The sequence below is a fragment of the Schistocerca nitens genome, chromosome 6, assembly GCF_023898315.1.
Source record: "Schistocerca nitens isolate TAMUIC-IGC-003100 chromosome 6, iqSchNite1.1, whole genome shotgun sequence".
In the NCBI taxonomy this organism is placed as follows: domain Eukaryota; kingdom Metazoa; phylum Arthropoda; class Insecta; order Orthoptera; family Acrididae; genus Schistocerca; species Schistocerca nitens.
The window spans coordinates 587,672,515-587,816,693 of NC_064619.1; the positions used below are offsets into that span (position 1 = coordinate 587,672,515).

Here is a 144,179-nt window from a genome sequence, read left to right on the forward strand (position 1 = left end):
TACCTCATAAATCGTTCGATGACACAAAATGCAGCAACAAGAGACAATAAATCCACTGAATCCGGAGACATATATTTTCTATGTTCTCATGTATACATGTATTTTTTACTCCGCTAAACATTCGAAAATGGGTAATTTCTCTGAAACAATGCCAAATTTTCTTATGCAGTGTAATATGGTAGCCGTGCTTTTTCCAGATATGTTATTTACAATTTAAGATACATCACGCAGTTGTTCACTAAAAACTGAAACCGATAATTAGCAAATATTTACATTGTGGTACTGAAAGCTAATAAATATACAAATATTAACCGGCCACGGATTTTGTGGTAAACAAAGACTGCCTCTTACTATTCAACGCTTTTTGATAATTTCAATAGTTAGCTAAAGACAAAGCGATCGAGGTAGGCAGGCAAAAAATGAGAAGGTTCCTTTGCTCCAAGAAAAACTGCCTGCTCACACACTGTCTTTTACATTGGTGAATGGTGTGCGAGGCTAGATCTTAAAAAGCTCTCTGCACATCTCGCTCCTCAGATTTAGATCCTCGTGACATGTTTCTGTTCTCTAATTTCAGAATGTGGCTTCTAAGATAGGAGATAGTGTTGAGCGGCGTTGCAAATGTATTTCCTTCCTTTGTAATGCACGATACTATGAGAATGGAGAGGCATTAGTATAACCTATTGTTACTTCTCACAAATATTAATTCAACCAGCAACATCACAATCATTGCACTATATTACCCGTTGCGTTTAGTTTTGTTCTCGCACGTATTTGAACACGCATTAATTTGTTCATATGTCTACATGATAGTTACACCCTGAGGTGGTTACTGACACAGTCGGAACTCTTAACACGATCCCATAATAGGAATTTTATAGGATGAACTAACGTTTCTAGAAACTGTTTCTTTTCTAATGGAATTTAAATAAAAATAGTATCTCAGTAACCGTTGAGCGCTATAAAAATAGTCTTGGAAATGAATTTTTGTTTATTATTTTTTAGAAACTTGTAATACATTCTCATTTTAAAAAAGTAATTAGTACAGTTCATTTCCGATTTCTTTTCCCACTTTTGCCTGTAGTAAGTAGCAAATATGATTACTTATTAGTTTCTCCGTTTTCGGAGGGTGCTGATTCCGCAGCACAAGTTGCTAATAAGGAGTTTATTCAGTACACGCGAGTGTTTCCGATCTTTATGTTAGGTCCTTATCAAGTACACGAGATGAGGAGACGTTCCTTCTCTGCCATGTAACGTTTAGATACACGTGACAATAGCCTAATATTAACGCTGCAACCGGTCGTGTAGAGTTAATAGAGTGCTTTTTACCGATTGGAACTGATTTTCATTAATAAAACTTGATGAACCCTCAGACCTAGATACTAGACCATCAGCATTACTCACCTGATCAAATATCCTAGGATTTTTCTGTTGTGACAAGTGCACAATTTCCGTATGTATGTTGCACTTCACAGTTGTCTCTGAGTAATTACGTTTGGCTTATTACTTGTTGCAATCTGTCATCTGGCAAGTGCTCCATGTAGTTTTCTTATGAATTATTACCATTTTGCAAAAACTTTCCTTTTCTTTCATATAAATATCAGAGCATTGAGACTCCTGTAAAAACACAAAATAAGATAAGATTTGAAGAGCTATGTCAAAATGATAGAGTAATACACAAATTATGTTTATCTTAATCTATTCTGGAAACCACCTTTCATTTCTGTTATTAGTAATGTAACCTTTTGGAATTCAAGCAGACGGACCACTTCTTCGAGCGCAGCTGTACCTGAGTGACAGGTATGACGTTACAAAACATCAGATAGTAATGGACGAGCACAAGTACTCTTAGGGGAAGCAGCTGTAGAACAAAAAGTACATCGCCGTGATGAAATCAGCGAAAGCATCTCAGCAAGTGACGGGCGGCTTCGCAACCCGTGAGCACAACACGGGCCGCTCTCCCAGCTGCAGCAAAACATGAGCATCTCTGCCGCGCAAGTCCGTCCTTGTTGTTTGTCTTCATCTACAGTAATTTCTCTAGATACAAGACGCAGAAAGATGCAAGGCCCTTCTGTGCGCCTGCATCTGCCCAACTAAAGAAATTCTGGTGCAATAGGATGCACACTCCATACTCTATAACTTTTCATGAAATTCAACGAAGAATGAAAGACTCGCTGTAGCATGCCCAGAAATGTTCCTTTGCTCTTTCGTGGCACTGAGGCAAGAAATGGCGACAGGCGTTCATGAAACAAACTTTATCTTTTGGCTAAAGCTCCCTTTTCTTCCGTGTTTCCTTCCTAGTATTCAATTATAGAAATACGGTTCTGGCTTGAGAAAGCATACATTCTTCTTTTTTAACACCCAAGCATGTTTCGGTGAAGTTTCACCACCGTCAGTGGGTTCATTTATTTTCTACAAACAAAAGTAAACACACTCAACTTACTTACACACGCCCCCGCTCCCAATTACCAATTCACAAAGTTCATTCTTAATTAGCACATCCTCATAACTTTTTCGAATACTGTTACTTTAATGTAAGAAACGATAGATAAGTAATGAAAAAAAAAATCAGTGTTGACGAGAATACATTATAACCACAAGATGTCTAACAGTGGCAAAGCCGAGAAAGCAATAGTTTCATTTTAGGACAAACATTTTGGTACATATATGTAACATAATATTAAAAAAATGTTGATCAACTGCAGATGATAAACTGGAGTAAAATATCGGTTTTACTGCAAATATCAGACGGTCACAGAACATCAGCATATGATACTAAGGTATATATTATTTCTGTTGGTAGTTTTATAAATGTAAATAGCATAATCTCAAAAGTATAAGTATTAGCATGCAAATTTTCCTTACATATTATTTGACAGAAAATAAATGACTCCATTGACGATAGTGAAACTTCACCAAAATATGTTTGGGTGTTACGCTAGAAGAATTTGTGTTTTTTCATGGAGAAAAGTAGTTTTTCACCATCCTCATGACTTTCGAAGTATTTTTTAAGAGTTTCTTTATCGGAATCATCTCTCCCAATACCCTTTCGGTCACAATAAATCGCTGCTTACCATAGCCACGTGCGTAATGGAGTAGAAGGTAGACCTGTATTCTCAGTGATGTGAAATGCAATAGAGCGCCCTAAATCTCCAACTGTGAACTGGAAAATACGGCGTGCGCTCAGTTTGTTCAGTTTGACAACAAGCTTGGAAAGGTCATTGCTAACTAAGATCGCACGCTAAGAAACATAAAGAACGGTGTGTCAACATGGGAAGCTGCCCACCGAATTGACGTACTTCACGGGGACATCATTCGAACATTCAACCGCTGTCATGAGAAAACATTGAAGATCTGCCCTTTAGTGCTCGCCCGCAGCCAACAGCGCAAGCTGATGAACACTACCTATTAATTATGAATCATAGGTATCTCGAAATCTCGAACCGAACCCAGCACAGCTGTACTATGCTTTTTGGTGACAACTGAGAAAGCTGTGCCGACGAAGACAGTCTACAACCGTCCTCACACTTTCACTTTCGTCTCCAGGTGTTGATCAAGCACCGAGATGCGTGAAGAAGGCGGGGTAGGGAATATCTGGAATGGAATCTGGTTGAATGACGTTTACTTTTCTTCACCGACAAGTTCAGGAGTGTTGTAATGCCTGATGATTGTCACAGAAGATCCAAGCACGACTCACGCCCCGTCCATCACAGCTTTACTTCGGCCAGTACCTCGTCTCCCGAGGTACCAATGCAGTCCAGAGAGATAGAATACCATAGAGGCAACACCGCGACCAAAAAAAAGAAGGTACGTGAAAGTGCGTTAGGAAATCACGAAATTACAACTGTTTGCGTTTATTTACAATATTGCCTCTGAGTATAGCCCCCTAACACTTGATATGCATCGTCTCTTGACAGTGTCACAAGCTTTCATTTACATGCTGTAACCCCCAGATGGTCACCAGCCGAGCATTTACAATAAAAGATGCGGTCTGCAAAATTTTGTTTAGGATCCATCTTCGTGTGTATTAGTAAACTCATTTCTACAGAAAGCTTTCGAAAAATAACAGTCATCTCAGAGACGAACTTTCTACAGAAAGATTATGTTAATTACAATCGTATGTATCATTTATTTCACATTCAAAGTGAAAACTGTATTGCACTGAGCAGGAAGGCGCCACACCACACTGGTGACGTCACCTCTCCCGTAGGAGCGTAAATAGTCCTGCGAATTTGTGGGTTTCTGCTCAGCGGACTTTCGACAGCTCACTAACAGGCGTTACTTACAAGGGGAACACTCCATAGGTCGCTGTCTGACGCAATCGAAAATTTACAGGGCGAACGAAGGGCGAAAATAGAGCGACACCTATTTTGGCGTAGGTAGCAACACTAAGTAGTTTCCAAGAGAATGACGGTAAAAGTTTCGAGGCGACTTTGTCAGTCTGCTTCAGCTAGTATTGGACGGTGAGAGTGAGATCATACTATTCGTGATACAAAAAGTCAGACTATCCACTAGAGGAATTAACAACGATATAGCTTATTACTGGCCAAAGCAAACTTCGTAACGTGTGTTCTTGATCAATTTTCCGTGGTAAAGTGCTGAGAAGGGAAACAACGTTCCAAAATATCGACACTTATTTGCTAATGAATATATATACATACAGATTCATCAAACAATATATATAAGGGAATAAATCGAATTTGTTTACCTTATCCACTATGTTCTTTTTTACTCAGCTAATAAGTTCGCAAGCAATTATATTTTCTTTCAGTAGAGCTATCTTTTCCACTTAAAATATCATTTAATGAAATTAGTTATATTGAGTGTGGGTGTCATCTCTGTTCTGTTATTGTGAACCCTAAATAATTTTTCGCTTTCATATATGTGACCTCACTTGTGTCAAAACAGTGGGAAAAATATCCAGTTCGTTATGTAACCAATCTTCCTTCCTTTCCTTTTCGTCATTTAACTCTTGCAATCTGCTACGAAAACAAGCAAAATAATAAAATAAATATTCGGAAATTGCAAAACCACGAAATCCTAAACTATAATATGAGCGAGAGCACCGAAAATAGGTTAATATCCGATGTCAGCAGACGACGACACCGTCAAAGCTTTCTTCCCGAGAAACATTGAATAGACATGACGTGACGTGTCGTGACGTGATAAGACGGTCAGTTGCCGGCCTGTATGAATGTTTCCATTTGATGTGCACTGTGGAATGTTCTAATGTCACATAACGTGACCTGATGTAACATGACGTGACGTGACGACCATTGTGAATCGACCTTTACCAAGAAGAGTTAACAGAAGCGATAAAGAATATCTTAACGAAGTGTGGCACTTTTGGTCACGGAATCGTTTACTAAGCGTGAGAGCCTCACAGAGATGTTCAACGAACTCCAGTGGCAGTCGCTGCGAGAGAGGCTTTGCGTATCACAAAGACGGTTATGACTGAAATTTCGAGAGCGTACGCTCGAAAAAGAGCTGGTCAACATATTACTTCCTCCCACATTTGTCTCACGAAATGACCGTGAGAAATTTGAGCCCACTCAGTCGTTCTTCTCAGGCACGATACGCGAATGGAATACTGAAGGGGGAATATCATAGTGATACGATAAGTACTCTCCACAAGGCACCATAAGGTGGTTTGTTGGGTATAAATGTTGGTATATGTCGCTCCGTTGCTCTATAGCAGGGGTTCCCAACAAAATTTTCTCGAGGACCCCCTCATCGAGCATGATTGGTACCTTGTCATATCACTGTATCAAGTACCTAAAACAGCCAAATTAAGAGTCTTTTTTATACGTTTTCTATTTTTGGTACTTAGAAAAAACATTGACTTATTCATTGTTGAAAAAGTATTGAGCTTAAAGCTTTTTCAATTCAGCCATCATTGTTATTGTTAAATTTTTGATTATTGCTCAACATCTTTGTCTTCACATCTGGGTGTTTAGTATAACAAACTCCCTAAAAAAATAAAAATTGAGTATGAACTGAAAATGACAGGAAAAAATTAAAACTGAGTGTATTGGTCTTTCAAGTTTACTACACTTGAGATTGCATGGAGTAGACATGTGTGAAAAATAAGAAAACACTAATTTCATAGAAGGTATTATTTATTTGAAAAAGTCTGCAGCTCGTGGTCGTGCGGTAGTGTTCTCGCTTCCCACGCCCGGGTTCCCGGGTTCGATTCCCGGCGGGGTCAGGGATTTTCTCTGCCTCGTGATGACTGGGTGTTGTGTGATGTCCTTAGGTTAGTTAGATATAAGTAGTTCTAAGTTCTAGGGGACTGATGACCATAGATGTTAAGTCCCATAGTGCTCAGAGCCATTTGCACCATTTTTATTTGAAAAAATACAGTTATAACAGAGTACTCCATCAGTATACAGTTAGTTTTAATTTTCAGTTCTTAATGAGATGAGTTCAATCTGACCTTTGAGTCCATTATTTCTGAAATATTAGGTTTCAAACTAGAAACTTTCACTCTGAAATCCGACCGCATGTCGAGACGATTCCTATATTTGTTTTTCATGAAACACATGAAAGAAAATGCTTGCTCACACCGATAAGTGGTTGCAAATGGAAGGATCTTTTTCATTGCCTTATCTCCAAGTTTCTTGTAGTCCTTGCGTGCTGATGTCCAGAAGTCTGTAATTTCATCACCGATGAAAATGTTTATCATCGTACCACAGCTGGACAGATCCACAAGTTGATCTTGCTCATCTTCAGTGAGGCCTTGGATTTTGTCTGTTTCTTCACAGCTGAAGGGATTTCGAATCCATCTGTCGTCAGGTTCAGGTTCAGGGAAATGCTCTCTAAAAGTGGTGGCTAGGCTGCGTAGATGCTCGGCTACATTGATCTTGATCTCGTCAGGCAAACTCTCCTCTGATGACTCCCGAGAATTGTTTTAAAGTAGAAAAGTTAGTTTGTGACTCGTTTTCTATCCTTATCGCCCATATCTGACACTTTTTGAACATAGCATGAATCTTATCCTCAACTTTGAACATGTCTACATTTTTTCCTTGTAAACTCAAGTTTAACACATTCAAGTGTTCAAACACATCAGCTAAGTACGCAACTGAGTAAAGCCAAGAGAAGTTAGTGAAAAAATTCCGCGTACATTGTGTCAAGAAGGAAGACATGAACCTCGTCTCTAAGTTCAAAAAATCTTGACAAGATCCTACCTCGAGAAAGCCATCTTACTTCCGTATGAATAAGAAGTTTCTCATGCTCACTGCCGATTTATTTACTCTCTAGGAAGACGCTAGACGTAGAAGTTAGCGTTCGCTAAGGCTCTGCTCATACAGGAAGCGGCCAAACCAAAAAATCTGTTATCATACGAAATATATTTAAAATATTTTTTATTCTAATAGCATCTTACTGACCCCTCTGGCGTAGATCGCAGACCCCTGGGGTTCCGCGGACCACCTGTTGGAAACCACTGCTCTATAGGTTTATATCTCACACGCACTGCACTCACTGCGGCAGAAGACGAATCAGTGTCAACTTAATGCTTAGTCGCTACAAAGCACCTCCCGAAGCGTCTCTCGGCCGTATTTAAATTCGGACCTGTTCGCCCACCGTTTTTGAAACAAAGTGAAATAAGGGAGACACATAGGATGTTGGACGCTGCCTCTCATTGCCGAGGTCCAGCCAAAGGTAGACGCCCCGCGTGGTATGCGGCATGCGGCAGCTGGGAGGGGGGGCGGCGGCACATCGCAATCAAAACGTCATTACCGCCGTGGGGGTCTGTGCAGCCAGCCGTTACTCCCGACACAACTCGGCCCATGCGCGCACCACCAGTGCCAACACTCTCCCGCGTACTGTACCGACTTAGAAACAAATAAACCAACTTCTTTTATTGTGGTTTCACACAAGTAGCAACATAAGCTATTTCATTTTCTAAAAAGTAATCATCGGATGATCCGTTAAAAAAAAAGGGAAAAGAGGAATTGTAACATTCTAGGAAACTAAGTTACACTATTGGCCATTACAATTGCTACACCACGAAGATGACGAGCTACAGACGCGAAATTTAACCAAAAGGAAGAAGATGCTGTGATATGAAAATGATTAGCTTTTCAGAGCATTCACACAAGGTTGGCGCCGGTGGCGACACCTACAACGTGCTGACATGAGGAAAGTTTCCAACCGATTTCTCATACACAAACAGCAGTTGACCCGCGTTACCTGGAGAAACGTTGTTGTGATACCTCGTGTAAAGAGGAGAAATGTGTACCATCACGTTTCCGACTTTCATGAAGGTCGAATTGTAGCCTATCGCGATTGCGGTTTATCGTATCGCGACATTGCTGCTGTGAGGTGGCGCAGTGGTTAGCACACTGGACTCGCATTCGGGAGGACGACGGTTCAATACCGTCTCCGGCCATCCTGATTTAGGTTTTCCGTGATTTCCCTAAATCGCTTCAGGCAAATGCCGGGATGGTTCTTTTGAAAGGGCACGGCCGATTTCCTTCCCCATCCTTCCCTCACCCGAGCTTGCGCTCCGTCTCTAATGACCTCGTTGTCGACGGGACGTTAAACACTAATCTCCTCCTCCGACATTGCTGCTTGAATTGGTCGAGATCCAACGACTGTTAGCAGAATATGGAATCGGTGGGTTCAGGAGGGTAATACGGAACGCCGTGCTGGATCCCAACGGCCCCGAATCACTAGCAGTCGAGATGACAGGCATCTTATCCGCATGGCTGTAACGGATTTAACACGATTTAACCATGGGCAAGTCGAATTACATTTAAACTATGAGACGGTACACACCCGAAATTGTTATGAGAAACTTTAAAAAACCGAAACGTTCGTGCGCACGCTTCGTGTTGTCACGTCAGGAGTCTGGCGCGTGCTTTTGACAGTTGAGGAGGCGGTCGTTCGAGCCAGGCATGGTCCACAGGACGCAGTAGTCACGCACTGTCATCAGCAGGTGGCGGCACCCTTCGAGGCAGTGATTGGCAGACACTGACTATGAGAATGTTAGACCTAGAGTTGTAAAACTATCGTAGGCTACCGTAGACTGTCACAAGTAAGCGTGTAATACGCTAGTTTAGATCGCTTTGCGTATGCAGTCAGCCTCTTAGTTCGTTCCCCTAGGAAACGGCACAGGTAAACCGTCTAGAAACAGAGTGAGGAAATATGTAAGACCGCATAACCTATGGAACGTTCTACGTGTTGATCTTCCTGTCTGTTATTTAAAAATAAACAGTATTTATAGCAAAAATTGAAACTTACAATGTTTAACCCAGCTTTATTTGAAAATTGTCGATTTGTAACGTGAAATAGAGAGACGTTGCGGTAAAAACAGGAAAAAAGTAAAGATTTATTGTACAGCGCTAGAAAACGCGATTTTATCCAAAACAAGGTAAAACATAAAAACGTAAAATAAAAACATATCGATACTTCCCTCGAATTTACATAAAACGTGTTTCGGTATTCATTAGCAATTTCGTACATATACATAATAACAGGAAGCTTTTGGCTTTGATCATGATAAAGGACGTTCTAATGAGTACAAAATAATAACAATAATATCGCAGATTGTTTTCTGTTTGTGCATGTAGAATATACTTGCATCAAAAGTAATTGCTTTGGTTACATAAAAGCGCAGAAGGTACTAATCAACTAATCGTAATTACTTATAAAATGCAATTTATATTTTGTACGGATATAAAATATTCAATAGGATAACACTGAAAGATAAGCGGTTCTGATTATCTGCAAAACAAAACAAACAGTATAAGAACAAAGTGAAGTCACTGTTTCCCTGTTTCTCTCACACACATTTATTTCTGTTTCTTCTCCAACCAATGCTGCCGGTAATCCTACCATTTAGTTCGTCATTTATGTGTTGCACGAAAACTACCGAACCCTAGTTTTGGTAGAGTGAAATTTCAGTTAGCCTGCTAGTCAGGTAGACAACGGCTCTGCCCAAATGATCAGAAAAACCCGAGCTTAGTATGAAACTTGGAAGGGTAACCCCCGAGGCCGAGTCGAATGGCCAGTACAGGTCCAGTTAAGACTAAATCTATTTAAAACAAAAGCAGGCTAATGACGGAGAAGTCCATAAGACAAAATTTAGAGGAGTGTCATTAGTCTCAGTTGTTTATATTTATTGGTAACATAACAACGTACCGTTTACATGAACAAAAACATTATTTGTGATCAAACTATTTAAGTTAGGGGAAAAATAAAAAGTTGAGAAAATTTTCGTGCAAATTCATATGTAATATACGTATACAACACTAAATTTATAATTTTTATGTACGTTTCCGTATATGAAATGTGTGTGTGTGACTCACGTCAGTTTTGTGATTTAAACAGCCGACTTACTTTTGATTATCTATCTTCGCTGCCCAATCGGAGTTGAAATCTGGACGTATGTATGTACTATGTACATTTCCGTAGTACATCACATAGCGATTGAATCGAAATGTTTCAAAGTATGATTATCGAGTATGTTGAGAGTGAAAACAGTTAAAAAAGTTGAGCTTGGGGATTTAGAAACTTTAGCGTCAGGGGAAGTAGTTGCAGTGTGGATTTTTGATATTCGTATGTGTGTAGGTAGGGAACTCTCCGGAATACTGTGTTTTCAGCTCGGGGACTCAGAGTATCTCGGGTTAAGCGACATAGTCTGAACTTTAAAAACTCTTCTGCGATTATTCTTTAGAGTGTTCTGGAGTCGGAATTTCACAAGTTCACAGTTACCCAACTTTAACATTAGACTTGTACTAAGGGATCTTTAATTATTTTTCGTGATTTTTCGGAAGTTTACATGAACTTGAGATGCTATTTACATTATTTAAGCCTTCGCTCATAAAGTTATTATTATTATTATTATTTCTTTCCTTTCTCAGACGTTATGTCTGGTTCAAAATGGAAAGTGACGCGGACCTTAATCAAGTGTGACTTCCTTTTAACTGTACGGTATATGTTACATTGCATTTAGGAACTTTCGGATAATTGAACATGTATCAATATTATTATTATTATTATTAATTGTGATCAGCGATACCTTATTTTTGAAATAAATTCAGTGTGTTTAAATTCAGTGTGAGCAGTGAACATTGTTCCACCTCAAATTTCAAGCTGCACGTGTTGAACTTGTAATTGGATTTCTTTAGGCTTAATGCGACAGATAGGTTGGTTGGTCCCCAGACTGTGAAGTATCCAACATTTAAAAAATCCAACCACGCATTCCGGGGGTCCTACAAACAGCCTTTTCTTGCTTTACAATTTTTTTATTCGTGCTGATGCACATGGGTGCTCAGGAGTCATAGATTGATCAGTGATTTGGTGGAAGCAACTGATTTTAGCTTTTGCACTCAGCATTCGCCAATTACTTATGATGTAGGGACCAGCAAAAAGAACATCCAGTTTACATTAAATGCTACCCGTCACGTCTCAACTGTGAAAACACAGTACTGTGAAAACTCAGTATGCTGTACCTGTGTCACTATACATATTGAGGAAGGTTTATAGATAATGGGTTGGCTTTTATAACTCCCAGGTTTACAATTGTATCATGCAACTATCTCTAACCAATTGTCAATTATCCATTTATGGTTTCTATTAAACTGTGTGAGCGTGTACGTACAAATCAAAGATGATGTAAAACATCAAAGCAAGAGTTTTTGGAGTAGTTTATTAATATGCAAAAACTAACACCATTTTTCTGTTTTACTTTCAGGTAAGCCGAAGCACCAGAGAGCCATAAGAAGCTTCCCTTCTGGTGAGTTGCCATCTGTTAGTTAAGTAAGCAATAATCTCTGTGACATTTCGACAGCTGTTGCCAATCTCTCCAGCCTCCTTTCTCGAAATGTGAGACGTTTGTTAAAAGTTCTACTAAAACTTGCCGTCTTTTAATAGAGCCATTTCGGCCTCTCCGCTCCATTCTGTCTTAATACACCGTTTAGGCAACGTCGGCAAGGTTCTTACTGTCGCGGGTGACGTTAAGTCGGGAAGTAAGTGGCCTGTCGTATTTCTAAAAGGGCTTTCGAGTTTACGTAATATAGGCCGCTTTTAGCAGGCGGAGATCGCAAATATGGAACGAAACTCCTTTCCATTCGACTAACGATTACCTTAAGTATATGCAAATCGATTTCAGGTGAGGCATGTCTTTCTTGAAAAACTTGAGTATTGTGACATGATGATAAGATACTGCCAGCACACAGAAGGCTCAGTTCGAAACTCTTGCATACCATACACTTTAATCTCCCCCCCCCCCCCCTCTTTTCCCTCTCCGCGACCTACCTAATCAGGTAGATGGGTTAATGGTATTTTACTCTTAATCTGGAGTACAGGAAGATTTCAACTTACTGCGTAAATGATTCAGACACACCTCAAACACGGATAGTTAAATTTTCTTAATTACCATTTGATAGAGCAGGCTGTCTCGCAGGAAACGTGTACACTATTTGATCAAAAGTACCGCAAACCTGTTAGTGAACGTTAATATGGTGTGTGCCTAACTTTCGCCTGTGCGACAGGAAAGCGTTCAACGAGGTGTCTGAATGTTTGAGAAGGAGTAGCATTCCATTCTTCCTCGAAACCAGAGAAGGTAATGTTATTGGACGCTGGGACCTAGAGCGAGTTGGGCTCACTTGGGGTCCGGAACCGCGCTGCAGGTATGGTCGCAGGTTCGAATCCTGCCTCGGACACGGATGTGTGTGATGTCCTTAGGTTGGTTAGGTTTTAGTAGTTCTAAGTTCTAGGGGACTGGTGACCTCAGATGTCCCATAGTGCTCAGAGCCATTTGAACCATTTGAATTTGGCTCACTTGGGGAATTCGGCTAGGCCACTCCAGTCTGGGGATGTAACTGTCGAAAAACCATTCCGAGCGGTCTAAGGCGCTGCAGTCGTGGGCTGTGCGGCTGGTCCCCGCGGAGGTTCGAGTCCTCCCTCGGCCATGGGTGTGTGCGTTTGTCCTTAGGCTAATTTAAATTCATTAGTGTGTAAGCTTAGGGACTGATGGCCTTAGCAGTTAAGTCCCATAAGATTTCACACACATTTGAACATTTTTGTTTTTTGACAAACCATTCCCTCACAGATGCTGTTTTATGAAAAAGTGCACTGTCAACATCCTCTGCGAACTACTCCTGAAGATGATGATGATGATGTTTGGTTTGTGAGGTGCTCAACTGCGTGGTTATCAGCGCCCGTACAAATTCCCAACCTTTGCTCAATCCAGTGTCGTCAGTTTCATGAATGATGATGAAATGGTGAGGACAACACAAACACCTAGTCATCTAGAGGCAAGTGAAAATCCCTAACTCCGCCGGGAATCGAACCCGAGACTCCGTGCTCGGGAACCGAGAACGCGACCGCGGGATCACGAGCTGCGGAATCGAACTTTTCCTCTACTTCGGTGCATATATTTGTAGCGTATTTATTTTCCATGTTGGTATTCTGGTTGCTGTATATGTGTTTGGTTATTGATTTCCATTTTTTATTTGTAGTTCACTGTTGTCATTTGATTTTTCATATTGTTATTTTGTTATTTGGAGATAGTGACTGGAGCTGTGGGCGCGAGAAAGTGGGTTGCGATTGGAGAAATAGGAACATTTCCGACATGTTCTTTGACGTCCATAGAGGGGTGACAGCAGCGGAGGCAATTAGAAACATTTGCGCCATGTAGGGGGATAATGCCATTAGACAGAACACGACAAGGAAATGGTTTTCTCTCTTTAAGAAGGATTGTTTTCACATTAGTGACCTTCCACGTCCAGTAAGATCTTCGGGGTTTGATGAACATCGTTTAAACGCATTGATCCACAATGATCCGTGTCAGCGTACTCGAAAACTCGCAAATGTGATGAACTTCGATCATTCCACCATCGTGCGACATTTTCACGCAATACAGAAAGTTCAGAGATCGGGTGTATGGATACCACATGCTCTAAGCGAAAATAAAGAAATTCAGCTGGTAACCATACGTACATCTCTACTTGTTCGTGAAAAACTCTGATAATTCTTATGCTGTATTGTTATTGGTGACGAGAAAGAGTTGGTTCAAATGGCTCGGAGCACTATGGGACTTAACACCTGAGGTCATCAGTCCCGTAGCACTTAGAACTACTTAAACCTAACTAACCTAAGGACATCACACTCATCCATGCCCGAGGCAGGATTCGACCTGCGACCGTAGCAATCGCGCGGTTCCGGACTGAAGCGCCTAGAACCGCTCGGCCACCTCGGCCTCCGAGAAAGAGTGTCTTTACACTAACATAAGAAAAAGAAAGGAATGGTTGAGCCCGAACAAAGCACCGACATTCCGGACATCACACACATCCATGCCCGAGGCAGGATTCGACCTGCGACCGTAGCAATCGCGCGGTTCCGGACTGAAGCGCCTAGAACCGCTCGGCCACCTCGGCCTCCGAGAAAGAGTGTCTTTACACTAACATAAGAAAAAGAAAGGAATGGTTGAGCCCGAACAAAGCACCGACATTCCGGACATCACACACATCCATGCCCGAGGCAGGATTCGACCTGCGACCGTAGCAATCGCGCGGTTCCGGACTGAAGCGCCTAGAACCGCTCGGCCTCCGAGAAAGCGTGTCTTTATACTAAAATAAGAAAAAGAAAGGAATGGTTGAGCCCGAACAAAGCACCAACATTCCGTACAAAGATCTGCGCTCATCCACAAAAGACAATGTATGCGTCTGGTGAAACTAAGGATTGTTTGACCGAGGTCTAACCATTACTGTTGATATTTATTGTCAGGAACTGAGCCGTCTTGCAGACGCAGTCCAAGAACAACAATCAAGACTGCGTGAAGTGATGCTGCTCCACAAGAATGCGCGCCTGCATTTCGCTAGACTGACAAAAAACACTGTACAGTATTTGGATTGGGAAGTCATTCCGCACCCACCTTATTCACCTCATCTTTTGCCCTCTGATTTTCACCTTTTCGGCTCTCTAACGAACAACCCTTAAGGAACTTCCTCTCCCGGTGAAAATCCGCTCCGAACATAGTTCGACGAGATATTCGCGTCAAAACCTCGTTGTTTCTACAGTTGCGGATAGAAACGTTATCCCAGGGTTGGCAGCCTATAGTAAATAGTCAAGGAGAATATATTATTTATGACTAAAGTCTCTGTTGTGTATATCAGTTGAGTTGATTAACTTACGGAAAAACGAACTGGTGCATCGACCCAGTCCAGTGTAATACATGTCTCTCTTAATGCAGGATCTTGAGACTTTGCAAGTCACGAAGGCACGTCAAATATGTATCCAGTGAGCCACGGGACACTGCCATTATGGGAACTAAGAGCTGAAAGACGTATTTTCTTCGAAATATTCTGGAACGTATTCGCATTCGTACCTGCGAGTCCAACTTAACGCAAACTGCAATTAGGATGTCAGTGCTAATGCAGCAGCAGAAGAGAGTGCAGCCTCCGGCACCCTCGCTTCCTGCAGACGACTGTTTCATTCTTCATTTTCGCCTCTCCATTCGCAGCGCGGCCCCTCCTGCTCGTCAGAATTAGACTCTCGGTAATTAGCCGAGAAGGAAACGCTTACGCAACGCCTGCAACGCTGGCCGAGTACCCGTTATGTTTTTGTTTCATCGAGATGGTTTCGAAATGGCCAGCTAGCTTGCGTGCGGTCCGCTACCCACACGCGGAAACATTTCGTAGTACAAGCCATGTGAGAATGTGTATAAAATTCTGAAATCAAGCACAACGCAAACACACGGACTGCCTATCTCTATAGCAAAGTGGCTATAAAGCACGCTAGTTTTACGACATTCGAATCAAGGATAGGTGGTTCCAGTCGCCGTGGTGGGAGAAATTTTACTTGCCGTTATTTGGCAGGCAAGGGGAGTAGAGATGGCACAAAACATTATTTCAGTGTCTCACACAATGGACGAATATGTCACTGTCAATACGATTAACTGATTACTTTGTAGCATAAAGATGTAACGCTCGTAAACATCATTGCTGCTGTTAGTGAGAAGCAACCTTAATTAGTCGAAAAATATAGCAAACAGCCTACTTTTTTAAACTTTTTACGCCAGGATGTCTTCGGACGTCCACACATATTCAACTGGCGTAATACAGCTACGAGGGAACTTCAAAAACTAAGTTCCACATTATTGTGGCAGGGCAAGTAACTTCTTTTGAATGATGCACTGCATATTGATGTAAAAACACTGAAGAGCCAAAGGAACTGGTACAGCTGCCTAATATAGTGAAAGGCCCCCGCGAGCACGCAGAAGTGCCGCAACACGACGTGGCATGGACTCGACTAATGTCTGAAGTAGTGCCGGAGGGAACTGACGCCATGAATCCTGCAGGACTGTCCATAAATCCGTAAGAGTACGACCGGGTGGAGATGTCTCCTGAACAGCACATTGTAAAGTATCCCGGATACGCTCAATTATGTCAATGCCTGGGGATTTCGGTTGCCAACTCAGAAGGTCACTCTGTATGGAACGTCGCATTGTCCTGCTGGAATTGACCAAGTCCGTCGGAATGCACAATGGACATGAATGGGTAGGGGTACTCGGGGCGGAACTGGATACTTAATGTTTAACAATTTCTAAAAAATAAGGGAACAGAAGTGATAAAAAACACCTCGTAGTTTAACCCAATGTACCTTACTTTAAAACCACTTAAAACAATACATTTTGCATTTTTTACAATTTTTCAAAGAAAGTCTTGCATATTTCCCATTCCGCCCCATCCACGGGGCAGAATGGGATAAGGGTATTTTTTGTTAAATTATTGCATGAACGTTGAATTTGAGATACGAATATCGTATTAAACTATGACGAAATGTTGTATAACAGGCAATTCAGACTTAGGAATGTGTAATTTAATCAATTAAACAGTCATTGTTCAAAACAATAAAATATTTTAATGTCATTCTGAAAAAGGCCCGCATCTCGTGGTCGTGCGGTAGCGTTCTCGCTTCCCACGCCCGGGTTCCCGGGTTCGATTCCCGGCGGGGTCAGGGATTTTCTCTGCCTCGTGATGGCTGGGTGTTGTGTGATGTCCTTAGGTTAGTTAGGTTTAAGTAGTTCTAAGTTCTAGGGGACTGATGACCATAGATGTTAAGTCCCATAGTGCTTAGAGCTATTTGATCCATTTGAACCATTCTGAAAAATGTACAATGCTTAATAGCCACCAAACCACTAACTACTAGCGCTTTCGACAATAGTTGCAAATCAGTATTTCCTCTTCATCCTCACTGTCTATGCCAGCACATGAATTGTGTGCCCACTCTGGCATGCGACCCAGCCCTCATTAGAAATGGAGTAGAAGTCACCACAGTAGAGACACTTAGCATCCTCTCTCTCTGATTCTCTCTTGTCCATCATCTTCTTCCTTTTATTTTTCTTAAGGTCTTTGATGTCCTCTGTTTTGGTTTTTTTGCGTGCCCAGTTTAATATTGTTGCCTTAAGTTGCAATGTACCTGACGTCTCTGTCCTGACATTGTATATATTTGTGCACCCTCCTCCTTTCTGTAGGCCCACTTTACGTGCGACAGCATTCTGCAGTTCCTTCTTGTAAGGAGAATCTGTTAATACGACGGTTTTTCCTTTTCGTCTTGAAGTCTGTCGAGTATTTTGACAGATTAGTGGGATTGGAATGACAGCCTCGGGCGATATCTGGGAAGCTGAGTTGTTCGGCGAACATAGCTGGTCGGGAGAGTCTGGTATTCATGAACATCCAGGCTGGGTTTGCTTTCTACCTGCATCAAAATATGACGAGGCAGAACGGGACACTATTCCATTCTCCCCGTCCCGTTCCGCCCCAAGAGCACTTTTGAGGTTAACAACTTTTATGGAGTGTAATAACTGACGTATTTAAACGCATTAAATAACTAAAGTATAACAAATGCCATGCTCTTTAAGGGAATGTGTCATTTGAAGGTAAACAATTAACAATTAACAGCTTACCTGGCGTTGAAATTCACCAGACGTTAGAACAACGCAAGCAGTAACGTGACGGACAACAATTCACTTAGATCTCGCACTTGAAACTAAATCAGAATGGCTGCCCTCACTTCCCTTCCATTCGGAGAAATAGTTACATGCCGATACAACAGGTTGCAACACTGTCCAGTCTAGAAAAGAGCAATTTCCCATTGTGCCCCGCTATCCCGTTCTGCCCCGAGTTCCCCTATAGATGATCAGACAGATCTCTTACAGGCGTGTCGCCTGTTAGTGTCGTATCTATAGTCCGGGAGACGTGTGATTGGTACTGACAGTTCCGGCGGGCAGACGGCGCTGTTGCCGAACGTGGCTCACAGCACGCGGCGCCCTGTCTGCTACACGCATTCTCTAGCAGCAGAAATAAAAACGAGACAAAATACAAGTCGTATTGGTACGCGTGAATTTATTTAAAGTTGATGCTTGAAATATATTAACTCGGGCGTTCCATCATTCCAGCCTCTACGTAAAGAATGGCTGGCATTGACCCAAGTTTCATCTAACCACACTATACTTTCGAATTCCACACCCATGATCCTGCGCAGAAATCTGCACCGCCATGCAACTACATCTGTCCTTTCCATTAATATTTTGCGTCCGTTAAACAGTGAACAGCTGAAGCCTATGTCTTTCAACACTGTACGCAATGAAAATTTGCTCCCTTTAAAAAGATCGTCTTTCTGAAGCGACACCTGTAATTTAGATAGAGTGGGATGTTCCCATCTCTTATAATAGCTGTATATATGACGACGAATAGCATCTTTCTGAAAATCGTCCAAAGCTGTCACCTGCTTGTTTCTCGGTCGCTTCTTTCCTGGTGTGTGCAGCTTTGTTGTGCCACTCTCGTCACAATCTACACTACACTGTTCTTTCCCTATCTTTACAACAGTGTTCTTACTTATTTTCAATGCTGCTGCAGTTCTCTTCACAACCTGAACAACAGAAATTAAGGGCCCACCTTTGTCCTTTTCTTTCTCAAAGTAATCCCTCACAGAGCACACGAATTCACGGGCCTGGGTGTGTAGCACTCTTTTCTTCCTCCGTTTCACTTCTTGTGTTGGGATGGTACTACCCGCCGCACTAGACATTGTTTACAACGAAACATAAACAAAGAAACACTAAAAACAACAAAAACGAAATAAACTCCGAAGTCAACTTCAGACAAACGACGAACGACCGCCCGCTTGCACGCGAGACACTGGTAAGTTTCATAAGCGCGCGCGACCGGGTTTCAGAGCGGCAACGTGGCCCTTGCTACCCGCTCAAAGTCAGGCCGTCATTGGCTGCCTGCCTGCGGTCGCTAGGCAACGGAAAGACGCTACCGAGCTGTCAATACCAAAGACTCGTCTCCCAGACTATAGTATCAGGGGTCCCATGTCACTCCAAGTGCACACGTCCCACACCATTATAAAGCCTCCACCACCTTGAACAGTCCCCTGCTGACATGCAGGGTCCATGGATTCATGAGGTTGTCTCCATACCCGCACACGTCCATCTGTTCGATACAATCTGAAACGAGACTCGTCCGACTGGGCAACATGTTTCCAGTCATCAAGAGTGCAATGTCGGGGATAACGGGCCCAGGCGAGGCGTAATGTCTTTTGTTGTGCAATTATCAGGGTACTCTAATAGGCCTTCGGCTCCGAAAGTCCATATCTATGATGTTTCGTTGAATGGTTCGCACGCTGACACTTGTTGATGGCCCAGCATTGAAGTCTGCAGCAATTTGCGGAAGGATTGCACTCCTGTCACGTTCAACGATTCTCTTCTGTCGTCGTTGGCCCCCTTCTTGCAGGATCTTTTTCCGACCGCAGCGATGTCGGAGATATGTTTTACCGGATTCCTTGCTATTCACAGTATACTCGTGAAATGGTCGTTCGGGAAAATTACCAATTCATCGCTAATTCGTAGATACTGTGTCCCATCGCTCATGCGCCGGCTATAACACCACGTTCAAACTCACTTAAATCTTGATAACCTGCCATTGTAAGCAGTAACCGTTCTAACAACTATGCCAGACAATTGTTGTCTTATATAGGCGTTGTCGACTGCAGCGCCGTCTTCTGCCTGTTAACATATCCCTGTATTTGAATACGCATGCCTATACCTATTTCTTTGGCGCTTCAGTCTACAAAACATCTATGGTGCGAACTGCCAAAAATTACAGGTAATAGGCCTATCTACAATATTATAGCAAAACATCACAAAATCGACGTGAAATCGATATTTTAGAATTTCACACGAAATATTCAGAGAACAGTCACACCAGATGTTATACATACGTCAGGACACAGTAGACGTACTTGAAAACGGAAATCTTCTGAAACAGAAGTGATACTGGAACCTCACAATGCTCTAACAATTGTTCAATTCTTCGACGATAGAAACCCGCTCGTCACGGAGCCATTTGAGAACTTATGTGTGAACGTCCTTATCGCTGGAAAATATCTATCCCTCATATATTCTTTCACTTTGTCTAAAAGATGGGAAGTGCATGGTGCAAGGTGTGGACTTCCCGATCAGCTTCACCCACGTCTGTGCGGCCTTCGTCAAATTGTTGGCACCAGTTCACTACGGGTGGTCGCGAAATTGCATCTGGTCCATACGCAGCCAGAATTTCACGGTTAATCTGTGGGCAGTTTAGATGTTTCGCCCACAACAGTCGTTCTGTCCCGAGTATTTCAGCTTTAGAGTACGTTTCCATTTCGCGCGTCGTTTCGCACCCGTTAGCCGTACTGCAGCAGACCTGCTTCTGCAAGAAACTCAGAAAATTTACTCTCTTCTGAAAATACTCCACTCTCGTTGCGCTACGGTCTTAGCAGGAAACAGAATGTGTAACTTACTTTCTAAATTCCTTACTTAAATACATATTGCGAGCTGCAATATGGAGAGTGCCTTTTGAATACGGTAGCTGTACTGTACAAAGTAACGTTTTCTTTAGCCACCATTTCTTTTACGATCGCTCGCTAAAGTCTAACTTATAGTCGAAATGCATTTACTTCCATTCGACAATCAGTAAATAGTTGTTTCAGCATTATGCAAAGATCATATACAAACTAAATTTAGTACGCGTTTCATAATGTGAGAAAAAATCCAGACGCACTCGTCAGAGCTGGACATTCATGCTGCGAAGATAACAAACACATGGAAGACTATTTAAACATCCGTTTTAATTTAATTGAAAGTGGTAGTGATTTACTGTAATGTCTGTACAATAGCTGTTATTCGTACTAAGAACATTATGGATTTCTCATGACTTAGCTCGTAAATGACGTGTTGAAAATGATAAGTTAATTGTCAAAAAATTATCCTTCGTTTGATTTACTGTTTCTCAAAGTTTGAAAGGCAGGTGCTGAGACTCGCCCTAACTCTGGATGCAGAAACATTTCCCGTTAGTCACAAAGCGTCGCCTGTATTTCAAATTGTAAATAAACAGTGTCTCAGATCTGTGCAACTGGTGCAACTACGAGTAAGCAATTTGGTCATCACTTCAGAATCATCACCCTAACAATGAAAACTGTTTTTTTATAAATAGTGACGTCATAATAAAAATATGGATTCAGGAATTGAAATGCATCGTAGAAGTAAACACTCATTTGCTCAGTTAAAGGCGATGTTTTTACTTTCATGGTTCAAATGGCTCTGAGCACTATGGGACTCAACATCTGAGGTCATCAGTCCCCTAGAACTTAGAAGTACTTAAACCTAACTAACCTAAGGACATCACATACATCCATGCCTAGAACCGCACGGCCACACCGGCCGGCTTTACTTTCATATAATAATATATAATTCAGTTACTGTTCCAGTAAGAAACACTTTCTATTACTTAGGTTTATTGGACCATACTGCCAACAGCTTTGTAGAAGTGTAGAACCATTTATAAAGAGAAATCACAAAATAAAGAGTTTGAACAACGATTTAAGATTTTTTGAAGTATCCCTAAAAGCAGAACCTTGACATGATACAAGACGTAAGAAGAACTCAACACAGGTTGGGGAGCGTACGCATAGAGGTTAAAGCGTTTATTTAACCACTGTTACTATAACAGTTTCATAAACATACGTTGCTATTTCATATAAGATAAAACAAGGTTTTGTGTATTTGAAAATCTTCATAACGCAATAAAAGGGAAGCACTTCGTGCACGAACCACAATGGACGAAATTAAATCGTGTGATTAATTTATGAATTTTACAGAGACAATGACTCCATGTACGAGCGAGGTTTTCGTCACTGGCTGCTTTAGGTTGTTTTTGTTGTTGTGGTCTTCAGTCCTGAGACTGGTTTGATGTAGCTCTCCATGCTACTCTATCCTGTGCAAGCTTCTTCATCTCTCAGTACCTACTGCAATCTACATCCTTCTGAATATGCTTAGTGTATTCATCTCTTGGTCTCCCTCTACGATTTTTACCCTCCATGCTGCCCTCCAATACTAAATTGGTGATCCCTTGATGCTCAGAATATGTCTTACTAAGCGATCCCTTCTTCTAGTTAACTTGTGCCACAAATTTCTCTTGCTTTACGTAAATCCTCTACTATTCATGAGGTACCACACAGGAATACACAAAGCATTAATCCTACGAAATTAAAAGCCAATGAAGTGCTCAGACACATCCCACTCAAGTAAAAGTAGAGTGAAAATGAAGTTGATTACTTACTTTTATCACAAACGTAAACAAAGAGGAAACAGTATATTTCCAATGACCTACTTGGACTATGAACTGCAAGATTACAAAGTAAATAAATAAATACAACTTAACAAACGAAGATTTCGGAGTTTATACTTGTTCATCGTAAGAGACATCAGACGCTAGTGGCCAGGCCGAAAAGTTCTCCCAAATATTAGCACGATCTTGGGAATTAATTTATGCATTTCCATATTTATGTTCTCTCTTCGTTGCCAGAAACAATTTCTCCTCGTATGTTAGCATAACCTGTTGTTGAGTTGATCTTTGTAATCTGGTCACTTCTAAACAACTGTAAGTGTCTTGTTGTCCCACTTTCACATTGAGATCTTTTCGTTTGTTTCTTTGTGCAAAACATACGTCTCCATTCCCCTCACAATGTCGGACTTCATACTGAAATTTCCCCTGTCGGCGTTCTACTATCGCCTGCGGCTTGCACGAATCGCATTGTCAGACAATGGCTTGCAATTAAGGATAGATAATCGTTTAATGTCAAGTTAGAAATAATTTGTTTGGGTTCATTACAACAGAGTCAGGGCATAGCGTGATTGCAAATCATGAGTTTGCCTTCGGGATTAACGATAATTACCACATTCGCCGCAGTATCGAGTATTAGAAAACATTACCTTTGTGTATACTTGGCAGAACACTATTTCAGTGGAAAATCAATACTAAATTGCTGACCTTTATTTCTCTGATAGCGACAGGTGGCATAATGGCTGCAATATCCTCAAGCATAGCCTTGCATTTATAATTCCATTCTGTACAATTTCAGCATGCAATGAAATCAATAACAGATGAAACATTTTAAAACTGTATTAAAGTCACTTGGTCGTTTCTAACAGTTAAAGGTGACCTTTGCTCTTTGCAACAGACTACGAGGTGTGACTCGACGTTATGAGTGCGTCAATGGGCAGCGTGAAACATTCCTACCATGAGAAACCCCGCTGGCGGTTCAAACCAGACAATTCGGCCGTAGTGTTACCATTGGATTCGAGGAGTCGCACAAACATGTCTACCAAACTCCGAACGTAACGCAGGTTTACACGGAATTTTGATAGGGTTTTCTATCCAGAGATTCAGTCAGATCAAATTGCTCTCATGAAACTTCCTGGCAGATTAAAACTGTGTGCCCGACCGAGACTCGAACTCGGGACCTTTGCCTTTCGCGGGAAAGTGCTCTACCAGTTCTGCAAGGTTCGCAGGAGAGCTTCTGTAAAGTTTGGAAGGTAGGAGACGAGGTACTGGCGGAAGTAAAGCTGTGAGTACCGGGCCTGAGTCGTGCTTCAGTAGTTCAGTTGGTAGAGCACTTGCCCGCGAAAGGCAAAGGTCCCGAGTTCGAGTCTCGGTCGGGCACACAGTTTTAATCTGCCAGGAAGTTTCATATCAGCGCACACTCCGCTGCAGAGTGAAAATCTCATTCTGGAAATTGCTCTCATGTTCAGCGCTCACCTACCTCTGGCAAATGCGTAACCCAGTTCCCCAACCGTTGCGACTGGAGAGTCTATACAGGGTGGTCCATTGATAGTGACCGGGCCAAATATCTCACGAAATAAGCATCAAACGAAAACACTACAAAGAACGAAACGCGAGGGAGAAACCAGATGGCGCTATGGTTGGCCCGCTAGATGGCGTTTCCATAGGTCAAACGGATATCAACTGCGTTTTTTTAAAAAAACGTAAAGAAATATGAATGTTTTAGTTGGACCACTTTTTTCGCTTTGTGACAGATGGCGCTGTAATAGTCACAAACGTATAAGTACGTGGTATCACGTGACATTCCGCCAGTGCGGACGGTATTTGCTTCGTGATACATTACCCGTGTTAAAATGGACGATTTACCAATTGCGGAAAAGGTCGATACCGTGTTGATGTATGGCTATTGTGATCAAAATGCCCAACGGGCGTGTGCTATGTATGCTGCTCAGTATCCTGGACGACATCATCCAAGTGTCCGGACCGTTCACCGGATAGTTACGCTACTTAAGGAAACAGGAAGTGTTCAGCCACATGTGATACGTCAACCAGCAACAAATGATGATACCCAAGTAGGTGTTTTAGCTGCTGATACGGCTAATCCGCACATCAGTAGCAGACAAATTGCGCAAGAATCGGGAATCTCAAAAACGTCGGTGTTGAGAATGCTACATCAACATCGATTGCACTCGTACCATATTTCTATGCAGCAGGAATTGCATGCCGACGACTTTGAACGTCGTGTACAGTTCTGCCACTGGGCACAAGAGTAATTACGGGACTAGGACAGATTTTTTTGCACGCGTTATATTTAGCGACGAAGCGTCATTCACCAACAGCGGTAACGTAAACCGGCATAATATGCACTATTGGGCAACGGAAAATCCACGATGGCTGCGACGAGTGGAACATCAGCGACTTTGGCGGGTTAATGTATGGTTCGTCATTATGGGAGGAAGGATAAGTGGCCCCCATTTTATCGATGGCAATCTAAATGGTGCAATGTATGGTGATTTCCTACGTAATGTTCTACCGATGTTACTACAAGATGTTTCACTGCATGACAGAATGGCGATGTAATTCCAACATGATGGATGTCCGGCACATAGCTCGCGTGCGGTTGAAGCGGTATTGAATAGCATATTTCATGACAGGTAGATTAGTCGTCGAAGCACCATACCATGGCCCGCACATTCACCGGATCTAGCGTCCCCGGATTTCTTTCTGTGGGGAAATTTGAAGGATATTTGCTATCGTGATCCACCGACAACGCCTGACAACATGCGTCAGCGCATTGTCAATGCATGTGCGAACATTACGGAAGGCGAACTACTCGCTGTTGAGAGGAATGTCGTTATACGTATTGCCAAATGCATTGAGGTTGACGGACATCATTTTGAGCATTTATTGCATTAATGTGGTATTTACAGGTAATCACGCTGTAACAGCATGCGTTCTCAGAAATGATAAGTTCACAAAGGTACATGAATCACACTGGAACAACCGAAATAAAATGTTCAAACGTACCTACGTTCTGTATTTTAATTTAAAAAACCTACCTGTTACCAACTGTACGTCTAAAATTGTGAGCCATATGTTTGTGACTATTACAGCGCCATCTATCACATAGCGAAAAAAGTGGTCCAACTAAAACATTCATATTTCTTTACGTACTACACAAATATGTAATAAAAAATGGGGGTTCCTATTTTTAAAAAACGCAGTTGATATCCGTTTGACCTATGACAGCGCCATCTAGCGGGCCAACCATAGCGCCATCTGGTTTCCCCCTTCAAGCTAGACAAGTTTCGTTCTTTGTAGTTTTTTCGTTTGACGCTTATTTCGTGAGATATTTGGCCCGGTCACGATCAATGGACCACCCTGTACAGACATAAAATGGCCAATGATGAAATAGTTCCCGATTAGTGGAAAACTCAGGATGCCATGGCCTTAACAATATTGTCTTTAGTGCAGCTAATGTAATGCGTGCGTTACTGTTCTAGATCGTTTTAACACTTTGGGTGAAGGTAGGAAATTTGAGTTTTACGTCCCGTCGACAAAGAGGTTTGCACAGAATATTAACTCTTTGAATAACGATTACGTGGTATATTATTCGTTTACGGGAATATGCCACTTCTCGCTGAACTATTGCGTGTCTTTTGCTACTTTATTTTACGTAATTTAATGTTTTCAATGCAACTGGCAGTTAATCCTGAAGGAAAATACGAAGGACGGTTTTTTCCGTCAGTTTCGGTTGAAAAAAAATGTTCTGTTTGTTGTGTAACATCGCGGAATATTCCCCCTACAGACCCTATAGTTTCATAAAGCTCCGATAGATGGCGACGCTATACGTAACCTTCAAAATGGCGTCTGTAACGAAGGTACGTTCCAAGCAGAGAGCTGTTGTTGAGTTGCTTTTGGTGGACAATCATAGCGGCGCAGATATTCATAGGTGCTCGCAGAATGTCTACAGAGACCTGGCAGTGAACAAAAGCACGGCGAGTCATTGAGCGAGGAGTCTGTCATCGCAGCAAAGTCCCGGAAACCTTTCCGATCTCCCGCGTGCCGAATCCTTTTGGAAATTATAAAGCCGACTTGTGCAGGTCTACAAATAACTGCTTTCAGTATTAAGTTGCGACCACTGCAATGTATGAAGGTGCGGTCACTCGCATTCGAAGTGATCGACGGATCACAGTCAACCACCTCGATGTAAGGCCTCACATAAGTCTGCGCACACGGGAGGAGCTCACAAAACTTGATTGGACTGTTGTTGCTCATCCACTATTCAGCCCAGATGTTGCACCTTCCGACTTCCACCTGTTTCGCCCTATGATTGGAGAAGCAGTACGTGGATTATGAAGAGATTATTGAAGCAGCAAGACTTTGCTTCTTCATCAACTAATGGAGTGGTATCATGCGGGTATACAGGCCGTCCCAGTAAGATGGCGTAAGGCCTCGCATTGAAGGGAGATTATGGTGAAAAATAGGATTTTGTAACGAAAAGTATGGGGAATTACATGGTGTATTGAAATGCCGAATAAAACCAGCCAGCTTTCAGAAAAAGTACGTTGCATTACTTAGTGAACGCCCCTCGTAGAGGTAATGTATTGCATATAAACAGGCAGAGACGTTCACTACCCCTGAATTACGCTATGGGCGACAAATTGTTTGAAACAGTAACTACCTTAAAAACCCAAAAGTAACCACTCGAAGAGATTTAAAATGGTATGACCATGTAAAACCAGCAGCAGGAAAGCCTGATGCTAGGCTGAGATTCACTGGGAGACTCTTAAGGAAATATAATCCACGAAACAATTATTCCACAGATTCTTTTACTTTTCATCAGTTTGGGACCTTTTCCATGGTTGACTTGTGGGAGGGATAGAGAAAATCCAAGGAAGAGCGGAGCGTTTCGTCATATGTCCGTTCAGTCGGCGCTGGAGCTTTACAGAGACGCACGCTCGAAAACTCCAGTTCAACCCCGTGTTGTACATCACGGACAGTCTTGCTGCTGAAATTCCAAGAGAGTATTTTCCAGAAAGAGTTGGGCAACATATGACTTCCTCCCACATACGCCTGGAGACATGGTCACGATGAGGAAATCACAGAAATTAGAGCTCATACGGAGCTTTAGCTATTCTTCAGCAAAAAAGGGGGATGGTGGGCAGACAGTAACACCAGAAATACACTCCCACCATGTACAGTAGAGCGGCCTGCGTAGTATCCAAGCAGATGCAGATTGGCACAGCTGTTTTTCCAAGCTAAATTTCAAGTGATTACGAAGCATAGTCAAAACCTATACCAGGTTATTGCAATATTGCGGTAATAATAATAATGGCGTGTGACGAGGGCCTCCCGTCGGGTAGACCGCTCGCCTGGTGCAAGTCTTTCGATTTGACGCCACTTCGGCGACTTGCGCGTCGATGGGGATGAAATGATGATTAGGACAACACAACACCCAATATTGCGGTAAAAGAAGTTAAGGTGAGTTCACAATGCTAGTATTTCTAGTCCATGAAGACGAAAACAATAGAAAATGGTATTTAACTTGGACGGAAACCACACCACAATGATTTACGCAATGTGTGTGTTGTACAGTGTCTGTACATTACATTATAATGGCCTTCAGGCAAACATCCATGTCTAAAGGAACGGACGCTGTCTAGCAATTCACAGCTGTCGTAAATATTACAAAATGGATTCGCAAATTGGTGTCAGGGAACTGTAATATAAAATACAGGCACTATATAATTACTAACGCGTGTAAATCATTAATATATATGCCTCGACAAGCTAAAATGACGACATTAAAAACTTGTTTCTCCCGCGCGCGAATCACGAAGTACGAATGTACGTCATACGCACAAAATATAGTGGAACTTTGGTTTGGTCCGGGAGGCGTGCACGGATAGTCGAATGGTTAAAGTGACCGCTCGCGATGAACAGGAAATACATGTTCGAGGACAGGTAGGGCACGAATTTTCACGTGTCACTAGTAAAAAAAACGCGCAGTTGACGCTAAATCGTATTCGCAATGTGCGAATCCTTTTTCGAAATTATAAAGCCGACTTGTGGAAATCTACAAATAACTGCTTTCCGTATTAAGTATTCCGTCTTATGATATGGTATTAATTAATGTCTAACATCTCGTAGCACCTATTGTGCAAGAGCTTGTCTAGACTGCACTGTAAAATTTTTGCGCTTCTAATAGAACAACAAAAATAATGTTTTCATTGGCAAACAATGTTTGTACTGTTATCTAAAATGTACACACATATTTCAAATCGTTCTTCCTCAGTTCACAGCTCACTACAGCTAGTGGATAACTAATGCCATGTTGCAGAGTAATGTTCTATCAAGCCACTTTACGATATTTCTTAGTGTCTTAGTGTTTCCTCTCGCATAATGACAAAATTGATCGTATTTATGACTTATGTATTCTTCTGGTTGCTTTATGTTACTTTTTACGACACAAATGTATAACATGTAGATCTATACGTTTTGGTGATTCTAAAAAAAACGTAGAGGGAAATGTTACAGGATTATCCCAGTACAACGAAAAGTTAGCAGAGCGACAAGGATACACCGAAAATAAAGTTTACGGGGACGAGAGAAGTTATTCAAAGCTTAGTGGCTGTACCTTCAGTGATGAAATCCCCGAAAGGGAAACGTGAAACCTCATTAATCTGTCTCGAATAAAACGTACGAAATATGGCTCTGAGCACTATGGGACTCAACTGCTGAGGTCATTAGTCCCCTAGAACTTAGAACTAGTTAAACCTAACTAACCTAAGGACATCACAAACATCCATGCCCGAGGCAGGATTCGAACCTGCGACCGTAGCGGTCTTGCGGTTCCAGACTGCAGCGCCTTTAACCGCACGGCCACTTCGGCCGGCGTACGAAATATATATATATATATAAGGCTCACCGGCCATTTGATCATCTTCTTCTGTGTCGATGCACAAACGGTGCCCGAACTCTTACGGGGATCGGCTGTAAAGCCACGAGTAATGAGTATGACGGGCACGGGCACTATGAATATAGTACCGGACAATAAGCTGCGAAAGTGGGTCTCACGGGAGGCGTGCCTGAGATAAGTCCCTGCAGTCGCACTATCCTCTGTGTCCTCAGTGGGGCCCGCATCTCGTGGTCGTGCGGTAGCGTTCTCGCGTCCCACGCCCGGGTTCCCGGGTTCGATTCCCGGCGGGGTCAGGGATTTTCCCTGCCTCGTGATGGCTGGGTGTTGTGTGATGTCCTTAGGTTAGTTAGGTTTAAGTAGTTCTAAGTTCTAGGGGACTGATGACCATAGCTGTTAAGTCCCATAGTGCTCAGAGCCATTTGATTTGAACCATCCTCAGTGGGTCAGATGGATGCCGGCACTGTAGCTCAGCGTGTTCGGTCAGAGGGTTGAGCTACCCTCTCTCATAAAAACTGGGTGAACGGATCAACGAACAACCTGAACGGGTGTCATTGGACGTCCGCCACGAACAAATTCAACGAACAGTATAGAATGCAGCTAAGGGTATTCAATTCATTGTAAATGTGGTTCTGATGTCACTCGTCAAATTCATCTCTTGTTAGTCGGTAGGTATCTACAGTTTAGCCTGCGACGCTACTGAATTGCACATCCCGCGTGCAGTCTGGTAAAGTTATGGCGGCCACAGGATGTGGACCCTGCAACGATTTAAGAAGTGAGTATGTTTCCGGAATAAGTTAATTCAAGAAGAGAGAAAAGAAAAAACGTGAGTGTATGATGGATTGGTTCAAATGGCTCTGAGCACTATGGGACTTAACATCTGTGGTCATCAGTCCCCTAGAACTTAGAACTACTTAAACCTAACTAACCTAAGGACATCACACACATCCATGCCCGAGGCAGGATTCGAACCTGCGACCGTAGCAGTCGCGCGGTTCCGGACTGAGCGCCTAGAACCGCTAAACCACCGCGGCCGGCTGTATGTTTAGCATGTTTAATCGTAATATTCAGTTGGAAAGAAGAAGAAGAAGGAGGAGGAGGAGGCTAGAATGTCTCCAGGGATAATTTCAGGACCAGAAAACATTGTCTCAGGATTTAGATAACTTTTATTCAACTTAAATTGCTATTCGCGCCCGGATTTGGCGGTCAGTTTTGTCGGCAGGTTCTGTGACTGATCAGTTTTTCCTCTCCCTCTGCGGTCGGCACTTGTGCTGCTCGAGCCGCGTCGCCCGTTGTTAACAGGCGTTTGCAGGACCGACACCAAGAGGCAGTCTGTCGGGCGGCAGTATCTGTCGCCGCCGAGACCATAACCGTAAAGCACGGCCCGCGGCGGATCCGTACAGGTCGTGGCCATCACACGTGGTAATTACTCGGCTGCTCAGGCTACGGGTCCAGTCCTTGCGAAAGGCGCACGCTTTTTATTTGGCCAGAAAAAGGCTTCCAGCAGCACCCGGCAATCACACACTAATTCCTGGTGTCGCAACCACCCGCAGCACTGTCGACCGATACGGGAGATGCTTGCGTAGAAGCTGGACAAAATAACTAAAAATTCTTCAGGGTTTCCTCACGAAGAAGACTGCAGCAACGTGGCCGAAACGTCACATATTTTAGCATTGAAGCATTTTAAGTATTCTGTAATATGATCCTAAGAGGATTTTAATGAGACTAACAGAGGCAGGCGAAATACCCTCAGACTTCAAGAAGAATATAATAATTCCAATTCCAAATAAAGCAGGTGTTGACAGATGTGAAAATTACCGAACTATCAGTTTAATAAGTCACAGCTGCGAAATGCTAACGCGAATTCTTTACAGACGAATGGAAAAACTGGTAGAAGCCGACCTCGGGGAAGATCAGTTTGGATTCCGTAGAAATATTGGAAAACGTGAGGCAATACGGACCCTACGACTTATCTTAGAAGGAAGATTAAGGAAAGGCAAATCAACGTTTCTAACATTTTTAGACTTAGAGAAAGCTTTTGACAATGTTGATTGGAATACTCTCTTTCAAATTCTGAAGGTGGCAGGGGTAAAATACAGGGAGCGAAAGGCTATTTGCAATTTGTACAGAAACCAGATGGCAGTTATAAGAGTCGAGGGGCAGGAAAGGGAATCAGTGGTTGGGAAGGGAGTGAGACAGGGTTGTAGCCTCTCCCCGATGTTATTCAATCTGTATATTGAGCAAGCAGTAAAGGAAACAAAAGAAAAGTTCGGAGTAGGTATTAAAATCCATGGAGAAGAAATAAAAACTTTGAGGTTCGCCGATGACATTGTAATTCTGTCAGAGACAGCAAAGGACTTGGAAGAGCAGTTGAACGGAATGGACAGTGTCGTGAAAGGAGGATGTAAGATGAACATCAACAAAAGCAAAACGAGGATAATGGCATGTAGTTGAATTAAGTAGGGTGATGCTCAGGGAATTAGATTAGGAAATGAGTAGTAAAGGAGTTTTGCTATTTGGGGAGCAAAATAACTGATGATGGTCGAAGTAGAGAGGATATAAAATGTAGACTGGCAATGGCAAGGAAAGTGTTTCTGAAGAAGAGAAATTTGCTTATGTCGAGTATAGATTTAAGTGCCAGGAAGTCGTTTCTGAAAGTATTTGTATGGAGTGTAGCCATGTATGGAAGTGAAACATGGACGATAAATACACTCCTGGAAATTGAAATAAGAACACCGTGAATTCATTGTCCCAGGAAGGGGAAACTTTATTGACACATTCCTGGGGTCAGATACATCACATGATCACACTGACAGAACCACAGGCACATAGACACAGGCAACAGAGCATGCACAATGTCGGCACTAGTACAGTGTATATCCACCTTTCGCAGCAATGCAGGCTGCTATTCTCCCATGGAGACGATCGTAGAGATGCTGGATGTAGTCCTGTGGAACGGCTTGCCATGCCATTACCACCTGGCGCCTCACTTGGACCAGCGTTCGTGCTGGACGTGCAGACCGCGTGAGACGACGCTTCATCCAGTCCCAAACATGCTCAATGGGGGACAGATCCGGAGATCTTGCTGGCCAGGGTAGTTGACTTACACCTTCTAGAGCACGTTGGGTGGCACGGGATACATGCGGACGTGCATTGTCCTGTTGGAACAGCAAGTTCCCTTGCCGGTCTAGGAATGGTAGAACGATGGGTTCGATGACGGTTTGGATGTACCGTGCACTATTCAGTGTCCCCTCGACGATCACCAGTGGTGTACGGCCAGTGTAGGAGATCGCTCCCCACACCATGATGCCGGGTGTTGGCCCTGTGTGCCTCGGTCGTATGCAGTCCTGATTGTGGCGCTCACCTGCACGGCGCCAAACACGCATACGACCATCATTGGCACCAAGGCAGAAGCGACTCTCATCGCTGAAGACGACACGTCTCCATTCGTCCCTCCATTCACGCCTGTCGCGACACCACTGGAGGCGGGCTGCACGATGTTGGGGCGTGAGCGGAAGACGGCCTAACGGTGTGCGGGACCGTAGCCCAGCTTCATGGAGACGGTTGCGAATGGTCCTCGCCGATACCCCAGGAGCAACAGTGTCCCTAATTTGCTGGGAAGTGGCGGTGCGGTCCCCTACGGCACTGCGTAGGATTCTACGGTCTTGGCGTGCATCCGTGCGTCGCTGCGGTCCGGTCCCAGGTCGACGGGCACGTGCACCTTCCGCCGACCACTGGCGACAACATCGATGTACTGTGGAGACCTCACGCCCCACGTGTTGAGCAATTCGGCGGTACGTCCACCCGGCCTCCCGCATGCCCACTATACGCCCTCGCTCAAAGTCCGTCAACTGCACATACGGTTCACGTCCACGCTGTCGCGGCATGCTACCAGTGTTAAAGACTGCGATGGAGCTCCGTATGCCACGGCAAACTGGCTGACACTGACGGCGTCGGTGCACAAATGCTGCGCAGCTAGCGCCATTCGACGGCCAACACCGCGGTTCCTGGTGTGTCCGCTGTGCCGTGCGTGTGATCATTGCTTGTACAGCCCTCTCGCAGTGTCCGGAGCGAGTATGGTGGGTCTGACACACCGGTGTCAATGTGTTCTTTTTTCCATTTCCAGGAGTTCAGTTTGGACAAGAAGAGAATAGAAGCTTACGAAACGTGGTGCTACAGAACAATGCTGAAGATTAGATGGGTAGATCACATAACTAAAGAGGAGGTATTGAATAGAATTGGGGAGAAGAGGAGTTTGTGGCACAACTTGACAAGGAGAAGGAACCGGTTGGTAGAACATGTTCTGAGGCATCAAGGGATCACAAATTTAGCATTGGAGGGCATCGTGGAGGGTAAAAATCGTAGAGGGAGACCAAGAGATGAATACACTAAGCAGATTCAGAAGGATGCAGGTTGCAGTAAGTACTGGGAGCGCTTCTAGGCACTACAGTCTGCAGCCGCGCGACCGCTACGGTCGCAGGTTCGAATCCTGCCTCGGGCATGGATGTGTGTGGTGTCCTTAGGTTAGTTAGATTTAAGTAGTTCTAAGTTATAGGGGACTGATGACCTCCGAAGTTAAGTGCCATAGTGCTCTGAGCCATTTGAACTATTTTTTCTTCTACTGAACAGGTGCCCAAATCTCTCAAGGCATGTATTTTAGAACAATATTTGCTGGACCTTTTTCCTTGGTTTGGCCCATACTATCTCTTCCGAAAATATCGAAACTAAAAAGCTTGCATGAAGAGATGTGTTTCACAGTATCGAAGATGAACAAGTACTCATAGCTCTTAAGGTATGCGTTAGAGCCCTTGTTTACCAGACAAGTTTTTCTTGTTTTCGTCCGTATTACTTACTGGCAACAGGTGGAAAACAAAGAGCTTGCAGTAGATCCTCTGTCAGTGGTATCAGGCAGATTCCCAATTATATCGTTCGACTCTGTCGTTTCTGGATCACGGTTCTTTACCTCAGGTTTTTCCTTCATCCCTGAAAGTTGTAACTTCATCACCAAAATGGTCACAAATGGCTCTGAGCGCTATGGGACTTAACTTCTGAGGTCATCAGTCCCCTAGGACTTGTTGTTGTTGTTGTGGTCTTCAGTCCTGAGACTGGTTTGATGCAGCTCTCCATGCTACTCTATCCTGTGCAAGCTTCTTCATCTCCCAGTACCTACTGCAACCTACATCCTTCTGAATCTGCTTCGTGTATTCATCTCTTGGTCTCCCTCCACGATTTTTACCCTCCACGCTGCCCTCCAGTACTAAATTGGCGAGCCCTTGATGCCTCAGAACATGTCCTACCAACCGATCCCTTCTTCTAGTCAAGTTGTGCCACAAACTCCTCTTCTCCCCAATTCTATTCAGTACCTCCTCATTAGTTATGTGATCTACCCATTGTAAGTAGGCTGTTTATGTTTTCTTATTGGCGACGTTACGTATCGCTCTGTATGAAAATCACTGGCTGTGCTGTGTGCAGTCTGTGGCTAGTTTGCATTGTTGTCTGCCATTGTAGTGTTGCGCAGCGGCAGCTGGATGCGAACAGCGCGTAGCGTTGCGCAGTTGGAGGTGAGCCGCCAGCAGTGGTGGATGTGGGGAGAGAGATGGCGGAGTTTTGTAATTTGTCATGAACTGCTATATATACTATGACTATTAAGGTAAATACATTGTTTGTTCTCTATTAATATCTTTCATTTGCTAACTATCTCTATCAGTAGTTAGTGCCTTCCGTAGCTTGAATCTTTTATTTAGCTGGCAGTAGTGGCGCTCGCTGTATTGCAGTAGTTCGAGTAATGAAGATTTTTGTGAGGTAAGTGATTTGTGAAGGGTATAGTTTGGTGTTACTCAGGGCCATTCTTTTGCAGGGATCTTTGATAGTCAGATTGCGTTGCGCTAAAAATATTGTGTGTCAGTTTAAGGACAGTCTTGTATAATTTTTCTAAGGGGACGTTACACCATCTACTCTTCAGCATTCATCTGTAGCACCTCATTTCGAAAGCTTCTATTCTCTTCTTGTCCAAACTATTTATCGTCCATATTTCACTTCCATACATGGCTACACTCCATACAAATACTTTCAGAAATGAGTTCCTTACACTTAAATCTATACTCGATGTTAACAAATTTCTCTTCTTCAGAAACGCTTTCCTTGCCATTGCCCGTCTACATTTTATATCCTCTCTACTTCGACCATCATCAGTTATTTTGCTCCCCAAATAGCAAAACTCCTTTACTACTTTAAGTGACTCATTTCCTAATCTAATTCCCTCAGCATCACCCGACTTAATTCGACTTAGAACTACTTAAACCTAACTAACCTAACGACATCACGCACATCCATTCCCGAGGCAGGATTCGAACCTGCGACCGTTGCGGTCGCGCGGTAGCAGACTGTAGCGCCTAGAACCGCTCGGCAACACCGGAAGCTAGTATCATCACAGAATTGCCCTGTCTAAGAATTGTGGCACAAGGAGCTCTTGCAGAAGTAATTCGTCCAATGGGTCCTACATACCACAAGATTCGAAGGCGGGGGAGTGGTAGTGAAGTAGCACACTGATTTTCCAAGCACGGTGTGCATTTTCCACGAGCCGAAGCATGCAGTGGGGCCTCCGTGCGGCGGTGGCAGCGCCCCTAGCCCGTGCGGGCAGCCAGCTAGCTGGCGCTTATCGCCGCATCGGGCCGGCCAGCCAGACACTGCGGCCTGCCCCTCGGCGCTGAGACGTGACCGCGTGATTACCGGCTGTCACGTCAGACGGGCCGCCACCCGCACCGCTGGCCAGCGCCTCCCTCACGACCTAGCCCTGCGGCGCTGCCCTTATCCCTCTCCTACATCGCTGCTCCTCAGTCGCCGCACCGACACTGATCCGGCCGGGAGAGGACCAAGCCGCGGCAATCCAGTGACGACATGAAACAACACCTCATACATCTGCATCTACGTTTGTACTCTGCAAACCAGTACGAAGTGTATGGCGGAATGTACTCCTCATTGTACCATTTACTACGGATTGATGCCGTTCCATTGACTAATGCAGCGCAGGAAGAATGAGTATTTAAACGCTGCCCTGGGTATTGTAATTAGTCTAGTCGTGCCATAGCAAACCCTAAGGACTTATAATACGAGCAGTGCTCAATAAGCAATGCAACACAATTTTTTCTGACAGCTACACTACTGGCCATTAAAATTGCTACACCGCGAAGATGACGTGCTACAGACGCGAAATTTAACCGACATGAAGAAGATGCTGTGATGTGCAAATGATTAGCTTTACAGGCCATTCACACAAGGTTGACGCCGGTGGCGACACCTTCAACGTGCTGACATGAGGAAAGTTTCCAACCGATTTCTCATACACAAACAGCAGTTGACCGGCGTTGCCTGGTGAAACGTTGTTGTGATGCCTCGTGTAAGGAGGAGAAATGCGTACCATCACGTTTCCGACTTTGATAAAGGTCGCATTGTAGCCTATCGCGATTTCGGTTTATCGTATCGCGACATTGCTGCTCGCGTAGGTCGCGATCCAATGACTATTAGCAGAATACGGAATCGGTGGGTTCAGGAGGGTAATACGGAACGCCGTGCTGGACCCCAACGGCCTCGTATCACTAGCAGTCGAGATGTCAGGCATCTTATCCGCATGGCTGTAACGGATCGTGCATCCACGTCTCGAACACTGAGTCAACAAATGGGGACGTTCTCAAGACAACGACCACGAACAGTTGACGACGTTTGCAGCAGCATGGATTATCAGCTCGGAGACCATGGCTGCAGTTACCCTTGACCCTGCACGACAGACAGGAGCGCCTGCGATGCTGTACTCAACGACGAACCTGGGTGCACGAATCGCAAAAAATCATTTTTTCGGATGAATCCAGGTTCTGTTTACAACATCATGATGGTCGCATCCGTGTTTGGAGACATCGCGGTGAACGCACATTGGAAGCGTGTATTCGTCATCGCCATACTGGCGTATCACCCTGCGTGATGGTATGGAGTGCCATTTTTTACACGTCTCGGTTACCTCTTGTTTGCATTGAAGGCACTTTGAACAGTGGACGTTACATTTCAGATGTGTTACGACCCGTGGCTCTACCCTTCATTCGATCCTTGCGAAACCCTACATTTCAGCAGGGTGACGCACGACCGCATGTTGCAGGTCCTGTACGGGCGTTTCTGGATACAGAAAATGTTCGACTGCTGCCCTGGCCAGCAGATCTCTCACCAACTGAAAACGTCTGGTCAATGGTAACCGAGCAACTGGCAGGTCACAATACGCCAGTCACTACTCTTGATGAACTGTGGTATAGTGTTAAAGCTGCATGGGCAACTGTACCTGTACACGCCATCCAGGCTCTGTTTGACTCAATGCCCAGGCGTATCGAGGCCTTTATTACGACCAGAGGTGGTTGTTCTGGGTACTGATTTCTCAGGATCTATGCACCCAAATTGCGTGAAAATGTAATCACATGTCAGTTCTAGTATAATATATTTGTCCAATGAATACCCGTTTATCATCTGCATTTCTTCTCGGTGTAGCAATTTTAATGGCCAGTAGTGTATTTTATTCATGGTTCCCATACATAATACTATTCCCTACTCTTTTTTCCTTTTTTTGTGCTACAAAACGCTATTTTTCAACATAATGTCCGTTGAATGCGATTGCTGTACGCCACCTTACTGGGACGTTCTTTACGCCCGCATGGTACTCCTCTACTGATCGACGTCGGAGAAAATGACTTTCTGCATCAGTAACGTCGCGGTCACCACGGACTGTTCGACAAAATATTGTTACTATGAGCCGCTTGACGCGCAAGCAATTCCGCACAGAAATCCTTCGTTGCTCTTTACAGTCTTCTGTTAGGTGGCTAAGACTCCAGCCGCCACACACTTGAGTGTCTCAACTGGTGGACGAGTGCGTTAGCACTACCAACAGAAACATCCAGTTGGGCAGCGAGGTGCTTGATTGTGATCAGTGGATCACTTCGAATGATAGTGTCCGCACGTCCCAGCATTGCGGGAGTCACAGCTGTGTACGGCCGTCCAGCACGTGGGAGATCGGACAGATCTGCGTGACCCAACTACTCACCATACTTTTGTTCACCGTCAGCTCTCTACAGACGTTCTGCGAACGCCTATGAATATCTGCGATGCCCTCGTTTGCCATAAAAAGAAACTGAATGACAGCTCTCTGCTTGGAAGGCATCTCCGTTTCAGACACCATTTTGAAGGCTACATATAACGCTGCTATATACAGGAACTTCAAGAAACTACAGAAGCTGAAGCGATGTCCCACAATAAATAGCGCATTTTTTCAACCAAAACTGGCCGAGAAAGAAATGTGATGCGTTGTTTACTGAAGGCCATTATTTACTGCACGCCCCTCGTATTCACCATTTAAGGCTGGTTCCTGCACTTGTAACTTTGTACACCATCTGCCTAGCGCCGAACATGATGATCTTCCTTCCGGACACCCCTGTATAATGCGGAATTGACCGCTATATGTCACCCCTTACCCCCTGGTTGCTCCTCTCCTCTCCCATCCCTGCCCTCTACCACGCCCTCACTGTTGTGTCCCCCCTACCCTCCATCTCTACACCCTTCATCTCCTTTCCCAAGGTGGCTTCGGTCAACTCCCGGATGATGCCCTCTCTCACTCCATTTATCCCTCCTATCAACTCTGATCCTCACCCCCCCCCCCTCCTTTCCTCTGTCCTTTCCCTGGGCTCCTTCCCCCCCCCTTCCATCCTGTTTTCTCCCCGCATAACCTCTCCCTGCCTCCTTTCTCCTCCCCCCCCCCCCCCCCGAGTCCTTTTGTATTCGCCTCCTTTGCCTTTCCCCACTCCCTGTCACGTCTGCCCAGAACTCCCCCCCCCCCTCTTATGGGTCCCCGTCCTCCATCGGCTCCTTTCCCCCCCTTCGTTTTTCCTCTCCTTCCCCCCATTTTTCTTTCCCATCATCTGTCCAGGTTCCCCCCGTCTGCCCTCGGCTGTGGTATGTCATATTTACAGCTTTTTAGTGCAGTGTTCAAGTGACTGTTCAGTGTTGTTTCGTCTTTCCATAGTGTTGCGAACAGAAATCATGCTGTCGCTGGGTGTGAATTTTATGTCTCTTGCGAACAGAAACCAGACTGTCGCCGTGTTTTTTTAATTGTCTGTCTATTATTTTACCTGTCTGCTTCCCGTGTATTTTATTAGCATCATCACCCCATTGTTTTACGTTTTAAGTTCCACAATTTTCCGCCATTTTACCGATTTTATCGCCTGCTTTTATTATTTATTATCTTCATCTTTTTAAAACAAATTCTGTTGGCTTAAGAGCGGCGTACTAAGCTGCTGCCAGCCCGCCCCCTTTGGGGGGAATCGAAACTCAATAAAGTAAAAAAAAAAAAAAACTGTATGTCACGAGACGTGGACTCACCAGTGTAAAAGGAGGCGCTGAGTTGTCAGTAGAGAAACCGTAACACCACAATGGGTCGATCAGGAGAGCTCAGTGATTTTGAACTTGGACTCGTTATTGGTTGCCACCTGAGTAAGAAATCTGTTAGGGAAATTTCAGCCCTTCCAAAGCAGCCCACGTCGACTGTTGGTGATGTGTGAAAACGCAAAGGAGCAATCACAGCTAAACAAAGTCGAGGACGACGTCACGTACTCACGGACAGCGACCGTCGAGCATTATTGAATGTGACTGTAAGAAGTGGAATGAAAACAGCGGAACGAATCACTCGTGATTTTCGAAGCGTAACAAGGAGTAGTTCTGGTCAATGACTCTGAATAAGGAGTGAGAACGATTGGGGAACAATGGTAGAGCAGCTATTCAAAAGCCACATATTTCTGTAATCGATGATGAGTGACACTTCAAGTGGAATAAAGAGCAATGCCCCAGAATGTCGATGAGTGCAAATCAGTTAGTTGGAGTGATGAATCACTCTATACGAGAATGAGATTTTCACTCTGCAGCGGAGTGTGCGCTGATATGAAACTTCCTGGCAGATTAAAACTGTGGGCCCGACTGAGACTCGAACTCGGGACCTTTCCCTTTCGCGGGCAAGTGCTCTACCAACTGAGCTACCGAAGCACGACTCACGCCCGGTACTCACAGCTTTACTTCTGCCAGTACCTCGTCTCCTACCTTCCAAACTTTACAGAAGCTCTATACGAATCCGATGGAAGGGTTTGGGCGAATCACTCTATAGGAATCCGTCGGAAGGGTTTGGGTTTGTCAAATGTCTGGAATACGTTATGTCCCATCATGTGCAGTGCCAAAAGTAAAGTACAGAGGAACCGCGGAGGTGTTATAGTGGTTAGCACACTTGACTTAAATTCTGGAGGACGACAGTTCAAATCCACTTACGGCCATCGAGATTTAAGGTTTCGGTGGTTTTTCTAAATCGCTCCAAGCAAACGCTAGGATGATTCCTTTGAAAGGGCACGGTCGATTTGCTTCGCCATCTTTGACACATTCCGAGGTTGTGCTCCGTCTCTAACAACCTCGTTGCCGACGGGACGTTAAACCCTACCTTCCTTCTTTTAAGCACGGAGGTGGTGATGACGACGTTGGTTTGCGGAGCGCCCAACATCGTGGTTCAAAAATGGTTCAAATGGCTCTGAAACCAGCGGAACATTTGAGGTCATCAGTCCCCTAGAACTTAGAACTACTTAAGCCTAACTAACCTAAGGACATCACACATATCCATGTCCGAGGCAGGATTCGAACCTGCGACCGTAGTGGTCGCGCTGTTCCAGACTGAAGCGCCTAGAACCGCTCAGCCACACTGGCCGGCCAACATCGTGGTCATCAGAACCCATACAAGTTCCCAATCTTTACATTTCCATTCTCAACATGTCTTGATGAGATGACGAGGACAACACAAACACCCAGTCCCCGGGCAGAGAAAATCCCCGACACGACCGGGAATGGAGCCCGGGATCCCGTGATCCAGAGCAGCTACGGAGGTGGTGCTATTACGGTATCGAGGTGTCTTTTGTAATAAGCTGTGATCCCCTTATTGCGTTTAAGTAAACGCTACGTCCAGAAGGATATGTACCCATTTTACAGCGTTCTGTATTCTGTTCAGCAGAGGAACAATTTGTACACGACGATTCTATCAGCATGACACCGCTGCTTGCCGTAAATGAGCATCTGTGGGGCAGCTGTTTGTGGGCAGTAACAATCCTAAGACTGACTGGCCTGACTACACTCGTGACCTCGACCGAATGGAACACCTTTGGCATGAAATTCGAGAGTCGATTTCGCTGCAGACCACAGTGTGCAACGTCACTACCTTCTGTGGTTTCGGCTCTGCCATTCCTCCACCGACATGGAGACACCTCAAAGTGTCCCAAAAAGAGCTGAAGCCGCCATAAAGGTGAAGGCTGGACACTCCTCGTGTTGATGTCTCCTAACAGGTGTCGGGAGTCTTTTGATCAGCTGCTGTACGTTGCTCCTCAGACGTGGCGAAAATTGAAACGACAGAATGCTAATATCTGACTTACCCCAAGAGTTTTCTCTATACTTAACGTTTCGTGTTATATTACAGTTCTTGTCTGGATATTGTTCACTGGCTCACTGCTTTACTGGATTAAGTAAAAGTCATAAAAAATAAATAGTTATTTTATCTAAAAAGTACAGAAACACACGCATGCTACAAAAAGCATAATATAACATTTTACGCTTAGTATTGAGGAATCGTAAGAAAGCTAAGTGCTTCCTGTCAAACTAATGTTTTGTCTTCTTCTCGTGTAGAAACGGTGAACTAAACGATCCGTAGTGACAAAAAAATAGAGGAATTCACTACAGATTTGAATTCCTTGTACGTGGCCGAATGTTTGAAACGATAATCATCACTTTAATATTGGGAATTCCGAAGATAATTGTTTAACTGTACTACCACATGTACTATACTAATAAAAGAAGTCGCTGACTTGTTAAACTCAACGCTTGAATTGAACCAGGGATGACAAAAACTATAAATGTAAATCACTCAACATAGTGCTTAATGACAGAAAGGCGGCTATTTTCTCTTCGTTACGTGACTTAGATGTTGATTTCAAACCTTACCACGGCAGAGGGAGAACAGGGCGCGGTGTATATTTATCAATGGTCCATGAATTTCTAATACTATTTAGTTTATCGTGGCTTCATTTATTTATTTTGGAACTTTTCCAATTCACCTTCCCGTTTTGCCACATCTTACGAATAAGCTTATTTCCGCCAAAATCGGAACTGTTCGCAAGGAAGTGAAAGCTAATTTTATAAGGTCAGTGCTTTTCACAAGAGTAGATCTGTCCTCAATTTCAACATACATAAAAAAACTGGTGTGCACACATGTTATAGGCTCCACCCGAAAGCTCATTAAATAATGTCTAACTGTCTGCACGGCATTCTTCACAGCTTTCGTCTGCCAGATGTTGTGTCGTCGCTAGTTCAGGTTTTATAACTCGTTGCTTTACATCTCAGCTGGAAGCGATTGTTCTCTGATTTTTTTTTCCGCCTCTTTTTCTTCTTCTTTCAGCGACGTTATCGCCGCCAGCTTCGCGTGCTGAGAAATTCGCGTCAGCAGCATCTCGGTATATTGTAATGCCGGTGCTCTCTCCCCCTGTGTCACTCTCTCGGTATGTCTGCGCATACGTGTGTGTCTGTGTGTGTTTGCTCTCACTCGCTGTTTATATGCATGCATGCGCGGTTGCGTGTGCGTACAAAGCCGGAGTGAGAGGGGAGTATTTTATTGGCGCTGGCTGTCCATTTTATGGCACCGGCGTGCACTCTGCGTGCCGTCCATCTTTGTCCTCATTAATTGTGTGCCCCCGGGCGAAGAAAAAAAAATGGCGCTTGTTTCATTTTGCGGCGAGCGGTGGAGCCGCGGGCGCCGCGCTGGTGAATCACTGTGTCGGCCAATCGCTGTCCGCCATCTGCGGCCATAAAGAGGCTCTGCGACGCCGGCCGGCGGAGAAAGTTTCGGCAGCTAGCGGGCCACACGCCACAACGGGAGACCGCCGCCGTCTAATCTGATTAAGATGGCCTCGAACCCCTGACAGCCACAAACTACATTTCGCGGTTTCACATGCTCGCCAACACAAGGTGCCACATCGATTACCTGCGGAGATTGTGCAAACATTTTCCACGACAAAATAAGATCTAATTAACTATTTTAATTAGTATTAACTGGAGCACCCACTAATACGGAAATTCCCATACCCACAACTATTTTTTGAATATACGAGGTTTGTCCGGAAAATACGTATAAAAGTTGAATAATAACTTTATTTTACAATTATTCAGGTATTACAATATGGTCTCCTTCAAAGTACTCGCCCTGAGACGCGATACACTTCTGCCAACGCCGTTTCCACTGTTGATAACATTGCTGAAAGTCTTCAGTTGTGATGTTGTTCAGTTGCCGTGTCGTTTCTGCCTTGATGGATTCCACATCTCCCAAGTGCCGCCCCCGAAGCATCATTTTGCATTTCGGGAACATGAAGAAGTCACACGGGGCTAAATCGGGTGAATAAGGCGGGTGGTCTGTTACGGTGATCGAGCTTCGGGCCAAAAACTCGCGCACAACGAGCGACGTGTGAGCGGGCGCATTGTCGTGATGAAGGATCCACCTGCCCCCTTTTGCCAACTCCGGTCGAACTCGGGCCACACGAGCTCTGAGACGTACGTAAAAATTTCCGTTCACTCTCTGGCCGGGAGGGACAAATTCCTTGTGAACAATGTCCCTAGAATCAAAGAAAACAATCAACATTGTCTTCACATTAGACCTTGATTTTCGCGACTTTTTTGTTCTCGGTTCTCCTGCTAGTTTCCATTCCTTGCTTTGAGATTTGAGCTCTACATCGAATTCGTAAAACCAGGACTCGTCTCCAGTGATGACTCGGTTGAGAAAGTCCCCTCGTTCCTCTGCTTCCAACCAATCCTCACAACACTCAACTCTCTTTGCTTTCTGTTCTGGCGTCAAGAGCTTCGGTACGATTTTTGCACACAATTCTTCATTTCAAGTTTTTGGATCAGGATTTCGTGAACGATTGTTTTGGGGATCGACAGCTCGTCAGCAATCATTCTGACTGTCAATCTACGGTCTTTAAGTACACAAGCCCGAATTCGTTCAACATTTGCATCGGAACTCGGTGTCGACGGGCGTCCTGGGCGAGGGTCATCGTTCACTTCTTCTCGGCCATCCCGGAACCTTTTTAACCACTTGTTCACGGTCGGTTCCTTCAGAGAATTGTCTCCGTAAACCTGTTTCAAACACTCAAAAATCTCACGGCCATTCTTGCCTAGATTTGCAAGAAACTTGATGTTGACGCTCTGTTCCTCAATCAGAGAGAGCTCCAAGCCGACGGCAGGTGAAAAAGGGTAACTGTCAACAAGCTGCCGCACACTCCCACCTTCACGCAGAGTGCTCTGACTCGAACTGAGCGTTGATGGGATTGATTACAGCAGTAGTCCCACCTGGCGGTGACTGCAACTTGTAACATAATGGCATTATTCAACTTTCATACGTATTTTCCGGACAAACCTCGTACACTGACGTAACAAAGGCCGTGGTATACTGCCTAATATCGAGTCGGACCTCCTTTTACCCGGCGTAGCGCAGCTACTCGACGGGGCATTGACTCCATGAATCCTTGGAAGTCGCCTGCAGAAATATTGGCCCATTCTGCCTCCATAACGGTCCATAATTGCGAAAGTGTTGACGGCGCAGGATTTTGTGCATGAGATGAACTCTAGATTAAGTCTCATAAATGTTGTTGTGGTCTTCAGTCCTGACACTGGTTTGATGCAGCTCTCCATGCTACACTATCCTGTGCAACCTTCTTCATCTCCCAGTACCTACTGCAACCTACATCCTTCTGAATCTGCTTAGTGTATTCATCTATTGGTCTCCCTCTACGCTTTTTACCCTCCACGCTGAATACTAAATTGGTGATTCCTTGATGTCTCAGAACATGTCCTGCCAACCGATCCCTTCTTCTAGTCAAGTTGTGCCACAAACTCCTCTTCTCCCCAGTTCTATTCAGTACCTCCTCATTAGTTTGTGATCTACCCATCTAATCTTCAACATTCTTCTGTAGCACCACATTTCGAAAGCTTCTATTCTCTTCCTGTCCAAACTATATATCGTCCATGTTTCACTACCATACATGGCTACACTCCATACAAATACTTTCAGAAACGACTTCCTGACACTTAAATCTATACTCGATATTAACAAATTTCTCTTCTTCAGAAACGCTTTCCTTGCCATTGCCAGTCTACATTTTATATCCTCTCTACTTCGACCATCATCAGTTATTTTACTCCCTAAATAGCAAAACTCCTTTACTACTTTAAGTGTCTCATTTCCTAATCTAATTCCCTCAGTATCACCTGATTTAATTAGACTACATTCCATTATCCTCGTTTTGCTTTTGTTGATGTTCATCTTATATCCCCCTTTCAAGACACTGTCCATTCCGTTCAACTGCTCTTCCAAGTCCTTTGCTGTCTCTGACAGAATTACAATGTCATCGGCGAACCTCAAAGTTTTTATTTCTTCTCCATGATTTTAATACCTACTCCGAATTTTTCTTTTGTTTCCTTTACTGCTTGCTCAATATACAGGTTGAATAACATTGGGGAGAGGCTAAAAACCCGTCACACTCCCTTCCCAACTACGACTTCCCTTCCATGTCCCTCGGCACTTATAACTGCCATATTGTTTCTGTACAAATTGTAAATAGCCCTTCTATCCCTGTATTTTCCTGCCACCTTCAGAATTTGAAAGAGATTATTCCAGTCAAAATTTTCAAAAGCTTTCTCTAAGTCTACAAGTACTAGAACCGTAGGTTTGCCTTTCCTTAAACTGTTTTCTAATGTAAGTCGTAGGGTCAGTATTGCCTCACGTGTTCCAATATTTCTACGGAATCCAAACTGATCTTCCCCGTGGTCAGCTTCTACCAGTTTTTCCATTCTTCTGTAAAGAATTCGCGTTATTATTTTGCAGCTGTGACTTATTAAACTGATAGTTCGGTAATTTTCACATCTGTCAACCCCTGCTTTCTTTGGGATTGGAATTCTTCTTGAAGTCTGAGAGTATTTCGCCTGTCTCATACATCTTCCTCACCAGATGGTAGAGTTTTGTCAGGGCTGGCTCTCCCAAGGCTATCAGTAGTTCTAATGGAATGTTCTCTACTCCCGGGGCCTTATTTCGACTCAGGTCTTTCAGTGCTCTGTCAAACTCTTCATGCAATATCATATCTCCCATTTCATTTTCATCTACATCCTCTTCCATTTCCATAATAATGTCCTCAAGTACATCGCCCTTGTATAGACCCTCTATATACTCCTTCCACCTTTCTGCTCTCCCATCATAAATATTCAATGAAATTTATGTCGGGCGACCTGGCTGACCAAATCATATGCTCGAATTGTCCAGAATCGTTTTCAAATCAATAGCAAACAGTTCTGGCCCGGTGACATGTTTGGGAACATGCAGCCCATGAATGGCTGCGAATGGTCTCCAAGTAGCCGAATATAACCATTTCCAGTCAATTATCGGTTCAGTTGGACGACAGGACATGTAAACACAACCCACACTATTATGGAGCCACCACCAGCTTGCACAGTGCCTTGTTGACAGCATGAACCCATGGCTTCGTGAGGTCTGCACCACTCTCGAACCTTGCCATCAGCTCTTACCAACTGAAATCGGAACTCATTTGACCAGGCCACAGTTTCCCAGTCGTGTAGGGTCGAACCCATATGGTCACGAGCTCAGGAGAGGCGCTATAGGCAATGTCGTGCTGTTAGTCTCTAGCGTAAATCGTCTGCTGCCATAGCCCATTAACGCTAAATATCGCTGCGCTGTCCTAACGGATTTCTATGGTTATTTCATGCAGTGTTTCTTGTATATTAGCACTGACGACTCTCCGCGAAAGCCGCCGCTGCTTTCGGTCGTTAACTGAAGGTCATCTTCCTCGGCATTGTCCGTGATGAGAGGTATTGCCTGGAATTTGATATTTTTGGCAGACTCTTAACACTGTGGATCTCAGAATATTGAATTGCCTAAGGATTTCCGAAATGTAATATCCCATGTGTCTAGGTCCAACTGTCGTCCAGCTTTGTTAAGGGGCTCCGGAAAGGCTCAAAATCATGAAAAGTTCATTTTTTACTTTTTTGCGTTTTCTGAATCTGCAGAGTATTACCTTTTAATAGATATATAATTTATTCAATTTCGAAGACTACAACTATTTTTAAATTTTTTTTGAAATGTGTTCTACATGGGCGTGACCCACTGTGGCGCTGTTAAGCTGCTGTCAAATGGTGTTATTATTAACGTCCGTGTTCATCAGGTACATTTTAGTGATGTGAGATAAAGTATGTGTTGTGGATAACCTGTGATGGTTCAATATATATCGCTGGTGTGATTGTCGATTGTTTCATGTTTATTTACTCTGTCGTTATCTCGAAAATATTCGTAATTAATTCTGTTTCTTGAGTCTCTGTTTTGTTGAAGTATAATAATGAGTAAAAGTAAAGTTATTAGAAATCCTCTGAAGGCTTTTAAGAAAAGGAGAAATGTTGGAAAGCCAAAGGTATGTGTTATTACTGTAAACAATAAAGACGATGAAAATCCCCAACGTAGCTTGTGTCCCAAAGAAGAAGACAGTTGGTGTAAATATAACAAAGGATTGCTAACTGGTGAAGTGTACACTCATAAGCATAGTCTGCCTCATGCAATAATGGAGGTGATAAAACCTATTTTCAGAGACATAGCAGCACCTGAACTGTTGAAAAAATGTATTCACGGAAAATGAAAGTGTAAATAGTGTTATATGGTCGAGAATCCCCAAGACTGTATTTGTTGGAATAGAAACACTTCACTTTGGTGTGTATGATGCTGTTGCGACTTTCAATGATGGCAACATTGTAAGGTGCAAGGTATTTAGAAATATGGGAATGAAGATAGGTTCTAACATGGTACGAGCGATGCTTGCTTTAGACAAGGAACGCCTTCGGGCTGCAGACAGGGCTGTAAAGAGTCTAGAAATACAAGCAAGAGTAAACAGGAGGAGGAACAAGAGGAAGCTGGAGGAGGAGTTTGCAGAGGATGGAGATAATCCATCCTATGGACCTGGAATGCACTAAAAAGTTAATCCAATCTTTGTCGCTCGATTCCCAAAACTTTTATTTTCTCATACTAATTACATGTTTTCTAAGGATCTTCCAAACATATTTGTTTCAAACTTTCAGTAAATGTTACACAGTACCTTCTGCATAATTTAACACAGCCTTTTTCCAAAAAAAACTGTATATTTTTGAATATATAAATAAAAAATTACAAAAAAATTTTGTGAATTTTCATTACAATTGAAAAAAAATCATCTTTAATAACTGAACTAAAATTTTGTAAAATCCCTGTGTTAAGTTGTAGCCCACATTCCAATAAATAATCTGTAAAAAGTTCAACTTCCTACCTCAAATACTTTGTGAGGAAAGATGTAATTTATAAGCGTTATTTTAACATTGCAAGTATAGGGCGTTCCGGAGCCCCTTAAGTCTATTAACACCCGTCGTGCGGCCAAAATCACGTCTGAAACCGTTTCACGTGAATCATATGAGTATAAATGACACCTCTGCCAATGAATTTCTCTTTTATACCTTGTATAAGCGATGCTGCTGCCATCTGTATGAGTGCATGTAGCTGTCCTATTAGCTTTGTCACCTCAGTGTACTTAGGTTGTAGACCTTAGTTGTCTAGGCTGCAGTTCACTTCTTCTTACGAGGGGGTGCTGGTAAGTCCTTGGCTTTATAAAGAAAAAAGCTGTTACCGGTCTGAAAAAAAAGGTATTTACTCAAAATATTCCCCTCTGAGCTCAACACATTTATAGCATCTTTGTTCCAGTTTCTTTAACTCATCTATAAAAAAAGATCCAGAAGGTGTACTACTTGCTTCCGCCGTTTTTTCCCCAACATTTGAGGATTTAATGAAACAAATTGATTAGATGTGTATCATTCAAAGTATTTTCTATCGCTGGCCACCTACTTTCTCCCATCTTTCGGGCAGTGTACGAATCCCACACTTGAAAAAATTGTTCGTCTTTCGAAGCTATCCACGAATCGATCCAATTTGTGACTTCTTCATGAGATCGGAAGTGTCAGTCAGCCAGGCCATGCGCCATTGCATTTATAATGTTTTGATTCAACAGGGTTGAAAGAGTTCGAAAGGGCTAAAACTACACAAGAACAAGAATCACTACGAAATCCCAAAACAAAAATGTAATAGAATGTTATCATGATGTACAACTAACGATTCCGTTTTATCGGACGATTAGAAAACTATAATTGGATTACGTCTAGGTAAGCTGTTGTCGAAGTTATTAATAGTCTATATCGGTATTTTAATTAGTTAATAGTAATTAAAACATCGCCTTTTAAGCGAAAATGGTTGTCAAGAAGCAAAGTATTTTGTCGTCCTGGTTCGGCTGAAATACATCAGTTGCGTCAAAATCCTTTCCTAAATAAAAAAAAATCATTGAAACAAACTAAGAATTGTATCAATTCAATTCATAATTTTGCTGTCGGGTTTTTGTACAGTTTTTTCCTTGACGGTGAAGAATGAAGTTTATGTCATTGTTATCGACTGACCCCCATCTTTAATGGAGGTCATTTCCCTGTAAAAAGACAGCTTTTTTTAACCTGTGGTGTACTTAAATAAACAATAAAACCGTCAAATGGCGGTGTGGATCTTTAAAAAATATTGTCTGACTGCTGCTCAGCAACATAAAAAGCTGTTCATTCAGATTAGTTCTCGAATGATAAGCTGTATATGAAAGTCCTGCTCCTAATGTGAGAAATATCTCTTGTCAAAGAGGAATCTGACTGCTCGGAAAAGTGCTTAGTCACAGGTGTGTTTCTTACCATTATTAGTCGCATGGCTTATTTGATACTGCTTGAATAGTACTGGTTACGGTGTTATTAGCCTTAACTCCGGAATGCCGGAGAGATGGAGTAGTCACTAGACGGTGTACCACGGACACTGCAGAGGCTGGTATTATGTAGAGCCATCCCGGCGACGAAATAATTAGGTGGACACCGGTGAAGGATAACAAAGTGCGACCGGTTGCAGCGTCACACGCCTTGTTTGCCACTTGTTTGCTGCACAGCCCTGTGTCCGCCGACGCGGCCGCGCGCAGCTCGTGCGCAAACGGGCGCGCCCTCGTGTTTACATCTCGTCGCGTGGGCTGACGTCACACCGCGGCCTAGGATGACGCTGCGCCTCCCGGAGCAGCTGCCCGCCTCCTAGGCAGACCAGAAACCGTGGAAACCCCTTCCAGGGCAAACTGCAGGCCCGTGCGTGACGTGGTGCGGCGGCGTTTCTTATCCCGTTGTATCGCGCTAACCGGTTACGAGTTACGTTTTACTGTGCTACGCACCGAACCTGTCCCGAGCTGGTTCTTTCATTTCACTCATAAGAATATTCCTGGAACGAGTAGCCGCCTCGGGACTTTTCCCACAGATAGACAGGAAGCGAGCATCGATGACGCATCAGGGGTCTTTGTTTCTAACTGCTTTTCTTTCTGGGTCTGAGCCAAAACAGGACTGGCCGCTGACTGACTTTTCACAGACGAGTGGTCAGCATGCCCGATGGACTTACGGAGGAGTCAGGTTCAATTCACGACACTGAAATGGTGTCTGCTGAGCCACGTGAAGACTGTATGGGACCAGCTTGAAGGAGAAGTAGCAGTTCTGGTTTAGAAAAGCTAACCGTAACGGCCGCGAGGTGACAACACGCACTCCCTCACACTAACATTTGATGACGCAACAGCCATAAGATGACACCGTGGGCCATTGGTGTTGCATGAATTCTGAATACTACACTACTGGCCATTAAAATTGCTACACCAAGAAGAAATGCAGATGATAAACGGGTATTCGTTGGACAAATATATTATACTTGAACTGACATGTGATTACATTTTCAGGCAATTTGGGTGCATAGATCCTGAGAAATCAGTACCCAGAACAACCACCTCTGACCGTAATAACGGCCTTGATACGCCTGGGCATTGAGTCAAACAGAGCTTGGATGGCGTGTACAGGTACAGCTGCCCATGCAGCTTCAATACGATACCACAGTTCATCAAGAGTAGTGACTGGCGTATTGTGACGAGCCAGTTGCTCGGCCACCATTGACCAGACGTTTTCAATTGGTGAGATACCTGGAGAATGTGTTGGCCAGGACAGCAGTCGAACATTTTCTGTATCCAGAAAGTCCGTACAGGACCTCCAACATGCCGTCGTGCATTATCCTGCTGAAATTTAGGGTTTCGCAGGCATCGAATGAAGGGTAGAGCCACGGGTCGTAACACATCTGAAATGTAACGTCCACTGTTCAAAGTACCGTCATTGCGAACAAGAGGTGACCTAGACGTGTAACCAATGGCACCCCATACCATCACGCCGGGTGATACACCAGTATGGCGATGACGAATACACGCTTCCATTGTGCGTTCACCGCGATGCAACCATCATGATACTGTAAACAGAACCTGGATTCATCCGAAACGATGACGTTTTGCCATTCTTGCAGCCAGATTGGTCGCTGGGTACACCATCGCAGGCGCTCCTGTCTGTGATGCAGCGTCGAGGGTAACCGCAGCCATGGGCTCTGAGCTGATAGTCCATGCTGCTACAAACGTCGTCGAACTGTTCGTGCAGATGGTTGTTGTCTTGCAAACGTCCCCATCTGTTGTCTCAGAGATCGAGACGTGGCTGCACGATCCGTTACAGCCATCCGGATAAGATGCCTGTCATCTCGACTCCTAGTGATACGAGGCCGTTGGGATCCAGCACGGCGTTCCGTATTACCCTCCTGAACCCAACGAGAGCAGCAATGTCGCGATACGATAAACCGCAGTCGCTATGGGCTACAATCCGACCTTTATCAAAGTCGGAAACGTGATGATACGCATTTCTCCTCCTTACACGAGACACCGCAACAACGTTTCACCAGGCAACGCCGGTCAACTGCTGTTTGTGTATGAGAAATCGGTTGGAAACTTTCCTCATGTCAGCCTGTTGTAGGTGTCGCCACCGGCGCCAACCTTGTGTGAATGATCTGAAAAGCTAATCATTTGCATATCACAGCATCTTCTTCCTGTCGGTTAAATTTCGCGTCTGTAGCACGTCATGTTCGTGGTGTAGCGATTTTAATGGCCAGTAGTGTATATTAGAGTATTTATATATTTATGTCTGGTTTCACAGACTTTTAAAAAAATGTGAACGCTTTTTTCGATCTTTTGCACCTATATCTTACCATCTGAAAACGTTGAAAGATAAATTTTTTTTTTGGCAAATGGGGCTACTGAGTCGCTCAAACATTTTATGACCGATCAGTTTTGTAGCATCTAATGAACTATCGTTATCGATTTCGTATTATGAGCATCTCCATTTCTTTTAAAACAAATGAAATGAAATGTCGTGTGGCGAGGGTCTCCCGGCGGGTAGACCTGATCGCCTGGTGCAAGTCTTTTGGGCTCACGCCACTTCGGCAACTTGCGTGTCGAAGAGGATGAAATGATGGTGATGAAGACGGCACACACACTCAGGGCCTGAGGAGAGAAAATCTCCAATCCAGCCAGGTTCAAAATGGCTCTGAGCACTATGGGACTTAGCTTCTGAGGTCATCAGTCCCCTAGAACTTAGAACTACTGAAACCTAACTAAGGGTCAACAGAAACATCCGATCTCACGCGTCGGCTTTGACCCGTGACGTAAGGGTGTTGTGGTGTGTGACGTCATTACGGCGCGGAGAATGGTTTGTGAGTGTGGCGTGTTTGTAGATGTTGCCTCGTTGACGTTACCTTGGTAGGAGTTTTAGGGCCTGTAATATATAGTTTACCTTTTTACTGTACTTTTTGTTTTAACGTCGTCTATGAGGCTTTTATCAGTTTGCCATTAGATTGTTCAATCTTTATGGTCTATATGTTTTGTCGCTACTCGTTATGTCTAATGAATCAATATTGTTTTTTTCTTTTTTTTTTTTTGTTTCTTTTTTTATCTTTTGATTGACCTACACATTGATCTGTAGCGTAGCCCTGAATACGAGGTTAGGTTGGGAGTTTTTTTTTGGCGGGGGGGGGGGTCACGGGGGGGCGCAGCCCCCCCCCCTGCCTGGCCTTGAGTACCACTTGTTTATTATTATCTTTGTTTGCTATCAATGTTAGCAGATTGTTCTTGTGAAACCTTTGTGTGTGTGTTGTTTTTCTATGTGTTTTCGTCTTTGTGATACGTATGCAACGTTTCTATATCCGCCATATTGGAATTGTCGTTTCCGCTATATTTGTGACGTCATGGGTCAAAGCCGACGGGTTAGATCGGACGCTTCCGTATTTCCCTAACTAACCTAAGGACGTCACACACATCCATGCCCGAGGCAGGATTCAAACCTGCGACTGCAGCTGTCGCGCGGTTCCAGACTGTAGCGCCTAGAACCGCTCGGCCACTCCGGTCGGCCAACCCAGCCAGGAATCGATTGGGCGCAGCAGACAGAAGTTCCTCAGATCAAAGATTTCGAGGCTGTGTGGTTCCTTTCGAAAATTCTTTCCATACTCGTCATTCGTATAGGCACGTAGTAAATGCAAGCTATCTGTCAGAAAGAGCAATTTATCACTTTTTATGCGCCTCGTATTTTCTGGCCCTTACTGTTTTGCCCACAAGTTGTTTTATTTATCTATTTTTGGTGGGAGGGGGGGGGGCGGTCAACTATATGCTGACTGGCCGTTGCTAAAAATCGGAAATTCACTCAGAAATGTCACGATATTGTTAATATTTCAGTCACATAAGTTAGCTACATCATATTAATCTTTTATTACGCTGTCTCGATATTTATCAACACATAAATCTTCTCTTGTTGGTATGATGACCCCTAGAATGAATAGGCGAAACATATTTCGTAGGTACAACGGCTGCAAAAGAGAAAATTTTTTCTTATCTTTGTCATAAAGTACATTAAAAATACTATAGATAACGAGTACAAATTGAAGTTGTCTAAACGATTATCTAAATTCAAAATCTTGCCACCTGGCAATGCAGGTTTACGCGTTAGTTCATTCTTTTTAAACCCTGTGAAGTTGAATGAAATAAAATCGCTGTTTTAAACAATTTTTTTTCCTTTATTACTGCACTCCAGGGCTGATCCTGACGAAGGTTTCACGAGCATCACGTTGCTATCAAAACCTCCTATTTGCGCCATAGTTCAAAAATAGGAAGTTGTTAATTTAATAATTTGCAAAAAAACAAAAATTTCACTCATCCTGGCGTTATGAGACATTCTTAATGCTAAATTTTGTTCTTCTTGAAGGAAGTAAAATTATTCTTTAACTAGTCATCAGGAAAAATATTCGACAACTTGTGTGTGACCCACGATTACATTCACCCTCATAACGCCTAAAAACTAGAACGTCCAGTGAAGGGAACTGACCTGTACAAATAATATCTTTGAGATCTTCAGGGTAGTAATATCCATGCGTTCTGCGTACGTAGCCAAAATGAAATCGAAAGTGTCAATATAACAATTATTTCTCCTGTTTAACATTTAATTTCTAATAACAGCAGTAGTAAATTATTTTTCCTACTACAGATGCAAATCGTAATACATCGGAGGAAAAAAAGATACTTCACATAGACAAGTACCATGAAGATCTAATTATAGTTATACTAGTAAAACGCGATTTCCATATGAAAACATATCGTGATACTTTGTGATGAATAGTTAATATCATAGTGCTAATTTATGTGACTGTATGAAACAAGAGCTAGATAAAATCGATACTGCGGAAATGTCGAATGTATAAACATTTCGAGCAATTTTCACCTGTAGATGAGATTTATATATGATAGTTCCAGGCAATAGTGCCATATTATACAGATATCCAATGCATTATCTTTTTTTTTTGTTTTTGTTTTTGTGTTTTTTAATAGACACGCGAGGAAACTGTAAGAGTAGCGTCCAAGATGTGGAGAATGATTATGTGCGATTAATATTTTAGTTTCGCTAAGGTTGAACGAAGATTGAACACATGACACGAAAAAGTGAAACGGAAGAAATTCGTATGTAAAACCATTACCGTGTTCGGGAAACCTCTGATTTGCAAAACGTCATAGCTGCTAGTTGGATATTTTTCGGGACAATTTCATGTTGGCGTCCTAAGAAACCATTCCATAGTGTTGCCGCAGCGTGAATAGTTGAAACAGACACCAAATAATACTATCCAGTGCAGCACACAACCTAAAAAATTAGCGGTGGCTGTTCCTTCTTTTCTCACAGGAAAAAAAAAGTGGTACATTCGAGCTGTGACACTTGCAAACAAGTAAAATGTCCTTGTATTTATATCTTAACACCATTCAGCTAAGTTGATTTCAGGTATCAAAATCAAATCATTAAGATTCCTACAAAATACATAGCGCTTTTCTATGCGATCCTGTAGGTACTACCAAATTAATGGCATTGAAAATCTGCAAGACGTTTTCGGGCAAACTTTACACTGTACCGTAGTCACGTAACTTTTGGAGACAATGTATGTTGCCTACAAAAATTGCGATCTGCGCACCGGAATGCTCACTCCATAGATTTTCCTACTCTGTGAGAATGCCACCTGTTGGAAGTTAAATTATCTTTGTAATGTTATTACTAACTACTGTTAGCAACGAAACATAGACAGTTCTTCAGATCGACGAAAAGTATTTTTGCTGTTTCTTCCTAAGATACTTCAAATGCAAATACGACGTTGCTTTTGCAGCGCGCGCCACATGGCCGTTCAGTAAGCAGCAGTTAGTTAGCTGGCGTCTGGCCAAATTAAATGTTGCGGAACTTTCTAATCGGCCACTCCGAATATATCAACATCTTTAATGTTCCCGACAGCGCGAGGCGTGTTATTACCGCTCCAGTTTCTCCGGGCCGCCTGTCGCTGCCGCTTTGAACCTCCCGCGAGCGGGCGTCTGTCTCGTAAAGAAGTCTCCAGGCGTCTGTCTGCCCACGAGAGTTAACCAGCCCTCTCAAAAACTGCCATTATTCTGAAATATAAACATGCGTTCCTATGAGGAAGTGAAAGTACACTCCCTGGCACCATGTCTTGTACTCGCAGCCGTGTACCTTGCATGCTAGTTTTGTACTGCAGCCATGTATTACAGTCTATTGTCATTAGAAAATAGCCAACGTTATTTTGAAGTTTGCTTCAGAATAAATTACTCGTGATCTTATCTGAGATCGGCAAATTACAGTTATTCGAATCCAAGTAGTCGAGGACTTTAGCTGAATGGGAGAGAAGGGGGTCTCTCATTTAGACTGACCGTAGTTCAGTGCCCAATTTTAAATCACCAACCTCAATACGTCGTCCTCTAAACTAAGAGAGTCACAACATATTATAAGTAATTCTTTCTTTGGATGTAGCGACAGTTCTGTACTCACTATTAGTAGTTTTGCAGGGAAGCAGCACAGTCACCGAATTTCATTCTATTCTCTCCTTCTATCTCACAAGTCAGCACCATACTCTGGAGACGACTGTTGGGATCAGATGCAGGGATCTCTCATTGCCGTCCTTGGTAAGGTCCTAGAATAGGTTTTCGTTGCCACCCTCCGACGTGTTATAAATTTCCTGAGTCGTGTCGACGATGGTAGTGGGTGCTTGCACGCTACAGCGTTGTGTATGTGTTGTTATGGATGAAGTGAAGGGAGGGTGTGAAACTCGTTGCCTCCACATAGCCCAGTCCTCTCGAATAGTAGCAAGGGGGCCACGAGCTCCAGGTATCCATATGACAGAAAATCACCATCAAGAGTGTCGCATGCCATATTTCCACGAGGAACTGCGGAGAGGTTCACAGTGTAAACCAGGATATTGGCGCAAAATGTCGTCAGGAAGTGTACCTCAAGTCTCCTTGCCGACATTAGTAGCAGTCAAAATTTCTTCCACGCCCTGACTCCAACTGACTACAGCCAAGTCGACTGCCACTGCACAAGCGTGCCTTAGAGACCTGTGGTACAGATACAGGTTTTATTCACAATGTCACATTTATAAACCCGGACACTCATTTGAGGGCTCGCGATGTCACCATGAAAATGTGGCGGAAAGATAACTAGGTTATTGCATTACTTCAAGATGCTATCATAAACAGGGCGTAACAGATGTAAGTTCACATATATTTGAATGTGCCACCTTAATACGTACACTCATCAGCGTGTTTTTTATTTTATTTTATTTTTTCTCTGTGTGTCGAACAGCCTTCCTACAGACATGTCACCTGATGTTTTCTGTATGTACCCAGGTACTGGGTTCAAATGGCTCTGAGCACTATGGGACTCAACTGCTGTGGTCATAAGTCCCCTAGAACTTAGAACTACTTAAACCTAACTAACCTAAGGACAGCACACACAACACCCAGCCATCACGAGGCAGAGAAAATCCCTGACCCCGCCGGGAATCGAACCCGGGAACCCGGGCGTGGGAAGCGAGAACGCTACCGCACGACCACGAGATGCGGGCCCAGGTACTGGGTCACGAAGTGAGTGATGCAAGGCAGTTTAGACTAACCGTTTTGCGTCCAATCGACCGCACTTTAACACCTGACCTGTTACCAGGGCGAAAATAAGCGTTAATGGGTTGTTCTTGCCACGTCTTCTCGGAGATACTAACCAACCTAAAAACATACTACTCCTAATATCAATAATTATTAGTATGCAAATACTGACGTAATGTTGTTCAGTGCACCATACTCAGTCACCAACATAAATATCTGCACTTATACCCGTTACGCCATTCTTATTAAAAGGACGATCTACATCCATCCATACACTCAGCAAGTTACTGTACACTGAGTGACGGAGCGCACTTCGTACCAGTATCACTCACTATCTTTTCTATTCCATTTGAGTACAGAGCGACAGAAAAATTTCCATGTGCTACTCTACGCCCTAATTTATCGTGTCGTATTGTTATGAACCCTGCCCTATGATACAAACGCGAGAATTACTGCGCAGTATGCCATCTACATCTGTTACAGCAATACACACAACAAGATTTAGTCAGGACAATAGCTCCTGTCGATGAACAGTTTGCATTTAAGTTCTCTAAGGATCTGTTACATTATTGAGTATGCTATACTGATGAGTCGCAACACCATGAAGTCTGCATGTAACAAACGTCAAATGGCATGAAGTTTACTATACAGCTGAACATGTACATGACTAGCATTTCAGGGTAACAACAAAAAATATGTTCGAGTAACGCCTTCTTCATGTAAGTAGGCTGTTTAGGTTTTTATGTTGGTAACGCCACATAGCGCTCTGTATGAAAATCACTGACTGTGCTGTGTGCAGTCTGTGGCTGGTTGGCATTGTTGGAATATTCGCTATTGTAGTGTTGGGCAGTTGGATGTGAACAGTGCGTAGCGTTGTGCAGTTGGAGGTGAGCCGTCAGCAGTGGTGGATGTGGGGAGAGAGATGGCAGAATTTTGAGAGCGGACGATCTGGACGTGTGTCCATCAGAAAGAACTGATGTATATATGATGACTTCTCTAACAAAATCTTTCATTTGCTAACTATGACTTCTCTAACAAAATCTTTCATTTGCTAACTATGCCTATCAGTAGTTAATGCCTTCAGTAGTTAGAATCTTTTATTTAGCTAGCAGTATTGGCGCTCGCTGTATTGCAGTAGTTTGAGTAACGAAGATTTTTGTGAGATAAGTGATTCATGTAAGGTGTACGTTATTGTTAGTCAGGGCCATTCTTTTGTAGGGATTATTGAAAGTCAGACTGCGTTGCGCTAAAAATATTGTGTCAGTTTACTGTTGATCAGAATAAGTAAAGAGAGAAATGTCTGAGTACGTTCAGTTTTGCTCAGCTGTTTGAAAATCAAATAACGTAAGAGGTTTTCCAGCACTGTCATTTATAAAATTTTCAAAGGGGAAGATTCATTCATTAAGTATGTAAGGAGAGATAGCGCAGCGGGCTTCTCATTCAGAATTGCATTTGTATGTCGGTTGTTCGTGAGAAGATGGTACTGTGCCTCGTTTGGGAAGGATAAACGTCTACTTGTCGGAGTTCAATAACAGCAGGATCGAATAATATCGGATTACATTTGTCGTTGCGCGGTATTGGTACTCCCAATAGGCGATTATCATATGAATATGGAATCGATCGATTCGATAGGGTTGTACTTAACGCCATGCAGGATTTCAGCGGCTCCAAGAGACCAGCGCCCGAGAGTGCAGACATTGTGCGCTCGGCTGTGGGCGATCATGCAACCACGTCACATACCTTGGATCTGGAAATAGGGTATGGAGCATTGCTAACTGTCGGTTCGGCGACTGCTGTTGCCGCAAACAGAGGCATTCCGACAGTGGCACGTCCATCGATAACACCGGCCATGCAAGTCATAATGCGTCGTCTTTTCAGACAAGTTCCGGTTCCACCTACAGCTTTAAGATGTGTTTGTGTAGACGCTCCGAGGAAAACAAATGTTGACAGACTGCATATGTCGTCATCATCATATGGGTCCAGCACCTAGCCTGATGGAATGAAGTGCCATTGTGTACATAATGCGATCACCTCTAGTTCCCATAGACTGTAATTTCAAAATCAGGTGTGACACGTCAAACACGTTAAGGCCGGTGTCTGTACCTTATGTTCGATGTCTACGTGACGGTGTTTTCCAACAACATAACGCAAGACCGCTTAGCCCCGTGCCGTTCTGATCTACCTGGATACAGAGAGAATTGGATGGTTGCTCTCACTAAACACGTTCTCCACATCTCTCACCCACCGAAAAGAATTAGCATACGGTTGAAACAGGATGACGTATCCGTGTCTGCCTTCCAAGCTCAGTATGGTTCATGCCTAGCTAGGTTACAGATACTGTGTATTAAATTTCGCATCCTCTGTACTTCCAACTCATCTACAAATTTAATCCTGTATTCTTGTTCTATCTGTATATGCACGATAAGAAAAAAATTATTATTTACTATACTTGCAGATGCTGCAATTTTAATGGCCAGCAATGGAACAAAGTCCTACTGCATTCGTTCCAGGGCATCTACCGAGCGTATCTGTGGTTCAGTTATGTGGGATTGTTCATGTCTGTAGTTGTGAAACAGTTACATCGCTGTCTCCTACAGTACTCTCAACAAATGTAAGTCTTCCATTTGCCTTCCCTATTAGGGATTTCACATGTTCGTTGTGTTTCACAAGGTTACGTATTATTTACTCGTGCGTATAAGGAGCAATCAGGAAGTTCCCTTCAGAAGGCCATATGCCAATCAGGCACAATCGCCATGAGCATTGAGACAACCATCCAACCGACGCACCAGGTTGATGATACCCGTTTAGTAAAACATGGTGTCGTGCTGCGTGAAGAAGTTCGTAGCTGCCTGTTGTATATCCTTATCCGTACCTTCAAGGTGTTTTCTTAAGGCTCTGAGCACTATGGGACTTAACTTCTGAGGTCGTCAGTCCCCTAGAACTTAGAACTACTTAAACCTAACTAACCTAAGTACATCATACACATCCATGCGCGAGGCAGGATTCGAACCTGCGACCGTAGTGGTCGCGCGGTTCCAGACTGTAGCGCCTAGATCCGCTCGGCCACCACGGCCGGCTGTTTTGTTAAGGGGCCGAAGGCGTGATAATCCGATGGAAGGAGATAAGGATTATAGGGCGATTGCTCGAGTATCGTCCACTTGAGTTGGCGTAACTTCTGCGTTATGATATTTGCGATACTGAGACATGCGTTACCACGAAACAGCAGCACCCTCGGCGCAACATTCCAAAGTAGTGGTTTTCGACGGAAATGCCACCCAATACACATTCTTCATTCTCCAGTGGGTGTCTACCGGTGTTTGTCCTTCGGCAGCAAGAAAACAGTAACAGCAATTTGGTCCTGTTTGGACGCATTTAGTAATAACGTCGCCACAGTTCATGTTTCCGCATTTATCTCACACACGTTGGAAAGCCACGAATGCGACACTAATTCGGACGGTGCTAATATGCCCGCATAGGAATCGCGCTACGTTGTATATATGCTGCAGCAGCTTTCTCAAACGGATGCATTTTCATTGTCCTTATATTTAAACGATGTAGCAGGTTAAGTTCATCAGTTGTGCTGTACCTTTATACTGTCGGGCTACTGGATTCACTCTCTAGTTGATGTTCAACATCTTGCATTTATGCAATTTTTAGAAGTGAAGCTATTTAATACACCATGTAAAACTGTCTCCTGGTTTTTCTGCACTGCGTAACATTCATCCAATGTCGATACTTTTCTGTAGACAGCAGCATCGTCAGCACTGGATCTGAGAGTGCCCCTGCCCCTACTGATAAATCGCTTAATAAAGAAAACACAGGTGATGATAAGCACCCATGGACTTGTTAAAGTTTCTCTGCCTCGTGATGACTGGGTGTTGTGTGGTGTCCTTAGGTTAGTTAGGTTTAAGTAGTACTAAGTTCTAGGGGACTGATGACCATAGATGTTAAGTCCCATAGTGCTCAGAGCCATTTGAACCATTTTTGAACTTGTTAAAGATTGAGGTTTTAGAATTATAAACGTCATGATATGTAAGTGTATCAAAGGGACTGGTCAGAAACGGACGTGACTAAAAAGGCAGAAACACAGAAAACACGTATTTTTGGGAGCCACGCCTGGAGATACAGTGTGAGTTGAGGGTTTTGGAGACTGAAGCAAAGAGGCAACATGTTAATGCAGTGTTATACTTTCTGGACTTTCGATTGCTAAATGTTGTAGTGTTGATGATGATGATATTGATAATATTGAGAATGTTATTTCGCTTCCTTGGGGCGTATGTGTGACTTGGCTGTACGATCCTTCACGAGCGAATGAAGAATAAGTCCATCCTCTCGCGCGCTAGTTGCAGGTGGCGTTATGACCGTCCTGAAACCATCGATTCCATATCCGCACGATAATCCTTGGACACAACCAATGCGAGAAGCAAAATGGCTGAACGACAAACCACTGTCTCGATAGGCAGCAATGCTGCAGCTAACGATTCCTACGCCTGCTGGTCGACGTTCGTTAGATTAGATTAGATTAGTTTTTCGTTCCATAGATCCATGCTGAGGAGATCCTCGTGGATGTGGAACATGTCAACTTTTTTTTTAGCTGAAATAACAATACTAATAGTATGAATATATACAATATATCATTTGTTTCTATAAAAAAATTCGTCTATGGAGTAGAAGGAGTTGGCCGCTAGTAAGTCTTTCAGGCTCCTTTTAAATTGATCTTTATTTGTAACTAAATTTTTTATGTTTGCTGGCAAATTATTGAAGTTGAGTGTTCCTGAGTAGTGGACCCCTTTTTGAACTAAAGTAAGTGCTTTTAAGTCTTTGTGCAGATCATTTTTGTTCCTGGTATTGTATGTATGAACTGAGCTGTTTGTTGGAAAAAGATATATATTATTTAGGACAAATTTCATTAGGGAGTAAATATACTGAGAGGCAGTGGTTAGTATACCCAGTTCTTTGAAGAGGTTTCTACATGATTTCCGTGAATTTACTCCACAAGCAATACGTATTACACGCTTTTGGACTCTGAAAACTTTTGTTTGACTTGAAGAGTTACCCCAAAATATTATACCGTATGACATTATGGAATGAAAGTAGGCAAAGTATGCAAGCTTTTTCATTTTTATGTCGCCTATGTCTGCTAACACTCGAATTGCAAATACAGATTTGTTAAGGCGTTTCTGCAGTTCTGTGGTGTGCTCCTCCCAACTGAATTTATTATCAAGTTGTAATCCCAGGACTTTAAGACTGTCAACCTCTTCTATCTGCTCTTCTTCATACTTTATGCATATGCTGGGTGGAAACCTCTTACAGGTTCTGAATTGCATGTAGTGAGTCTTTTCAAAGTTTAATGTCAATGAGTTGGCTTTAAACCATTTATTAATATCCATGAAAATATCATTAGCAGATCTTTCTAGAACTACACTCGACATACTATTTATTGCAATACTTGTGTCATCTGCAAACAAAACGAACTCGGCTTCTGGCAGTGTAACTGATGAGAGATCATTAATGTACACAAGAAAAAGCAATGGCCCTAAGATGGATCCTTGTGGGACACCACATGTAATTTCTTCCCATTCTGATGATGACTGATGACTTAATTCACTAGTCCCTTGTACTGACACCCTTTGTTTCCTGTTAGCTAGGTATGACTTGAACCATTTTGCAGCACTGCCCGTGACACCATAGAATTCTAATTTATTTAAAAGGATGTTGTGGTTCACACAATCAAATGCCTTTGCCAAATCACAGAAAATACCTGCTGCTTGTAATTTGTTATTTAATGAATTAAGTACATTTTCACTGTAGGTGTAAATAGCCTTCTCGATATCAGAACCCTTCAGAAATCCAAACTGTGTTCTTGATAATATGTTGTTTGTGGTCAGATGGTTGAGAAGCTGCCTGTACATTACTTTTTCCAAAATTTTTGAGAATGCTGGCAAAAGTGAAATCGGTCTGTAGATTGATGGTATCTCTTTATCCCCTTTCTTGAATAGAATCTTAACATCTGCATATTTTAGCCAGTCAGGAAATGTCCCAGTTATAATTGACTGGTTACACAAGTAACTTAGAATTGTACTAAACTCACAAGAACATGCCTTAATTAACTTTGTTGATATTTCATCATAACCACTAGAATGCTTTGTTTTCAAAGATTTTATTATGGAAGTTATTTCTTTTGGTGAAGTGAGTGACATATTCATGTAGCTGAAGCTATTTGTAAAGGCTAGTTTCAGATATTCAATGGCATTATTTACTGATCCTGACAATCCTATTCTACCAGTAACGGATATAAAGTACTTGTTAAATAGATTTGCCACACTATGCCCATCGGTTACTAATGTGTCATCTACCCTTAATGCTATTTGCTCCTGTTCCTTTCTGGTTCTACCAGTCTCCTCTTTCACTATATCCCATATTGTTTTTATTTTGTTCCCTGACATTGCTATCTTCTTCTCGTAGTGCATTTGCTTAGATGTCTGAATTACTTTTTTTAAATATTTTACAGTATTCCTTGTATTTAGCTAAATCATCAGTATTGGAGCTATTCTTGGTCAACAGATACATTTTCCTTTTTGTCTTACAGGAAATCTTTATTCCTTATGTAATCCATGTTTTTATTATAGACTTCCGTTTAATATGAGTAACTTTTAGAGGAAAACAGTTTTCAAACATGGTACTGACATTGTTCATGAATGTATTATATTTTTCATTCATGTCATGTGCCCTATAAACATCTTTCCAGTTCATATCTTTGAGCAGTTTTCTAAAACACTCAATTTTTGGTTGACTGACTACTCTCCTGTACTCAGACTTAGCAGTCTTGATAATCTGCTCAGAATTTACATCTAAAACAAGGAGCTGCATGTCATGATCTGATAGTCCATTTATTACAGGTTTTATGATATGATTTTGTTCCTTTGATTTCTCTATAAAAATGTTATCGATGGCTGTCCTTGAGGATTTTGTGATCCTAGTTGTAAAGTTTACAGTGTGAGTTAGATTGAAAGACAACATTACTAACTGCAGTAAATGTTTACTGGAAGATTGCATTAGAAAATCTGTATTAAAGTCACCAGCAATCAAAATTTCTTTGTTTCTTCCTGTTAAATAACCCAAAAGAGCTTCTAGATGATTTATGAATAGATTATAATTTCCTGCAGGTGCTCGGTAAATAGTTACTATTATATAGGATCTGTTATGGAACTCTACTTCTGTTGCACATGCTTCTGGATGCTGGTCTAAACAGAATTTATTAATGTCAATGTTCTTGAATTTATGGCAGTTTTTAATAAATGTGGCAACTCCTCCTCCATCCATATCTATTCTGCAGAAGTAGGAAGCTAGCTTAAATCCTGAAATGTCTAACATATCTATGCCAGTGGTCACTTGATGTTCAGAGAGGCAGATTATGTCAATTTGGTTAGATGAATTCATTTCATCAATACAAATGAGTAGTTCATCAATTTTATTTCTGAGTCCCGGAATGTTCTGGTGTAATAAAGATAACTGATACTGCATACTAATGGGATTATAACTGCTTTGGCGAAGATGAACTGGCAGTTTCTGATTACTTTCTGTTAAGCATTGTTTAAATGGAATCTGTATGCTAAAATATGACTCCTGTTCATCTGTTTTCTCAAACTGAGTGTGTCTGCCAATCTCTCTTAAAACTCGTTTTCTTTCGCCCTTCCCTATCCTAAAAAAGGCATCTCTCTGACACCTGTTACCACTGGTATTTTACCACTTGTGACAGTGCCCCCCCTTACGTTTTCTGCAATCAACCCAGACAGTTTTCTCTTCCCTTTCCTATTGAGGTGAAGGCCATGCCTAGTGTAGTCCCACCTATCGATAGCATCCACAGGAATCAAACCAATGTGGGACCCTATATCCGTCCTAAGCAGCCACTCCAAGTTCAGCCTCCCTACAGAAGAATTCAAATGAGGCCTATCATGGCGTCTCAACACAGACACAAATCCCACACTCGTATGCTTCGTTGCTGATGCTATCTTCATCAGGTCACTCCCTATGGAATATTCAGAGTCTCTGTCAATGCTATTTCCCGGACCACCCACTATAACCACGGCATCCTCCTTCGTAAAATCTTTGCACAAAGAACCTACATCCTCTGTTACCTGACCCAGATCTGCACTAGGCTTGAAAAAGTTTGTGACCTGGTACTCTGGACCTAGATTTTCCTGCAGTAGTTGGCCAACACCTCTACCAAGAGAGCTACCTAACAACAGAACTTTCTTTTTCTTTACAAATTTCCCTACCTTTTTCAAGTCCTTGAAAGCTTGTTGTGCCCTTTCTACGGCTTCAGCTACATGAGGCTCATCCGATTCTGACTGAGGCAACAGGTCAAATCTATTTTCAAGATTTATGACAAAGCTGTCTGATGCTCTCCTTTGCCTGTTCCCCCTATTACCTGTTGCCACTTCCCACCTCTGTTCACCCTTCTCCCTCTTTAACCTGTCCAGTTCCTCCCTTGCCTTGTCCAAGTCAGCTTGAAGAGCTGCAATTTTCCCTTCCTGTTCCAGTATTTTCCTGTCTCTACTGCAGATCTTACAATACCACTGGTGAGCCTCATTTATGTCCCCATTTCCCACGCCACTACATTCGCCCCAATGAAAGAAACTACAGCACCCATCACACCATACCCCGGAACTAACGATCCTACGGCATGTCACACACTTCTCACTCATGGTAAAAACAGAAATCGTATAAACTGATTTAAGTACTGACTAAAACGTAAACAAAGGACCCTAGAAACTATTCAAGCAGATATAAATAAATTGAAAGATTACTGAATAAAAAAACTGGTGATTACATATAAGTTTAAGTCACTGTTTACTTACGACACGCGCGCTTGAAATTAAGCCTAAAATCCGTGCTATAGGCGCGAGAAGGAAAATAAACTTCTTACTCCGTTTAATCTTCTTTAACACTTCACTAACACTTCCACTAATGTAACAACACTTATATTATATTTATACCCTATGGAAACGTTTACCTATAAGTTTAATTCACTGCTTACTTACGATTCGCACGGGTGAAATTACGCCTAGGATTCGTGCTACAGGCGCGAGAAGAAAAATACGCTTCTTACCCCGTTTAATCTTGTTTTATACTTCACTAACACTCCTACTAATTTAACAACACTTACATTATATTTATAACAACTCTAAACGTTTAAAAACAGCTTAATAACAACGTTTTTTTATAATTATTTAATGCAGCAAATACTCGAAGAGTCCGCGTCGGCGCAGTGTTGCCAACCAGGATCTTCTCACAAACAATGTGCATTCAAATGCGATTACTACACTTGTATTCCGAAAGCAGATGGCGTTACTCCTACCTATTTTGTTTAAATGCTGATCATTTGCATATGCAAGCATTTAGTACATACACATCATGTCCGTTTGATGTACACAGATGTCTATGTGAACTGCACCTCTGTTTCATTTGTAGCTTTCTTTCCTCATTGCTGTTAGCATTTCTAATACCTGTCCTTCGAAATATTTAAATCGATGGCAACATAACTAAAGTACGTGGTAACTGAATGGCTACAGGTACTTGCTACGTCACCAGGGTAAAGAGAGATCTCAGGAAACATAATGACTCCAGTTGTGCGCAGTTTGCAGACGGCGTTGCGGTTATTTCGAGCTATTTGTCTTCTGGTCGTGAGAAGAAAGCAGTTGTGTACACATCTAGTTAGAGGTATTGAGAAATGTGCAGAATACAATATGAACTCTTCTCTACGAAAATAGGGGGAACTTTGAAACAGAACGATAAATTACAGCGCGCATGCAGTGTATGGTAATTGAGCTCATGAGAGAGGTGTATGATTCGTTGCTATTGCTATTCAATAACTCAGAGCAGAACTTGTGGTGCGCTCTCAAGGTTGTGGCGAAGCGATTTCAAATTGTGGCTCGGTTGGAGGTAGATTTGGTGACATGTCTCGGTGTCATTGTTTCTTAGAGAGAGATTCATCTCAAATCTCCTGTTTAAATGTTATATCACGAATTTTTCGACTCGATCCGTGCTCTCAACCTGCGTATGATTTGCGGTATGGCCCTATTCTCACTATTTTTGCATTGCAGAAGAAGAAAAATGACTGCAAAAGACTGGAACATAATGGTTAAACATCACTCTGACGACGTTGTCACTAAAGAAGGACGTCTCCAGGGGTAGGTCGATATGCTTCGAACGAGGAAGTACACGCCTGGGTTCCATCGCAAACATTTTTTCATGCGGACATCGATCGTCTTGCCCCACAATGGGGCTAAATGTATTAAACGTTATGGCGATTACTTTTGAAATGATAAACAGTTTGCAACCGCAGACATTTTTCCATGAAGACACTGACGGTTTTGTCTCACAGTATGTATTAACAGTTATGCCGATTACTCTTGAAATAATGAACATCGGTCTCTATTTCCTCTAACTGTCCTTTATATGTACAATATGTTATGCGTAATATACGGTCCACTTACATTAATGTGACCGCCGCCTAAGTTCTACGTCAACGGGCAATAACCACTTACTGACTGCGGGTGGCTGGACTAACAGTGGATGGTACGAGGGTAATACCAAAAGTAAGGTCTCCTATTTTTTTATAAGTGCATAAATTTGTTTATTTCTACAATGGTTTACATCAGTTTACATCTTGAACATTTAGCTATTTTTCGAGATAATCACCATTTCTGTCGATGCATTTTTGTAGACTCTGTGGCAGTTTTTGTATGCTCATGTCATAGCAGCTCGCCGCCATGCTGTTCAGAAAGTTATGAACCTCTTCTTTAACCTCGTCGTCAGAGCTGAATCGCTTTGCAGCCAAATGTTCTTTTAACCTAGGGAACTGGGCGCCAAGTCAGGACTATAAGGTGGGTTGGTAATTATGTTCCACTGAAACTGTTGCAGAAGAGCAACGGTTCGCCGATCGATGTGTGGGCGAGCGTTGTCATAGAGCACGTGTACGCCCTTGCTCAGCATTCCTCTTCTCCGGTTCTGAATTTCCCGTTCCACCTCGTGCTGAAAGAAGAGGTTCATAACTTTCTGAACAGCATGGCTGCGAGCTGCTATGACATGAGCATACAAAAACTGTCTCAGCGTACTAAAAAATAGGAGACCTTACTTTTGGAATTACACTCGTATTAAAAGCGTGTCGGAGGGGGGGGGGGGATGGGGGGGTGGGGGGGGGGGGGCGCCACAGAAATCAGTGCAGACGTTGCAGTAATGTGGAAACGAAGCGATTTATCTGACGTCCAAAAGGTCATGATAAGGGTGGAAGCTTTTCCGATAAAGCTAAGTTTATAACCTGTTCATGAGCCGCCGTGGTTAAAGTAAACCGAGCGTGACATAATGGCGCTATCCAAAACCGGCTCCGAGGCGACTGTGGTTCACCACCGACCATACATGACAGGTGTGAACGACGGCTGTGGAGACGTGTACGAGCCGGACGGTGTGGCCGAGCGGTTCTAGGCGCTTCAGTCTGGAACCGCGCGACCGCTACCGTCGCAGGTTCGAATCCTGCCTCGGGCATGGATGTGTGCAATGTCCTTAGGTTAGTTAGGTTTAAGTAGTTCTAAGATGACTTCAGATGTTAAGTCCCATAGTGCTCAGAGCCATTTGAACCATTTTTTGAGACGTGTACGAGCGAATAGACGTGCAACTGTAGAGCAGCTGACAGCTCAGACGAACCAAGGGGCCAAGGATGAACGACGGCTGCGGAGAAGTCGACTAAGTGACCCCCAGAGGACCCAAGGGCTACCAGAGTGTCTCCTCAAAGACCGTTCGGCCAACACTGCTGCGTGTGGTTCTCTGCAGAAGGCGCCTCGATCATGCACCGGTGCTGACTGATGTTCATCGGTGACGAAAGCTGGAATTTGACCGCCAGTACCTCAGCTGGACGTCATTGAGTGGCCTTTTCAGATGAATCACGTTTTATGCTTCATCGTTCTGGAAACCAACACCCAGCAATAATCGTCGTATGGGTCCAGGCCGGAGTTTCAAATGGCTATGAACACTATGGGACTTAACATTAGAGGTCATCAGTCCTCTACGACTTAGAACTACTTAAACCTAACTAACCTAAGGACATCACACACATCCATGCCCGAGGCAGGATTCGAACCTGCGACCGTAGCGGTCCCGCGGTTCCGGACTGAAGCGCCTAGAACCGCACGGCCACAAGGGCCGGCCCAGGCCGGCGGAAGAGGGCACCTTATGGTCTGGGGAGTGTTTTCGGTGCATTGTCTGGGTGATCTCTTCGTTCTGGGAGACATATCACGAAATCTATCTCCAACCGAGCACATATTGGACGCCATCAGGCGACAACTCCAGCGTCATCTACCAACAGCATTAATCGTCCCTGCATTGACAAAATGCAACAGGCATGGAACTTCATTTCAAGCAGGTTCGAATCCTGCCTCGGGCATGGATGTGTGTGTTGTCCTTAGGTTAGTTAGGTTTAAGTAGTTCTAAGTCTAGGGGACTGATGACCTCAGATGTTAAGTCCCATAGTGCTCAGAGCCATTTGAAACGTTTCATTTCACGAACTGACATCCAGCACCAGTAAAAAACAATGCATGCTTGCATTCGACATTCTGGCAGTTGCACCGGTTATTAATGTACCAGCATTTCACGTCTGAAGTGACTTGCCGGCCGAAGTGGCCGTGCGGTTAAAGGCGCTGCAGTCTGGAACCGCAAGACCGCTACGGTCGCAGGTTCGAATACTGCCTCGGGCATGGATGTTTGTGCTGTCCTTAGGTTAGTTAGGTTTAACTAGTTCTAAGTTCTAGGGGACTAATGACCTCAGCAGTTGAGTCCCATAGTGCTCAGAGCCATTTGAACCATTTTTTGAAGTGACTTTTCTCGCGCTGGTGTTAACCTGTGTCCTTGTAATGTTAATGACTTCAATAAGTTGAAACTTTCTGGCAGATTAAAACTGTGTGCCGGACCGAGACTCGAGCAGGAGGATCCGCAAATAATGAACCTAAGTATAAAATTCTTCTCGGGTATGCAGCCGGATCATGACGTCTTCAAGACACAATATTTCTGCGGTCCAACTGTCCGCCATCATCAGGTGAGAGCGCTGGTGCACCTGATGATGGCGGACAGTTGGACCGCAGAAATATTGTGTCTTGAAGACGTCATGATCCGGCTGCATACCCGAGAAGAATTTTATAAATTATTACGCCGGGAAAGCCTTCGTAGTCACATGAACCTAAGTAATTTGCGAAACGAGTTCTGTACTTCGGGTGGCGGCTGAAAGCTGCATGTGTCGTCATCAGTAGGGACCAAAAGTCGAGTGTGCCTTTTGGAGCATCGCAAAATATGTAGTAAACTGCCATGCCTTTTAGCCAGTTAACGGCGTTCGTCCTGGTTGATGGAAAGTATACGCCGTCGGGGCGCAATATATCATCAGGGGAGATAGACTCCGGCAATCGCGGCAAGAGTAATGCCAGCATGCGCTGCGTCAGTAGCCAGCACTCGCTGGTCGTGGCACACGTCAGACGGTGGGCATCCGAGTCAGCGACTGAGCATGTCGGACACGAGGGGTCGTCCGTCAGGTGTATGGAATGTAGCCTCTGACGAGTAGCGAACTTCCCATTCACAACCACGTACCACAATGAACGCACCGTCGTGGGTAGAAAAGGCGTGTGTACCGCTCGCCACACCGTGTTCCAGGCATCTTCTGGATGTCTGTGGGCGACCATATTCACAGGTTGCCGCTGTTGATGGAGGCGATAATAGTCTTTCGTGCTGGGCTTCCGTGTCGTCGGAAGTTCTGACCGTAAGTAGCTGAAGTCAATCAAGAACTCTCTGCTGTGGGTGAGTGCCGGTGAAATGTGTCCATACAGAAACCGGGGTATGCAGAGAGTGTGGTGCCACTGCCGCTATCAGGGTGCCCGTCAGAGTGGCGTGGGCAGAGGTCCACGTGCGACGCATAGTGTTTAGATAAAGCGATCGCGCACGGTTATATACGTGAATTAAACCGATACCGCCCGCCCGCTGCGGCAGTGTCAGGGTGGCGTATCAGACTTTAAAAACAAGATAGGTGCTTACGAAATGTCCATATGCTGCTTGAAATCTGTCGGTCATCGTAGCCGTCAAGGGAAGGACATGCGGAAAATAGTTCAGTTTTGAGACAAGGTAAGTGTTGACATGGTGTGTTCTGAGGAGCATATCCAAGCGACGCAATTTGTTGTCCTGCAGCAGAGCACGTGTCTGGTGTAGGAGCCGGCGGTACGTAGCCGGCGCCGTGCGGCGGACATTGCTATAGAATTGCACTTCCAGCTGAGCTACCCAAGCACGACTCACACCCCGTCCTCACAGCTTTACTTCTGCCAGTTAAATAAGTTACTTAAACAAATGTATTCCGGAAATTTCCTTACTCTACATCAATAATTTTCTGGTGTTCGGATTTTTTTCCGTCAGTGTAACTATCCCCAAAGGGCACTGCACCGCCAACTGGTGGTCAGTATCGGCCCAACGCATGGGCATCCCCCGCTGCCGCCGCACGCCGGGCTGTTACGTCGGGCCGCGTCGCGCGCGCGCTCGGCGCCTCGTTAGCTCGCCAGCCGGCCAGCCAGCCACGGGCATTAAGGCTGGCGGCGGCGGCGCACCGGGTTATGCCTTCACGGCTGCGGCCATAAAGCCGCCGCGTAAACTCGTCAGCGCGGCGTGTTTGCGCTGCGGTCTGCGACGCCGCCGTCCGGTGCTTAAATCACCCCGCAACGACAACCTGCCGCAGCCCGCCGGGCGCCTGTCGCTGCTGCCGGTCCACAATTGACCGAGTAGCTTTTCGTTCCCTTTCTCTGCCCAGAAACACAACGGAAATCGCGGAAGTTCTTACTAATACCCCCTAAAACAGGAACACAACTTCAATGCAAGTGAAACATAATTTTGTGGAATCGCTACGGCGATATACCGGGTGATCAAAAAGACAGTATAAATTTGAAAACTGAATAAATCACGGAATAATGTAGATACAGAGGTACAAATTGACACACATGCTTCGAATGACATGGCGTTTTATTAGAACCAAAAAAATACACAAGTTCAAAAAATGTCCGACAGATGGCGCTTCATCTGATCAGAATAGCAATAATTAGCATAACAAAGTAAGACAAAGCAAAGATGATGTTCTTTACAGGAAATGCTCAATATGTCCACCATCATTCCTCAACAATAGCTGTAGTCGAGGAATAATGTTATGAACAGCAATGTAAAGCATGTCCGGAGTTATGGTGAGGCATTGGCGTCGGATGTTGTCTTTCAGCATCCCTAGAGATGTCGGTCGATCACGATACACTTGCGACTTCAGGTAAACCCCGGAGTGAGGTCTGGGGACCTGGGGGGTCAAGCATGACGAAAGTGGCGGCTGAGCACACGATCATCACCAAACGACGCCCACAAGAGATCTTTCACGCGTCTAGCAATATGGGTGGAGCGCCATCCTGCATAAACATCGTACGTTCCAGCAGGTGTTTATCAGCCAGGCTGGGGATGATGCGATTCTGTAACATATCGGCGTACCTCTCACCCGTCACGGTAGCAGTTAAAAAACCAGAATCACGCATTTCCTCGTAGAAAAAAGGTCCGATAACGGTAGATGTGGTAAATCCAACCCATACCGTAACTTTCTCGTCGTGCAATGGAGTTTCCACGACAGTTCTAGGATTTTCGGTAGCCCAAATTCTGCAGTTGTGGGCGTTGACAGACCCTCGGAGCGTGAAATGAGCTTCGTCGGTCCACAACACGTTACTCAACCAATCGTCATCTTCCGCCATCTTTTGAAACGCCCACACCGCAAATGCCCTCCGCTTCACTAAATCGCCAGGTAACAGTTCATGATGCCGATCGATTTTGTACGGATAGCATCGGAGGGTACGCTTCAGTGCCAACCAAACAGTAGTGTATGGAATGCCGGTGCGACGTGCGACTGCACGAGCGCTACAGTCTCCTTCCTGAACTGTCTCTGCAGCATTACGGCTTGTGCTTGGTCGGCCACTACGGGGGTCTATCGTCTAAACAACCCGTGGCTTCGAACTTCGAAATCATTCTCGCCACAGCTGCATTTGTCAACGGATCTTTACCCGTTCGAATCCCCTTCCTATGGCGATAGGATCGTAACGCTGAACTAGCACATTTCCCCTTCTGATAATACAGCTCCATTAAAGGGGCCTTTACAGGTAAGGTGAACATGCTGCGACTGCTCGCGCATCTGATTCTCTCTATTACAGCTCCTTTTATACACGATTGTCTTGCGCAGTCACTGACGTTTTGCTGTCCAGCGCAGCGCCATCTGTCGGACATTTAGTGAACTTTGTTTTTGTTTTGGTTCTAATAAAACCTCATGTCATTCCAATCATGTGTGTCAATTTTTACCTCTCCATCTACATTATTCCGTGGTTTACTAAGTTTTCAAATTTATACTGACTTTTTGATCACCCGGTACATTGAGACGACAAAAGTGACGGGATACCCCCAGATACCGTGCCGGACATTCTGTTGCCCGGCGTATTGTAGCAGCTCGACGTGGCCTGCACTCAACGAATCGTTGAAAGTCTCTGCAGAAATACTGAGCCATGCTGCCTCTGTAGCAGTCCATAATTGCGAAATCGTTGCCGGTGAAGGATTTAAGCATGAACTGACCTCTCAATTATGTCCCATAAATGTTGGATGGACGGCCAAATACAGAGTTGGTTTGTTTGGGGGAAGAGACCAAACTGCGAGGTCATCGGTCTCATCGGATTAGGGATGGATGGGGAAGGAAGTCGGCCGTGCCCTTTCAAAGGAACCATCCCGGCATTTGCTTGGAGCGATTTAGTGAAATCACGGAAAACCTAAATCAGGATGGCCGGGCGCGGGATTGAACCGTCGTCCTCCCGAATGCGAGTCCAGTGTGCTAACCACTGCGCCACCTCGCTCGGTCCAAATACAGGGTGACACACGGAAGACGGACGGTTTTTAATGAAATAATACTCAGCCAACTTTAAAATTAATGCATGTTTATTTACACAAAATCAAAGCTCATTATTTGCCATTTTAGTTAACAACGTTATTTGTGAAAAATAATGTCGTCAAGGTGATGACCATCATTTCGAATGCAGGACTCAAGTCTTTTCTCAAAATCCTCCCGCACACGGACTAAAATCTCTACAGGGATGGCAGCAATTTCTTGAATGATTGCATTCTTCACCTCGTCCAAATTTCGTGGTTTGTGGTCATAGACACAGTTCTTAAGGTACCCCCACAGAAAAAAGTCACATACTGACAAGTCGGGAGACCTGGGAGGCCAAGGAGCATTGCCAAAACGTGAGATAATCCGGCCAGGAAACATGCGTCTAAGAACTGTCATTGGAGTGTTTGCGGTGTGCGATGTTGCCCCATCCTGCTGGAACCAAACGCGTTTTAAAGGGATTCGTCGTCTTCTTAGTTCTGGTTTCAAGAATGTTTCAAGCATAGGAATGTAACGAACCGAATGAACAGTACCTGTGGCCCTGTTCTCCTCAAAAAAATAAGGTCCAATAATGTCAACAGAGCCAAGAGCGCACCAGACTATTACTTTTTCTGAGTGTAAAGGACGCTGGTGGATAAGGTGTGGATGCTCTGGAGCCCAGTAACGTAGGTTTTGCTTATTCACGGTCCCGTTTAAATGAAAATGTTCTTCATCGCTCATCAATAAAATGTCATTTTCATTCGATCCCAATATCACTTGAATTCTGTAAGCGAAGTCTTCTCGTACAGCAAAATCAGTTTCCTTAAGTTGTTGGACAATGAGCATTTTATAGGGATGCAATTTTAATTCTTTATGCAAAATTCGTCTAACCGATTCATGATTGATTCGTAGCTCACTAGCATGACGTCTAGCTGACCGTCTTGGCCTTCTGACTGCCGCTTTCCTTGCCCTGTCAACATTTTTTTATGTCGTTACTCTGCGTCTCGGGCCAGGATGCTTCTTATCCAGTATGTTCCCAGTTGAAGTTTTCCACTAATCTGAGGATTGTGTTACGGTTCAGAACAGCTCCGTGTCGACCCGCATTAAAACGCGCACGAAACAATCGCTGCGTAGCAGTAATAGACTTTTCACGAAACGCTGCGAGTCCCACTTCTCCATAGTGACTGAGTAAATGAAATGGCGTCTTCTTCAAAATGGTTCAAATGGCTCTGAGCACTATGGGACTCAACTGCTGTGGTCATCAGTCCCCTAGAACTTAGAACTACTTAAACCTAACTAACCTAAGGACGGCACACAACACCCAGCCATCACGAGGCAGAGAAAATCCCTGACCCCGCCGGGAATCGAACCCGGGAACCCGGGCGTGGGAAGCGAGAACGCTACCTCACGACCACGAGATGCGGGCTGGCGTCTTGTGTGGATCAGAACTATCCCTGTTGTGGATTGGCAGGAGAGCCAACCCACGAATTTTAGAGGAAGCCGAAAGGCACGCGTTTTAGCTCACGCAGGCTGGCGTGAGGTCTGGAACAGGACAAGGAAATTAGAACTTAGAAAAAAGGAGGTAACTGGTGGAATACTTAACTTTAATCCATGAATGTTGAACGTAGCTCTTGTCTGTAGATTATTTACAATATCAATAGTAACTGAACATGCCGCCTTGCTAGGTCGTAGCAAATGACGTAGCTGAAGGCTATGCTAACTATCGTCTCGGCAAATGAGAGCGTATTTTGTCAGTGAACCATCGCTAGCAAAGTCGGTTGTACAACTGGGGCTAGTCTAGGAAGTCTCTCTAGACCTGCCGTGTGGCGGCGCTCGGTCTGCAATCACTGATAGTGGCGACACGCGGGTCCGACGTATACTAACGGACCGCGGTCGATTTAAAGGCTACCACCTAGCAAGTGTGGTGTCTGGCGGTGACACCAGAATCCCCACCACGACCACCTCCCACCACCGCACCCTCAGTACTACGCAGTTCAAACCCTTACGTCTCCCGTGTGTCGCCCTGTAATTCGCTCGAATTGTCCAGAACGTCCCTCAAACCAATCGCGAACAGCTGTGGGCCGGTGACATGGCGCTTTGTCTTCCATAAAAATTCCCTCGTTTTTTGGGAACATGAAGTCTTTGAATGACTGCAACGATCTTAAAAGAGCCGATCATAACTAGGATCCAGTCCATTCCATGTAAACACACCCCGCACCGTAATGGAGCCACTACCAGTTTGTACAGTGCCTCGTTGACATCTTTGGCCCATGGCTTCGTAGGTCTGCGCCACACTCTAACCGTGCCATGAGCTCCTAACAGCTGAAATTGTGACTTAGCTGACCAGATCACTGTTTATACTCGTCTACGGCCCAACCGCTACGGTCACGAGCTCAGCAGAGGCGCTGCAGCCGATGTCGTGCCGTTAGGAAAGGCACTCGCGTCAGCCGTCTGCTGCCATTGCCCATTAGCGAGAGATTTCGCCGCACTGTCCTAACGGATACGTTCGTCGTACGTTTCTCATTCATTTCTGCGGTTATTTCACGCACTGTTGCTGGTCTGTTAACACTGACAACTCTAAGCAAACACCGTGCTCACGGTCGTTAAGTGAAGGCTGTTGGCCACTGCGTTGTCTGTGGTGAGAGCTAATGCCTGAAATTTGGTATTCTTGGCAGACTCTTGACGCTATGGATTTCGGAATATTGAATTCCCTAAGTATTTCCGAAGTGGAATGGCCCATTCGTCTAGCTCCAACTGCCATTCTGCTTTCAAAGTCTGATAATCCCCCTCGTGCGGCCATACTAACGTCGCAGACGGTCTCACACGAATCATCTGAGTACAAATTTCATCTCCACCACTACACTGCCCTTTTACATCTTGTGTATGCGATATTATCGCCATCTGTATGTGTCCATATAGCTACACCATGATTTTTGCCACCTCAGTGCATATTTGTGGAATCATTCTTTCTGCCGAGCCTCCACTACTATGATATGCATAATCGAATATGGTGCGAGTAGTGAAAATTCTAGACGTTTAGAAATGACCATGAACGCTTGTCCGCGATACACCTGCAACAGTCGTATGTTTCACCCTCTCAGGGCTTCATGCTCTCGCCTAATTATGAGGGTTCCAGTACGTGTGGATATCTTGCATCCTTAATGTACTTCCCACGCGACAGTATCGTCGTGCCATTTTTCAACACGGCAATGCTCGTTCACACATGACACCAGGCATGGCATGCGATCAGGTTGCTATCATACTTAAACGGCAGCAGCTCACATCATGTATAAAGAACCTGTCATTTCGCCTTCATCGCGATATATCTAACACTGTATTCCGCATTCTTGAGAATGCTGACAGATTAAGACACCTATATCAACACGTTGCCCACCCACACCAGTCGCTAATGAAATCTCTAACCTACATTTCCCTGTATAGCAGCAAATCCTGCTCTCCAATTACCTGCATCCAATCAGATGCTCAAATGTTTCAAATGGCTCTAAGCACTATGCAACCTAACATTTGAGGTCATCAGTCCCCTAGACTTAGAACTACTTAAATCTAAGTAACCTAAGGACATCACACACATTCATGCCCGAGGCAGAATTCGAACCTGCGGCCGTAGCAGCAGCGCGGTTCCGGACTGGAGCGCCTAGAACTGCTCTGCCACAACGGCCGGCTCACACCCAGACATCCTTGTTCATTTCTCACAGCAATTTCGCCCAATTCGCATCCACTTCCAAATCTATGTAGTACCATGTATTAGCAAGACACCTTTTCACTGCCATTCTCGTGTATCCTACACTACCAGACAAAAAGTTAAGCAACCAGAAGGAGAGGAGGAAACAGAATGAAACTTCGCGGTTTGAGAGCTTATTGGATTTAATTTCTGTGATTGCAATATCAAACTGACAAGGTACTTGGGAATATGTTCCTACTTAAAAGTATGACGTAGCACTCCGTCTGGCCTGGATGCATGCGATGATTTGTTTGGGAAGGATGTGATAATGTCGTTGTATCCTCTTTTGAGGCAAGTGAACCCACAACTGTTGTAATTGTTCCTTCATATCCTTGATACTGGAAATGTGACGTAATCGAGTACGCTCTGGTCCCATACCTGTTCCATCGGGGACAGATCTAGGGATCTTTGTGCCCACGAGAGTACCTCGGTAGACAGTTCACTGAGTTATGTTTACGAGCATTGTCCTGTTCCTAAATGGCACCACTGCACTGTCACGTGAGGGGTACAATGAGAAGCAAGGTGTCCGTGACGTAGCGTTGTGACGTCAGAGTTCCCTCAATCATACCAGCTGGAACATGAAGTCATATCCGATGGCCATCCACACGATGACAGCAGGAGTGGACTTCGGTGTATCGGCGATGCGACCACAGAGTGCTGTAGAGATCGCGCCGCCTCAGTTGCATTGGTTTCTGGCCCCATGTCATTCGAAGCAACCACAGTCACTAGTAACTGTGCAGAGTTAAGTAACGGTTCCTTATTTTAATATCCTGTTGAGGGAACCTGCTTCACGTCCTTATTGATATTTATTATAACATCCGTAATTAAACTGCTACTCTAACTGTTGTGACGAAAGGAAAGACTTACCATTGAGGCGATGTTATTTATCTTACGAAATGGATTCTGACTTTTAAAATGATTATATTGCCAGGGCTGAATATGCTTAAAAGGATACTTACTGTCTTAGGGTTATGTATATGATCTGTTTAAATGTCGAATTCTCAGTTTCGAGTACGTGGGTCTAGCCGATATAATTAAAACATATATCTTGTATGGAGTTTAACGCTTAATGAATCATTCGAAAATTATTGTAAAATACATGTCACATAATCGACGCAATCTCCCACTCCCCTTCAGCCTTGTAACACTTAACAGACTACATTCAGCATAAGATATCCATTTCAGGCACGCACATAGTACGAATGGTGATACTGGAAATAGAAAACAGAACACCGAGCGACTGCAGGAAGATTTTTAACACAAGCCTACAAGTGAGAAATGAACCAGGGAAAGAACGTGCTAAATACGGCCTCCTAAAATTCATCTTCGTTTGACAGTAAGTGGGTTCATCCCGGAGCTTTGACATTATCGCAAGAGCATCCAAATTTTTTTAAAAAAAGTAGATCCTCAACTATTATCATCGAATATTCCAAACCTGTAGTATGAGGACAGCAGCGTCAAACTTCTTAATATACCAGAAAAGAGTGATTGTGATTATGTATTCAAAGAGAAGCATCCTCTGCCTCTCTCTCCGGGAACTTCCGATCACGTCGAATCACAGAGACCACACAAAATGGTGCAGTGGTAACGCGCTACCAGTCGAAGGAACGGCAGACAGGTTTCCATGGCTTTGCTATAAGGGTGAAGGCAAATGGCGGGATGGTTTCTTTGAAAGGGACACAGCCCTCTCACATGTTGCCAAGATTGCTTCGAGTATGCTGCAGAAGTAGCGCTGAGAAGATCTTACAGTCGCAAACTCTCTACATGCGATTTCCATATTTTTAGAACACTCATGAAAGACATTCATGGCAGACGATTTGCTTCGGACGAATAGGTGCACGCTGGGGTACAATAGCTGTGCCGTAGCCAACCAAAAAAGTCATCGAAAAACTATGAAGGCATTGACCGTCTTGTTTCACATTGGGATAAATGTATTAACAGTTATGGTGATTATTTTTGAAATAAAAAAGTTTACTTATTACACTGTTGGAGACAAATTGCTAGAAGCAGTAAGTACTGAAAATACCTGTGAGTAACCATTCGGAGCCACCGTAAGTCGAACGACCACATAAAACAAATAGTAGAAAAAGCAAATGCCAGACTGAGATTTCTAAGAAGAATCTAAAAGAAGTCTAATTCAGTTACGAAAGATGTGGCATACAGAATAATTGTTCCACCGATTCTTCAATATTTTTCATCAGTACGGAACCTTTGACTCCGATGGTAGATGCTAGAAAGGTATTGTGCATCACGAAGAGGTTTATTATTGAAATTCCGACAGATAACGTTCCGGGAAGAGATGGACTGCATACTGCTTCTACCTGGGTCAAAAATTTGTATAAAAGGGCAATATGTTCAGGGCTTTAATTCTGAACCAATACTAGTTATGTACTCATAGTAAATTTGAAAAAGAGTAGAAGGTGTAACGATATGCCTCCTAATGCTGGAGACATTATGAGGGGCTAAAAACAAAGTTTCAGCAGCATGTGCTTTTATGCCAAGCCTCACTACAGAATACCGATAAGAACAAATGCCACTATAGCGCAATGAGAAATGACGAGTTGAAGTAAAGATAGTACGTATTGTACCTGTTCATAAGCAAGTGACAAACAGCTCTTGTCATCTGAAGTTTTTGCCTTCTATGACTCGCTCCATTACCATGGAAGTTATTCCCTGATGTCTTAGCAACTCCGAGCGGTTCTAGGTTCTACAGTCTGGAACCGCGCGACCGCTACGGTCGCACGTTCGAATCCTGCCTCGGGCATGGGTGTGAGTGATGTCCTTAGGTTAGTTAGGTTTAACTAGTTCTAAGTTCTAGGGGACTGATGACCTCAGAAGTTAACTCCGTGCTCAGAGCCATTTGAACCATTTCATCTTAACAGCTGTCCTACCACACTGTCTATTCTTCTAGGAAATATTGGCTCGATTTGACTTCCAGTTATGAGATATTATATTCGGTGGTAGGGAAGATTTTCACAGGGTAAATATGAAAATAGGGGATCTAGAACATATGTCAAGTAGTACAAGATTACGACCCGTATACCCAAACCTGTTAACACAGGCTGGAGGTATACTTCTTGCTCCCTTACAGAGAGAATTCTGGCTTTGTAGGCTCCACAATATATTGCCTCGCACCTACTCATTCAAAGAATTATTCACAATAGCCACTCTCAACATTTTCAGGATCAGCAAGTGTCCGGAAGTTATCAGCAACTCAGACCTACCTTACACTTTCTGTAATAGGTGTACAAAATAATAGCTAGGTATAACTGACGATGGCAGTTTGTCTAAATAACGATTTTTCTGAAGGCAGAACGCATTCAATTAAAGGGGCTCGCCTCAGCTGTGACTTTAGACAAAGAGTAAATGAGCACAAAAGAGCTGACCATGAAAGAATGATAAATTATAAGTGGCTCCAGGATGAGAAATAATTGAAGAGTAATAGCAACAATTATTGATTATTATTCAAGAAAACCAACACGATAGCTCAGCAGCGAAATTACAGTTGTCCTCGATGGGATCAAATGGAATACATTTACTAGAAGTAATCATCATTAGAACAAAAGGAACGTCATATAATTTATGAGCCCCGTAGTAATGCTAAATAAATGGGGTAGTTACGTGACTCATGACGTATGAGTTAATGAAAGACCGATGTTGATTCCTGAACAGGGAACAAAGGATCTCTCTAAACAACGGTTTTAATCTTGGTCTTCTCCATAAAGCTAAAAAATAAGTAGAATGTTATATCAAAGCTCATGGGCAGGCAGCGTTTTCACCACAAATTCTTGTAGATTACAACACAGAAATGGGCTTCGAAATGAAAACTCGTCGAATTTGAACGAAGTGTAGCCAGAGTTTACGTGATGTGTCTAGCCCCAGGCGGTGCAGTAATACAAGTGTGTTTTGCTGCTCAGTCCACAAGGGCACGCTAAGTCAAATCGCAACCATTCTGACACAGAATTAGTCAGGCAGGTGCCACCTCCAAAGTATGACATACAGATGCGCTTGCACTATGCAGCCAAAGGTTGTGGAATTCCGTGCAGGCGAAACTAGTGCACAGTGTCTTTGCATCTCGCCAGCCACTTCTAACTCGTGTGAAGATAAATGATACAGGGTGTTTCAAAAATGACCGGTATATTTGAAACGGCAATACAAACTAAACGAGCAGCGATAGAAATACACCGTTTGTTGCAATATGCTTGGGACAACAGTACATTTTCAGGCAGACAAACTTTCGAAATTACAGTAGTTACAATTGTCAACAACAGATGGCGCTGCTGTCTGGGAAACTCTATAGTACGATATTTTCCACATATCCACCATGCATAGCAATAATATGGCGTAGTCTCTGAATGAAATTACCCGAAACCTTTGACAACGTGTCTGGCGGAATGGCTTCACATGCAGATGAGATGTACTGCTTCAGCTGTTCAATTGTTTCTGGATTCTGGCGGTACACCTGGTCTTTCAAGTGTCCCCACAGAAAGAAGTCACAGGGGTTCATGTCTGGCGAATAGGGAGGCCAATCCACGCCGCCTCCTGTATGTTTCGGATAGCCCAAAGCAATCACACGATCATCGAAATATTCATTCAGGAAATTAAAGACGTCGGCCGTGCGATGTGGCCGGGCACCATCTTGCATAAACCACGAGGTGTTCGCAGTGTCGTGTAAGGCAGTTTGTACCGCCACAAATTCACGAAGAATGTCCAGATAGCGTGATGCAGTAATCGTTTCGGATCTGAAAAATGGGCCAATGATTCCTTTGGAAGAAATGGCGGCCCAGACCAGTACTTTTTGAGGATGCAGGGACGATGGGACTGCAACATGGGGCTTTTCGGTTCCCCATATGCGCCAGTTCTGTTTATTGACGAAGCCGTCCAGGTAAAAATAAGCTTCGTCAGTAAACCAAATGCTGCCCACATGCATATCGCCGTCATCAATCCTGTGCACTATATCGTTAGCGAATGTCTCTCGTGCAGCAATGGTAGCGGCGCTGAGGGGTTGCCGCGTTTGAATTTTGTATGGATAGAGGTGTAAACTCTGGCGCATGAGACGATACGTGGACGTTGGCGTCATTTGGACCGCAGCTGCAACACGGCGAACGGAAACCCGAGGCCGCTGTTGGATCACCTGCTGCACTAGCTGCGCGTTGCCCTCTGTGGTTGCCGTACGCGGTCGCCCTACCTTTCCAGCACGTTCATCCGTCACGTTCCCAGTCCGTTGAAATTTTGCAAACAGATCCTTTATTGTATCGCTTTTCGGTCCTTTGGTTACATTAAACCTCCGTTGAAAACTTCGTCTTGTTGCAACAACACTGTGTTCTAGGCGGTGGAATTCCAACACCAGAAAAATCCTCTATTCTAAGGAATAAACCATGTTGTCCACAGCACACTTGCACGTTGTGAACAGCACACGCTTACAGCAGAAAGACGACGTACAGAATGGCGCACCCACAGACTGCGTTGTCTTCTATATCTTTCACATCACTTGCAGCGCCATCTGTTGTTGAAAATTGTAACTACTGTAATTTCGAAAGTTTGTCCACCTGAAAATGTACTGTTGTCCCAAGCATATTGCAACAAACGGTGTATTTCTATCGCTGCTCCTTTAGTTTTTATTGCCGTTTCAAATATACCGGTCATTTTTGAAACACCCTGTATGAAAGGCGTTTTCTGACAGACGGCTTTCAAATGCCTTACAGCACGGCCTAATTCCGGTATAATGAACATTATCAAGGATGTAAAACCGGCTGTGAAATCTAGCACTATGTCTTCTGTAGAGTTTCACCAACTTCCTGTATGAGATTGCCACGCCTGGTCACACACCTCTTAGACACATTCTTCACTGTGCTAGAAGAGCAAAAACACGAAGGAGATTATAAGTGAGAGAGGCACATCTTGGCGCCTGTGTGACACCCGGAAGCAGTGACATGGGTCTGCCATCGCAGCAGAGCATGAAGCAAGTTCGTGTAGTGATAATCTTGCTCGCCAGCGCAGCGAGCGGACTCCGGACGTCGCTGGAACAAGATCTGTTTGAAAAACAGCTTGTCGCACTGATTACCTCGCGACGCACTGAGCAAAACTGCATTAAGGCGACTAGGCAGCTGCACGCGACCGGGAAACGGCGTCAGCGCGCTGTCCGCTAAAAACCGCAATTGGGCGTGCAATTGCATTGGACACGGGCAGCGGGGCGTGTAGGCGTTTTTCTGCAGTGCAGCTGCAAGGTATTTTTTCGCTCTAGGACAGGCGAAATTGAAAGAACGCCTCGGGAGCTGTCCCGCGACTGTGTACAAAATAATTGCTGTCCGCTTTAGAGTCTCGAATGTAGGTTGTACATGAAGGTCATCGCCGCTCGTAGTCACATCAATAACTTGACATGTAAATTACACATCGACACGTTCTTGAAATGCAAGTGCAGTAGTCTCTACTCAGTACAAAAAATGAACGGAGGTCACTTACGAAGTGACATTGCAGCTCTATCTAGCTATCAAGTATGATCATATCAAATATGCACTATGCATGTAGAGCATCTAATGATTAAACTGACACATTCGGTACATAGAACTGAAATGAATGGCGTAACACAGTTGAAATGAGAAGTAATTGCTTTTATAGCCCTTGGAAATGTCATCTTTTACCAGTTTTCATTCTCAGGGTCAATTTATACGATGCGAAATTTTCTCGACTGCCTGCATCGCCAGCGGTAGTTAGTATCAAACTACACTGTACATTCTACATCTACATACAGCGGTGTTTGTTCTAACTTGAAACAACTAAAAATCACGAGAACGACGCTTCGTATGAAAAAAATGTTTCAGGAGAAAAGTTAAAAGGGACATCTCTCTGTGCTACATCGACCACCTCCTGCATGGGCAGGTTCAACTTTGTATTTTCAAATATAAAGCCCCAATTTTTATTGCATATTCCGCCAAAAGATACGCACGGTTTATTTAGACCATTGTTTCCCTTCATAGTAGATGGCGCTGTGATCGACAAATATCAAGAGTGCCTGTTTTTGCAATTAAGAGCCGACACATTAGATTCTACTTTTCAATAACGATGTAAATGTAAACCTTCGTGTTCTAACGGTTGACGTTTATGTTCAAAAGTGTGTGAAATCTTATGGGACTTAACTGCTAAGGTCATCAGTCCCTAAGCTTACACACTACTTAACCTAAATTATCCTAAGGACAAACGCACACACCCATGCCCGAGGGAGGACGCGAATCTCCGCCGGGACCAGCCACACAGTCCATGACTGCAGCACCTTGGACCTTTTTTTTTTTAATTTATTTTCAATAAAGATCACTCTGTTAAAAGGAACATGTAGATCATTTCCTGGTATAGTATGTGCATTACATATTGAGTGATGAGAGAAGCGTGAGGTTCAGGATCAGCTGTCAAATGTGCACGCCGAATGCACCCGTCATATTCCAACTGCGTGGTGGGTCGAGGAAGACTGCCTGAAGATAGTTGGCAAAGGTTTTCCGATAGTGTGACCATCTATGAACCTCATTGTGGGCTTGCTGCAAGAAATACCAAAAGTCAAGTCGCGACTTGGTAGCATCCCCATAGAGGTACGCGATCGTCCAACCTTTGACCCAGATGATCGACTGTGATTTAGTCGCCGGAAAGTAGTCACTCTCCGGATGTAAGAAGGAAGCAGGTGTAATATGTTGTGGGGTCACACGGAGGTAGCAAGCTACCATCTGTCTTCCTAGGAGCCAGACGTCCTCCACCGCGATGCAAGTTAAGCGGTGATGGTCGTCATCCACTTGGCGACATTTCGGGCATAGTGGAGTGTCCACTAGTCCAATTGCATGGAGCCGTTCGTTGGAGTTGAACTTGCCACAGGCGACAGAGAACCACAGTGCCCGAACGAAGGTAGGGAGGAATTTTTGGTGCACATGTCTCCAAATCGTCGGCCAATGCAACCTGGGGTGTTTGAGTTCAATGACATTACGACTTAGCAGCCAAACATAAAAATCCTTCGCGCATGGCGGTCTCGTGCGCGGAAGCTCGTCTCTGATATAACTAAGTTCCACGATAAATGTTGATACATGCACAAAATGTGGCGTAATGTTGCCCACCGCCACCGGAGGTGTGGGGGACGCTGGAACCAGGAGATCCAGTAGGCGGGATGTAAGGGAATCACCCCCGCTACGCCACTGCTTGTACATCGTGGCTAGGAGCGCCGGCGCTCGGCAGTGAACATTCGTAAGTCCGAGTCCCCCCTTGTCCGTAGGGAGCGTGAGAGTTGCGTATCGCACCTTGAGGGGCGATCCAGTCATCACAAAATAGCCTAGTGCTGATTATAGTCGACGTTCGAGAGTAAGTTGTAGGGGCAGGATCTGCGAAATATGCACCATTCGAGAAACCACATAAGTGTTCAGATACTCGACTCGCTGCAAATGATCAAGGCGCCGTAGGAGATGTTGTCGGACCATGGTACGTGTTGTCTGTAAAATACGTCGGTAGTTAACTGCCGCAGTATGTTTTACAGATGAGGTAAAGTCTATGCCGAGATAGCGGAATCGTTGCACATAAGGAAGCCACTCGGCTAATCTCGCGCTGCTGACATGTATGTTAGAATTTACTTTAGTATTGTAAATTTGATTGTACGTGGCCATAGGGTTAACCGTTCCACTGTCTAGCTAGAAACTACGTTTAGCATGAGCCAGGAAGAACTACGTGAGTAAAACAGTTTTCTGTTCCCATCTGGATGCATGATTTCGGTCAGCCCCCTTGCCTTTCGCCATTGTGGTGCTTGGTTTCGGTGAGCCCCTCGCCTCTTACCATTGGGGTGCCTGATTTCCGTGAGCACCCACGGCACTTCATGGACGTTTAACCTTATTTTTACTGGTTGTGGTTTGTATTCCACCGGTAAACGCATAGCGGACAGCGCGGGAGGTGGATGGAAACACACACCGAAATCAGTCACCCTGGTGGTGGAATTCGAGGGTGCCCACTAAAATCAAGAATTCACCGGAATAACCGCAATCAGTCCCGCAGGGAACAGAAAACTACGTCACCATACAAGTAGCTTATTGACCAGAAATATCAATGTCTAGCCGTATCATTTATACTGTACAACAAAATTTATAAACACTAAAGCAAAACTTTAGCATAGATATCAACCGTTAGAACACAAAGGTTGACGTTTACAAAGTTAATTAGGTCGCTTCTTAATTGCAAAAACAGGCACTCCTGATATTTGTCAACCACACATATTTTTTGGCCTACAATCCGAATATGTAGTACTCCCGTTTGAAAAAAGAAGTTGACCCCAGACACGCAGAAATGATGGCTAGGAGACGGCCAGTTGTACCACAGACAGATGTCCCTTTATTAGCATTAACTTCTCACCTGAAATATTTTTTCGTGCAAAGTGTCTGTTTCGAGACTTTTAGTTGTCTCAAGTTAAGACAAATACCCTGCATACCCCGAAAGCCACTGTACAGTGCATGATGGAGGGTACATTGTACCAGTATTATGTAATGACTGAAGTGACAGTCGATACATCGAACTCAAGTGAACGACATAACACAGTTGAAACGAGAACTGACTGATTTTATAGCCTTTACAACACTCATCCTTTTCCAGTTTTAGTTCTCATGATCAGTTTATACGATGTGAAATTTTTCTGAATTGCCTGTAATGGGAGCGGGAAGCAGTATGAAACTATACTGTGTATTGTACATCTACATACAAACTCTGTAAGTCATTGTACAGTGTTCGATGGAAGGTACATCACACCGGTCTTACTGATTTCCTTTCTGTTCCACTCACGTATTGAGCGACGGAAAAATGACTATCTATATGCCTCTGCCTGTGAAGTTCTCATCAGCCTTAAGGTTGGTTTGAACACAACAGAGTGAGGCATGGTTTTAGGTGGTACGCTGTTATCTTTCTCTGACCTTTGAAAGGACTTAAACGCAAATTTCCAAAAGTGAAAGAAGGGATAAGTGACTGATGAAAATCCTAGAACTAATCGGGGCTCGAAGCCGAGACCTTTGAATTAGTATGTGCCATATTCTATTTTTTTTTTTTCTTGTTCTGTAATCAAAATGTACGGTTGTGGGAGCAAAATAGCTGCACAGTCTCCTTGCAATACAGCTGCTCTTAATTGTCTCAACAGGGTTTCGTGGAAATTACGTCGTTTATCCTCCAAGGATTTCCGTTTAAGTTCTCCGACCATTTCCATTGCCCTTCCGTATGGGCTATACCGACCTGTTACTATTCTAGCAGTACGACCCCGAATTCGTTCGACGTCTACAACTGTTTGATAAGCACTCCAAACGCTGGAACAATAATCTAGAATCTGTCGTAGTATGGTAGCTCCTAACTAGGCTTTACTGTTTATGACGTCATTTTGTCGCTCGATTATATCTGATCTTTCCGCTAAATATCTTTATGTCCCCTCATTTTATCTATTCTGATAGTCCCACTGCGATGGTGATTCGGTTTATTTAGCACTTGCGAATGCCTTTCAGATATTTTTGTTTAACAGATTCACTGCAACGAGTCCCTCGTATCGTGGCCCTTCTAGACTTTCATGAGAAGACGCGCCAAGTACTGTGCGTGCCAGTAGACAATGGATACATCGGCAAACTCTTAGACTGAATCTGGCCATCAAAAGTTGCCAGAAATAGAATCGTGCAACGAATAACACGAAACGCAAAGCTTCGTCATATTTCCAGTGATCGCCAGATTAAAATTTTCTCTGCCTCAGTCAGGTATTCGCAAGAGAGGACTCATTAAGACATTTTTCGGATTCTTTCAACGTCTGAATTTAAATTTGTAGCGTCAATTAATGAAACAGCAATGTCATTACTACTGCTGTTAGTTGGTTTGCAAATCAGATTCTTCTTTCCTTTCTGTCTTTCTCGTACCTCTATCTCGTGACAGTGTTGCAGTCAGGTTGGATTTTGCGACGAACGGGGCTTCGAGGAATCAGATAATTTGTTGTTACGGTCATATTGACGTTTGAGTAATTTACGCTGTTACAGCTCTTACTGGCACAATGGGCGAAATGGTGATCATAAAGAAATAAATACATGTAGATACATTTAGCGAGAGTCCAGGAGGAATATGCCATTTCTAAAGAATATTCGTATTCTGCATGGAAGCTACTTTTCTCAGGACTAGCAATCAATCTTCTATGTTCTCTCAGTACCTGAAGATAGCTGTGCCAAAACGTACAGGCAATCCATACAATCTAAGCTGCAAATACACTAAGGTCCGAGAGAAAAATTGAAGAACCCAGAAGATATGGCCGAATGTCAGTGTAGCCTCGTACATATACACACCATAGGCGGGCATGGAAATGGTTAGAATTTCAGTTCTCTGTGAGGGGTAGAACGTCCACAAGAGCGCACTGGTGTCGTTCGCCTTCAGTGTTGTTACCAAGCACGGTAGGGCACATAAAGGGCGTGAGCAGCGAAAATGTTCAGTGATTAGTGTGAAGAACATGGAGCTATCGCCTATGTCGAACCGTATAATATCCAGATTTGTGGGGGATTCGGATGTGACAGTGGCTCGAAGTTGGGTTGCATGTAGGGTTGCCATCCGTCCCGATATATCGGGACCGTCAACGTTATGGACCTTCTTGTCCCCATATACCGACAAGACCCAATTTTGTCCCGATTTCGCAAAATACTGTTACGAGCTTGGCTCAAGCACTGAAGCACCGCCATCTATTATCGCAACATGTAAATGCAATGTCAGTTACAAAATTGTTAAGACTTTCGTGGCCACTTGTTGACAAACTGCCTATTGGCTTCTGTCTCGGGTTCTTCGGCCGACGTTCATGTAATGATTTTTCTGACGTTTCGCCAGCACGAGTGGCTGGCATTGTCAAAGCTTCACCCTCCATTGCCGGTGGTGAACTGGAGGCGAGCTCGCGGCCGCAGGCTATATGTACCTGGCGCGCCAACGTCCGAGGGCTTCTCCGCGGTCATTTCCGGTGCGGTTCTCCTCTTGCTACCTGCGACGGTCGTTCGCTGCAGTACGGGAAGCCAGGATCCGTTTACCTTAAGGCTTTCCTCTTTCTTGTTGAAACTGTTCGCGTGTTTTTGGATTTCTACAGCTTCTCTGAACAAGCGCGTCTGATAGTGCTTCTCTACAGCCAGAACTTCCGTGTCGGCGAATTTTATAACGTGGTCGGTCTCATTCAGTGCGTGCTCTGCCACGGCCGATTTCTCCACCTGCCCCAACCTGCAATGTCGCTTATGCTCTTTGATCCTGGTGTTAATGGATCGTCCAGTCATTCTGACATAAACTTTTCCGCAAGTGCAAGGTATGCGGTATATTCCCGACATTGCAAGTGGGTCTCTTTTCTCCTTCGCCGATCTAAGACACTCTTTGATCTTCCTTGTCGGTTTGAAAATCGTCTTTACGCCATGTTTGCGCAATATACGGCCGATTCTGTCCGTCACTCTGGGAATGTATGGCAGAAAGGCCGTACCCGACATTTCTTTTTCTGGTTCCTTACTTCGCCGAGTGTTTGGCTCTGTTACACTTCTAATGTAATTTGTGGAGTACCCATTGCTCCTCAGAACAGTTTCCAGGTGTTGCATTTCTCGTTTGAGGTGTTGAGGCTCACATATTCGTCCTGCTCTCGTTACGAGCGTACTAATCATGCCTCTTTTCTGGCTCGGGTGGTGGTTTGACAGTTTGTGCAGGTATCGGTCTGTGTGTGTCGGTTTTCGATACACGCTGTGTCCCAGGTTTTCGCCGTCCCTCGTGACCAGGACATCTAGAAATGGCAGTTTCTTGTCCTTTTCTACTTCCATGGTAAATGTTATGTTGGCATGGAGGCTATTCAAGTGTCTCAGGAATTCACCGAGCTGTTCTTCACCATGGCTCCACACCACGAAAGTATCATCGACGTACCTGTACCACACCTTAGGTTTGCAAGTCGCCGAGTCCAGTGCCTGTGCTTCGAATTGTTCCATGAAGAAGTTGGCCACCACTGGACTGAGAGGACTACCCATGGCGACGCCTTCCAGCTGTTCGTAGAAATCGCTATGTCAGTTAGTTTTATTCATGTCAAGATTATGTTGACAAGGTCCTCTCACGGATGGCGTTGCATGTTTCGTATCCTGCAGCGACGATGCAAGCATCTTCTAGAGCTAGTTCAGTTATTCCAGAGAACACCAGACTTCTCTAGTAGTACGGGGCTGGAACTATTTAAGCAGCACCAAGCGGAAGAATCGGCAGTTCCTATTTGAATAGCGATCTGATAAAACTATTCTTTCCAAAATAAATCCGAATAGCGAATGGAAATTAGTAATGTTTGAAGTTTTTACTGCTGGATATAGGGCATGAAGTGTATAGTGACGTGTACGTGATGACTAAACTGTTATTGTCGACCGTTTCCCGTCTAATAAACTTATCTCATAGCTTATGAAAATGCCTAAGGATGGGAAGAGAAAGTGTCACTTTCCTCATGATTAAATAAAAGCCGGCCAGGGTGGCCGGGCGGTTCTAGGCGCTTCAGTCTCCAACCGCGCGACCGCTACGGTCGCGCGTTCGAATCCTGCCTCGGGCATGGATGTGTGTGATGTCCTTAGGTTGGTTAGGTTTAAGTAGTTCTAAGTTCTAGGGGACTGATGACCTCAGATTTAAGTCCCACAGCGCTCAGAGCCATTTAAACCATTAAACAAAAGAGTGGTCTTTTGTCAAGAAAGGGCGTACGGATCAGGAAGCGTTGTGTGAGATTTGCGGCTGTTTTACCTCAGTAACTGACGGAGGTAAGGCAGATTGAGGCATCACATTTCTACGAAGAATCATACAAATAGATTCGCGGTAGCGTCGACATCAAGGCCTATTTATACATTCATAATTGAAGAAGAATCCGAGGAAGAATCGCTCGTAGCTGCTGCAGAACTAACATCAGCTTATAAAGTTATGAAGCATCATCAATCCTTTACTTCTCTTGATTGTATGGTAAAACTGAATGCGACGAGGTAGCCTGACTCCAAAGTCGCCGCTAATCATGTACAACCAGAACCAAAGTTACAGGGATTGTTAAAAATATTCTCGCACCACGCTCCGTGTCTGAATGAATAAAACAATTGCAAGAAGTTTCATTTTACGGCACAGGCACCGATGCATCGAGCCACAAGGCTGTAAAGATGTTTCGTGTAATTGTTCAATCCTCTACTGAAAATGACGGAATCCAACAGAAGCTGCTGAATTTTTTTTTTTTTCGCTGAATAAAGAAACATCGAACAGAAATGCAAAGTTTTGTCTAGACACTTGAAGACAACTGCAAATTCCATTAGGTAATGTCGGTCCAGTGGACTGATAATAGCAATCGACTGCTGCCAGGGACTATGGAATCAGTCTTACAGTGCCAGTTTAACGACAAGCTAACTTGCGCGGAATTTTGTAAATACGTTAAAGGGAAAGAAGACTTGCTGAATAAGGTGAAATCTTTCGAAAAATGTGGTATACCATACCAACTACTTCTACCGCAACAAGTTCCATGTAATTATGTTCTAAATAAAAAGTGATTATATTAAATAAATTTTGTACTTCATTTTTACATCCTCATCTCAGAGTGGCCCGACGAGATCCCTGCGAGATATGGCAACCCCAGTTGCTGGGAACATGGGAGCAGGCATACTCGACGCAAACGTTCCTGCCAAGCACATCGAAGCTCCTTCATACCTGTGCCTCTCATCCGAGAACGAGAGATAGACAGCCTACAACATTCTCTGACATGCCGCATAACTGGGCGGAGACTAGCTGCGACCGGAATAAGGAATTACCGTCCCGTGCGTAGGCTACCGTTAACACCAAAACACAAATTGGTGTGTTTGGAGTGGTGCTGTGACCGTTTAGCTGCTGAATGGAGCCCCGTCGTGTTCTGCGATGAATCGCGGGTCTGCTCTGTCCGAGATGACCATCGTGGGCGTGTATGACGGCGACCTATGGACAGACCCCACTCTTCAAATGCTTTGGAGAGGCACGGCAGTGTTATTCCTGGCGTCGTGGTGTGGGTTGCCATCAGGTATGACTCCACGTCGCGACTGGTCGTAATTGAGGAATATCTGACGTCATGACGGTACTTCACTGACACCCTCTGTCCCACCTCATGTATTACGTCTAATGCGACTGCATCGTGGTACGATTTTTCAACAGGACAGTGCTTGTCCACACATATAACACGTGTCCTTACGAACTGTCTGTGTGCTGCTAAGGAACTCCCTTGGCCTGCAAGAAACCCACATATGCCACGATAATGTGATAGAACATGTGTGGGGCCACCTGCGATATCGACTCCGTCCCGGTGTCAGTATGCAGGATATCAAAGAACAGTTACAACAACTTTGGGTCAGTTGGCCTCAGGAGAGGATACAACGTCTTTATGACACGTTACCGAACAAAATCAGCGTTCACATCCTAGCCATTCTTTATAAATTTGACTCAATTTTGTAATCACTGAAATAACATCGCATACCTTCCAGATCGGGAAGTTTCATTTTTTTTCCTCCTCCCCTTTTATGTGGTTCACATTTTTTGTCAGGCAGATCAATCACGTTGTATGCTCCATTGGACCGATGGCTCTTGGCGTGTATGGCGTGACACGTCTGAAAGCAAAACACCCAACAACAATCTTCGGAAAGGTTCAGGCCGAAGGATGGAGCTTTATGGTATGAGGCAATGTCTTCGTGCCATTTCCTGGGAGATCCCGTCATTCTGGAAGCCAAAATGATTCAACGGCAGCATCTATCCTCAGGACACGCTGCTCGATTCAGATGTAGTTCGTTGGAAATCAGATGGTTGTAGAATTCATTTCCTTCGGCGAACGAGCAACTCCTAAAGAACAAACTGCATATCGTAGTACTGCGGCGCAGGTTTTATTTGTTATTCGCTATCCGACCGTTGTTCGGGACCAGGTCGTTATCAAGATCCCAAATTAGGTCCAAATTGATATAAAGTGTACTACATAGTAACCGGTAGCGTGAAAGTTGCTAAACAGAACGCGTGATGCCAGCTTGTATATTATTAATGCCAATGTAAAGATTTACGATTATGTGCTACTCACGATCACTGGTAACATATATACGCAGCTTAATGGCGTTGTGTCCGCTCCGATTGCCGAGTGGTCAACATGACGGATTGCCGTCCTACGGGCTCGGGTTCGACTCCCGGCTGGGTCGGAAATTTTCTCCGCTCAGGGACTGGGTGTCGTGTTGTCTTCATCATCATTTCATCCCTATCCGGCGCGCAGGTCGCCCAATGTGGCGTCGAATGTAATAAGACCTGCACCAAGGCGGCCGGACCTGCCCCGCAAGGGGCCTCCCGGCCAATGACGCCAAACGTTCATTTCCAATGGTGTAGTTTTATAAAGAATGTCTTTATCAAGTATATGGAAGCTGCGGAGCGCCAAGCACCAGAAATGTCAAATAAACTGGGGAAAAAAATTGGTACACCCTTTTGTAGGTTTCGAATTCACTTACGATTTATTACATTTATAGATCAGTAGCACAAGCGGTTCTGATGTAACAGGTGTCGACCCTCTGCTGAAACACCCAAATTAGTACGTCAATGCAGGCCCTGACTGGCATCCAGTCGATGGTACAGATGGCGAATACTGTCCTGGGATACTGTATGCTACGTCTGCCCGACCTCTTCACGTAGTTCTGTAAGAGTTATTGGCTGACGAGTCGTAGGAGTCACTTCTCCTACACGGAGCGAGGTGGCGCAGTGGTTAGCACACTGGACTCGCATTCGGAAGGACGACGGTTCAATCCCGCGTCCGGCCATCTTGATTTAGGTTGTCCGTGATTTCGCTAAATTGCTCCAGGCAAATACCAGGATGGTTCCTTTGAAAGGGCACGGCCGACTTCCTTCCCCGTCCTTCCCTAATCCGAAGAGACCGGTGACCTCGCTGTCTGGTCTCCTCCCCCAAACAATCCAATCACATCTCGTCCCATCATATCCCACATGTTCTCGAGTGTAAAAAATCCGTAGATTGTGCTGGTCAGGGAAATTGCTGCACGTCTTGCAGAGCATAGTAAATTTCACAGGCAGAGTGTGGGCGAGCATTACTCGGTTGGAACAACACATCATCCTCCTGTTGCAAGAACAGCAAAGGAACGAACCTAGCTACAGAGCGCCGGTTAGGTCCCCTCCAGAAACACCAAAGATGAACGGGAGTTGTAGTTTATCGCACCACACACGGTAAGGCCTCGGCTGGAACCAGTGTGTCTTGGAGCAATACACTCTACGGGACAGCACTCACCAGGTTTACGTTGTGCGCTGAAACAATCAACACTTGCATGCACGCAAAATCTGCTTTCATCGCTGAAGACCACGGCACGCCATTCCATTTTCACGTGATCCTCTGACGGCACCATTCAAGCTATACACGTCGCCGGCCGCGGTGGCCGTGCGGTTCTAGGCGCTGCAGTCCGGAACCGCGGGACTGCTACGGTCGCAGGTTCGAATCCTGCCTCGGGCATGGATGTGTGTGATGTCCTTAGGTTAGTTAGGTTTAAGTAGTTCTAAGTTCTAGGGGACTGATGACCTAAGATGTTAAGTCCCATAGTGCTCAGAGTCATTTGAACCAAGCTATACACGTCGATGCTGTGGCGTGATTGGAAGACGGGCTAGAGATGCGCGTGCCCGTAGTCCCTCCGCTAGTAATCGGCTTGCAACAGTTCGGGTTAAACACGTCTGGGCTCACGTGCCCTCTAATCGGTACTGTCTAGCTGTACGATCTGCCAGCCCTGTCCATACAATACGACGATCCTGGCAGCCGCCTGTGCTGCGCGAACGACCAGGACATCGTCCACGGGTGTGAGAATGCTCACGTGACTATTGTACCGTCATCACCGCACAACTGAAGCAGCACGTCCCACTTGTGCGGCAATTGCCCGCAAAGACCATCCTGCCACTCTGAAGGTCACAATTTGACCCCTATCAAACTCACACGTTTGTCTGTACGAAGTACGAGTACTTATCCGTGTCATGGTTGCCTGCTTGCTTCACACGTCTGTGGCACACTGAGCATTCTGTATGTCATTATTCCCTAGTAAGGGTAGACACAGATGGCGCTTTGGTTGCTTTGCTACTACGCTATTTGTTGCCAGACGACGTTGAGCCCATTATCAGTTTATACATTATCCGCCGTCATCCGATGAAAACAGACGTCGTCTTTGCAGGTGTCCTTTTTTTCCGGCAGAGCATTCTAATTCGTCCTGATGGTGATTCGGCTCTTAGATGAGAATTAGTATTTAGAATACTTACTTGGTGGTATCCGTAGAATCCAGTATATAAAATGGTAATTAACTAGCAAATTTAATGTAGGTTATTTTTACAAAGAAGAAAACAGCAACCAGCCACTATTAATACTGCTACTTATTTAGGTAAATAGCGCCGTTACCGGTTTCGAACTGGCAAGTTCATCATCAGACGGCTGTTCACATGATTTTCAAGATACACTTTACATTATCGTCCGTTTTCGATTTTTATTATTCCACTGTGGCGAAGTACTTTTGGTGTGTTGTTGCCCTACGGTAGAAAAACAGTGTTAGAAGCGCCTTATGTGAAAATAACTAACCTCCAAACGATGAAATACAGCGTAAATAAATATGTGAGGTTAAGTGATTATGGTACTTACGTCGAAAATTCCGCCCGATTTTGTTGCGAAGTTGCAGGATTTTATTTTTCGCATATTCCTAAATATATCCAGCACTTACGTAACTTGTACATCACCATATTGTGCAAAGCACCCCCCCCCCCCCACACACACACACACACCAAAAAGAATTTGCCACATGTTAAGTTATCACAGAGATTGCAGATTTACAAACACAACAGTGTCAGAGACGTTCTCTCTCAGGGCCATCACAATATAAATCTTCGCCACAGTGAAATAATAAAAACGAAAACAGGCCATAATGTAAAGTATATCTTGAAAATCATGTGAACAGCCGTCTGATGATGAACTTGCCAGTTCGAAACCGGTAACGGCGCTATTTACCTAAATAAATAGCAGTATTAAAAGTGGCTGGTTGCTTTTTTAGAATTAACCTACATTAACTGTACACAACCACGGTCTCACCATATCAGTTTTAGACAAAATAGCACTAGCAAATTTATCACAGTGATCCGTATTTCGGAAACAACAGACACAGTGTGAAGGAGAGGTGCCAGTACGCTGGAAAAAGAGCTTTCAGCTGGATAGCTGAATAGGGCCTCTGGCAGCTCACACTGCCGTTCAACTCCTTTCTCAGAATCATTTAACCAGAGATCGGGCACTACCTTCCTAGAGCGTTGCCTTCGTGTATAACTTTCCAAGCCATCGCGCGTATTACATCGCCTCCATCCCTCAACGTCTCACAATAAAAGACTCGTCACTGTCTGACGTTCCACTCTCGTGTCTTCCTTTCGTTGTAGTGCGGTCAGCTGTAGCAGTGGCGAGCAGGTGAAAGTCCGCGATGGCGTACAGTGCAGACGGCACGCCATTAAGCGAGGACGGAGAGCGAACGCTGGCATTACCGGGCAGAGTGCGGGCCATCCATTAGGCCGGAGCTGGAGCTGGAACTGCGGCGGCTATCTGGAGCACCGGAGGCTGAGCCGTCATCTCGCCAATTTATGGCCCGCCGCGGCAGCCAAATTACGCGGCCGCACTGCAGCTGTTGGCCGGAACTCGCGGCGCGTGACTCACGGCGTCCGGATACGCCGCGGACTCTAAGGTGCCGCACGGCGCTCGTTGTGGTCGCGACCTCCGATCGCCCCGCCCATCTGTCAGCAGCCCTATGTGTGGAAGTGGCGCCAGAAAACAGAGAACCTCCCTGTCACCCAATACTGAAACCAGTTCCCTGTCTCTAATAACCTAGTCGTCGATGGGACGCTCCTTCCTTTCTCGGAACCTGTCCCAAAGATGAGATTGCCAGGTCCAAAAATAGAAGAGCCGGACTTTGTTTACTTAGCCGAACATTTTGCCCTAGTTCTACTCCTTTGCCTTTTAGATTGCGGACATTCCAAGTAGGCAATCTAAATACATTTTCTATCCCAAATTGGTTTTTCCTGTTGTATACCAAGGTTTTCTTGAATTTATCCGTCCGGCTTGCTTTTTTTCTAGAGCTTCTGAGTAATGTTGTGATCCCCTCGTTGCGGGATACCGGCCTGTAGCCAGGGTGGCTAGGTGGTCGAATTGCCACCATCTGGTATGCCAGCACATCTGTTTTTCTTTTCAGGTTGTCTCCCGTGGATGGTTGCTTTCACTAAAAAAAAAGAGAAAAAAAATGGTTCAAATGGCTCTGAGTACTATGGGACTTAACTTCTGAGGTCACCAGTCCCCTATAACTTATAACTCCTTAAACCTAACTAACCTAAGGAAATCACACACGTCCATGCCCGAGGCAGGATTCGAACCTGCGACCGTAGTGGTCTCACGGTTCCAAACTGTAGCCCCTAGAACCGCTCGGCCACCCCGGCCGGCGCTTTCACTACAGCTAGGGACCCATCTCTTCAGGTTTTGTAGGGTGCCTTCCCTGATTTTCATCGAGGTTGTTTCCTCTAGAAGGGCTGACTTCCCCACGGTTAGGAGCCGCCGCCCCCTCTCCCTCCCTCCCCTCCCTGCCTCTCTACGCAGGAAATTAGGAAAGAAAGTCAACAGAGACAGTGTATCAAAGTTCTATAAGGTTATCGCTATACCAGCACTGCTCTATGATGCGAAAACTCAAGGCGTAAGAAGAGATATGAAAAAAGAACAGAAGCATGGGAAATGAATTTCGTTAGTTACTTGGCTAAGAAGATAAATGACGACATGGGAGATTAACTGAATATGTCAAACATAATTCACATAATAAAGCGATATAAGTTAAGATGGAAAGAAAATATAGACCGCATGCTAGATGCAAAAATCACCAAAGCCATAAAACAATACAAACCAAGTGGCAAAATATGCTTAGAAAGACGAATGAAGAGGCGGGCTGATGAGTTTTGAACGAGACGGAACGGACCAAAAGGCGCTCTCCTTGATGTAGATTATGATGATTATGGTTCTGACATTTTTCCCTAAGAGTCGGACTATCTATTTGGAATACAAATAGTCCGTATTTTCGTTCGTTTGTTAATCATTAGTTACACTCAGTTTTTTTTTGTGAGAATAACGTTAAAAGTACTTAACCCTTCTACTACCATGATAATTCTGTCTCACTGTACCGCTGCCGGCCTCGGTGGCCGAGCGGTTCTAGGCGCTACAGTCCGGAACCGCGCGACTGCTACGGTCGCAGGTTCGAATCCTCCCTCGGACATGGATGTGTGTGATGTCCATAGGTTAGTTAGGTTTAAGTAGTTATAAGTTCTAGGGGACTGATGACCTCGGATGTTAAGTCCCATAGTGCTCAGAGCCATTTTTTTGAACTGTACCGCTGGGGGTCATATAGACCCCAAGTATTTTACACTGGATATGTTCGCAATATATTAATGAACTAACATAGAAACATTCATTACCGCTGTTCAATGTGACAGTAATGATTATATTTTCGTAAATATTACGTCCAAGAAACATAAAGGAATTTAGACTGGGGTAGCTAGTGCAAAAAAAAAAAAAAAAAAAAAAAAAAACTGGGGTAAAATTTATTGTAGTGTAAATATAAAACAAAACGTCATTGCATTCGACTTACTAACAGACAGCAAGTCATATATTTTGAAAAAAATAGAATTAAAAACAAGGGACATTTGATTTTCCAATGTGCTTACGGGATATTATTGAGTCCACTGGCACTAGGAAGTGTACAACAACAGCTGATGCAAGAAACCCTAACAATTGGTACAAAAATAAGCAGGAAATAACATTTTTATTGCTGCAGGTATTTATTATAACATCTGTTCAACATAACGTTCATCATTCTCTTTTCATAAACGTTACGTTCAAGAACAGACAGTTTCAGTTGTGATCATATTGAATCCAGAGGCAATCAGCGCAAAAACTTTTATGTGCAGTAAATATCAAACGGAATGAATAATCATTGGGTTCAGTTGAACCAGAGAGAGAAAATAGTGTATTTTGTAAATAGCAGTTTTGAAAACTAAGAACACATTTATTTCCACTGCGCTTATGGGGTCATATTGACCCCAGTGGTTCTAGAAGTATCTTGAAATAAATGGGGCCGCAAGAAAAAGCGGAAATTTGTCCATCTAGAATATGGAGAGGAGTAAATACATCTCCTAGATGACACATATGAATTAACAACATCGGAAATCGTAAATAACACCAAACGATTATTTGACGTCACGAAAATTGTGCTGCAAAAGTTCTTTCTAACCTGAAAAGCAAGAGAAAACGTAACATAGTAACAAATGCCTTTCAATTAGATGCAGAGACGGAACACACGTCCATGAATTTTAAAGTAACTAAGGAACGACGGGAAACGAAAAGAATGACGATAAAAAAAATACAGTCAGCAAGCAGACATAAATTGGCAGTTCTGATAGCAACTAAGTGCTCAGTCATCTTGACTGCTGTCTTTCCTAAGATAGCCTTATGTCAAAAATATGCTAAAAATTCTTATTCTGTAATCGTTATAATGTGCGGAGCAAAATTAGTTGTTCCATTCTTGTAAATCGCCAATGACGAGAGCAGTCCGGAGGCCATGCTTCTTGCTACAGGTATCAACTTGAAGCCACAAGTCGATCGAGACTTGCACCGTTTTAAATAACGCCTTCTCTCTATGGATTGTTTGACGGCGACATAGGAGGGTTACTCGTAAAGTAAGGTCCGATTGGTCGCGAAATGGAAACCACAGTGAAAATCCGATGAAGCTTTGCACAGATGTGGTGGTCAGTGTCACTTTCATGCCTGTCGATCGCATCACATCGATCTTTTCAGTTCTGAGCACACAGTGATCATGTAAATACGCCTAGAACAACAGCGCGTCCCACTAAATAAGGGTACCCGCTTAGAGTTTTCGCCTGATTTCATGCAACCCCGCAACCCCACATAACGTCAGTAACATGCATTTCCTTCTTCATGACAATTCTCAGCCGCACACTGCAGGGACATGAGGAAACCACTGCGCCGTTTTCGATGGGGAGTGTGTGTGTATGTGTGTGTGTGTGTGTGTGTGTGTGTGTGTGTGTGTGTGTATGTGTGTTTGTTGTCCTTAGCGAAGTAAGTTTAAGTTAGAGTAAGTAATGTGTAAGCCTAGGGACCGATGACCTTAGCAGTTTGGTACTATAGGAACTTACCACCAATACATCATTAACTTCCTCCCGCTTTGTCCTACATAAATTTTTTTCACAATCGATGCTATCTATTCTATACTCTCCTCAGTCTTATATCCGTCGCAATTTTTTCCACTTTTGTGGTACAACCTATTTTCCAGGCGGCCTCTGTTTTGAAAACCTATACTGACATTAGCAGTCTTGAAATTATGAGCAATGCTCTCAGAATGCGAACCGCAAAATGTTAATGCTACATATATTTTATTATTCTGATGCATCCCTGCTCGAGAACTCTTCCTGCATTTAACTTTCTTGTACATCTTGATACGTCACTATTCCTATACCCATCTGCAAAGCCTACTTGCATAGTTACCTTTAAGTTCTTTGTCAATCTCGGTCTAATACAAAGGTATCATACACGTACCTGCACTTGCGGTGTTGCAGCAATTTTCATCTTGGCGTAAAAATGTGCAGAAACACATTTCAGCCGTTCATGCTGCCCTGTCATTTGCTCTCGGGTCACACATAACCTTAAATAATGTGACCTGAACGATCATTCGAGAAAACAGTAAGTACATTCATTTTGAAACTTCCTGTACGATCAAAACTGGGTGCTGGACCGGACTCGAACATGAGAACTTTGCCTTTCAAAGGCAAGTACTCCAGCAAGGTACGTAGCATAACTTATTCAGATCACGTAAGGTAGGAAGAAGTACTGGCGCAATCAAAAGTGTGAAGGTGAGTTATGAGTCCTGTTTGGATAGATCATTCGGTAGAGCACCTACCCACGAAGGGCAAAGGTCCCAGGTTGGAGACCCGGCATGGCACGAAGTTTTAATCTGCGAGAAAGTTTCAAATCAACGCATACTGCAGAGTGAATATTTATTCTGGATACATTCATTTTGTTCTAAAGATATTACCTACCAGTTAACATACCTTTTGTCTTTTGACCATCACTGCATTTGCCCCTGGCTGGATTCTCGTAGGAACCAATGAACTTATTAGTTTGTACCACAATTTCCTAGTCTCTCTTCTCTCTCTCTCTCTCTCTCTCTCTCTCTCTCTTTTTTGTCTATAGAGCTTCCTCTTGTCTAGTTGTGACTAGCTATTAGTGCGGATGTCTGCGGTTCAGTTTCCTATCATTGCTGCACACTTCTTTTTTTTTTTTTTTTTTGAGTCGTTTATATTCATCCTCGTGAAAAAAATGGAAGAGCAACTCTCGCCAGTAATATTGTGGTTAATTGAGTTGAAGTCAAGGAGAGTAGGAAATAGCTAACCTTAGGTAGTTATGCACGTCACGTGTCATAACAGGGAAAGTCCACGGTTAGGATTTCGGTATACCGTCGACGTCAAGGTCATTAGAAACGGAGAGCTATCACCGCAAGACATAGATACGGCACGGAACTGGCTGTGTTCTTGTTAAAAAAAAATTGTGACCGTCGGTCTCGGAGAGTCTTCTAACGTATTTACGAAATCTGTAAAAAACGTGACTGGAGTCTGAACCCTGCTTCTCCAGAATAGAAAACCAATCCGCTGTACCCCCTTCATAATTCTATATCATACTAAATTCTCTTGAATGTCAGGGTCGTACATATGGAGAGAAGCAGCCAGTTTCCTGCCTTTCCTTATACAACTGGGCTAGTCGATGCGTCGTGAAACAGTAATCTTCCTACCTCTTAACCGGCCATTCATCGGGAAAGAGGTTTCCACGACTCTCTTTTTTCGCTATTGCCTCTTGACATTGTAATTTATCTATACGCTTAGTTTCAACAATCTCCTGTAGAATCGCACTGTAAATGCTGCCTGTTTGTTCATTTCCTAGAGTTTATCATGACTCATGTACCATTTCTAAAATTCAAATGGCTCTGAGCACTATGGGACTTAACATCTGAGGTCATCAGTCCCCTAGAACTTAGAAGTACTGAAACCTAACTAACCTAAGGACATCACACACATCAATGTCCGAGGCAGGATTCGAACCTGCGGCCGTAGCGGTCGCGCGGTTTCAAACTGAAGCGCCTAGAACCGCTCGGCCCCATTGGCCGGCTACCATTTCCATACAGTTCGGTACTTTAAACCCAGATGGACGTAGGAGATAGAAAGCATCTGATCTCCTGAGTGGTCTATAGGAAAATCTAGAAGAATGTGCTAGTTAAAGAGCATATTATAATAGTGTCACAAGTCTTCTGAGACTATGAAAGTCATCGTCCATGATGTGGCTGTGATGGAGCCATGTGGTGAACATTGAGGTTCCGGAAGGACCGAGATTCCTGGGCCACTTCAAGTTACCATCACCTGTTCTAAGAACGAAAAAGATGAAAACTGAAGTGAAACGCTTCCGAGAAACGTTGCTAGTCACTTCAGAGAAACTGATTTTCTGCAGAAAGATGGCATTCCGCTGAGGACAAAAGGCGTAGTTCGCCAATTCCGGGAGAAAGTTGAGCGTGGAATCGCCACAAACAAAGATGAAATAATGGTGTAATTACCATTTAGACTAATGACAGTAGGATCGGAATTGGTAAACGTGTCTATGAAGGATTTGCACTAGAGGAGCCGTGGTAAGAGAGCACATTTTAGTGCATTTGAGGAGACACAAGCCTATTCCTACACATCCGTGGTGTACTCAGGAACATTTCGGTTCCTTTAAGTGATGATGGCACAGATCATTACCGATGCATTACCGATGGTAGATATTTAGTTTACCTGCACGCTAAACTACCTACTACTGTTATTTCCCAAATACCCTGAATCAAATCTTTAATTTCCACGACCATCTACAATGATTCTCGCTGAGTGATCACTGAACTCGCTGTAAGGTGGTCTTGCAGAAAGGTGTGAATTGCACCTGCTCATACACAAAACGTTTCTCCTCCGTTAGTTTCTGTACTACGTTCTCTTCATTGGGTGTGAATGTCTCTTGGCGTACGAAACGTGCTCGGGGCTAAAGTTGTTCCACTGAATATCTAGGAAGTCGTGAATGTACAAATTTCTCCGAAATTCTTATCTCACTCTCTTACCTACAGGAAAACACTACCGCGAAATCACTTACCAAGCATCTCTCCGAAACTATGAAGAACGAGATGGGAACAGATGACATTATTCTATTGAGTAGCGGAGTAGATATGTGCTGCAATGAGCATGTGTGATATGTTGAAGCTCTGTTCCAGACACGAGTCTTTCACGGACAGAGCGTTACTAATTGGACTATCGGTTTTCACCGCACGGGCCAGCTTAAAGCTTTAGCTTCTCACTTGTTTTTTCTAAATACTACACGTAGATTGCGCAGTTGATAGCGCACTATCGCGAAAGACTGCGATCCGGATTTGAGCGCCAGTCGGGCATGTATTTTTTTTATTTTTTTTTATTATTGAAGGTCTATTATATTCGCCGATATTATTATGCTGATATGTAAGCCAGTAAGTAAAACAGATATAGATGGGTGATGACAGCAATTCTGTCGTCTGAGGTAGCGTTTGAAATCGCTTGTTGCTTTTAGAAATTCTAAATTCGGAAGTTCACTGTGAAAATGTTTATTCACTGTGAAAGATTAACTTTCGTAATTTTAAATATGTTAAAAATATTGTCATATCATTGAATTTGCCTCATTTTTTTGATATCGCAAATGTATTCAGATTTGTTTTGACTGTAAATTATTATAGAGTCGCACCCTGCCAAACAAGCAAATTCAGCTCTCCTCAATACCAGCCCTAGGTGGACGAATAACTAGCTTACATATTCGTCACGCTCTTCGTGCCAATGAAATTTCTGTGTTCTGATGATGGTCTCCTCTATATTCCGTCTCGTTTCGTTTGTTACGAGACAGCGGAAGTCAGTGTGCTGGAGCTCATTAGTCAGCCGGAAGCTACAATACCACTGGAGAAATCGTTATGCTGAAGGTTATTGCCTGTGTTAATTGAGCAAATGATAGGCAGGCAACAGCGAATGGGCAGCTTGTATCCAGGGGTCGCGTTTTCCTGCAGTAAGGCATCGTTGCCGCACAGCAGTTCTCGGTGGCGGCTTGTTTATACAGGGTCTTGGAGGGCTGCTGGCTGGCGAATACACGCGGCCCGTTGGACTGAAATCGCTAACAGCCAGACCGTCGGCGGCTTGTTACCAGCCTCTCTGTTCATGCTGTTGGGGAGTATAATTATCTCAATAGTCTTCCTTATTTTCAGCTGCTACACCCATGGCTACCGAGCTGGTGCGCGAGTGTCTAGAAAATTAAGAAGCCAACCACAGTCCAAGTTGAGTTAGTCTCCTGTTTGTTTTACTGCATTATCCGAGCTACACGTACCGTCCTTACTCCAACGCGCTGTGTTAATCGGTTTGCCAAATTCGTTAACATAGACGTCGCTGTGTTCGCAATGAAGTTTGTTAACGACTGCTGCAGGAGGAGCTTGTGTACAATGCACTGTGGCCTTCAACAGATCTTGTATGTGAAAAATCCGCTTAATTTGTCTACGACGCAAAACCTAGCCGACGCGGTCGCTGATGCCTTTCACTTCAGGTAAGCGGACAACTTTTATCTTCATTGTCTTTGCTCTCTCTCGATGCTCGTTGTATGTTTTATTACTTTATCTGTCCACATGGAATGTGGGTCGGAGCTCCTTTAGTCCGTGTTTACAACTTGGTAACAAATTCGCCCAGCACTTTATATGCTTCACTAGCAGCTTCGTATTATAGGACGGGGTCAATTGGATAGGAAATATGCGTTAAGAGTCTGTGTACCTTATAGTTCCTACCCGATAATGTTGAAATCAACAAGGGACGGTTTAGGTTTAGCAGGCCTCAGAGCATTTGTGAAACTACGCCGAGTAATGCAACCGAAGAATATGTGGTTAGTGTCCTTATTTTCATTACTTGCGCGTAGTGGAGACGGATTAACATCTGTGCAAGGCAAATGCTTTCTGGTGTAGGCGTGACTGAGGCTTTGGCGTGCGATTGTGGTTCTCATGATTCTTGAGTGTCCGCCTCGGCAGCTGCAGGGTTAGCGAGGCATATTGCTAACAGAAAGGCTCGGGTCCGATTCCCAGGTGGGTCAGAGATTTCCTCCGCTCGGGTGCTGGATATTGTGATGTGCTTGCATTAGTATCGTCATTACTGACACGAAGTCGCCTCAACCACACTGTCGTATCGTCTTTCCACTACTGAGATGGCTGTATGCATTCGAATCGAAAGCCAATAGACTGAAATAAAAAAAGTTTCCTGAACATCTGCTATTGGCATACAAACTACGCGCTGGTAGCGAAATATATATTTTTGTGTAAGCTCTTCTGTTACTTGTGAAGGAGTCCTGCAGTTCTTTCTTCCACACTTCCTTCGCTGAAGCTTTAATTCTTCGTACGAAATCGTTAGTTGGGATTATACAATGAATGATTTCTCCATTGTGAGTGGCTGCATTGGCCATTACACCTAGTATTTCGTTTCCCTTAATGCCACAATGTGATTTTATGGAGCCTATGCAGATCTGGAGCTTATAGTTGTGGAATAAGAATAAGTTATTGGACGTCGTACTCAAATGGATGATTACTTCTTCCGCTGTACATAAGCTTCACGAGACTTAAGTTCTAACCTGGATTACGATCATACACGTTTTCACTTGTTGGTAAGCGTGTTGGAGACCCAGTAGAACGGTATCAGCTCCTCTGTCAGAATACTGTTGGCCGCTTGCAGCATAAATTCTCTTTTGATTTTGTCAGTAGGGTCCCAGTGAGCGTCTACGAGTCCCTCTTCGACTAGCGAGGTATTGATGTATTTTCCTTTTTTTGCAATTTTCCATTCTTAGTGTCACATATTATTTCGGGAAACAGTCCTCGTCAAAACTACAAAAACAGAAGTGCTATAAATACACATCCGAAAGCAAGTGCATGTTGAGATATTCGCAGGCGGTCTATCCAATGGTACCATCTGTCTGTTGACACTACAATGTGGTTACCAGTTATTCCCATAACTTCTTCAGCCACTGCTCAAAGAATCACGAACTATTGCAAAGCACATTTGGCTTTCCTCGGATTTGGTTACATGCATCTGTCGAAAAGTGTGAAATACACCAGTGCCTCCAAATGTCCCCACAGCCAGAAATCAAAGGTGTCCATGCCATATGAACAGATAAGGTATGCTACAGGATCTCCTCGATCGATCGATCGCTCATTAAGCTATTGCCGTGGAAGATGTAGAAAATGCGGCGGTGCTCCGTCGTACAAAATGCACATGCATTGTTTTTCTGAAAGGGCAATGATCCCGCGTGGAGTAACAGGCTTCGATTTCACGTTGTTTACGTTGTTCGCACTTCTCAGCAGTATTAATTTCCCGGAATGAGTTTTCACTCTGCAGCGGAGTGTAGGCTGCTTTGAAACATCCTGGCAGATTAAAACTGTGTGCTGGCTACTGGCGGAAGTAAAGCTTTGAGGGGATGTCCTGAATCGTTCAGTTGCTGGCATGGTAACTCAGCGCGCTTGATTAGGGAACTGACTGTCCTCTGCAGTAAAAAAAAAGTCTAACTGAAGTTGTCCTTTATGGAATTTAAAAGATGTCATACAAAATCCGCACAGAACCACTGATAATAACCGACGAAGAGACTGTAACAGAATTGTCGGTAGAGCACTTGCCCGCAAAAGGCAGAGTTCCCAAGCGCCACTCTTGATACGGCACATTGTTTTAATGTGCGAGGAAGCTACATTATTAATCTTGTTTTGACGCCAATACAACCTCGAAATTATGCATTCGGAACTGTTGATCTAGGAGATCATTGTAAAATGAAAAGAAATCCAGTACTGTACAGCTACAATATTGATGACAAACACTCACAGAGCGTTCAAATGGCTCTGAGCACTATGGGACTCAACTGCTGTGGTCATAAGTCCCCTAGAACTTAGAACTACTTAAACCTAACTAACCTAAGGACAGCACACAACACCCAGCCATGACGAGGCAGAGAAAATCCCTGACCCCGCCGGGAATCGAACCCGGGAACCCGGGCGTCGGAAGCGAGAACGCTACCGCACGACCACGAGATGCGGGCGCTCAGAGAGCGTCTGCCGTACAATATCTAGGCGTAACTAGCCAGAGCGACCTTAAATGGAATGATCGTATAAAACAGATAGCGAGAAAAAGACACCAGACTCAGATTCATCGGAAGAATCTTAACGAAATGTAACTCATCCACGAAAGAAGTGGCTTATAAGGCGCTTGTCCGCCCGATTCTTGAGTATTGTGCATCTATCGGGGATCCCTATCAGGTAGGAGCGATGGAGGAAATAGAGAAGATCCAACGAAGAGCGTCGCGTTTCGTCACGCGATCGTGAAGCTCGCGAGAGTGCGTTACGGAGAGGCTAACCAAGCTCCACTGGCAGACGTTACAAGAGAGGCGTTCTGCTTCACCCACAGAGTTACTATTGAAATTTCGGGACATCACTTTTCAGGGGGAGTCGGACAATGTATTACTTCCCCCCATATACATCTCGCGTACTGGCCATGAGGAGAAAATTCGAGAAATTATAGGCAACCAGAGGCTTACCGACAATCATTCATCTCACGCGCTATTCGCTAGTGAAACAGAGTTGGAGGGATCAGATAGTGGTACTCTCCACCACACACCATTAGGTGGCTTGCAGAATGTGATGTAGATGATGTAGATGATGTAGATGTAGATGCTATGTCTGCAGCAGCATCGCAGTTAGTTATACACTGTCGGAAAAAGAAATCGCAACACCGAGAAGGAGTTGTTTGACATAAGCGAAAGTTGGTAGGCGTGTTTCTACACCTGAAAGATGATGTCCATTCAGATTTCTAGCTAGTTGCGTAAGTGTGGCGCCAGTAGCGCCAATATCGAGATGCAAATCAGATTTGCTTTAAATAAACGCTGTAACGGTCGTGAGCGTTAGTTACCTTTGAGACTGGACGTGGTGAGTGGATGTCAGCCAAGAATGCCTTTGGGGCGACAAAGACGCCATTATCAACACTTCAGTTGAACGGGCTGGTGTATTAGTGCTACGAGAAGCTGGATGTTCCTTCTGCGTTACTGGAGATAGACTCCGCAATAATGTAGTCACTGCACATATTGCTGGAGGCAATGGTCACGTGAATGTACGGTTGGAAGAAGACTGGGCTCCGGAAAGCCACGTGACTCTACCGAATCGCATCGTACAGCGTCTGCAGAAGCAATTTGAGCAGCAGTTGGTATCACAGTGACATAACGAACTGTTACAAATATGTTACTTCTAGGACAATCCCGAGCCAGACGCCCTGTAGCGTGCATTCCACTGATCCCAAAATCACCGTCATTTGCAAATTCAGTGGTGTCAAGCGAAAGGTCATTGGAGCGCGGGACGAAGGTCTCTTGTGTTTTCTGATGAATTCTGGTTACGCCCGGTGCCAGTCATGGCCGTGTGTTGGTTAGAAAAAGGCCAACTGAGGGCTTGCAATCAACCTTGTCTAAGTGGTAGACACACTGTACCTACACCTGGAATTATGGTCTGGCGGGCGATTTCGAGTGACAGCTGGAGCACTCTTGTTATCCCAAGCACACTGACTACAAGTTCGTACGGCACATGCAGTGCTGCCATCAACAAACAGCATTGCGGGGGGGGGGGGGTGCTTTCCAACAGGATAACGCTCGCGCACTTGCCGCTGTTGTAACCCGGCATGCTCTACAGAGTGTCGACATGTTGCCTTAGTCTGCTCACTCGCCAGATCTGTCTCCAACAGAGCACATATTGGACGTCATCGGACGACAACTCCAGCGTCATCTACAAACAGCATTACCGTCCCTGTATCGACAGACCAAGTTAACAGGTTTGGAACTCCATCCGCCGGCCGCGGTGGTCTCGCGGTTCTAGGCGCGCAGTCCGGAACCGTGCGACTGCTACGGTCGCAGGTTCGAATCCTGCCTCGGGCATGGCTGTGTGTGATGTCCTTAGGTTAGTTAGGTTTAAGTAGTTCTAAGTTCTAGGGGACTGATGACCACAGCAGTTGAGTCCCATAGTGCTCAGAGCCATTTGAACCATTTGAACTCCATCCCACAAGCCGACATCCGGCAAGCGTACGGCTCAATGCATGCACGTTTGCAAGCCTGCATGCAACATTCTGGTGGTACTCTGGTTAGTCATGTTCCACCATTTAACACTTGCAATGGCTTACGTTTACATTAACCCGTTATCTTGCAATGTTAATCACTAACGTATGTTTCCTGGACAAATGTATTTCCGAAATTTCACTGCTCTGTCTTAATTATTCTTTGTTGTTGCGATTTTTTCAATCACCGTATGTTTAATAGATCATTTGAACTATTCTCTTATTGAAATGATGTAAGATGAGTCAGTTTACAGGACATGTATTTACAATGATTAGTGTTAACAGTAATGACCACATTATTCTTTATAGTATTTACGAAACTACACAAGCTTTTATTTATTTCTTTCTTTGTTTTACTGGCTACCAGTTTTTAAGTAGAAATTTATTAGGCGAATAGGAACTGTCAAGCAGAAATCCTTTTGAGTTAAACTTAAAATTTGCTTTGCTATCTGTCAAGAACTGTATGTTATTCAGAAAATTATCAAATATTAGATAGTTGTAGAACAAAATACAGAGACAAGGACAAAGAATAAGAAATTATCAATGAATACAAACAGGGAGGCAGGAAAAAAGCCTGCAGTAGTGACTACTGACCGTTCTTGATACAAGTAAAAGGGCTCATGTTTCCAGACATATGTTTTGGGACTGATTTCTAGTTCTAAATAGCGCTATCTGCTTCAATAATATGAGACACTTAAAAAGAAAATTACTCTATTGATAGCTATGATGCTTTTCCATTTGGAGAGAATGTTTGATAGAGTATTGGGTAGATCTACTCCTGGTGATAGAAGAACCTGTAATAACAAACTCCACCATGTGTAGGGAGGGGGTTGGGAGAGGGAGAGCCTTTTCAGCCAGTATTTTGAGGTAAAACATGTGCAGGTTAGCTACCGAATATTCGCCAACACCTTATCTCCTGCAAACTGCGTAATTTTAATTCGATTCACACTGGGTTATTGACGTCGGCTAAAATGCATTTACGGTGTCGCCGGATTTTCTACTGTATGCTGTTGTTGGCAATTCGTTTCCGTTGGACGTAGCCAATCGAGTAGCAGTATACGATAACCAATGATAATAGCTGAAACTAATGACTTGTTTCGGTAGAGGATAAAAACTGATTACTTTTTTTTCGGCAAGGAGAGCGCGATATCTGGCTGTTATGGGCTACTAGGTTAGTTGTTGGACTTCGTGTTTATTTCTTGTATGTTTTTTGGGCTATGATTTCGTGGGATATTGTCCGTATTGCAGTGAAATAGTCTGGTTGTCAGTTGGCGAAACTAACTAATGTGACGGGAGGAAAACGGACTAATCTATAGCGAACCCCAATGATTGTTTGATAAAATTAGAGCGGCATTTTCAGAATCTTCCGATTTCTCAGGAGATGGTTACATTGGTAGGTAAGAGTACAATTTCAATTTTCCTGAATATTGTGTTTTATATGACAGTATTCTGCACAATTTATTCCATTATGCACCCACGTAATTTCATTACTCGACATTATGACGACGTTTATCGAAAGCTATTTTCTCATTGGTTTCGGCAACTTGTCTAATCATCCGATTCATGATCCGTCGTGTACAATTTGCGTCATTCACAGTGCAAACGGTTCGAAACTGCAGCACCCATCGGAAAAGCAGCCTACTCCGTAAGTGCAGTTTTACCCTAGACAGGGCTTCCTTATCCATGCGTTTCAAGTTTTCAAAATGTTTTAAGATAGGAGAGCGGTAGTTTAAGGAATATTATGGTTTATCGTCCCGTAGACGATGAACTGATAGTAGATAGAATGAGGTGAAGGTTACACTGCATGAATGGACATATCTAAGCTATGCATGCGCGTGAGCGTAAGTGATTTGTTCAATTGTAGCCCCACATTACAAAACTAACCTATCTGTGCAGAAATAAGTAACAATTTCTAACTTTCTTTGGTATAAAAGTACAGTGCGAAACTTGAAAATACACTACGTCTCGCGTTCAAGGCCAGAATAAGATACCGAGTCGTTACATACGACCACCATTTGCTCTCCGTTTACTCATTTTTGTCAGGCTACAAAATAAGCGTAACCTTGGGAAATGATAAATCTGCAGTAGAGATAAGACGAGAATGTGAGACTCATGGACTCCCTTGGGAGACTAACTAATTGTGGAAACGCTGCGCCATTATTCATGCAATTATGTTACATAAAACCGCATTACGTGAGTTTGTTAATGCTACTTCGAGTCATATCTTGTTACTTCACTCCCCCAGTTTTAGATGGAACTTGTCCTGCCAAATGTGGGTTCGCCGTTTCCCTCTGGTTCACGTGAAATATTTATTCAGCAGTAGTAACTCATGGAAAACTAGTAACTCATGGAAAATTATTCTTCATAAGTACTCCCTGCGCAACTTCCCGTATCACTGCTGCGTTTTGACGAATAGGAGGTTATTACCCTCATATCGTTGTGGAATGACGTACTTCAAGGAATTAGACTAGGCTTACTCACTGATACACAGGTTTCTATAGTCATATAATGCAGAGGTGACCGGGGATAGAACCCAGAACTTCGATTCTGTATTATGGAACTTTGTCACTGAGCCACCAAGACACTTGGAAAGTATGTTCCAAAAATTTTTCTGCGAAAGCTGGGAAGAAAGGGGTTCAATTTTTGGTTTTACGTGGTTAGACAGCAGGTAATTCGTCGGCACCTCTTATAAAAAATGCCGATATTAACAAAATTCATATTAAACTTCCTGGCAGATTAAAACTGTGTGCCTGACCGAGACCCGAACTCGGGACCTTTGCCTTTCGCGGGCAAGTGCTCTACCAACTGAGCTACCGAAGCACGACTCACGCCCGGTACTCACAGCTTTACTTCTGCCAGTACCTCGTCTCCTACCTTCAAAACTTTACAGAAGCTCTCCTGCGAACCATGCAGAACTAGCACTCCTGAAAGAAAGGATATTGCGGAGACATGGCTTAGCCACAGCCTGGGGGATGTTTCCTGAATGAGATTTTCACTCTGCAGCGGAGTGTGCGCTGATATGAAACTTCCTGGCAGATTAAAACTGTGTGCCCGACCGAGACGCGAACTCGGGACCTTTGCCTTTCGCGGGCAAGTGCTCTACCGGGCGTGAGTCGTGCTTCGGTAGCTCAGTTGGTAGAGCACTTGCCCGCGAAAAGCAAAGGTCCCGAGTTCGAGTCTCGGTCAGGCACACAGTTTTAATCCGCCAGGAAGTTTCATATCAGCGCACACTCCGCTGCAGAGTGAAAATCTCATTCTGGAAAATTCATATTGTTTGCTACAAGTAGTACAGCTCGTATATCGCTTTTTTGTCATAGAAAAGGACAGCCGCCCCTTGATCGTACTGCCCAGTCTCTGTTTCAGTAAGTATTGCAGCCGCAGCGATGCGACATTGCTTCCTAGGAAGCGCCCCCCCCCCTCAAAAAAAAAAGAAAATGTGTAATTTGGAGTTATGACGTAAAGCATGTTGGAGATTTGTCACGCTTTGAAATATCATTTAATTTGGAGCTATGATATGAAGCATATTAGAGACCTGTCCCACTTCACAATGTTTTTTTATATTCTAAATTCTTTTTTCTACTTTTTGATACAAGCATTTTATAAAATTATTGAGCCAATGCCAGCCACTGTTGCTGGTGAAACGTCAGAAAAAAGCATCAAACAGACGTCAGCCAAAGAATGCGAGACAGAAGCCAAAAGGCAATTGGTCAAACTGTTTATTCTTCAGTAGTCATTGCAGAAACTAAAATATTAACTGCACATATGTATTCTCCACGTCACACATACTAGTAATACATTGTGGTGACATGTCAATTGACAGCGAGATTCACATACGCAGATGATGACAGAAACGCGTATACAATGTACAAAAATGTGCCGCATTGATGGAGCTGTCATTTGTACTCGGGTGACGCATGTGAAAAGGTTTTCGTCGGGATTATGACCACACGACGGGAATTAAGAGACGCTAAACGCAAAGTGGTAGTTGGAACTAGATGCATGGGACATTCTATTTCGGAAATCGTTAGGGAATTATGTATTCCGAGATCCACAGTGTCAAGAGAGTGCCGAGTATATCAAATTTCAAGCATTCCCTCTCACCACGGACAACGCAGTGTGCGACGGCCTTCACTTAACGACCGAGAGCAGTAGCTTTTGTGCAGAGTTGCCAGTGCTAACACACTAGCAATATTATGTGAATTAACCGCATAAATCACTGTAGGACGTACGATGAACGTATCCGTTAGGACAGTGCGGCGAAATTTGGCGATAATGGGCTACGGCAGCAGACAACCGACGTGAATGCCTTTGCTAGCAGCACGACATCGCCTGTAACGCTTCTCCTGGGCTCGTGACCATATCTGTTGGACCCTAGACGACTGGAGAACCGTGGACTGGTGAGATACGTCCCGGTTTCAGTGGATAAGAGCTGATGGTAGGGTGTGACTGTGGTGCAGGCCCCGCGAAGCCCTCGACCCAAAATTGTCGACAAGGCACTGTGCACGTTGGTGATGGCTCCATAATGGTGTGGGCTGTGTTTACGTGGATCATTGACGGGAAATTTCTATGTTTAGCTACTTGGAGATAATTTGCAGCCAATCATGGACCTCATTTTCCCGACCAAAGATGGAATTTTTATGGCGGACAGTGCCATGCCACCGGGCCACAACTGTTCGCGACTGGTTTGTAGAACATTCTGGACAAATGGGGCGAGTGTTTTGTCCACCCAAATCCCCCAATATGAATCCCGTCGAACATTTATCAGACATAATCAAGAGGTCAGTTCGTGCACAAAATGATGCACTGGGAACACTTTCACAATTATCGCCAGTTGTAAAGGCAGCATGACTCAATATTTCTGCATTGGATTTCCAGCGAGTTGTTGAGTCCATGCCACGTCGAGATCAAAAATGGTTCAAATGGCTCTGAGCACTATGGGACTCAACATCTCAGGTCATAAGTCCCCTAGAACTTAGAACTACTTAAACCTAACTAACCTAAGGACATCACACACACCCATGCCCGAGGCAGGATTCGAACCTGCGACCGTAGCAGTCCCGCGGTTCCGGACTGCAGCGCCAGAACCGCACGGCCACCGCGGCCGGCCACGTCGAGCTGCCGCGCTATCAGCAAAAAGATGCCCGACACGGTATTTGGAGGTGTCTTATGACGTTTTCATATCGGTGTACAATTTCCTATTGTGACTACTTCAAAATAACCACAATGGTCAGGAAATCTGCTTAACTTGGAGGCGATATCATTTATACTAAATCTTGACTGGTTTCCCCTAAATGTGCGTACATTCAGTACCTTCAGCAGGTTGATTGGCAACACATTCTCACACTACCGAATTTATCTAGCACTTGCCTCATAAATATATGGTCATACAGACACATAAATTAGCCCTACGATACTGACTCTTTTGTTACACTGTTTCTCAATATTTTCAACATATAAAGAGTTTTTTTCTGATATGGTAACTAAAATTCAGTCCCTGTATTGTTTAGATATGCAAAGTAGGTTTTCCTCCTCAGACGTATTTCGATTTGCGTCCGTAACAGCAAGTATTACCTGTCATTACCGTTACAAATTAAAAATGTCTAAAAACGGGGCAAATAGCTGGAATATTAAAATTTCAGTATAAGCCGAAAACGACAAACAGCATCGTACGATAATCACTTTGGCTAGATGCGCAGTACGTTGTGCTTACTCCATAGATACTCCTGATCTGTGGAGCACGCCAGAGATATGACCGCGCGGTCTACGAGTATATATATCTGTAGTCTAAGACAGTGCAGTATGGAGTGATCTTCACTTTTCCTCGCAAGGAGACAGTCGAAGTAGCAAGAAACAATCAGAAGTCGTGGACACTCCTACAATTCACGTTTCCATTTATTTGTAATGTGCGTGACGGGTGTACATGTTTTTCTTTGTGGAATGGATACTTTATACGACTATAAATGGTTCAATATTGGTATGCTGTGTCACAACTCCATAAGAGAGAAGGAAAACCACGTCTATAGGCGCTGATTTAGGGAGAAGATGTTAGTGTTTTCGTGCTGTCACTTAAAATTCTTTCCACCTCCCCAAGCTTGTTTATACTGCCACCGGATACGTGGATTTAAGTGCATTCGAATTACATACTTCAAATTTCGAAGAAATTTCCGTATTCTAAATGAAATTGCAATCATGGATGAAATAAAAACCTCGACGAAAGGTAAGAAATTTATCTTATCTTTGTAGTTCAACGGCAGGCTTAGAAGCTTGCATCCATGTTACTGTAGAGTTTCACTGTCCTATTGGCAAGCGCTAAAATAATAATGAGCTTTTTATGTGGCTATTGAGAGATAATTAAATAGTAATTTGAGCTTCGCGATTAATAATTACGCAGATGAAACATACAAGGAAGTGTAGATGTTCTGATGAGATCTTGAGTAGCTTCTGAAAGCGATAACCAAACTAAAAAAAACTTGATTGTACCCTATAAACGTAGGCTTATACATGTTGAATGTTAAATCTTGATGAAGGGAGAGTTGTGTCATGCTTTTATTCACATCAGATTATTTCGAATCCTCAAACAATGTTGTAGTTGTTTTACGAAAACGATATAATTATTATATGTAATCGATAATAATTTCCTAAGGAATTGATGGTGGTTTGGCAGATTAAATGAACAGCGTCAGATACCATGTTTCCTGCGATAGGAAAGCAGATTATGGAAGCATCGCAAAGTTCCCCAGCGTCATAAAGTAGCTCTTGACGATTTTCCGTCTTTATTTAAAGACCATTCTTTTCGTTGCGTGCATATAGAGTATGGCAGCTGTTGATGTTTCGTGCTCACAGTACAAACAGATTTTCACTGGTTTAAATCTTACATTTGGAATTCATTCATGTTATTGTACACTCATAATACTGATGCAATACTGATTATTTTTCTGTAATCTAATTTCTTTTGACTTATATTATGAGCCACATACAATGCATTGTTACAGAAACTTTCATTCACTGCTGTTTCATGCAAAGGCGACATAGACAAGCATCCGCAGGTATATAGATCAACACGTGATCTTCATTCCGAGATTCATAAGATCTTAACGATGCCATTTATATGCTTCATATTTTAGGCTTTTACTGTTCCATATTCCGCCTCATATTCTCTGCTGGACGGAAAGAAATGAGAGGTAAATGAAGATGGAGATACTGTCGGACTTCATCTTTGGTTCCATCCTCGACGCGGGTCGACAGAAGCGTCCGATCCCATGCGTCGGCTTTGACCCGTGACGTAAGGGTGTTGTCGTGTGTGACGTCATGACGGCACGGAGTTTGGTTTGAGTGTGGCTGTCTCCAGTTCTGTTTTATCTTATTTTATTTACTTTTCTGATCTGTTCGTTCTATCTCGTGAGATTTTTTTAAAATTTAAAAACACTTATTTTAATTATCTGTTTCCTCCAATTTCTGTTTTAGTTTATTATATTTATCTTTCTGATCTGTTCGTTCTATCCCGTGAGATTTTTTTTTAAAAGACAAAAAACACTAATCAGCTACTGAAGCATCTTTATCTTCTATGGGTTGCAGGGGTTACGACCCCTGGGGAGGTGGGTGGGTATTCATGCATGGCTGTCTTCACTTACACGTTGTAGCTACGCAAGGCGTCTAAATTTGTTTATATTTAGTTTGCCCCCCACCCAAAGCACCCCATTTCCCGCGCTTGTCTCGTTAGTGTCATTAGGCTTCTTGTGGAAAGTGTGTGTGTTTGTTTTTGTTTCCGCCATATTTGTGACGTCATGGGTCAAAGCAGACGGGCGGGATCGGACGTTTCCGTATTCCCTCGACACATACCTAAATAGTTCTTTTGCTGTATTACTGACCTCCCTAAGTAGATGCATACATTCAGTTTCCAATTTGGTAGTTAGTTTCATTGCACCAAGAAGGTGTATTTCAGCGTGCAATCCTCCCCTCAATACGACAGTTACTACCAAATCACTCGTATGTTTTGCGATCTGTATGCTAATACGTATGTATCAATATTTCCTGATCCAGGGTCTTTGTCATCTTGATGTGGTTCTCCTTTAACTTTCGAAGATATACCTGAATACAACTTACGAAGAGACCCTTTCAAAACTATGACCTTCTGTCTGGAAGGCAAAAGTATTATCTTGCACAACTAACGCCATCTTGCGTCAGAAAGAAAATGTTGTCAAGAGTTTTCGATCTCACGTAATAATGACAAAATATTTAACATGGCTGCGTAGCAACAACTGTGTAAATCTGAAGAGTTTGAAAAATCAGCCAACCAGTTGCAAAACAAAGTTTTGTTAGCTCTTGACATAGGTTTCGATATTCCTAAAAATATATTCCTCAGTAGGAGTCTGCCTTGTTACATCACATGATAGTACATTATATTAGATGAAACCGAGCTGTTCTTGTCATATATAAAATTGACAAAACAGCAATTATCACAAGCCATAGCTTTAGATAGCAGCCAAATTACGTATATTGCACTTCATAATGAATGCTCACTGGTAAATGCCCACTGGTCGAGGCCCTTGTCAACATAAAATTGTAACAGGAGTCACAAGATAAAATATTTTGCGTAAGTTACGTTTACATCATGCCAGAGACTAAGGCTAACTCAAAATGTTGGCCTTAGTCTCTGCATGATGTACACTAACTTATACAAAATATTTTATCCTGTGACAATTTTATGTTGACAAGAGGCTACCTGTGGGCATTTACCAGTGAGCATTCATTCTGCACTGCGATATATGTAATCTGACTGCTATCTAAAGCTATGGCTTGTGATAATTCTTGGTTCAAATGACTCTGAGCACTATGGGACTTAACTTCTGTCATCAGTCCCCTAGAACTTAGAACTACTTAAACCTAACTAACCTACGGACATCACACACATCCATGCTCGAGGCAGGATTCGAACCTGCGACCGTAGCGGTCGCGCTGTTCCAGACTGAAGCGCCTAGATTCGCTCGGCCACTCCGGCCGGCAATTCTTGTTTCTTCAATTTCATATATGACAGCTGATCTAATATACCATCACGAGAAGTAACAAGGCCCACTCCTTCTGAAAAAGATATTTTCAGAAATATCGAAACAGAGGTCAAGGGCTAATTAAACTTTGTTTTGTAACTGGTTGGCTGATTTTTCAACCTCTTCTAATAATGACAACTTCAAAGTCTAGAGGTTGCAATATGTATAGATCACAATCTACTTGTGTATACTATTTATTCTAATAGTTCTATACACTTCGACGTGCAAATAAACCTTTCTACGTTTTTGTTCATATGTTCCTGTATAAATCACTAGAACAGACCTGATTTAATTACAGTCCAGGTAAGACACTACAGTAATAAGACTTTTTTTCCGCTTCTCTGCCATCTTGACAACACAGCATCTTACGTTTGTAAATTTTAATATGTCTTATCTTCTTGGTTCGAGACTTCTACCGCTCCTCTCCAAATATTGCCATGTGGAAACACCGTCTCAAATGAATCAACCAAATCAGATATTGATTTCCAGAGTACCTTTTTTTCGACCGCCTGATGTTAAAAAGTTTTCCTGCTAAGTTTTCTGCTAAAATCATTTCTACGTGTTATTACAAAGAGCATCAGTTAATTTCAGATCCAGGAAGAATCGCTCTTTTAGAAAAAGGACAACATTCACATAGAATTTACTAATTTCCAGGTTTCAGGAAGACATGACAACAACTGTGTGGTTTACCAGATCATACACTGAACTGCAAAAAACCGCTGAAGTTGTAATATTAATTTTCTTTACTTATGATTAGTTTCGAACCCTAAGCTCATTATCAGTGATTTTATGAGGAGCTTAGGGCTCGATACAATTACACAGGACACGTTACTTGTTCTCTTAATGACAAAATATCCCCGTAAAACTGCAATGGATATAAGATATAACTTTATTAGCACTTTATGAGTTACGGGCAGATTGAATTTCTGATACGACGTATCGTCCCAACTCCAATTTCGCTCGTAGTCCACAACTTGTCTAGTGGTTATAGTCGCTGATTCTAGATCACGGGGCCCTGGGTTCGATTCCCGGTCGAGGAAATTTTCTTCGCTCGGGAACTGCGTGTTCCTGTGGTCCTGATCATTTCATCTCATGCTCATTACAAAGACGCGCAAGTCGCCGAAATGATGTCAAATAGAAAGACTTGCTCCACGCGGCCGAACACCCTCACATGGAATCTCCCGGCCAACAACGCCGTAAGATTTTTTTTTTTTTTTTTTTTTTCGTAGCGTCTTCTAAATGCCCTTCTCTTTTCCGCTCGTGTGCCCTGAGTTGAAGAAAGAAAGAGAGCAGAGGAGCGTGCCGACAGCACCAGTTGAGTGGTAACAGTGCGGGGGAGAGAAGTCGTATGCGGCGCTGTCTGAGGACATTTACATTAAGCGCGTTTTCCCCTCCCGCCCCGTGCACAGATAGAAATCGCGCAGCTGCTCGGGCGGAGCGTGGCACTTGTAGAAGACACGCTCCGCCACACATTTCAGCATGAATTATGAACCCAAACTGTAGGCCGGCGTGGTTCGCAGTGCGGTTGGAAATTAGTTCCGTGACTCACAGCGCCAAGAAGTTAAGGCCCGTCCCATGGCGCAGTGCAGCGACTTCGCTTGTCGGTTCAAATCTCGCTGGAATGCAAGGCATGGTACGGATGTAACAATACAAACATGTGAAAATAATCGCTTCATCAAGAATTCGTTGAAACTAATCCTCTTGTGGACACACTGATTGTTGCCGCATGAGTACGATTGTCAGAATTGTCTTAAAATACTTTTTGCCTGTCAGCGCTGTTACTGTCGCTTGCATCCTTGTTCTTCCTCTTCATTTCTCTTTCCATTTCAGTCATAGGAACGTGTCCTCTCTAGCACATAATCTCTACCGTCTTTCAGCGATGGTGATCTGTCACTGACATGCAAGTTAAAGGGTACTTCAAGCGCATATTGGCTAGCCATTCATGTGGTGATGAATTTCTAATGTTGTTCAACTTGAGAAGTTGAATTACACTACTTACTATTTATTGTCATAAGGTGTTGTGCCTATTGGCAGATTCCTGAGACAATTTCCGTCTCCACCGGATCCTGTTCCAGGCCACCTGCTTCTTAGTCTCGTATCTTCCTCCTTTCGCTTCATCTAGAACTTTTATTCTTCTTATTTTCTTCTTTCAGCTGCAACTTTGACGGCTGTTGTCAGAATACCTTTCCCTCGCAGTGTTTGTCCCACCCATCTGGTTTCCTTTTCTTAACCAGGTTTAGAAAGTAATTAACTTTTCATAACTGGTTTCAAATGGCTCTGAGCACTATGGGACTTAACTTCTGAGGTCATCAGTCCCCTAGACTCACAACTACTTAAACCTAACTAACCTAAGGACATCACACACATCCATGCCCGAGGCAGGATTCGAACCTGCGACCGTTGCGGTCGCGCGGTTCCAGACTGTAGCGCCTAGAACCGCTCGGCCACTAGGGCCGGCCTTCATAACTGGGATTCAGTCACGTAAATTTTTTTAAAGACATCATGTTTACGTCAGTGACTGTTACACATTTTATTTCCGCTATTGCAATTTCGCCCTTAGACCATTATCAAGGCTTTAAGCCATGTCAACTTTATACACGCTGACACATTTATATGTCGTTGTCATTTGCTGCTTTATACTTTCGTAACGCTGCTAAGTGGTGCGAGCACACAATTCCATATATCGTAAAACAGCACAGTCTGTACATACACATGTTTGTTCCACCAGCACTAGTAACTTTTGCAAATGACAACGATATATAAATGTGTCAGCATGTATAAAGTTGACATGGGTTAAAGCCAAAGCATCTGCACTTGATAGTGGCCTAAGGCCGAAATTGCAATAGTGGAAATAAAAAGTGTAACAGTCATTGGCGTAAACATGATGTCTTTAAAAAAAAGGTTTAGTAAGGTTCTTTATTCCTTTACTCTTTCAAATTCTCAAGTTCTCCATTTTATTCACTCATTCTATTTTCTCCATTCTCCTCCGAACTCACATCTCAGTTCCTTCAATTTAGTGTCTACGTTTCTTCTTCAATGTCCATCTTTCACAGCTGTACAGAGAAACATTCTACACCAAGCATTTAACCAATTTCCTCTTAACTCCATCCCCAACATGCTGCATAATATTCGTTTCTTTTTCTGGATAGGTTGCTTTGCCTTTGCAGTTCATCTTACTTCCCTTTCACTCGTCCAGTTGTCAGTTAGCATATATGCAACTTGTTCAATTTAACTTTCTGTCGTTCTCACTTTCATGTATTCGTCATGAACTCTCATCACCTTAGTTTTCTTTGAAGAGATATGGCTTTATCTGCAAGCAGTACCACGTGATCAGCAAATCTCGAGTGCTTGGTATTGCGGCTTATTATACTTACGCCTTGCTCTTCTACTTCTAGCGTCTTCATTGTCAAATCTTCGACATATCTGGCAAACAGCTGGTGAAAGACAACAACACTCACTCCTATTCCGATTTCAACCCAATCTGCTACAGCATTTCATGGCTTCGTGGTTACTTTCTGCCTTGTGTATAACTCCTTAGTCTCCTATCCTTCAGATTCACTTCTTCAGTTTCATAAATTCCATCATCTTGACCCACCTCACCCTCTCTAAGGTGTTTTCTTGTTCTATGAAGAGCAAAGTAAATCAGTTTTAATTTTTTATAGCTTTCAGCAATAATTCTAATTAGTCCAATAGCATCTCTTGTACCTCTCCCTTACCTAAAACCAATCTGCTCTTCCGCTACGTTCTCTTGCAGTATACATAACAATTTATAATTTAATACCCTCAACATAATTTGTGCTGTAAATACAGTAAATTTGTTATACAATAACGTCTAACATATACAACCAAACTTTTTCTTTATTTTTGTTCGACGTATTTGGGGAACTAATTCTCATTATAACGGTCTTTCCGTATACTATGACATCTTTTACGAGTGATGTTTGCGAGGTGTGAGCTGCAGCAGCTTTACTAGTGCCTAAATTGTAGTGTAAAGACGCGCAATTTCGTAATTACTGATGTATCTTTCCGTATAGATAGCGGTGAAAGTTGCTTCCGAATTCGAAAATATTATCGTAAAAGCTAGACCGGCGATTACAAAATTACATCACCGAAAAGTCACCATTAAACTGTTGCAACTCACACTTAGAAAACATCACGCTTAAAAATTTTATATTAGATGAAGAATACACTTGATAACTGGAATTATCTCCCGAAACGCGTCGTCCGGTAAAAGCCGTGATCTTTTATTTACAAATAAAGCACTCAAGCGCGTCCAATTGCAGTCAGGCAAACTAATTAAAGGAATTTCCCTACGTGTCGCATTTGCAGTCAACAAAATTAAAGTTTTATTGCGTCAGTTGGTGTAAAATAAAGCGCTTTGTAATTGCACTTATTTCCACATGAATTGTATCTTTAACGCCATGCCGGCCGCGGTGGTCTCGCGGTTCTAGGCGCGCAGTCCGGAACCGTGCGACTGCTACGGTCGCAGGTTCGAATCTTGCCTCGGGCATGGATGTGTGTGATGTCCTTAGGTTAGTTAGGTTTAAGTAGTTCTAAGTTGTAGGGGACTTATGACCACAGCAGTTGAGTCCCATAGTGCTCAGAGCCATTTAACGCCATGGCTCGATTGATAATGGTAACCATTTACAAAATTACTTCATATTACCCTCAAGTGTTTGAACCAAAACAGTTAACTTCTTTCTGTCATAAAGAAAGACGTAAGAAGGTTTATACTAATTTCAGACGAACTACTCCTGGATCAAGGGACTGGTGACCTTGCTGTTTAGTCCCTTAACCCCCAAACAACCAACCAAGCAACCAACCATCAGGCCGCTCATTTCTGGTCGGTCAACATTTTGGGTAGGCAGCGTGAACAAATCTTGAAACAGCCCAGTTTTTCAGTATTGGCCATCGCACTCCTCCTTCCGATATATAAATGGCGACACAGTTCATCTGTTGCTATCCGGCAAATCATCCGTGACGATTTGGTCTACATGTCGGATATTGTTTAAAGTCATTACAGTGTCTGGCTTGTGTTGCATCAGCCAACTGTTTTTGCACTTCAGCTCCTGCACAGCGACGAACCTATCGACTAACGGCGATGACGACCATCGTAGCATTTCCGTACATCTTCTCCAGCAGTTCAGGAATGCAATTGGGCGATTTAACTTCTGCAGTAAGGAATTCAGTCACAGACCGTTGTCTTACACTTACGTCAACGCCGACCATTTTCTAAACTTATACAGTGCCGCCACTTGTTTATGTACGATGCTGTTAGTGGAGTGGGCTGTAGAAGGTTTGCGGAGTGCATCAAATTCATGATTTCTGTATTACAAACTTAATGAAGCATAAAAAGTAGGAGTCATTACATTCTGACATCCCCTCGCAAAAAGGTGACTTGTTTTCTTTAGTCACTTCAACAGTCTGGACTCTGGACAGTATAAGACTCACCTTAAAAATCTTTCCAGAGGGACAGGAGCGAGAGTAAGTGGTCCAACCATTTAAACATTGAACTCAGTGATATCTACATCCCAGTAAAATCTACGATCAGATCATCCTGTTCCGTCACTGGAGAAACGCTGCGCCCTGGGGTAAGATTGTAATGGACGCAAGAAAGCAGATATTAAGAGCTCTAGCAGGAAGGAGTACTGGGCTAAGCTCGTCGATCTTAAAAATCATTTGGTTTACTGCATATATAACAGAAAAATAACAGTAATAATAAAGGCTTTGGTAGTAGCATTTCCAACTGAATTTTACTCACTAACGAGCCAACGAAGCACGAACACGAAAATTGTGAGATGCGGCCCGGCGTTAAGCAAATGCTAGTCTGCCATGGGGGTAGTTGAGTGACGGTGGCCTGCTCACGTTAATGAAAATTAACACGTGTGGCGGCGCTTCCGTGCGAGGAAAGCCAGTGAAATTACGGCTGCCTCTCGCTGCCTCCGCCTGCCCCACTTAATTGCGTGGGGCGCGGCGTAGAAACTGATGTAGACGCAGATATGCAGATTCCCGGCCGCAAAACAATATAAAGGGATTTGAACGCGCAGAGCCGCGAGCGAGGCGGCGAAAGTGGGATTACCATTTGGGGCCGCGCGCACCACCCTCCTCCACCCACCGCGCAGTGGCGGTACAGCGCGGCGCATGCGCTCTGCATGCACCCTGTGGAGCACTTCCTGCGCGTAGGCTCTTTCAAAATCTACTCAGGTTTTGAGAGCCAGTAATCTGAAGAGATCGAACATGACTTGGTTCAAGCCCACCAGATGGCAACAAATACGCTAAGCGATTTTAATCTTCTCAATAAAAAAAGCACTCCGTCTTCAAGCCACGAGTGGCCTACCGGGACCATCCGACCGCCGTGTCATCCTCAGTTGAGGATGCGGATAGGAGGGGTGTGGGGTCAGTACCCCGCTCTCCCTGTTGTTATGATGGTATTCTTGACCGAAGCCGCTACTATTCGGTCGAGCAGCTCTTCAATTGGCATCACGAGGCTTAGTGCACCCAGAAAAATGGCAACAGCGCATGGCGGCCTGGATGGTCACCCATCAAAGTGCCGGCCACGGCCGACAGCGCTTAACTTCGGTGATCTCACGGGAACTGGTGTATCCACTGCGGCAAGGCCGTTGCCCTTCTCAATAAAGAGGGAAAAAATAGGACGGTGTAGGCCGGAGTTTTCTTCTGAGAGGCCGTCAATGTACGAAACTATTTACTAACTTTTGACTATATCTGCACTAGACATCTTCAGCGACAAAACTGGAAGCTACATCAAAATCAGAATTTATGGGCGCACTGTGAAGTAATACACTCGTGAAGTGATTTCGAAAGCGTACTTATCTGTTACCAAGTGACATCGCTCTCCAGTACGTCAATGAATTTTACGAGTAAATTTATGGGGTTGGCTTGGGCAACCAATCCTCTCGGTCAAGGTGTGCCATCTTTTATAAGGAGGGTTCTGAACAGCGGGTGTTTCAGACAGGCAACAAAGCATTAGCTAAGTTGTACTGTAATGTGTGATGCCTCTTTAGTAAGGACCCACGATGAAGAAGAGTGCAATGGGGAACTTAATTTTCTGGATGCATCAGTATCAACCGGGCGTTCGAAACAATGGACCATAAGGCGTACACTAACTCACCACTTACAGATCGATACAAGGAAACTAATCACCATTTACAGCAAGAAAGAAGGATAGTTAAAATCTTAGTGACAGGGGAAAATAAAATATAAGAGGCAGTTCACTTACAAGAAGAATTCAGTTATTTATAAGCGACTTTCAAGAAATTTTTTTAGTCCAGTAAAGAGGTGGAAACGAGCTCTACCCGAAACAAGAAAGAAGTTGACTTGGAATACTAACCAGTTACTAATAGTCAGCTTTTAAGATAATGTTACTCAAATAAGGAGGTGAAATACCTAATACGCCGAAGGAGGAAAAATCAAAGAGCAATAACGGACAACAGGCGCGCCAAAGAGGAACGTTTTTTTTCTTTTTATTGACAAGATTACTGGAGGGATTAGAAAGTTTTTAGCCAAGCATGGAGTTCAAACGGGTTTTAAGCTCACCACAAAAAGAGATTAATTCCTACGAATTGCGAAAGATGTTATCCATTGGCGGTAACTGATGTGTGTAAAATTCCATAATTTTGTGGCCAACTGTACACTGGAATCATAAAAGAAGATTTTGGAGGTCGTGAAATAAGATTTCGTGAAAGTAACGCTCTAGCCAAAAGAACGCGTTTTTATATGCGTTTCGGTAGAGAGCCAATAGAAATTTATGAACACCGTAATACTTTTAATACCAAAGGGGCGAGTTCAATAAAATTAATACATATACCGATTTTGCGCCGAGAGTAATTCTAATGATCGATTACTTTTAATCGAGGATGATATTATCTGTCAAAGGTAATCATCTACATTCAATGCCACATGACGAGTGGTGGTGCCCTCTAAAGAGCTATAATCGCCTTGAGCTTTCGACACAGATGCGACCTTTTTTTTCTCTCTGAAGATTCCACACAAGAGACGAAACGTTAGTAAATCATTTTCCACATCGACGAAGGCCTCGTAGGGCTAATATTTTAACAGAAGGAAAAGAGTGAGAGATAGAATTCGTGTCACTACTTTAGCCACCACTATTTTTAATGTCCCATTGCTAATATTTGTCTGGTTGTTAAATATATCTGGACGCCTCAGTACCTGAGTGGACAGTCTTTTAGAGAGACTCGGAGGGCCCAGATTAGATTCCTAAAATTACCATTGGTTTACTTCGGTATAGTGCTGTGCACTCAGCCTTTGAGGATGTCTGAAATAGCTACTCCATTTTCGGGAGCTAATATTAACGGTCGGGTGTTGAGCCAACCACGTCCAGGCGGAGGATAACAGTAATGGGTCGTCATCCTACAGTCCTCTAGGCCCAGTCGTGAACTTTAATATAGGTGTAATACAATGTACTTCTCTGTAAGTTATGTTGTGTGGCTGTCTACACCTTTTCTCAGAGCTGCAAAAATTTCCTTAGCAATTTATCATTCGTCTGGCAACATCTTCGATCGACCTATATCTCAGATCCTGCAATGAATTTCCTTAGCAATTTATCATCCTCCAGCAACATGTCCCGTCGACCTACATTACAGTTTCATTACGCCCATAATTCATCTTCTGTTGCGTCTCCCCCGCCCCAATTGTCATATTTTAGTTTTCGTGTCTGTCTCGCTAATTTCCAGCGTGCATCTCTGCAGGATTTGCTCAGCAATCCCCAGTTCTTAAGTAGTTTTCGCGTTTAAAGTCTTAGTGGAGTAGTCTACATTAAAATGACAAATTATGTTGGTGGTAAACTTTTATTTTGAGACATGTCGGAAGTAAAAATTTGAAAATCCTGCATTTAACCAAAAACTGTTATTTTTACGCTCCTGTTTATTTGTTTTTCTGTCCATCCCATCGTCTTCAACTACCCAAAATACAAAAACTCTTCAGTTCTGTGATTGCTTCGTCAGTCTATTCATTTTATTTTTTATTTGTTGACCATACATTATTTTGTGTAATTAAATTGATTTTCATTGTCTATTAAGCTCTTACATTGGTTGTTGAAGTTCGTATGGGCTAGAGGCGAACAATAGCCTGTTAGCCACAGAACACATAGCGTTCACATGTGTCCTTTTTTACCAGCTTAAGAATTTGAAAACTTTTCTAAGCCTGCTAAGAATATTTCTGCTCTCTACGTGCCTCCTCTTTCAATTCTGAATGTCCCACCGCTCTGTTTAAGTCTAATGGAAGATGCAACACTCATGTGGGCTATACATTCTTCAGCACACTAATGTAGAATATATCAGTGCACTGTTTCCCAAGATCTGTTAGTACTAATGTAGTTGAAACTGAGTTAAAAACTGTACCAAAATCAATGAATGCCAGACAAAGCGGTAATTCGTACTCGTTGGTCCATTAAGTAACTTCAGTCCCAACTTTCAAATGTACACTTGTGCTGTATCTAAGTTTTGGAATCTTTATCGATATTAAATTCTACCCCCACATCGAGCAGAGGAAGTCAAATACTCAAGCTGGGCTACTAGCAATTCGAAAGTTCCCATCGGCAGCCAACGCTCTGTATACAAAAAATTAAAGAAATGGATGATGCAAGAAAACGAAGAATATTGGAAACCACTATTGAAAAATTTAATTTTAGTTTTTTTCTAAAAATTGCTAAAAACTCTTTAAATGAGTGTCAAAATTGTTCACACGTTGGAAAAGATCGGAACCAGGCATTTCGCGTTTTTCTTGTTCGTTTTGTAAAAAATTTAGTGAATATGAGTCTCTTCTTTCTTACACTGATACGTATCTGCGAAGGATTTGAAATGCTTTTAGAGGTATAATATACCACAACAATTAAGTCCTTTGTTACAGTCAATATCTGCTCCGAACCTCGTTCACATCAAAGTGTCTTGCTTTGGAAACTATTAAGTTACTGCTGGGATCATGCAGGATATTAAAGTATAGCTATACATCTTCAGAAATACGTAGACGAAGAGTTGAGGCAATGAAAGCCAGAGTGATTTAAATAATCCAAAGCAAAACGAAACCAGTCTTTCAGAATTATTGTCTGTTGTTATTTTACGTAATACATAACCGTTTTCAAGTATTATCGCCCGTCTTCACAAGATTTCAAGACATTGTTGGCCATTTAAAACACAGAATACCAGTTGGATAGATGTCATTGATAAGGTTACAAATTGCATTTACTCTGCGTAAATACGAAATAAGTAATAGCCTACAACGATATTATATCGTACGTCGTGGTAAACCGTAAACGTAAATAGAAGTTCGATTGCAAGGCCTCCTACTTAGAATATTGAATGTGGAGTTAGGCGTAACCTAATAATTTCATATGCAGCTCAGTGGTACTAATCTCAACAACAATTAGCCATCAAATTGCAAATGAAGGCACAAAAGCAAAGTATTCTATCATCGATCGGCTGTGTACTGTTGAATCGTGATATGAAAAAAGGGCTAGCAACAATGTCCTCCGCGATAGGTTTATTGTTAGTATTCTTAGTGAAATCGTTGTACCGTATCTGTATAAAATTTCAAACCATCATCAGTATCGAGAGGATTGACTCGAGGCAGATGCCTGCTACCGAGAGATTAGAGACCGATATTTTCATCGTGATGAGCGCAGAGACACCGTTGACGACTTATCGACATTGGAACCTACGCATGAGTAATCCCTGGGCACTGGTATCACCACTAAATATTTCGCGTCTTTAAAATGTCTCCTGTTAGGTACTTTCCCAATTATAGCATGTTGTCTAAATGTGGGTTAATAGCAATCTGACGCGACAAGTTTGTCACGAATTTTACTTATTTGTATACATTACTTCAATTACTGATGTTGTTTTAAGATGGCCGCGTTTTTCTTGTACCTAGCACATCTGTCATCACATACAGTAGTTGCTATCTGTTCTAGGAACTTGAGGCAGTGCGTCCAGGGCATTGTTGTATTCATCATCCGAAATTTCAGCCACAGGAGAAGTAGCTATTGTCCATAATTGTCGCTGAATGATTTCTGAGTGCCATGCTATGTCTGGTTATTCCAGGAGGCCTCAAAAGAGATTAAACTTAGAATTTCTGATATCGTGCGCTCCGCTTCATTTATATCGGAAGAACTGAAATGGAAAGTCTCCGTCGAAAATTTCTATACGAGCACGTAAAAAGTAAGAACAAGTATTCTTGAAGAACATTTATTTCAACAGTTTAGTAAGTGTGTGTGTGTGTGTGTGTGTGTGTGTGTGTGTGTGTGTGTGTGAATGCCAATAACTAGACAAGCTACCACTTTGTGTACTGACACATTTAAAAGTGACCTGACGTTTTAAAATGTTGCTTTTACTTCTTCTTAGTCTAATATATTTCATGGACACTGTTCTTGCTTGCAAAATTAAACTGCAATATGACACTGAGATATTTGCAACAAAATTCACTCTACAATATTCCTTTATTCTTTCTTTTGAATCGAAAATCACAACGCAGTGTGGTCGAGAGTTATAACCCTAATGTATCTATTGTAACTCTCAAGGCGTAGAATAGTTGTTAAGGGATTTAGAATTACAAGGTCGTACTTCATTGTTTCGCAGATGTGCCCCGTAACCGAAGGTCCAAACGTAAGCATTTACGGGTCGTTCACCTCTGAGGTGGTTAGTTCGAAACCTGGTGGTGTAATTTATTTTTCTTCGCCACTGTTTGACCGGGAAATGGTGTAAGCTTCCTGATCGGCGGACTTTAATTTCCTGAGTTCAGTGGAAAGCTGTTCATCAGTGCCTCGTGATGTGAGATTGTGCGACACTGCTGATGGGGACTATAAGCCGATTAGCTCCCCCCCCCCCCCACCCCCACTCCCCGTACTACTCGTGAGCAGTAGGCTACTGGGGTGTTACTTAACACAAAAAATTTATTTTTCGTAGAATGTTCAGTGGGAACATGTTCCTGGCGCGTACCTGAGATTTATTTCCTTTGAGTGCTTGAAAGTTTTACATAAATCTTTGTAAGTCAAGAACCATCTAATGTAAACATAAGTACAATAGTATAATCCAGAAAATCAGCGATATAAACTCAGCTTGTGGTGAAAACAAAACACATGCGACGTTCTTTTTCTTTTGTCTTTTGCCAAGATCGTAGCTCGGCATGCTTTTTTATATATCTTATTCCTCGGTCTGCCTTTTGAGCAGACGCATATTGTAACTATAGTTGCTGGCTGCTTTTGTTCTTATCACAAGAACTCCTAGTGTGAATATTTACATGTTTATGTACTAATTAACACGGTTTCAGATCGCTTTGGCAGGGATAGCAAAGTCGGAAGATCATTGTGAAGAGACTTTATGGCTGAACGCTCATTGCCTGCAGTCATTAATTCGTTATTGCGCATACCTAATACGGAACGCCGTGCTGGATCCCAACGGCCTCGTATCACTAGCAGTCGAGATGACAGGCATCTTATCCGCATGGCTGTAACGGATCGTGCAGCCACGTCTCGATCCCTGGGTCAACAGATGGGGATGTTGCAAGACAACAACAATCTGCGCGAACAGTTCGACGACGTTTGCAACAGCATGGACTATCCGCTCGGAGACCATAGCTGCGGTTACCCTTGACGCTGCGTCACAGACAGGAGCGCCTGCGATGGTGTACTCAACCTTGAACCTGGGTGCACGAATTGCAAAACGTCATTTTTTCGGATGAATCCAGCTTCTCTTTACAAAATCATGATGGCCGCATCCGTGTTTCGCGACATCGCGGTGAACGCACGTTGGAAGCGTGTATTCGTCATCGCCATGCTGGCGTATCACCCGGCGTGATGGTATGGGGTGCCATTGTTCCCATTGACGGCACTCTGAACAGTGGACGTTAGATTTCAGATGTGTTACGACCCGTTGCTCTACCCTTCATTCGATCCCTGCGAAACTCTGCATTTCAGCAGGATAATGCACGACCGCATGTTGCAGGTCCTATACGGGCCTTTCTGGATGCAGAAAATGTTCGACTGCTGCCCTGGCCAGCACATTCTCCAGATATGTCACCTTTTGAAAAGTCTGGTCAATGGTGGCCGAGCAACTGGCTCGTCACAATACGCCAGTTACTACTCTTGATGAACTGTGGTATCGCGTTGAAGCTGCATGGGCAGCTGTACCTGGACACGGCATCAGAGCTCTGTTTCACTCAATGCCCAGTCGTATCGAGACCGTTATTACGGCCAGAGGTGGTTGTTCTGGGTACTGATTTCTCAGGATCTATGCACCCAAATTGCGTAAAAATGTAATCACATGTCAGTTCTAGTATAATATATTTGTCCAATGAATGCCCGTTTGTCATCTGCATTTCTTCTTGGTGTAGCAATTTTAATGGCCAGTAGTGTACATTATATAGGGAGATAGGGGAGCTATGCATAGATAATAGATTCACTTCTCTCCCTTCCAGTCTGCAGCTGATTTTCTAGTGGCTAGCATTGCTACCTCTGGATCACGAAACCCCGGGTTCGAACTTCAACAGTGTTGCGGATTTTCTCTGCCCGGGGAATGGGTCTTTGTGTTGTCCTCGTCATAGCATCAGCAATCGTGAAAGAGGCTAGACTGGACTGTGTACAGATTGGGAATTTGCACGGGCGCTGATAACCTCGCAGTTGAGCGCCCCACAAAACCAAATATCAAACATCTCTCCCTTCCCCAACCCCATCATCAAGAAAACCATTACACTGAATGCTACACCCTCTCGTCTTAGCTTCAGACGTACTAAAATTACGCCTCGGACATGTCTGATACGGAAGGCGTCGAAATACGGTCCAGTTGAACGACGTTCACTTATGAGCCACCCGGATAGTGAGTATTGCTACAGCGAGCATAGGAGGACCGGTGCTGCAATAGGGGTCACTGTGATTACTACTTGCGAGGTCAGGCAACCTCTCGAGCCCGAGGGCGACTCAGGCAGTAGTACTGGGCCGCATTCCGACGGCGGCGAAACCGCTGTTCCGCGCTGCACGGCCGCTGCTCGCCGCGGGGTTCAGCGGCGTATGCAGAGGAACGGGGCGGATCGGAGGCGTGGGTGTCACAAGGCAGTGGCCCCGCGGCCCTGGGCGTGGCCGGGACGGGCTGGGCCGGGCCGTGTGTTTTTTAATGGATGGCTGGACAGCGATAAGATCGCGGGCCGTGGGCGCGCTGCGCCGCTGAGCGGCTGAGGCCGGCTGCCGCCGCGACCTGCCGCCCGTTGCCTTCTGCCACTGAACCGCGGCTCTGGACGTCTCGCCGAGCTGCCGATCTGCTCCCTTGCCAGCACTGCTCCAGTGCTGCCGACCGAGGTGGTGCGGTGATCACACTGCATTTAGGAAGTACCGACGGGGATGTTGAGTCATGTCGACTCGTGTGCTGTGGCCAGCTGCGCTAGGTTGAGTATCCGTGGCGCGAACACGCCGAAGTTCTGGTTTACGTTAAATCAGTAAGTGGCTCGAAACAGCATATCCAGACACTCCGGGATGATCATGGCATTGAAACAGAGGATGACACGCGTAAAGCTGAAAAACTAAACACCTTTCTCCAAAGCTGTTTCACAGAGGAAGATCGCACTGCATTTCCTTCTCTAAATCCTCGCACAAACGAAAAAATGGCTGACATCGAAATAAGTGTCCAAGGAATAGAAAAGGAACTCGAATCACTCAACAGAGGAAAGTCCACTGGACCTGACGGGATACCAATGCGTTTCTACACAGAGTACGCGAAAGAACTTGCCCCCCCCCCCCCCCCCCCCGCCTTCTAACAGCCGTGAACCGCAAGTCTCTAGAGGAACGGAAGGTTCCAAATGATTGGAAAAGAGCACAGGTAGTCCCAGTCTTCAAGAAGGGTCGTCGAGCAGATGCGCAAAACTATAGACCTATATCTCCGACGTCGATCTGTTGTAGAATTTTAGAACATGTTTTTTGCTCGAGTATCATGTCGTTCTTGGAAACCCAGAATCTACTCTGTAGGAATCAACATGAATTCCGGAAACAGCGATCGTGTGAGACCCAACTCGCTTTATTTGTTCATGAAACCCAGAAAATATTAGATATAGGCTCCCAGGTAGATGCTATTTTCCTTGACTTGCGGAAGGCGTTCGATACAGTTTCGCACTGTCGCTTGATAAACAAAGTAAGAGCCTACGGAATATCAGACCAGCTGTCTGGCTGGATTGAAGAGTTTTTAGCAAACAGAACATAGCATGTTGTTATCAATGGAGAGACGTCTACAGACGTTGAAGTAACCTCTGGCGTGCCATAGGGGAGTGTTATGCGACCATTGCTTTTCACAATATATATAAATGACCTAGTAGATAGTGTCGGAAGTTCCATGCGGCTTTTCGCGAATGATGCTGTAGTATACAGAGAAGTTGCAACATTAGGAAATTGTAGCGAAATGCAGGAAGATCTGCAGCGGATAGGCACTTGGTGCAGGGAGTGGCAACTGACCCTTAACATAGACAAATGTAATGTATTGCGAATTTATAGAAAGAAGGATCCTTTATTGTATGATTATATGATAGCGGAACAAACACTGGTAGCAGTTACTTCTGTAAAATATCTGGGAGTATCTGTGCGGAACGATTTGAAGTGGAATGATCATATAAAATTAATTGTTGGTAAGGCGGGTACCAGGTTGAGATTCATTGGGAGAATCCTTAGAAATTGCAGTCCATCAACAAAGGAGGTGGCTTACAAAACACTCGTTCGACCTATACTTGAGTATTGCTCAAAAGTGTGGGATCCGTACCAGATCGGGTTGACGGAGGAGATAGAGAAGATCCAAAGAAGAGCGGCGCGTTTCGTCACAGGGTTATTTGGTAACCGTGATAACGTTACGGAGATGTTTAGCAAACTCAAGTGGCAGACTCTGCAAGAGAGGCGCTCTGCATCGCAGTGTAGCTTGCTCGCCAGGTTTCGAGAGGGTGGGTTTCTGGATGAGGTATCGAATATATTGCTTCCCCCTACTTATACCTCCCGAGGAGATCACGAATGTAAAATTAGAGAGATTCGATCGCGCACGGAGGCTTTCAGATACGTAAAGTGCCCTCTGCCACACATCGTTGGGTGGCTTGCGGAGTGTAAATGTAGATGTAGATGTGTGACACATTGAATTGTCCTGCTGGTGGGTGCCATCGTGCCGAGGAAAAACAAACTGCGTGATCTGTTGATCCACTGTGTCTTCCAGAAGGACGAGGTCACCCAGGGAATGCCACGGAAACATTCCCCAGACCATAAACTCCCCCCTTGTTTGCTTTCAGACGTTTCACGCCGTACACGCCAACGGCCATCTGTCCCATGGAGCATAAAACGTGATTCATCTGAAAGGGCCGCCAGTGCCTCAAATGGCTCAGAGTACTATGTGATTTAACATCTGAGGTCATCAGCCCCCTAGAACTTAGAACGTAAACCTAAGGACATCACACACATAAATTCCCGAGGCTGGATTCAAACCTGCGACCTTATAAGTCGCCCGGTTCCAGACTGAAGCGCCTAGAACCGCTCGGCCACAACGGCCGGCCCACCAGTGGCCACTCAGTGGACGTCCATTTGCATTAATGGCGTGCAAATTCCAACTTTCGTCGCAGATGAACGGTAGTCAGCATAGGTGCATGAAACTAGCGCCTGTTGCGGAGGCCCATACGGCGCAACGTTCCCTAAGCGGTCGTTGAGGAAACAGTAGCTCCTCGGTTCATCTGGACGGTCATTTGCTCAACAGTTGCACGTCTGTTCGCCCGTACACATTAGCGTAGCTGTCGTTCACCCCTGTCGTCTATGGCCTGTGGTGCACCGTAGTTGGATCGGCGCCTCTTTTGCAAAGCCTCATTTTGCAATAAACAGTGTACTTTAGCTACGACGGCACGCTAACAGTTTACAAACTTAGCCGTTTCGGAAATGCTTCCACCCTTGGTTCGAAAGCCAATGATCGTGCCCTTTAGTACTTAGATAAATCGCTTCTCTTCCCTATTACGTTAATGTCTGCAGTGTTTTCCGCGTCCCTCGACATGATTTATATTTCATCCATTGCTAGTGCTGCCACCTGTCGTCTGTGAGTGTTTATTGCACGTTGACGTCAAACATACGTGCTGGTCACATTAATGCGACTGGAGCGAGTGTATTCGTTGACGTCAGAAAGTGTACTGCTATGACGCTTCCGGTATTTATTTACAGAAAATTCATCATGGTGGACTCCATTTCTTTTATTTACTTACTATTTACTTGCATCTCTTACTATTTCAAAGAAATAGTATCGGCAGCAATTGAAAGATTTATACCAAATAAATTAACAAACGACGGAGATGATCCTCCTTGGTACACAAAACGGGTTAGAACACTGCTGAGCCGGCCGAAGTGGCCGTACGGTTCTAGGCGCTGCAGTCTGGAACCGCGAGGCCGCTACGGTCACAGGTTCGAATCCTGCCTCGGGCATGGATGTGTGTGATGTCCTTAGGCTAGTTAGGTTTAACTAGTTCTAAGTTCTAGGGGACTAATGACCTCAGAAGTTGAGTCCCATAGTGATCAGAGCCATTTGAACCAACACTGCTGCAGAAACAACGAAACAAACATGCCAAATTTAAACAGACGCAAAATCCCCAAGATTGGCGATCTTTTACAGAAGCTCGGAATTTAGCGCGAAGTTCAATGCGAGACGCCTATAACAATTTCCACAACGAATCTTTGTCTCGAAATCTGGTAGAAAACCCAAAGAGATTCTGGTCGTATGTGAAGTATGTTAGTGGCAAGAAACAGTCAATGCCTTCTCTAGGTCATAACAATGGAGATACTATCGAAGACAGTGCTGCCAAAGCAGAGTTCTAAACACAGCCTTCCGAAATGCCTTCACAAAAGAAGACGAAGTAAATATTCCAGAATTCGAATCGAGAACAGCTGCCAACATGAGTAACATAGAAGTAAATATCCTCGGAATATAGTGAAGCAACTTAAATCACTTAATAAAAGCAAGTCTTCTGGTCCAGACTGTGTACCAATTAGGTTCCTTTCGGAGTATGCTGACGCATAGCTCCCTACTTATCAATCATATACAACCGTTCGCTCGACGTAAGATCCGTACCCAAAGACTGGAAAGTTGCACAGGTCACATCAATATTCAAGAAAGGTAGTAGGAGTAAACCACTAAATTACGGGCCCATATCGTTAATGTCGATATGCAGCAGGATTCTGGAACATATATTGTGTTCCAACATTATGAATTACCTCGAAAAAACAATCTATTGACACACAGTCAGCATGAGTTTAGAAAACATTGTCCCTGTGAAACACAACTAGCTCTTTATTCACATGAAGTGCTCAGTGCTATTGACAAGGGATTTCAGATCGATTCCGTATTCATGGATTTCCGGAAGGCTTTTGACACTGTACCACAGAAGCGGCTTGTAGTGAAATCGGGTGCTTATGGAATATCGTCTCAGTTATGTGACTGGATTTGTGGTTTCCTGTCAGAAAGGTCACAGTTCGTAGTAACTGACGAAACTCATCGAGTGAAACAGAAGTGATTTCTGGCTTTCCCCAAAGTAATGTTATAGCCCCTTTCCTGTTCCTTATCTATATAAACGATTTGGGAGACAATCTGAGCAGCCTTCTTAGGTTCTTTGCAGATGATGCTGTCGTTTATCGCCTAATAAAGTCATCATAAGACCAAAAAAAATTTCAAAACTATCTAGAAAAGATATCTGAATGGTGCGAAAATTGGCAGTTGACCCTAAATAACGAAAAGCGTGAGGTCATCCACATGAGTGCTAAAAGCAATCCGTTAGTCTTCGGCTACACGATAAATCAGTCTAATCTAAAGTCCGTAAATTCAGTAAATACCTAGGTATTACAATTACGAACCACTTAAATTGGTAAGAATGCATAGAAAATGTTGTGGGGAAGGCTAACCAAAGATTGCAGTTTATTGGCAATCCCGCGTCCGGCCATCCTGATTTAAGTTTTCCGTGATTTCCCTACATCGCTCCAGGCAAATGCCGGGATGGTTCCTTTGAAAGGGCACGGCCGACTTCCTTCCCCGTCCTTCCCTAAACCGATGAGACCGATGACCTCGCAGTTTGGTCTCTTCCCCCAAAACAACCCAACACTACGCTTGTCCGTCCTCTTGTAGAATACCGCTGCGCGGTGTGGGATCCTTACAAGATAGGACTGACGGAGTACATCGAAAAAGTTCAAAGAAGGGCAACACGTTTTGTATTTTCGCGAAATATGAGAGAGAGTGTCACAGAAATGATACAGAATTTGGGCTGGACATCATTAAAAGAAAGATGTTTTTCGTTGCGACGGAATCTTCTCACGAAATTCCAATCACCAATTTTTTCCTCAGAATGCGAAAATATTTTCCTGTCACCGACCTACATAGGGAGAAACGATCACCACGATAAAATAAGGGAAATCAGAGATCGTACGGAAAGATACGAGGTGTGGCTAGAAAAAAACCGGACTAGTACTGGTGAAACAATAAAACGAATGTAATAAGGCTGAAAGTCGCGTGGCCTGTCACGTGACTCTCGCTCCGCCTACTGCTCGAGTTTCATCTGCCTCTTGCACTCAGTCTGCTCTGATTGTTAAACGGCGATCTTGTCGAACAAGTTTACCGATTTTTTTCAATGTTTGCATCGGTTTTTGCTGACAATGGTCTGCCAGTGCGAGTGTCATCACTGGTGTCTTCGCGGCCATCTTTAAATCGTTTAAACCACTCAAACACTTGTGTTCGCGATAAACAATCACCGCCGTACACTTGTTGTAACATTACAAACGTTTCACTTGCAGGTTTTCCTAGTTTGAAACAAAATTTGATGTTAACACGCTGTTCTTTCTGTACACTCAACATTTTCCGACGCACAGACAAAACGTCAACTACTTAAAACAGACGCCACGGGCAGACTGAGTGCAGGAGGCAGATGAAACTCGAGCAGTAGGCGGAGCGAGAGTCACGTGACAGGCCACGCGACTTTCAGCCTTATTGCATTCGTTTTATTGTTTCACCAATACTAGTCCGGTTTTTTTTCTAGCCACACCTCGTATAGGTGTTCGTTCTTTCCGCGCGCTATACGAGATTGGAATAATAGAGAATTGTGAAGATGGTTCGATAACCCTGTGCCAGGCACTTAAATGTGTTTTGCAGAGTATCCATGTAGATGTATATGTAGATACTAACGGTGATTACCTGCAGAGATATCAGAAACCACACTTAAACAATTTACAGAGCGACAGAGTTACAGTCTGAGAGATATATCAACATATGGAACACAACACGGTGGAGTCAGGAGACTACCTAAATGGCTGCTCAAGAGGTTAATTCAAGTACGGATTAGTCGTTGTCCTGCAAACTTGGTCCAATGAAATTAGTGCCCAGAAAAGATCGAGGAAAGATCTAATATCCCCAAGCCCAGCCTCCGATCTCCTCAGCTTTCCTGTCAGGCGGAAGAGACTAGGAGGGGTGTATGTAAGAGTGCATATCGATAACGTTATACTGACCGTTGGTGCGCTCTTGTTATGTTGAAGAGCCTTCCTCTTTGGCTAAAAACCTGGCGCCCAAAAATACCCGCATCTGAAAAATAACGTCTAAAGCGAATTTACTTGTTTACAATTACCTACAGTAAATATATTATTTCCATATAAATTTAATAAATACACGAATTTATAATAAGGTCGGTGAAGTGCTTTGCTTTAGAGCTACATTCTGTCGGCGTCAGTCTTTCGATCGACATTTGCGAGTAATCCTATCATCGAAGCTAATCATTAAATAACGGTGAAATGTATGCTCCATCTTTTCCAGTTCTGTTTTAAACGAATGATTAATGCGAAACTCGTATAATAAGACACACAGTACCAATGATACCTACTAACAGTACTCAATTCATTACATAAGCTTACGGCTTTCGTCACGGTAATAGATTTTCTAGACCATTGTGCAACGGATATATCTAGACACCAACATAAATATGACGCCCGCCTTGTAATTATATGGCCTGTAGACAAACATTATTAGTTAACGTCAGGTTCACTGCCAGATAACGAGTGTTGCCCCACTTAGCTCTTTTATTGTTACACACCCATTCTGTCTGCAGGCATACACAGTCATGCCGATACCTGTAGCAGAGAACTGACAAAGTGAACGAATTTCCATTCTCCTGCAACGCAGTAACACTTCCTGCTTTCTGTTTTCACTTCCTTGCCCTCTCACGAGTGAGGTTAGGCTGACAGCGGTCCAGTTTTTCATTCCTCTCTTCATTCATAAAAGGTACGGCCGTCATTAACCCCGAAAGTTGGTTTGAACACCAGTGTGCTTTACTAGGCTTGGTAATACTGGGGTAGTGTTTTTTGCCTTCCCCCGACCTCCATATCACCCATCCAGGTACAGGGGGACACACAGTTTTATGTGGACTCCGAACGACGGTGAAACGCGGCATATTTGACATTAATAACCATTCCAGAATGAGATTTTCACTCTGCAGCGGAGTGTGCGCTGATATGAAACTTCCTGGCAGATTAAAACTGTGTGCCCGACCGAGACTCGAACTCGGGACCTTTGCCTTTCGCGGGCAAGTGCTCTCTGGAAACATCCCCCAGGCTGTGGCTAAGCCATGTCTCCGCTACATCCTTTCTTTCAGGAGTGCTAGTTCTGCAAGGTTCGCAGGAGAGCTTCTGTAAAGTTTGGAAGGTAGGAGACGAGATACTGGCAGAAGTAAAGCTGTGAGTACAGGGCGTGAGTCGTGCTTCGGTAGCTCAGTTGGTAGAGCACTTGCCCGCGAAAGGCAAAGGTGCCGAGTTCGAGTATCGGTCGGGCACACAGTTTTAATCTGCCAGGAAGTTTCATTAATAACCATTATTATAAGTAACTATAAGTGAAATATAAAATTAATAGGGTCGCCCAGGAATCGACCCCCACATCTTGGGTCCGTAGTTTAGCACTAATCCATGAGTCCATTCTTAAAATTGTCTGTAGGAAGATATAATTCACAGCTTTGAGGTAGTTGTCAAAAGTCATCGTGTTGTACTTCACGCATTTCGGTGATCATAAATTTCACTGACACAACCAGTTTGTCAGAATACAAACCATCCTCGGCAATTCGAAGATAACAATTCAGCTGTATCTTGTATGTCTATAAAAGTCAAAGAGTGATATAACATTTTTGAAGAGGATGAACATAATAAAAAGGATGAACTTCTTTGTGTTGGATTCGACAGCCTTAATGCATCTGTTGGAAGAAAAGCTTACAATGTACAATTTCTTGAACAACACATTACACCGCATTTGACTAATTTCAGCTTTAAAAATGATTTTTAAAGTGAATATGTGTATGACACGTTGCTTCCAAGCGTGATGCTGGACTTAATACTTATACTCAATAAAGTTTAAAGTTTTCAAAGAAAGTTTACATCGTTTGTGGAAAAGTTGTGAACTGATGCGTAAACTTGAGGATGAATGGAACTTCCACGCGATCTATTGCTGCCAAGTAACATACCTCGATGCGACATGTACCATCCATAGGAAGAACTGCTACCGTATAGTACAGAAGATAACTGAAAAGAATACGCAGTCACACGAACAGAAATAGCACTTTTAGTCTGATTCGCCGTGGGTTATGGTGGTCGACTGAACATTACAAAAGTCGGGGTATGGTTCTTAATAAGTTGTGTGATCACAAGAGACGGCAGCGCAATAAACTGGTGCTCTACAGCTGTCACGTGTTTCGTGTAAGACATATTTGTAGCTACACCATCAGCTGCTGTCAAAAAGGTTGCAGAAGTTGCTACTACTTTGGGTCATATACATGGCCCATCTTCTGGTACTAATCAGAAGACTGTTTATAGTTTTTTTGCTTTCTGATACAGTACAACTTGTTACCTTAACATTGTGTTAAATAGGCAACACTGATGCTTGCCTAGTCGTTAACAATGACTAACGTCACGAAGTTTATGAGATGAGAATGTTGTTTATTCATTAATATTGATTAACTAATGTAAATTATGAAACGCCCTGGCTCATTGCAAGCGAGATAAAGAGTACCTCCCCACTCCCCTCTCTTTACTCAATCTCTTTCTCTTGTCTATTTATCTATCTATTTCATCCTCCCCCCTCCCTCTCCCTACACGCACACACATGCAGGATGGAGTAGCCATACATCACTCGTAACAATTAGTTCTATTACGTTGTAGTCAAAAGCAACAGAAGATTTCTGGGAACTGGTGAAGAAAGATTCGTATGGCAGCTTGTAATTCTATAGGCAATAATATAGTTCTGTTAAAGTTTTTTGATGTTGAATTGTGTGATATGGACAGCTGGTATTGAATTTTAACATGTTCTAACACCCAGAAACTCTAAGATATGATAACTGAAGAAAACCTCACAAACCAAGACCGCCTAAAAAGCATTTCATTGGATGACTGGTCATCGTATCTTATGCATTTGAATTTTTACAACATATTATCCACCAGCGTTAAAAGACGTTTCACATTATAACACTGAGGGAGAACATGCTGCAAAATTCGAAAGTATAAGATCCGATGATGACGGCATAGCTCTGTCGAAAGCGGTCATACAATAAAATGTCTTTTTACCGATCTTGGCCAGTGAAGTTTTCTTCAGTTACTATACATTGGAGGTCGCCACCAGACTGTTGTCACGAATATATAAATCTAAGATAACAATATATAATTATACAAATATTTGTATTAATTGATGTATGAAATACAGAATCCAGTAGATTAAAAGATGCCGTCACAAGTTCGGTCTTCAAAATATGTTCTGCTTATTCCTTTCAGAAGTCCTTTGTCTAACTTCCCCAGCCATGGAAACTAAATGACAAAGCTCCATCTATGTATGAGCCCTCAGATCTCTACTTAATTCACATTAGTCGCTAACACTATTTGCCAATTCACATTTGGGTTCAAATGGTTCAAATGGCTCTGAGCACTATGGGACTTAACATCTATGGTCATCAGTCCCCTAGAACTTAGAACTACTTAAACCTAACTAACCTAAGGACATCACACAACACCCAGCCATCACGAGGCAGAGAAAACCCCTGACCCCGCCGGGAATCGAACCCAGGCGCGGGAAGCACAT

The 144,179-nt window shown here is 43.7% G+C and overlaps 1 pseudogene; it reads right to left on the reverse strand.

Annotated features, from left to right (window-relative positions):
• Nucleotides 1–126,588: 126,588 nt before the first annotated feature.
• LOC126191823 (5S ribosomal RNA) lies at nucleotides 126,589–126,706 on the reverse strand (annotated as a pseudogene).
• Between the last annotated feature and the right edge of the window lie 17,473 nt (nucleotides 126,707–144,179).